This window comes from Caloenas nicobarica, chromosome 3 (assembly GCF_036013445.1).
Source record: "Caloenas nicobarica isolate bCalNic1 chromosome 3, bCalNic1.hap1, whole genome shotgun sequence".
NCBI lineage: Eukaryota > Metazoa > Chordata > Aves > Columbiformes > Columbidae > Caloenas > Caloenas nicobarica.
In genome coordinates this window covers 97,684,576-97,809,805 of record NC_088247.1, presented here as the reverse complement: position 1 = coordinate 97,809,805, position 125,230 = coordinate 97,684,576, and the positions used below count along the sequence as shown (strand labels likewise).

The 125,230-nt window shown below is 40.7% G+C and overlaps 2 protein-coding genes and 1 long non-coding RNA gene across 7 annotated transcripts; 2 read left to right on the top strand and 1 right to left on the bottom strand.

Annotated features, from left to right (window-relative positions):
* The first annotated feature begins 16,462 nt into the window (after nucleotides 1-16,462).
* LPGAT1 (lysophosphatidylglycerol acyltransferase 1) lies at nucleotides 16,463-85,901 on the top strand. Of its 2 annotated transcripts, XM_065632097.1 has the most exons (9): nucleotides 16,463-16,612; nucleotides 16,904-17,058; nucleotides 17,439-17,697; nucleotides 46,494-46,612; nucleotides 52,964-53,059; nucleotides 56,153-56,426; nucleotides 65,241-65,367; nucleotides 74,734-74,840; nucleotides 80,088-85,901. In XM_065632097.1, the coding sequence occupies exons 3-9, from the start codon at nucleotides 17,460-17,462 to the stop codon at nucleotides 80,237-80,239; spliced, it is 1,113 nt and encodes a 370-aa protein (XP_065488169.1). In that variant the 5' UTR covers nucleotides 16,463-16,612; nucleotides 16,904-17,058; nucleotides 17,439-17,459; the 3' UTR covers nucleotides 80,240-85,901. The 2 variants fall into 2 exon arrangements, with proteins under 2 accessions (XP_065488169.1, XP_065488170.1); XM_065632098.1 differs by lacking the exons at nucleotides 16,463-16,612; nucleotides 16,904-17,058; nucleotides 17,439-17,697 and adding an exon at nucleotides 18,730-18,826.
* Nucleotides 85,902-103,084: 17,183 nt separating this feature from the next.
* On the bottom strand, nucleotides 103,085-112,982 carry LOC135987094 (uncharacterized). Of its 3 annotated transcripts, XR_010605959.1 has the most exons (5): nucleotides 112,663-112,982; nucleotides 111,775-111,844; nucleotides 110,349-110,443; nucleotides 106,892-107,368; nucleotides 103,085-103,456 (listed from the first exon to the last, which is right to left on the bottom strand). It is a non-coding gene; the product is annotated as an uncharacterized LOC135987094 (long non-coding RNA). The 3 variants fall into 3 exon arrangements; XR_010605958.1 differs by lacking the exon at nucleotides 111,775-111,844; XR_010605960.1 differs by lacking the exon at nucleotides 111,775-111,844 and having other exon boundaries at nucleotides 112,827-112,982.
* Nucleotides 112,983-113,210: 228 nt separating this feature from the next.
* On the top strand, nucleotides 113,211-120,957 carry NEK2 (NIMA related kinase 2). 2 transcript variants are annotated; one of them, XM_065632552.1, is made up of 10 exons: nucleotides 113,211-113,306; nucleotides 113,956-114,173; nucleotides 115,294-115,531; nucleotides 116,228-116,310; nucleotides 116,562-116,688; nucleotides 117,496-117,715; nucleotides 118,693-118,747; nucleotides 118,829-118,918; nucleotides 119,780-119,817; nucleotides 120,734-120,957. In XM_065632552.1, exons 1-10 carry the CDS (start codon nucleotides 113,211-113,213, stop codon nucleotides 120,955-120,957), a joined length of 1,389 nt encoding a protein of 462 aa, XP_065488624.1. The 2 variants fall into 2 exon arrangements, with proteins under 2 accessions (XP_065488624.1, XP_065488625.1); XM_065632553.1 differs by lacking the exon at nucleotides 119,780-119,817 and having other exon boundaries at nucleotides 118,829-118,899.
* The last annotated feature ends 4,273 nt before the right edge of the window (nucleotides 120,958-125,230 follow it).

Here is a 125,230-nt window from a genome sequence, read left to right as displayed (position 1 = left end):
GATAGGGTGTTTCTATTTGATAGTGGATATATGTGTATCTTTGACTTAAATCCTGTGAAACTGTACAGGAATTGGACAGGTCTAGAAGCAAGTTCAATGGTCCTTTAAACATATGCATAAACTTTTAAAATTATCTTCTTTAGTGATGTCACAACGTTAGTTTAAAAAAACCCCACAACACTCATTGAAGGAATTGACAGGATTTGAATGAATTCTATTGCATTCCTAGAATATCTTTTGAGAGTTCAACGTGTGTGTGTACATATATAGAGATCTTGTACGACAGTATTGAAAACATTCTTGCCTTCAAAGTAGCTATATTTCTTTTCTGTCTGTCATCTTTCTGCTGGCCTGCAGTGCTTTGCTGTCTCTTTGGTCAGCACATTTACATATTTACACATGTACCCTTTTAAGTGGCATCTTCCCCAAACAATCTGTTCATTTTTATGGCAGGTATAGTTGGATATCTGCATTGCATTACTGGGAAACAAGTCTATCTTAGTGGTGACCTTAGATAGCTCTTGGGTTCTTTGTACTTCAAGGGACATCTGTCTGACAAAGAGCAACTGCTCAAACTCGCTATTGAAATCACGGACTACGTGTATTTCAGTGATCAATCATCCCAGTTGTTCTGCACACTTCAAAAAGTTGCTTTATTCTGCTGAGAAATAGGGATTATCTTCTTGGTGTTCTCATTTAGGATAAAGTCTTTATCTACTTGTTGCTTGCCCACCTCAAAGCAATGCTATCGAAATTAAGGACAGCTTGGCTGTATGTTAATGGAGTTTCTAATTAACCTCAGCTTCCTGATCCAAGGATCTTAGACAAGGTAAGAAGAGAGTTTGGTGAATTTCGAGAGAAAAGTCTCTCTATGCTAGAAAGAGCCTGTGGCAATGTCTTAAACTCTTTGGTCTACTGGACACTTAACTGTAGTAAAAAGCTGATTTTTTTTGGTTTTGTCCGTGCTGAACCAGTGACCCAGTAGAGCAGTCAAAGAGACAGGAGATACCACAGCTTTTCTGTTGTATAGAAATAAAACTTAGGCCATAGCTACTTCACAGTCTTAAAAGGTTGGGGGGTTTTTTGTGTGTGTGTGGATAGGGAGTGTTACATTCACATTACCTCAGATTTAAGTTTGGGGTTTTCAATAAGTTCTTTAAAACTCTGATTAGTAAAAGTAACTGCTTGGATTTTTTTAATGGGTATCAGTGGTGACTACAAAGCTCCAAAGAAGATAGAGACTTGTGTGGGTTGGCTGATTTAAAACACCTTTGCTCAATAGTTAAAGCATGTGACTTGCTGGCAGTCCGCCTTACAGATCACTTCCATGCTTACTTATTAAATTTAGGAATGCAGTTAATTTGAAATTAATAGCTATCCATGCTTAACACACAGCTTCTAACTACAGGGCAAAAAACCAATGAGTAGCAGTTGAACTAGAAGAGACCGTGATAAACGTGAACTGAATGCTATGTGAATGGGTGGATTCTGCCGAAGATGATGGATGAATCTTCAGGGTACAGTTTCATGCTTCACTTAACACAGTCTAGGTGCATGGTGTTGCTGAAAGGGGCTCTCTGCTGCTTACTCCTGCCTCCATCTTTGCATCAGATCACAAGTTCATCCAGTTAAAACAGTTTCATTTTGCTACGGTGTTTTTTCAGCTGAATCAGCAGGTTTGTCTTGTCTGGCCATGCAGCAACTTGATCAACAGAACCAGTACAAGGAAGGTGCTGGGGAAGATGCGTGGTGTATCCTAGACGTAATAATCAACTGTTGGGCTGATGGACCGTACATCTGTGGTACGTTCCGTATATAACACAAGTCTTGAGGGAACAATCTGTTCTGAACTGTGGCATTTCTGCATGGCCAGTGCAAGGGGGCAGAGACGGCTGCAGTGGTTACCAGGCAGCTGTCTGGCCTTCCTGTCTGCTCTGAGCCACCACTCACAAGCGGGGCAGCCGAAGGGAAGAAATGCACTTGTGGAGTGGTGGATGAGGCCAAGCCTGCTGGGAGTTGTCAGGCTTGGCTCTGGAGTGAGTAAGGTGTGCTTGAGTATCTCCTCATCTGCCAGCAATGCATGTGGGTAGTAGCCAACAGTTGCAAGCAATGTCAGCTGTCTCACTTGCCTTGTTTAACAAAATCCTAAAGCCTGTGGATGTCAAGGTTCTGATTTCATGTTATTCTTCTGTTACGCTGCTGTTACTCCGACATGAACCCTTTGAAATTTTGGCTAAAGCCAGGCTTTTACCACTTAATCTTAAACCCACTGGCACTAGTTTCATGGGTACATAGTTGCAGAAATTGTAAATGACAATGTTCAAACAAGATCATTGTTCACTGAGTAAAGTGGAAAAGCAACATGAATGGAGGTCTCTCAGAGCTAGTCACCCACCTCAGACAGATAGGAAATTCCAGGAGTTGTAGTAATTCACAAAAAATGTTGTCTGCCCTCTTCAGAAGGTTTTTTTTCCCCTCATTTTATGAGGGAGGAACAAAAGCTATTGTAATTAATTATGGTAATTGTTGTAACTCGTGGAATGAAGTCATCACTCCAACACATTTTTTCCTAAGCAGCGTGAACTGATCCTGTCTGCAGTATGCAAACTCTGATAGTTTATTTCCTCTGTCTCTCTATATGTCACCAGTAAAAAATTTATGTGCATTTTCATGCTGGCAGAGGGAAATATTTACCTGGCAGTCTTCTGTGTCCTGTGGGAGAGATGCAGAACCTTTTCTTGTTTCACCTGTTGTAAGGGTTTGTGTGTTAGCGTGGACAAAGCCTTTGTGAGTTGGGTAGGAATTCTGAGTGGGTGAATTCTGAATGCATCTGGGTCGTGCAGTCCACATGATGGATCCACTAGAGAGATGTGTATTTCTGTTAGCTTGTGTACACTAGATTAAGAACAAAAATATACTCTGATTTTTACTTTTGGTGAGAGTAGGGTGATACAGGTGAAACAACATAAGAACAGCCTGAAGGCTGTAAGTTTAGTTGTCTTCATGATATTTTAGCCTGACCCTAAGAAAAGCACCTAGTTATTGTGTGTCGTTTTTCCCATTTAAACAAAACCCAAACCCCTAATTCCTTATGCTTTGTTCAGAGTTTTAGAAATCCATTGATCCTATGGAAGTACAAAATATTATGCTGTTGTTTTGTGAAGGGATGTTTTTTGCCTTTTTGTATAGCAAAAAGGAGGTCCCAACCCCTGACTATTCAGTATGTTGCCATACCTACAGTAGTTCAACTTGGCAGAATAACCAGTGCAGAACTTGCACGGCAGTAACACTTTTGAGAAAAACTTTTTTTAAAATGCCATGCTGATGAATCAGTCTCTTTCTTCCTGTGGTTTTGGGTTTTCGTTTGTTTGTTTTTTAAATTAGGAAAATTCTTCTGAACAAAAAACAGCGATGCAGACCAGGTACTCATGTCCAGGTCTGTCCTTTAATGATATGAGTGTACTAAATGGCAGATGGGAACGTTGATGACTCATATATTTATGTAAATATATTAACGCTACCTCACCAGAAAACAGGGATAGGTAACTGAAAATTTGTTTTCAGTGAAGCCCGTTCTGTAGTATAAACATAGCGAGCTCTTGCTGTGACGAGACAGATGGGAGAGCCCTCTGCGATGCCCACCTCATCACCTGAAATGTGCCTTTCTGCTTCTTCTGGGCTTTGTGCTTTCTGGGCACTGCCCTTATCGTCATGGCTAATAACAGCATTTACGGGCTAATGATCTACTGTCAGGTCAGCCACAGTTCCCTTGTGATGCAGTGTTGTTTTTCTGATTGATGAGTCCTCATGTGTGCCTGACCTCTTACCTTCCGCTGGCAGAGATGGGAATCTTCTTTGATACGAGAAGCTGCAGGGAGCCTGATGCCCTCTTCCTGCTTCCTCTCAGACTGCTTCCAGCGGCTCCAGGGAGAAGTTGGCATTGGCCGCCTCAAATGCTCTGCTATGCAATCTGAATAAATCATTTTTTAAAAGCACTACTTTTAATCTCTTGAGCTTTTACCTTCAGCTGCTTTTCCGCAATCATGATCGCCGTAAATCATGTTTTGCATAGTCTCATTCCTCATTTTTATTTTTAGTACTTGACTCCAGGAAGTGTGGCTTTAAAAAAAAAAAAAAAATCCGTAATATCTGTCTTTCTGACAATGTTAGACAATCCAATTAGCTTTGATTTGGCCTTCAAATGCCTAGTCTTACTAGGCTGTGCCTGACCTATTTGACCATTCAAAGAGTAAAAGGGCAGCAGAAAAGGAAATAATAAGTTTTACAAGCCAAGTGACTTCTACTCAAACCTGTAGAAAAGGAAGTGCAGGCAAGAGGTGGAGAGCACTTGTGTGAGTGAGCCTTGCAAGTTGACAAAAGTTGATTGCCAGTTAGCAATTTAAAAATGTATCACTGTAATTATCATGTGTTTTGTTTCCTCATCTCCACCTTTTGGAAGAGGAAAAAACTCAACACCCTCTAATTGTGCTTGTAGAAATGATTATAACTAATAAAGTTGCATATTCAGTAAACTATAGAGTTTTGAAATAATGAGATCACTGGGAATAAAAACATAACTCGTTTTGTCCTTTACCTACAAGGAAAAACTGTGGCCAGTTTTCCAAAGAAGCAATGGAGCCTGGGTTAGTCATAGCAGTTTAGCTGTTTGAGCACTGATTCATTTGTACCAGTTCTTAGTACTAGTTGTGGTGCTGGTAATGAAAAATTGCCAGCTGAAATTACGGAAGGGCAGAGATGGAAAGGGCCTCGTCCAGCAAGAGAGCAGCAATCTGCAGCTGTGCTGCCTGAGATGTAACTTGTTCACCAGTGATTTGATTACTTGATATTCTAGATGGATTCACAGGAATCGTAGACAAACGTTTCTTTTACTGTAGGACAAATCCTGTTAATGCTGTAGTAGGGTCAACTCAGGACACAACATCACTGCAGTAGTTCTGTATTGGACTTCTGTTAAAACAAGGTATATGATTCAAGGTACATAATTCATGCTCAGCAGAGGCAGTCGAGACCATGACTCATCTGTGCCACTCTAAAATATTAAAACTTCTGGGCCACTTCATTTACAGGCCTGGCAGGACATACAACCTGATACAGTGAAATATTTACGTGTGTTATCCAGGCAATGGCAAAGAATCCAGGCATTGCAAAGAATGTTACTTGTGATTAATGTTGTCATTATTTAAATTGTTTCTTTAATTATTTTGACTACCTAGGAGCAGAAGGAGCTACAGTTGAGTAGGCATTCTGCTTACTAAAATATGTTGGAGATGCATGACCGCTTTGTACCTTTTCTTCAAGAAGTCAAGTGTTTAAAGTATTAATATTTGTGGTTTATAAGCAACTGCTACACTGAATGGGGGGTGGAAGATAAGAGAAACTGGACAAACTTATACTTCGGTAATAGCAAAGATTAAAGATTAATTCTAAAAGAGAATTTGAAAAGGATCTTGAGGTATTGAGTTTCTGGGAGAGGGGAAGAGATGTTAACAGTGCATTTAATAAATGCACTCACAGCATATGTTAAGTAATGAAACTACTGATTAAAGACTAATTTAAGTGCACTTGATGATCAAGTCTAATGTCTGACAGAATTTAGAATGAGGAATAAAACCCAGGACTATAGAATAAGTTCTCTGCTTTAGCTCTTAGAAGCAATCAATTCAATAAATAAAAAGCAAACATCAGGCCCACAACAGAATCCGCGTAATGTGGCTTGCAAAGAGCATTCATTAGCTGTGTTAGGGAGGCACACTGGAGAGAGGATCCCAAATGTCCTTATGTCCTTTGGTGGTACAGCTTCACTGAAGGGACACAGGGAAGTTTGACTCTTAAAATACTTCTGATTTGCTAAAGCTAGAATCTTGTTCGTAAGCATCCTTTTTAATCTAGCTGGCAGCAACAGCTGAAGTGTACATGCTCCTGTGCTTGGGGCTTTTTGGTTGTGTTTTTGTTTGTTGTTGTGGCGATTTGGGGGGGGGTGTTTGTTTTTAATAACCAATCTGATAGCATTGTATCACAAATTCCAAACTTGATTTCCTACGTTTGTGTAGGCAGCTCTATTGAACTCTGTTTGCAGATGACAAATGTACTTAGGAGTAGACCTGGCCCAGATCTGATTGCATGCAAATGGCTGTGAATGTGAAACTGTAGACTGGACTGAAAAATCTGAGTATACCAGCTCTTGTTTCCCTGCATAATGAAGTCCCAGACTAGTACGATCAGATTAGATAGAAGTAGTTTTTGGCATACCTAGGTTCACATGTACTGGTTTTAATCAGTAATTCATATTGGTTTTCTTGCATGATGAAAACATATAAATTAATATACATTTGTGTATATCATGTTGACCTTTGTAGAAACCCTGCAGGATTTTTATAACTGTTCAGCTGAAATTCAGTGTGAACCAGATCAGCTGCTAGAGGCTTGATAAGATCCCAGCAACATAGCTCACGTGATGGATGAAAAGGACACAGAGACCTAAAAAGAAATGGTTAATTAAGTAGAGATGCTACTGAAAATCAGTGGTAATATTTGAAAAATACAGAATTTAAATTAAAATAGCAAATATATAGGTTTTTCTGTGACACTCAACACTCTCCTATTGGAACAGAATATTAATCCATTGAATTTTTTAAGGATATTTAATTTGCCATCTGTTTCTAAAGACAGTGACCAGAGACAGTGTGAGGTTTTGGCAGCTGCTGATCTCTGGATTACAGGATTGCAAAACTCCAATTGCAAGTTAATGTTTTTATCTTTTTGTTTTGATCATAAAGTCAAGCGGTGGTGTTTTTTAAGGCCCCTAGTAAAGAATGACTGCTTCTGGGTGTGTTGGTAGAGTAGTGACTTGAAATCTTCCTGACTTCCTGCAATGGTTTAGGTTTCTCTAGAGCATACTATGTAGTATCTTTGAGCAATCTTATGTAAACACTTGAGTAACATGTTTCCCTATAATCCGTTTCCTTCGTTTGTCAAATTCACAAGTGGATTTGTACTCAGTTGTGTCTTCATCCAGCTGTTAATTTTTAATTTGCATCTTTTCATCCATCTCCTCAAGACATAATCCGTATCTTCTAACAGGTCATCCCGTACAACAGTGTTTGCACCCAGTACTTCCAAATATACCCAGTGTTTCTTTTTGTCATTCCCTTAAGTTATCTTTGCAAAAGTTGTGTTACTTAGGAATTTATGTCAGAAAGAAGGAAGAGCAGGAGCAGCAAGGAAATAATGTGCATGTGTGTGGTGGGTAGCAGCAGGGATCACCCTTGCAGCTTTACGGTGAGCAACAGCCTCTGCCTGACCAGGCTGTGTTAGGGCCGCTCTTGTCCTTGCTCACATTTCACTGGGAAAATTTAGTGGCCAAGAGCAAGTGTTAAAGCTGTTGGCAGCATAATGAATAGCAGAGATCTAAGTGCGTCTCCTCACCTGGAATGTGAGCCTTTCTGCTATCGATTGGGACGCACATACCCTGTGCTTGCTTGCAGTCCTGCCTTCTGCCTTTGGTATCTGTCAGAGTGGAGCCTGAGGAATGTTTTTGTGGCCTCAGCTAATGACTGTTGTCATTTTGTGGTTTTTTGGGGGGGGGGTGTTTTTTGTTTGTTTGTTTTTTAAGGTGTACCCCATCCTTAAGGAAGAGATGATCAATATCTAAGGTATGTAACAACTCCTATGCTACTTCCATTTGGAGACAGAAGTTACCACAATAAGAGTGTGTGTTGCAGGGAGTGGAATGTGCAATACAATTTGCAATACTTCAAATTACCGGCCTCCACCCCAGCTTGAGACAGCAATAGCTGATGTGGGACTAGAAGATGTCAAGTCTCTGGTTCCTCTCCTCCCTGCCTTCAGGAAAAGAAACAGATTTAAGCTGGGCATGGTAGGTCCTCCTGCAGATTCCCTTGACCAAGACATAACTAGAGTTGCTCCAGCTATTCCTCCAGCATATTACTGGAGCATATACTTACTTACAGTTTGGCAATCAAGACACATCTTAGGACAAGATATCTTTTTACTTACTTTTTTCATATTTTTGCTCTGACTGGAAGTTTCTGCTTCTCTGTAGATATTTGGCCTAAAGTATTTGAATTAATGTCGTCTTTTTAGGCAGATACTGCCATTTAAAAATCTTATCTAAAAGACATGCAATTAAATGTTGACCTCAATTCAGTTAGTACCGAGGTTTCACAGCTCCGTGTGATAAGCAGTTACGGTTCTATGATATTAAATTTGCTGTGATGTATCATTTTTCCACTCAGCATTAATACAAGGCACATCTTGTTTGATAATTTTTAAGAACCTCAATATATTAGCCTGTTTCCCCTTCTCCTCCACCTCAAATCTAATTATCGTGGCTTTCACTGCTTTCTGTCCGTCTTGACAATAATAGTGGAAGCAAGCAGAAAGACCTGAGTTACACCAATAATGAGACATCTCATTTCTCAGTCTCACAGTTCCATTTAACTACCAGCTTTTCTCCTGGAGGCTGGGGATGCATCCCGATCTGAACGACCTGGGGAGTGACCCAGGGTAAATATGCTGCAGGTACTGTATCCTACTCAAATATACTCTCAGCCCAGATCCTGCTCTTCTGCCTCATGCTCTGTCCTCTTTTGGCCCCAGCTTCTATTTGAATCCTTGCGGCTATAATGCGCCAAGCAGCGAAAGCTGGGACCGTAGTGAAACTTGAATTTGAAATGGCGTGAGGCAGTGGGCATAATGCACTGGTAGGTTGGATTGGCCAGAGCATGGGCTAAGTGGGATGGACAGAGTGTATGTGTGTCCAAAGGAGCTCAGTGAAACTGGAACTATGGAGTATTGTGGGCAGAGTATTCGTATTTGAGGAAAAAGAGAGAACACTTTAGCAGATGCTGGAAAGGGTTTTTTCTTTCCCCTTGTACCACTTCTGTGTAGTAAAGGGAGTCTTTCATTTAGAGTTTCTGTTGGGTTTTTATGTTCTTCAACCATTTTTTTCCTAAAGACATAGTAGATGAATAAATCTAAGCAAAAGTAGCATTAGCTATGTCTTGATCATTTTGAAACTTTTGTTTTGTTTCCCTTTGCCTTTCGTTATGAGTGTTAGGCTGAGCAAATCAAGCTATGTAATTCCTTGTGGTCTGCCTGGATTCATCCACGCCCTGAGGATTGCTTTTCTTAGCCACAGTTTAAAATGGTCTAACAGCTTTTATTACATTTTATTAAGTTGGAATGCATCAATAGCACTAATGAAAAACAACTGTGGTATTTTAAGAAGAGCAACTTCCAGCACATTGGGCATGCCAGCCAAAGGAGCTTTTGGGCAGCACTTGACTATGGCATTGGAATTATGGAGTATTCATCCCTTACAAACATGTTTGTGCTGTGGCACAGACTTAAGGAAACTGGTCTTGGGGGTCTGCAGTAAGAAGTATATAAAAGCATTACTCTCATATCTCTAGATTAAAATTCCTCTTTGACTGACGGCAACTGTTGCTTAAGTCTTTGCTGCTGGCTATTGTAAACCAGGATGAAGTGGCCTAGCTTGGATTTACTGTGGGGAGGACAGGAAAGGGCCTTCTTGTTGATGCCAATTTCGTAACGTGGCGGTTGTAACGCAGCCTCCTCCCTTCTGCTCCCTCTGATTCACCTTGGGACTGTCCCTGGTTTAGGACGATAAACTTAATGTGAAACTGCAACTAAGATGCATAAAGGTGTTCTGGAATTCAGCTTCCTCTTACATCTTTAACTCTGGACAGGGAAAAGAAAAAGAAAAAGCAGGCTACCTTTTAATGCCTAACTAATAGTGTTGTCTAATTTAATTAATGATTACTGGTTAACCAATGCCAACAGTAGATTCAACTGAACTTTACCCAAAGAAATGATTAATTGCTGTTACCAACAGACAACAGTATTTTACTACAGTCAGCAGAGACAGCAATAGTGTTTTTCAGGCCTGAAACAAGCAGGTAGTGAGACTGCAGAGGATGTAGGTGAGCGTGGCTTAAATGTGAATTACAATGTGACTTCTCCTTTTAGATTTCACAGTGTTGCACTATTTCTTCACTCGGCTTCAGCTTGTTGTGCAAAAAACTGCATAACTTGCTTGCAGCATGGACATACTCATCATTACCTTCTTTCAGTAACTAAGTTAAACATAGTCTTGAGAAAGCAAAGCTGCATATGACATCATAAGACAAGGAGTTTGTATGCTGTGGTAAATGGCACTACATTGAGGGAGGGAAGATGAGGGGGTGGTTTTAGTAGACCTTGGTCCTGACCAAATTTCAGTGATGGTATATATTTTACAATACCTACTTCCTAGAAATGCTCGGCGGACCTTGGATTGGACCTGATTAGTTTGTCCCCAGTTCTTCAGTCAGCTGAAATGGGATAGATCTTTGCACTTTGCACAGTGCTGTTTGAAGTCACCAGAATTCAGCACATGGACAACTAGACTCCCCCACAAAGGTGGCTGTCATTGTTACATTGGACTATTTACTTTCTTTTTCAACTAGAGAAAACATCACTTTCCTGAAACATCAATATTAATTTTAGCTCGTAATGATATAGAATCCCACAAATGTAAGAAAGATAGTCTGAATACCTCTTTAATTTTATAACAAGCTATTCACTAGGCATTTAAGTGTAAGAATCATCTTAACAGCAATAAGTATTTATTTTGTTCTCTTGTTGTATTTGCAGTTTGATCTACAAACATTGACTGGATGTTGATAAGAGCTTACCAAAACCCAAGTCAGTCAGGCTGGTAAATGTTGACTCGAAATGAACTTAAATGAGTTTGAAGAAAATAGGAGCTTCATTTGATGACTGACCTCACAACATGTGATCTTTATGATCAGGACCATGCAGTGTAGTGCTTAATTTGCCAGCACCAATAGAGAAAAATATTAGAGATTAATTCACTACAGCCAAGTCCCTATTTTCACTACATTACTTTTTAAAAAATGGCTAATTGCTAAACAGTGTGACAGCTAGAAAATATTAGAAACCCCATCTGCCTGAAGACAGGTTGCCTTCATCTTTGTACCACGCTTCCATACATGAACTTTATGGGCTTATAAAAATTGTGCAAAGTGCAAGCTTTTAATCAGCATATCATCATTGCCTGAAGCAATATGATTCTGTAGATATGACTGAACTAAATCAACGTGTTGTAGATAAAAGATTTCATAACCAAGCTGACACAGAGGTTAAAGATTCAGGAAGTAGCTGGCATTAACTCTAGAGCTCCTTTCTTTCAAAAAAACCCCAAATGAGCCCCAGACAAACCAAAAGTAAAAGTAAACCCTGAGCTCAAACTTACCTTGGTGACAGTGGTGTTATGGGTGAAAAACGCCCGTGTAACTGAGATGAGAACCCAGCTTTATTGTGCTCTCTTTAAGCCACCCATTGATTGACACACACAGTATGGCAGAAACCCATTACATGCAGTAATAAATGAAAACGTCACTCACTGACCATCTGGCTGCATTGTGGTATATCCCTTATCCATCTTTAATAAGTGGTCTCTGTCCAAGTCTCTGGTTTAGTTTTAATGAGAAACTAAACACCTCAAAACATCTGAATTATTCAGCTCACAGTTACAGGTGTTGATATGGAAAAAATTATTATGGTAAGAAATGGTATTGTAATATCAGGAACACCAGCTTTAGTCTTGTTGGGAAATATACCTGTATATACATCTCTCTATATATAGATATATGGTGACTGCAACATTGAGAGTCACATCAAAATGTGTATTTTGTTGAAACAAAGAGTCACAAATCTGAGACTCAAGGCATTGTCCCTCTATAGTTAATACTAAGTTCTTGCTTATCTTATACTCTTATGAAAATTGTAGCCAGAAAAGGGAACCTCAGGTTAACTTCTGCATCTTTAAGGAGATTGAAATTTTTGGTCACACGTGTGATGCATTTTCTCTGAGGCCCACAGTATTTAACACGAAAAAAAATTAGGCCCCCATCCAAGATCTTAAAATATTAGGAAAAATGAGCAAAAATGAGAACCCTGGATGCTAGAACTGTAGGAACTGGCAAGAGTGAGTCGTTTGCAGCCGCCTGGTTTTGAGGAGGGATACTGCATGTGGGATCTGGAGGGGTGGCTGAGGAAAGGGAGCTCGTGTCAGTTAAAGCCTTTTTACATAAATACAGGAATGTAACGGGTATTAAAGTCAATGCCACAGTTTACTTCAATTTTAACAGCTCCTTCATGTTACCTTAAGTGCCCTTAAAAGAATTAAGATGCAAATGCAACTAAAAGCATCTTGGACCGAAAGGTCAAATCGCCTGATAACATTTCCCAGAGAAAAATCAGAAAAGGAAAATAGGCTGGATTTTGCATTTGGTGTATAACAAATGGATGTGAATCTTCAAAAGGAACATGTTTCTACAAGATTACTGACAGTAGAGCTTTTAAAAACCATGGCCTGCTGTTGGTTGAGGGAAAGGACATAAGAACAGCTTGCCACTGCAGATCAAGGGACTTGAACAAGCATCTCGCCTCCATTCCTCCTGAGCTACAGCTGGGCAGGGATGGAGTGACCGATGCTGTCCTTTACATTTAAGAATTTACTTGGAGAATGGAGGTGCTTTTGCCTCTCATACAGAGGATATAATGGAAGTTACTGTTATAGAATTTTTTGGAAGGTTTAACTGTTGGGTTATTTTATTTGGGTGTTTTTAGGTGGGGTGTGTGTGGTGGTTTTTGGGTTTTGTGTGGTGTTGGTGGGGTTTTTTTGGTTGTGTTTGTTTGTTTCTTTTCTTTGTTTTTGTGGGGTCGTTGTTGTTGTTTGTTGTGGTATTTTTTTCTTTTCCTTTTCCTCCCAGTCCTTTTCCTTTCTTTCTTTATTGCAGCCTATGGTAAACATAGTTGTTAAGTTCTTCTTGGTGGTGCTTTAAATGTTTATTTTTGCAAATCCAAGGCTAACTACTTAATTTACTCAAGATGGCTTCTGGATTTATGCTGCCTTGAGTATATGTCCTATTTCATGTTATGCATCTTCAAGCAGTCTGTCCCCTGCACACGTTCCCATCTTTGTAGCTTCTCATGGCAATTTTCTCTACTTTCATCTTCTCTGTCGTGCTATTTTTTTAATAAAACTTTATACAATTTCCCAAGAAGCAAGTTGCTCTTTCTGAGAGGTTGGAAACAGTAGTTATTTTCTGCTCTGTAGAATTTCTGAGATTTCTCAGGCTATTTTCGTGTCCCTTCTCTCTGTATGACAGGCCTTTATGATTTTTAATGGCAATTTTGGTTTTGGTGTGATGAACATGTGAGTGCATCTTCCTAACCCCTTTTTTCTCCAGCCACATGGCACCTGTGGCTTGAGTTTGCTACAAGGAAAACAAGTAGGTAGAGCTCATTGAATCTGATTGGGACAAATGTGAAGATTTTTATTTCTTAATCTTCAACTCAGACAGAGGTTCAAAAGCACTCCAACACTTGCAGTTTCTGAACTCCAGAAACACACCTTTTAGCTGGTTTGGTGTTTACAGCTTTGAACCTGGATTTCATGATGGTTTTCCATGCCTCTGTGACTCATGGACTACTTGAATGTGCAACGCGTTCCCTCCTCGCAGCTCTGCTTGCAGGCAGTGCTAATGCTACGGCCAAGTTGGAATGCAAATATGTGCAGCCGAGCGGTTCTGTGGGAGAATGACAGTAGCTAATCACCCAGAGACAAACAGCATTATCTGCTTCAAAAGTCTCTCAAGGAGTTGATGACTAAAACCTGACTTGAATCTTGGAGCCAGATCCAGCCTGCGTGGATTAAGAATCTTCCAGACTGTGCGGCTCCCGTGCAGTAATCTATGTGTTGTTTAGGATAACTTCTTAAAGTAACTGATTATAACAGATGTGTTTGTTACTGTGTAATCCCCACCTCAGTAATAACACATTTTTAGGCAGGAATAAGTCTAACCTCCTTTTTATCTATTGGTTTTTTTTGGAGGTGAGTGGAAGACAACTCCACTATTTAATTATCTGCCCCAGCAATCCTTGACATCACTTAATCACTTAATATTACCCATGTTAGTATCAGTATCTACAGTTAATAAGCACATTAAAATGTATTATTACAATGATCACTAGGGACATCCCTGTCAGTATTCCCATGGGGCTGAAAAGACAGTTACAGAGGGTAATCACTCAAAAAATCTGTAAACTTTAGAGAAATTGTTAAAAAGGCCATAAACTGAGAGTCACTTTTATTAATCTCTTGCCTTTTTTGCCTTTATAATAGTAAAACAACAAGCATATATAATGAAAGTTCACGAAGCCCAGAGATTGAGGAACTGCTTCCAGAAATCAGAATATTAAAAAAAAAAAACAAAAAACCCAAAAACCAGTTGTGAAACTGCTGAGCTTCAGCATCAACAGTTATTGACCAAATTAAAAAAAAAAAAAAAAAAAATCTACTGCTTAGTTGTTTCCTTCTTTTTGTTTGCAGTAGTGGCATATTACATATATATATACACACACACACATGTATGTGTTACTTTATACTAGAAAGGATTCTTCAGAGGCTCAGACTGGGTGTCAGATAGCAGGCTTCTCAAGATCCATATTTCATTGCGCACGCTTCCCATGGACTTGGGTTGTCCATGGGAAGGCCAGGAAATGAGGGATAGGGGTGGGTCTTTCCTACCAGCTCAATCAGCAAAATACTAAACCACAGCTTCCGAAGCTGTAAGGCACTCACTCTGACAAAGAATGCTTTGTACGCCCGCTTCCCCATGTGCAATTCCTTTCTGCAATATAAATTGCCTAATCCATTAGTCGTCGAACGTAATTTCTGCAATCCCTCATTTTTAGGCGTCAGATTTAAGAATATAATTCCAAATTGTACAGTGAGAATAAAATTAAGAGGTACCAAACTTTATAAAAATTAATTATAATTTTTCTTCTTGGAATAATATATAATTGAGGCTTCATTTTGCTGTTGGTATGTAAATATTAAAATGTAACTTTAATTATGGCCTTAAAATTGCCCTTCTCCTACCTGAGGATTTTGGAGCAAAATTTTGCTGATAGTAAGTCCAAGTGTATGTCCGGAGTTGTTTGCATGAGATATTGAAAAAAAAAAAAAGCTGGTAATAGTTTGGAACAGCTCAAACTGACTCTATAATGATTACTAAATGCAACTGTCAGATTTAACCTAGTAATAAAAATAACACAGAAGAACACCCTGACTTGGAAACACTTATGCAAGATACGTCCATTTTGTCAAGGAAGTAAACAGTTTTGTTTTGGTCAAATAGAACACAATGGCATTATCTGGTTGTTTGCGTTTCTAAATTCTCAAACGAAATTTATCTGCAATAACGACTTTGTTTTCTTCCTGGAATGGAGGTTGGGATTTAATTTTGTTGACTGTACCGTCATCTCCAAAGGCTCATTGTCTAGGAAACAGTGGACTAGCTTTACACATGGTGTGGTTTGTGCGTGAAAGTGATATGATTTTCCATCTAAGTATTACAATTTGAAAACAGTCCACTTTTTTTTTTTTTCCCCCAGCACAAAAGACCTTTTAGCATGTCTCCTTCTTGAAGTGTGGTTGTTCTTTAGCTGCTTCTATTCCTCGAGAACCCAAACCAAGTCAAAATCACTTGCATGAGCCGTTCTGCTCGGTGTAGGTACTGCAGAGGCTGAACTAAGCTGCAGAAGCTGGTCTTGGTGAGTCCGGGGAGAGCTGGCCATGCTCTTCCAAGGCCTGAACAGGAGTTAGAGAGACAACGGGAGCAGGTTCGTGTCTGACGGGCAGAGTGAGGGGACGAGAGGCAACAGTCCTGTGTCGCTGCCAGGGATGACAGAGTCACTCAGAAGGCTGAAATTCCTCACCCTGGAGAGGTTTTGTGGGGGTGCAGGTGTTTTGTGGGGGGCTGTGGAGTCGTTACTGTAGATAGCCCACCTCCGCAGGGGTTTCCTGAAAGCAGAAGCCGGGTTTGTGGCTGTAGGGGAGGGATGAGAGAGAAGGAAAAAGCTGGTGAAGTTGAAACATAAAAAGCACGTGAAAGGGACTTGCGGCTACAGAGATGGAACAAAATGTGTTGTTGCTGTCTGGGCCGGATGAGCGTTTCTGGTGGTGCCGAGGGGACCTGTGACAGTGTCCCCCGCTTTCCCCAACTTCAACCAAAACAGCTGCGAAGGGGGATTACAGCGGCAGGTGGCAAAAGCGAGGCGGGGGCCGGGCCGTGCTGCTCCTCGGCCGTCGCGGCCTCGCCCCGGCGGGCTCTGGGCTGCGAGCAGAAGCCTCGGGGCGCCGCCGCAGGGGCAGCCGCCGCCTCGCCCTCCGCAGCGGAACGGGCTTACCCCGCGGGCCGCCCCGGGAGGCGCTCCCGGGAGCCGGGGCGGCCGCCGGCCGGGCAGCGCGGCCCACCCCGCTCGGCGCCGCGGGCGTGTGTGCGGGGGCGGGGGGCGCAGCCGCCCGCGCTCTCGGGCGGGGGGCGGCGCTCGCCGCAGCGCCGGCCCCGCTCCTCGGCGGCGGGCGGGCGGTCACGGCGGACACGCAGCCGGCGGGGGCGGGGAGCGCGGCCTCAGCGGGCGGCATGAGCCCCCGGCGGCCCGCGCTGCTCGCGGCGGGGACGGAGGCGCCGAGGTACGGACCCCCGCCCCCGGCAGGTGCAGGGGCCTCCCGCGGCGCTCGCCTGTCCTTGTGGGGCCGGGGCTCGCCGCGGTCCCGCCCGCGGAGCGCCGAGCCGAGCGGGCGGAGGGGAAGGGTGAGGGAAGGGAGGAGCGAGGCAGGGGTGCCAGGCCCGGTCCGGCCCGGCCGCCGGCGCGGGAGAACCGAGGCGAGCCCGTGGTCTGCGCCTGCCCGCCCGGCCCGGCGCTCCCGCCTCCCCGCCCGCCGGCCCCCGCGCTCACGCCGCCCGCCCCCCTCTCTCCGCAGGGAGCCGCAGGGCGAGTAGCGCTGCCGCGGCCGGGCCCGCCGCCTCCGGGCCCGTGCGCCGCCGGCAGCCGCTGCCGCCAGCCGGGACTGCTGCCGCCAGCGCCGGGCCCAGCTCCCCCAGCCCCGCCGCCGCTTCCGCCGCCGCCCCGCCGGAGGTGAGTCCCGCGGCCGGGCCCGCCGCCGCCCGCTCCCCTCAGCGCCGCCCGCGGGTGTCGGGTCCTGGCAGCCGCTCCGGGGCGGGGGGAGAGACCGCCGGCATCCGCCCCGGCGCCCGCGACCTTTTCGGGGGAAAGATGGAGGCCGGCTGGGACCGCGCCTGTGCCCCCTCAGGGGAGCCGCGGGCAGGGGTCCCCGGAGCCCGCTGAGGGGAGGCGGCCCCGCTCAGGCGCCGGCCGGAGGGTCGCGCCGCCTCCTTCGTGCTCCCTGGAGCGGGGGTGGTTTCGTTCCCCGGTGACTAACGGCAGGGGCGGGCACCGTCCCCACGCCCCGTCCCGCCCGGAGAGCGCTACCTGTGCCTTGTGCTCCTCTCCCCCAGGACGGTCCCGCTGTGAAGAGAATGGCCGTGACTCTGGAGCAGGCCCAGCGGGTGGGCTACACCTGTCTGAAAGCACTCCTCAGGTTCGCTTTTATGGTGGCCAATAACCTGGTTGCTATTCCGTCCTACGTCTTGTATTTAATTGTGCTGCAGCCTCTCCGAATGCTGGACAGTAAAAGCTTCTGGTATATCGAAGGAGTATTATTTAAATGGCTTTTGGCTATGGTGGCTTCCTGGGGCTGGTGGGCAGGATATACAGGTAAGAATATCTTATTAACTTAAAATGTACAAATGCTGAGATGTAAATAAGTGTTAAAACACATCTGCGTTAGTGTGGGGACATGTAGGGGAATATGTAAATATAGTGGATATTTTGGGTGTTTTTCTTTTGGGTTTCTTATACAAATGCTTTGTAGTTCTGGATTGAGGTGCTGAATATACTGAAACATTTTTTGAAATTGTAGGTACAAACTTATTATGTGTTAAGTAAAATTTTCTCAATCAGCATTTTGTCGTAGTATGATCAGACATATTACTTTTCTGTAGTATCCTAATCACTTTGTCTCGGTGTTACATGAGAAAGATAATCTTCTCGAAACAGAGTTGATTTGTACTGTGTATGTAGCTGATAGCACCTAAATTTTTTATTAAGTCTATGCCTCTCTAAGTTATCTCCACTTGAAATGATCGGGACACAAGGCTATGAAGTTTGACACTAAGCTCGTGTCAGAAGAGTAGGTCTTCTATTCCGTGCCACAGCATCTGTCTTTTCTGCTGCTTCAGAATAGAGGGAACCTCTTTCACACAAATAGTGGTAACACAATGTTTCTCAACTGTATGGCTCTTCATTACTGTTAGCAGAGCTAATTACAGAACCTGTAGGGCTTTGCCTGTCTGCGTGCTTGCCTTGCAGTTATTATTGAACTTATTTTTGCTTGTTAGTGTTCATAGGCCCATCGGAGTGATGGACTGCACTGAAATATAAAGGAAGGCTCTGGTCTTGTCCTCAAATGCACCGATTTTCATGTTGGCTACTGCACTTTGTGCAAGAAAACAGCCATCAATTCTTTGTATGTGCTTAGACCTTGAAAAGGGGAGGGAATGAATCTACTGAGTGTGAAATATGAACAGCCCTTCTAAAATTCTTTCCCTCTCTTCTGCCCAGGCTGCGTCTGCAGGTCTTGTCCACGTAAACAGAGATAAAAAGGAATGGCAGCACGCAGCTCTGGAGTCTGCTCAGACTCCTCATTAGTCAGAAAGTCAGTGGTGACCCAGATGGAGCGCTCTTTTTGTTAGGCTACAAGAGCAGAAGCCGCTGTAATAATGTCCGTTTTGGTACCCTGTCGTGTGCCTTTCTGAGATGCACAAAGTTTCTCTGGATACTCTAGGTGAGCTTCCAGTTCATCTTAAGGGGATGGTGGCAGCAGCAAGCTAGATTCTGGTCTGTCGGGCTAGAACTGTCGCAGCGTCGTGCTGCTTCGAAGCTGCCTTGCCTGCTACAGCTCAAGCTTTTCCAGATATGCTGTTTTAAAAATCTTTGTTTATATTTGCTCATTAAAAGAAGTCCACATAGTATTTGCAGTGGCAGGTATATTTTTTGAGGTCTGCTTTATGCCTTAGAGCACAAAGGCCTTCCAGAAGGGAGGATTGACTTCCAACATGTTGTGTGTATTATTAATTGGCAATTGCAAAGTTTATGGGCATAATGGTAATATTAAAGTCATATGGCATGTGGCCCCGGGGATTCGCTGTGTATATTGCACATGCTAGTTAAAATTCAAGCCGTTGTCCCATGACAATATGGTTGTCAATTTTTGAAAGCAGTTTCTTTGGGATAGTTCTACTGCTGACTGCAGAACTGTGTGGTTTCTTTTGCCTATTGCTTGGAAAGTGGTCTTAGCATGACCTGCATATCCTAGAGTCTTCCCGAAGCATCTGCTGATTGGTGTTGCTGATGTATCTTGACAATCTGAAATACTTTGTTTTACAGTTTTGAAATGTCTTGAGTATGTTTTTCTGAAATGTGATTTACAAACAGCTACACAGAAGCGTTTTCTAGTATGGTATATGGGTAAGAGGGCCCTTTTCATTTTTCACTATGAAGCATGGCTTTTGTTTTAGGGAGGATTTTTAGCAAACGCTTGTACGAAGTCTAATCTTAAATATATTTTGATATGAAGGCATTAACATGTCTATACTGAAAGCTACAAAATAGGAAGAACGGCTTATTTTTTGTCCATTCTTTCTTTACCCTCATCAGTGCTCACCACCACATGCAGGACAAACCTGGAAAGCATATCTTTCTGGCTTTAACATGCACGGGCAGAATTATTTACGTGTCTGTTTCCAGACTGATAGATTTATAAAAGACTGTCGCTAGGTCCCCTCCTCTTACAGAGTACATCATAACTAATTCAGAACTGAAATACTACTTTATTATAGTATGCTATTTATTATAGCATCTGAAAGAGCCATTGCAGAACAGTTCTTCTGTTTGCAGTTCCAAAAACTAAGTCAGATAGGCTTCAATGTGTTCCATCTTTGCAAAAGTAAATACAAGAAAGTAGGTACGTATGAATTCTTTGAGAAGATTAAGGAGTTTTGTTTTGAGTAGCAGAACAGTTGGCGAGTTGGTTTGTTTTTCTTCTTGATTGAGAGGGTAACCAGCTAAACAAGTTTACTTGTGTTTTAATTGCAGGTAGTGTTCTGCAGTTATGTTGAAGGTGTGTTTCAGTTTTTAAATTTATTTACTTTTTCCCCTTCCCAGCTTGGATCATCTGTTGGGTGAGGAGTGACATAAACGATGTGTAATTAGGGACTTAAACTCAGTCTGCAAAGTAGATTCAGGGCAGACTTTTTTCCCCCGTCTAAGTTTGTATATAATGTGTATGAGAGAGCTCAAGGCCAAATGAAGAAATAAGGTGAGTGCTAGGTTTTCTTTCTGGTCTTTGCTGCTGTTGTGTGATTGTTGGTATATTTTATTGAATAAAGCTGGAAGAGCTGAGGAGAACTCATGAACTAGGTCTGCCCTTCTCCCCACCCACGCATAAACCTGTGTTTTTGTGCTAGGATCCTAGAGGATTTGTCACAGAAAGTACATGATCAGTGTCTGTATCAGCAGCTTTAATCTGTGCTTTTTGATAAATGTAGGTGTTTCTGTTTGCAGACTCACTTGGTGTTATGTAAAGAGAAGTATATAACTGGACAAGCAAAATAAAGGAACAGAAAGAGAAATTGTAAAGGTCACTCTACTTCCCCTAATCCTTTTCTTCTTAAGATGCAAGTATGAGAGAGAAGTTGGGTATAATTGCTTGCCTTTGAATTTCGAAGGGCAGAGTATGATAAACATCTATGTTGTTCTCTTGAACTCTATAGTGTTTCTTGTGAAAAGGAAAACCGAGTGTCTTATGAAGAACGTTCAGGTAGTCTAGCAATGTTATTTTATCTTGTATTCTCTTAGAAAGGCCTTCTTCTAATTCTTCTTAGCCTTTTTCTTTTTTTAAGGCTTTTTATATAAATGTATAGCTCTCCTTGTAGGAGCTATTCAGTTAGGACACTCGGAATCCGCATATTAGTGTGATTTGAAAGGCACCTTTGCATAACACTTCTAAATATTTTCCTGCATTTGTTGGAAGATGTGTTCTAAAAAAAGCAAACTCGAGAGTGCTTGATCCTTTGTTGGCAAGTACATTTTTCCCCCTATACTATAATTTGTCATTTAATATACAAGTAAACCAGAAACCACGAAAAAGTGCAGTAGATGTAATGGGAGGGAGATGGAGCATATCGGTGGTGGTGAATTTCTGATTACCTCCTGCTCCCCTATAAAACTAGTTTAAAGCAACCATCTTCTAGATTTCAACTTCTTTGGGCAAGTAACTATTTCAGGCTAAAGTTTAATATTCCTGTATCTAATCAGGTTGCTGGAGAAAAGCTTGCTTTTCTAAAATGTGCTTAGACAAACTGTTTTGTTGTCTCCTGCTGCTTCAATGCAGAGGTTAGCATTAGCCCGTGATAGTGTCAATGTGGTTTTGCAATTAGAAGTCTCTCTGACAGCGGAGCAGTCGGTGAGCAATGCAGTTGCGATAAGTGACGATGCTGGTCTTGTGCTTCGCTCTGCTCCGTGGAGCCGGGTGCTGTGGGGAGCAGTGGTTTGTGCCCAGTCTGTACCTCTGGCTGGGGGCAGCTGGTGGAGGATGAGTGTCCTCCGCCTGCAGGAACCCACAGTGCTCTTCTGCCTCTCAGAGCACCAGGGCAGAGAAGCGTTGCATGTGGTCACTGGGGTTGTGTGCATCTTGGGAGGGGGTTCCCTTGAGAGTTCTGCTTGGAGTGTTTTATACTCCAGCAGTGAAAAGAACAATTTGACAAAACCTTCTGTTTCAGGCTCTTGCCAATACGCACGGTCTTGCAATGATGTTGGATGGGTTGGTGGGCTGATGACAGGGAGAGTAATACAGCTCTGTTACCACACACGGAAAAGTCTTAGTACTGTGAGTATGCTTGCTGCTATAATGATGCACTGCTTAATAAAAAGCGAACTAATCCTATGGTATTGCCAGTTACTGTTCTGTGTCAGCTGGGAAGGTGACATTTAAATAGTGTCTGTAAGAATATTCTGGTTTTGTCAAGTGAGGAGAATTTCTCTTTCTTCCTTCTTTATTAATCAGCCAAGAAGAGTAAAATAGAGATTTGGATTTTTAGTTATGTCCCCTCTCCTCTTCCCTCAAGTGATTTAAAATTTATTGGCTGATTTGTACGTATGTTAAAGTAGAGACCACTCTATAATTTTTTCAGCAGTCATACACTTTTTTTTCCCCTCTAATTCAAAATCTTCTTTGCTTCCATTTTACCACTCAACAACCTCAACTCCTTTAATCTTCTTAGAACGTGAATATTTTTGTCTTCCAGAACTGTAAAAGATAGAGGTGGAGTTGCTGTGACAACACTTGCTCGGTGCAGGCAGCGAGCGCTGTCTTTGCTGCTTCTTGTGACAAGTCAGCTTCTCTCCTGGGGCAGGAAGTACAGCAGATGAGATAAAGTAAATTTTTTGTCCCAAATAAGGCAGGAGGTGTTATTTCAGGAGACCTACTGTGCATCTAACCCTGCCATTGTTTTCTACCCTCCTCTGTTCCTGCGGTATGATTTTTAACTGGCAATATTTTGGTTTTGGAGACGGTTCACCACTGAGGACTGGGCAGGAAGAGGTGTGGGGGACGAGGTCATGATTTCGAGGTCAGGCAGCGTATGAAATGGAGAAGCAGAATTGTTCTTCCTTTGTTCTTGCATTTGAATGCGTGAAAATACCTGATGTGACTCAGTAGATTAGGATAGCAGCATACCCCACAGAAACTTTTAGTTTACACTATGCCTCTGTGTTGAGTTTCCAGGTAATGCCTGATTTAAATGCCGATTTCTCTGATGCGTATGATTTGTGTGTACGTTATGTTGAGATCAAGCTGGGATCTTTGGATTTATTTTGCTGTTTGTAAGAGGAAGTTTGTGTGTAATTTGTGAGCTGTCTTGATAAGAAAAGGTTGGAGCTGAATGAGCTGGGGACATTGGAGCTATTTCTACCATGGCCTCAGAGCAAAGGCTCAATGTGCCTTTGCGTAAGAGGAGGTAAGGAGTGCAGTGAACTTACTGTCAACTTTGTGCAAGTGATGTGTCTGTCTGTAAAGAGTGCTGTACAGTGACCTTTGTCCTATTGTAATAATAATATGTAAAATCACACCAGGAAATTCCCGTCTCTTCTTTTTGGAACATGAGTTACAGGCTTTACCATACTTGTTTGTAGTTCACGTAGTGTCAGCAACATGTCAGAAGCATTAAAGCTTATCTTTCGTTTTCCTAGTGTATCATTTAACTGAAGGATCATTCCAAAAGATTAGGTGCTGAAATGCTCTCTGAATTATTTTTTTTGAAAGCTGCTGCCTTCTGGCACAAAACTTAGAGTAAAAGTACACGTTATTGGGGTTTTTTTTGGTAGTGATATTTTTGTTGTTTGTTGCTGTTTACAACCTTTTTTTTTTTTTCCCCTGCTCCCAGAGCAGGTTAGACTCTGCTCTTATTTCACCTGCTCTGGATAATACAAAAACAGTTGCAAGCATACCAAATCAGTCATGTCTGCCTAAGGGTAGTAAAGATGAATTATTGAGGAATACCTATACAGAAAGGTGTGATTATTAGTATTTATTTTAAGCCCAGGAATGGCTGTGGGATGCTTCTGAATTAGCTTATGTGCTAACAGCCAAATGAAGACAAAGTTTTGGGAACTCTGGGTTCTTTCCCTGGTTATGGCTGATTTTGTTATTTTTAGTGTGTTTTTATCCCTCCTAGGTCTTCTGGGCCTTTGTTTTCAGCATATCTATTCACACTAGGCATCTTACTTCTCCCTTCATTGCTGGTTGAGTGCCTGAAAGGATGTGACTAAGAATACCTGAAAGATGTTTCTGCGTTTTCTGTACCTTTTCTTATTCTTTTTCTTGATGATAGGCTATTAGGAACCATCTGAAATAATTGCAGGAAAGCTTTTATCCAGCTCTGATTTGGAGAAGGAAAATCTTAGGGAGTTAAATTATTTGTCTGCAAATTCTTTGCAGAGTGTATGAAGGAGGAATTTTTTTTCTGCTTCAACAGTGTGATCGTGTCTGTATTGGAGTATGTCAGAGATGCAATTTCTCGTTCTAATATAACTGTTCCAAAGCATAGAAATTTTAGAGCTTTTCAAGAAAACGGGAGAAAAAATTGGATGTTTAATGTGGACAAACCCTATTTTCTCTGTCATTTTTGTTCTGAGAATTACTTTTTTAGAATGAAACTGGAAACAAATGGACAGAATATATTCCTTTCCCTTTCTCTGTCAAGTGTGGGTGAGGGATGAAGAAGTCTTGCCAAAGGTTAGTTTGGCAAGGTTTTAAGCCGCTGAAAACCAGATCTTAAAAATGGAAGAGTTGTGCAACCTTAATTAGGCAGGGCAGTTAGTAAATCCTTTATGGAATATAAGCTTAGTGGTGTAACTTTCTAGGGCTAACTGAGCCAAAATACAGCTCCAAGATATGTAATCTGCTTGCTTTTATTACAGTGGAATATAAACTCTAATGCTTAAATGACATGTCAAACGTGGGGTTGCGTAGGCACGTAATTGTACTGCTGTTGCAGTCACCACAGTCGAGATAATAGTCCAGTGATTTGTATATGCAGTTACTGAAATAAATAAGGCTAATGTGTTTGCATTCCTAAAAACGTTCCGTGACATCAGCGAAGGATTCTGCATATGAGAGTGTATTTTTTTTTTTTTCTTTTTCTCTCCTTCCACAAGCATTTCAAGCAGGCAGTGCCGCTGAAGAAAGCCAGTCCCAGCCTTCCAGACTCATCCTAGCACTGCTGCTTCAGTTCTATTGGCCAGATATTTCAATGATTGTGGGATGAATCAGGATCACGGCTGTGACCCATACTAAAGCTACCCACCCACTTTTTTTGCTGGGTGACTTACAAAACACACTGCGTCCCTAACCCGTTTCATTTTCCTGCGTGGTGAAAGACAAAGATAGGAACAAATGGCAAAGGGAAGGAGGAAGGAACTGCATCTTTTGGTTGGAAGTACCAGCTTTAATGTGTTTGAACTACTGCTTATGACCCCAATTCAAGAGAGCGGCCCTGTGCAGGGTAGGGTTGTATTACGTGAATAAAATGTCGGTGAAGTGAACTTTGTCACCTTTTCTTACTATTTTGTTAACAGGTTAGTGTTGTTTAGACTGGAAAAGTGCCTTCTGCAAAGTTCCTTTGGAGAAGAAAACTAAGTGTAGGGTGAGAACAAAGGGTTATCATAAACTGAAAACTGGTTGATAAAAGAAGAAAAAGACCAGTGTTCATTTTGATGAAAGCTTAGCAGTGGGATTTCTCTGAAGTTTTGTGCGCGTACTGTTTGAATTTGTCAGCTACAGAGACAATTTCAAGGAACTTCAAAAGCACTTGAGCGGTATGAATAGCCAACAAAGTGCAGAAGTTGTTCAGCAGTGAACAGTCCAAAGTAATAAACATTTAAGTAAAGTAGCGGTTTAGGAAAGAGATTAGTATCATGGTGGAGAGCTTAGGGAAAGTTTTTGGCTCAGTGCACAACTATACCTTCTGTTCTAAAATAAATAAAGAACAGGATGGAGAGTAATACTAAAAAAATATCAGTGGTTTGACTTCATACTTTGCTGAATTTTGTCTCAGTTGTTTTAAAGCTATTGAAGAATTCAGAAGGGCTCTAAGAGAGTCAACAACTTCATTAGTGCAAGCTGAAATCAAATCAGAACAATTTCAGTCCCAGCTGAACTTGAATGGGAACTGAATTGGACAACTCGGTGAATCTGTTTCTTGGGCAGAATAGAGCAGAAGAGATGCAATGTCTCCCTGCCTCTGTCTAAAGAAGACGAGGGATGGGGGCTTTTGGTGTCAATGGAAGGTAAAAAAATTGAAGTCTTCAAGTTTTAATGAGACAGGGGTTTTGTTTAGTTGGTTTGTGTGTGTTTGTTTGTCTTTTCTTTCATTATGTCTTTTCACAAATATTTACAGGCTAGTGCCAATGGCGTTACTTCTTTTGAGTCATATAATCTGAAAACTTCTTGTTTAAATATTATAGTTCTAAAAGGTAAGGAATCATCATTGTTCAAGTAGTCTAATGGTTTAAACAAGCTTAGAGATTCACTTCTGTTTTGTAATTTAAGTAAAGGGGGAGAGGAAAGATTAATAGCTTTATTACTGCTTCTCACTTATGCAGAATTAAAAATAGAAATGGTGTTCTAAGAGCAAGGGCCAGTGCTGCTGCTGGTTGGGAGAACGTAGGTTCTGGAAAGTTGAATCATTAGCACAATGTCGTAAGTGCTTGTGGGTGTGGGGTTTTTTGGTGGCAAAAAGGAGGATTTTGTTTAAGATTTTTTTAAAAATTTTGTTTCGCTTGTTTTCTAGTATCCTGAAGTTACAAGAATATGCAGTTTCTGTGAAAGTCCATAGTGTCTGTGTTTGCTTGCCAAGAACTGGGGAAAGAAAAATAATATTAAGAATACATTTTTTTGGTTAATTTAAACATCAGTTATGTTTGAGTGTGGCGGGCTGTTGAACACCATTTTAATGTAACTTGGTGACTTAAATATGACAGTGTTTTAAGCATAGTTTCCTGATGGAATTAAGCTACTCGTTTAACAGCTATTCTTTCTCTCACCCCTCCCACACTTCTGATTTGCCTCCTTGCAAATTTGTCTGCGATTGACCAGATGGTTCAGATTTCCGACGTAATGCTGTTCTCATGAGTTTTGTGAAAATCGGCAGCTGAGCGGAGGAGAGAGACCCAAGTTAGTGCCTCAGCTGAGGGTAGCGCAGGCAGATTTGGGCATCGTATGTCTTGTTTGACGTCTGCTGCACATCCAACCAGTGCTTCAATGGTTTTTGGGTTTGCCACAGTGCTGGCAGATCTTGTCCAGCCTGTTGAGGAGAAGGAGGTTAGACAACAAGAAGTTTTAGGGAAACTAGGCTTTGTTATTTCTGCTGCTTCTGGAGCAACATGTTCGTCTGGTGGTGGCAGATGGTGTATGAAGCAGCGTCCTTTCCTTTAGGTGATGTTTAGTCCACCTTGCTGATCATAGCCTTTTAGATCCAACAGACATATGCAGATAACTGTTTAATATTAATATAAGGAAAAAGGATAAGGTGGTAAAAGAACTTAAAGTATTGTGTTTTTATAATAAGACTTTCTACCGTGTATATAAACCAGGAATTGGCATAGCCTCCTGAAAGGAGGACTGGAAGGGCATCGACCTGACTGAAACTCTCAGGAAAGAACAGTGGTGCTCAGATTACTGTAGGCAGGACAGAGTAAAGGAGAAAGTAAGTCATGAATCTGACCCAGGGACATGTAGAAACACGAGGTTTGAGGTGTATTTGAGTGTATTTGGGGAGACTTGCGAGACAGCAACGGTGTAGGTGGTAAGCATCATGAGAGTCTGTCAAAAAGGGTTCTGTACCACTCTGCAGCATGTGTGAAGACATTGCATTAGAAAGGTAGCCTCTTGAGGTTTGTACCTGAACCTGGTCTATTTTGATATGCATAAATATATATAGATGGCCTGGCAAAACTCCAACTCTAGTAACTGCCGGTTTCCTTTCCAAATATATTCTTCCTTCAGATCGATTTTCATTTCCTGTGCTTGTCTCTGGCATAGAATTGAGTTGTTGTTCCTCTTAGCAACAGCTTTACTTGGAAATAAATATAACTGTAGCCTGTGTATACACTAATATAGCATGAAGGATCTATAAAGTTCAGTTTACATTTGTAAAAATGCTTTCAGATGCATGTACAGTTAATATACATGTCTGTTAAGCCTCTTACATGTAGTGGATTACATGAAAACAAACAGATGAATATTTTTTTGTATTTGAGACTCTTCTATTTGTATCATCAAACCTAACACTTTGGTCTTCTAACCTAGTAACGTAGGAAGGGAATGTGACAACAGCAAGGCCTTTGCCCAGGTAATTCTGTTGTCTTAGATGTGCTTAAAGATCATTTGATGCCTACCTTGGGTTTCTGGAGCTTGACAAGATTTTTACAGGCTAGAGAAGCACTTTTGTCCCTCATCTATTTCAGAGGGAGAAAATATTGAAACATTCCCTTCCCCCTCCCCGTATTGCTTACATTCTTTGCGACTGTTTTAACAGCCTACTAAACTTTAAAAGCTAAAATGCAGAGCTGAATTCACGTAACCACGAGTGGCGTCACCGCGCGTCACTGCAGGGAGGCTAAGGGCTATTTAGGTGGCTGCTGTGGTGAAGGAACCATCACAGGTGGCCTGCTGCATCCTTTTTCAGTCCCAGTACCACCCTTCCCTGATACTTGGCAAAAACAATGTGGTAAATCTGAGTGTCTGGTCACTTACTGGGTTTGCTTTGGGGCAGGGTTTCTTTGAGCAAAGTACGGAGGATTTAGTTGGAGAAGTAGAATTTGATATTTGAAGTGTATTGACCCACCCTCTTAACTCTGTGTGAGTGCTAGACTTTTGTAGCTTGAACAAATTTATTTTTGCCTAGTTTATGTCTGAGGAAACAGTAATTTGCTACGTTTTTGGCAAGTGCTTCGTGAGTAGCTCACTTATAGCCACGGATCATGACAAGCTGCATGTAAAGTGCTAACAGTGCCTGTTGCTACCCACAGACTTAGGAGTATTTGCATTAATCATTTAATTGTAAAGTGGAATTTTGAGATTTGTAGTACCTTGCTGTATTTGAAATGGAGAAGTCTGTTTCCAGTCTCTTTCACAGCTCTGTTGTTCAACCCCTTTACTGATGCTCTCCAGAGAAATTGCTCTGCAGTGAAGTACTGTTTTTAATTCAAGTACTCTGAAGTCTGTTCTTTTTCTTTTTTTGTTCCTCCAGCATTTGTCTGCTGTCATTTTTACCATTTGTTCCCAACATATAGGAAAACTTTTTGATCTGAGATGTGGATTTTTTTTTTTTAATTAGGGGAGGGAGAAGCCTCAATTACTGTCATTGCAGCAGCATATTTCAAAATTGGGACCTGAATATTTCATTGAAAGGTGCATTGAATATTAGTCTGTGCGCTGAGGATGAAGGGTAGGTATTGGACACAGCCATTCAGAATGTTTGAATAAATTTGTTTGTATAAAGTCCAACCATTTTACATAGTAAAAAGTACTACCGAAACTCCCAGTGAGACTGTCAGCCACAAATCCAAGATATTTTTTGCAGTTGTTAGCAGGTGTAAGAGGATTATTTGTTTTGTAATAGTAACAGATGCCAGAGAGCTAAACTTTTTTTAAAATGAGGAACAGTAGACTTTCTGCTTTGAGGAACATCAGCTGGAATAATGTAATGAGAGAGGCTGTTTTTTCCTGCTAATTACTTCACTTGTGACAGCCTGAGAGTACCATTAAAGGCATCGCTTCTGATTTTATGATCATGGACTTCTGCTTACTGGCAACCTGAAATGTGGCCACACAATTCTTAAGAGTTACTGAACTGGTGTAAGATAACCTGGCGTAAATTTAAATATGGTAAGGTGCTTTGGTTACAGTAATATACTGCGTCACACCAGCAAAAGTACTTGCTTACGTTCCTGGCTAGAATTACTGTCATACACTTTCCAGCATGCTGTCCAGACTTCGGCCTCTTGTTTTATTAATGGGACTTGCATAAACAGAAACATAAAACTGAATACAGCAATTTTCTGTCATGTTAATCTGCATCATTAGGTTCTTATTGTTTTATGATTAAATTATTTGACTGGCAAATAGGTTAACAACAGATGAAGAGAAGGCTGAAGTACTCAACTTTTTTGCCTCAGTCTTCACTGGCAAGCTCTACTCCCACACCTCTTGAGTGGATGAGTTGCAAGACAGGGACTGGGGGAGCAAGGTCCCTCCCGCTGTAAGAGAAGATCAGGCTCATGACCACCTGAGGAACCTGAACACAGGTAGATCTATGGGACCTGGTGAGATGCATCCCAGAGTCCTGAGGCAATAGGCTGATGTCGTTGCCAAGCCAATCTCCATGGTATTTGAGAAGTCAAGGCCATCAGGTGATGGCCTGGTGACTGGAAAAAGGGAAACATCGCACCTGTTTTTAAAAAGGGTAGAAAGGAGGAGCCCAGGAACTACCGACCTGTCAGCCTGACCTCTGTGCCTGGGAAGATCATGGAACAGATCCTCCCAGAAAGCTGTGCTAAGGCACATGGAGACCAGGGAGGTGATTCGAGACAGCCAGCACGGCTTCACCGAGGGCAAGTCCTGCCTGGCCAACCTCGTGGCCTTCTACGATGGAGTGACTACGTTGGTGGACAAAGGAAGAGCTACGGATGTTGTCTGTCTGGGCTTCTGTAAAGCCTTTGACGTGGTCCCCCACAACATCCTTCTCTCTAGATCGGAAAGATACAGATTTGATGGGTGGACTGTTCGGTGATGAGGAATTGGTTGGATGGTCACATCCAGAGGGTAGTGGTCAATGGCTCAATGTCTGGATGGACACCTGTGACAAGTGGTGTCCCCTGGGGTCCATATTGGGACCAGTACTGTTTGATAGCTTCACCAGTGAGACAGACAGTGGGATTGAGGGCACCCTCAGCAGGTTTACAGATGACACCAGACTGAGTGGTGTGGCTCACACACTTGAGGGACGGGATGTCATCCAGAGGGACCTTGAGAAGTGGGGCCATGTGAACCTCCTGAGGTTCAACAAGGCCAGGAGAGAGGTCCTGTACATGGGTCAGGGCAACGGCTGGTATATGTATGGGCTGAGGGATGAAGGGATTGAGAGCAGCCATGTGGAGAAGGACTTGGGGATACTGGTGGATGAAAGATTGGACATGAGCCGGAAATGTGCGCTTGCAGCCCAGAGGTGGTTCTGCCCCTGTCCTGCATCCATCTGTGGAGTCCTCAGCACAGGAAAGGCACAGACCTGTTGGAGAGGGGTCAGAGGAGGCTGCGGAAGTGGTCAGAGGGCTGGAACAGCTCTGCTGTGAGGATGGGCTGAGAGAGTTGGGGTTGTTCAGCATGGAGGAGGCTCCGGGAGACATTATTGCGGCCTTTCAGTACTTGAAAGGGGCCTATGAGAAAGATGGGGACAGACTTTTTAGCAGGGCCTGTTACGACAGGACAAGGAATGATGGTTTTAAACTAAAGGATGGGAGGTTCAGGCTAGACGTGAGGAAGAAACTTTTTACAATGAGAGTGGTAGAACACTGGCCCAGGTTTCCCAGAGAGGTGGTAGATGCCCCATCCCTGGAGACATTCAAGGCCAGGCTGGACGGGGCTCTGAGCAACCTGATCTAGTTGAAGATGTCCCTGCTAATGGCAGGGGGTTGGACTAGATGAGCTTTGAAGGTCCCTTACAACCCAAACTATTCTATGATTCTGTTTTGGTTAAATTTGTGGTAACTGAATATTGTTTTCTTTCTGGCCTTTATAAAATCCATTATTTGAAAAAAATGAACATAGTATCTAAAAAGTCCAAGGGAAAATACTTTTACAGTTCTTGTTCATGTTGTCACTTGTTTGTTTTAAAGGCTGTTGTTTGTAGCATGGGTGAGAAGTTTAACAAAGTCCTTTAAACCTAAGAGTTTAAGGCTTCTTTTAAAAGGTTTGTCTGTCTGCTTCCTTGTATCTATATTCAGTTATTTTTCGACTCTTCGCATGCCTCTTATTATTATGATTTCCTCTGCACACTGCAACTTAAATGTCCAATGACTTGGTTCTGTTTTGTGGTAAATGGCAACATTAACCCACTGGAATGGTAGAACGGTCTAGAGGTGAATGGGGGGGAGGAAAGGATCATGCCGCAGCCGTTTGATTAGCAGGCAGGTTTAGTGCTTGAGGATATACACTGAATACATGTTTCTGTTCTTATGATCATTTAGGCGCTCAGTAGCTCTGTTTTTACTGTCCAGAGTTGACTGCGCTGAAGAGGTTTAAATGGTCAATGTCCTTCGAGTGGAAACAAGTTCCTCAGTTCTGAGGTCACTGTAGGGAGACAGTAAATAAATGCACAGAATGGCCTTTTGCCTTTCCCCTGTAGGCCATTTAACAGAGCTAATATAAAGTAAAAGGTTTTCCAAATACATCTGGCACTACTTTTATGTGGTGTTTATTTGCAGTGTGTCATGAGATGGGCTGAAAAACATCAGCTGTATAACCAGGCAGCATCAACTTAGGCAAGACCTGAAGAATATGAAGAGGTCGCTGTGAGACGGCTGAGCTTGATTTAAATAAGCAGAAGGTAATGACCAGAGCTGGGATACAGGAATGGTCCTACTGCATTCAGAATCTTGATTTCCAGTAACAGTATTATTGGTTTTCTTGCCTTGAACCTTCTGCCAGTGATTAAATTAATGCGATTTGCTTCTGTTAGGAGGAAAAATTTATGAAGATGTGGTATTTTTTGAATCAGTATGACTTATTTAAAGGATCTGTGCAAAGTCATGTTTTTCTGATCCCAATTGGATTTGAACACTGGGAAAATGTTTTCCTTACTCAGTAGTGAAATTATGTTTGTTGGGTTTTTTTTAACCTAGCACATCTTCTGAAAAGCACAGTCTTGGTTCTTACCTGTAATCACTCTGGCAGCTTTTCTTGATACGTAAGCTTTTGGCTGTAACCCTTGCCTGCACTCAGTCCTGGTGGTACCAGTTCTAGACCTAAGTATTTGAACGTTTGAGGGCTGATCAGGCTTTTTCACCGTGCTATTTAATTAGGCTTGGTATGTAGGGAGAGATGAATGCAAACTCTCACGTGGAGTTCTAGGCAAGTTCTGCATCTTTTTTTAAAGAAAAAGTAATGTTTGCTCACTTCCAGCCCTATTGCAGTTTTGTAATTCCTGTATTTGATAAACACCAAGGCATTTCAGAGAATTTCATGGGTACCAGAAACCCTTTGTTAGTTACCTTTCTAGCTATGATGTAAGTGCACTAGAATAATGTGCTTTATCAGCTTCCTGTGAGAAGTTGCTCTGCCTTTTTGTGCAATCCAGTTTTCTGCATTCTGCGTATCTTTTACCTGAAAGAGCCTCTTGTATAGCACTCTGAAAAGTTTATGGTCCCAAGATATACAGTAGTTTAAGCCTCGCAGTTAAAGATGGAAATGAGACTTCCAGCTCATGTCTTTTCGTTGCTCTTCAGCCTCTCCAGTCCCTTGTGCAGTAGGTAGTAACTAAATTCTGTTGAGTTCCTCCACTGTCTCCAGGAAGGCTTGGTATTCCATGGCCTTGGGATATTCATTGTAGGATTGCTGAATAGGTCATGTTATTTCTGCAACTGTGTTTTTTTGGGAAAAACATGTGAAAAGCTTCTAGATGCTCAGGTTTCCTTGGAATGATATAGGAAGCTTGCCATCTACAAATCTTAAAAGGACAAGAAATGGGTGTCTCTTCTGAGCAGGTTTGTTGCTACATTACACCAGCCTCTTTAAAGCCATATTTTCAACTTGCCTGACTTGGAAATCTAGACTAAGTAGAAGCAGAATCTTCCGAATGGCTAGAACTGTGGCTTTACAAATATCTTTTTTTGTTTGGTTGGGGGTTTTTTAAAAGAGCTAAACAGAAATTTTTGCAGCACTTTGTTGTAATAGGGCTTGTTCCTTTTTAAATAACAGTCAAAAAATTGTGCAGTCTTTGTTGGTAGTTTATTTTGGGCAGTTCAACAGTTATCATGGAATATACTTAAAATTTCAAGTCTTACATATCACTGTCCAGAAGCAGTAAGGTCTTGAATCTGCCCATTTTGAAAGCAAAAAATCTAGTGTGGGTTACGTCCATCTATTTACCTATTTATGATAATGGATTTTTCTTTCTTTATAGCTGTCAGATTCTGCTAATGTCTTATTCTCTTCTTGAAACAGAAATACATATTTTTCCCAGATTACTTATTTGAAGGCAAGCTTCTGTCTTGTGGATGCTTCTTTCCCCCCCCCCTCCAAGTGGGGTCTTTGTCCAGTTTCCTCAGTATTCATAATATCCTGAGCCACACCGTGCAGACTCTGTTTCTCTGTTTCTGTTGTACAGAGAAGAAAGTTTGGGTCCCAGTGGAAAGTCCTGTGGTGTCGCAGCTCTGTGTAAGCAGCTGAGCAGTTGAATGGAAACTGCGGGAGTGCTGCGGTCCTGCACGACAGCTTGTTGAGCGTCAGTCTGCTTCTTGAGTTTCTTCTGTTTCTCTTTTGATCAGGATCCTCAGAGTTAACAGCTGGGGCTGCAAGGCAGATTTCAGCCATCCCTCCTGCTTTGAAAGAGGTAGTCCTTTCTCTGAAGGAAACAGGACTGCTATTTCGCAAGTCATTGGCTTTGCATAGACTATTACCCTAATGGGATTTTTCACACAGTTGGTTTGGATACACTGTGGGGTTTTTTTTTTTGGTGTTGATTACACAATCTGAAAAGTATCCCTTTACTTAGGTCTGTGAACCTGGGTGTATTCTCTGGGCATTGTCTCCCCCAAAACCTGACTGGGAAGATCTGCTTTCATCCTGTATCTGTTAGCTTTTTAAGGCTGTATGATATGGTAGCTCTACTTTTTGAGCCACCTTAACAGTTGAGGGAAGTGAAGAATCACAGAATCACAGAATGTCAGGGATTGGAAGGGACCTCAAAAGATCATCCAGTCCCATCCCCCCGCTGGAGCAGGAACACCCAGATGAGGTTACACAGGAAGGCGTCCAGGCGGGTTTTGAATGTCTCCAGAGAAGGAGACTCCACAACCTCCCTGGGCAGCCTGTTCCAGGCTCTGTCACCCTCACTGAGAAGAAGTTTCTTCTCAAATTTAAGTGGAACCTCTTGTGTTCCAGTTTGTACCCATTGCCCCTTGTTTTATCATTGGTTGTCACCAAGAAGAGCCTGGCTCCATCCTCGTGACACTCACCCTTTACATATTTACAAACGTTAATGAGGTCACCCCTCAGTCTCCTCTTCTCCAAGCTAAAGAGCCCCAGCTCCCTCAGCCTTTCCTCATAAGGGAGATGCTCTGCTCTCTTAATCATCTTTGTTGCCCTGCGCTGGACTCTCTCCAGCAGTTCCCTGTCCTTCTGGAACTGAGCTGTGTCCAGAACTGGACACAATATTCCAGATGAGGTCTCACCAGGGCAGAGTAGAGAGGGAGGAGAACCTCTCTCGACCTACTAACCAAGAAACGTATGAATGACGCTTTGGCAACACAGGGAATTTCACATCTGGAAAGGCAAGCAACAGGATCAAATTAGTAATGCATACCATTGCCAGTGACTCAAAAGAAAACTGTAGTAATAGTATTGTAGTTGGTGTTACTGCCCCTGGGTAGATTCTGCTGCCTAGACAGTTGACTCTGCAAGGACAGCTCAGGTTATTGTTATGATTTAGTACTTGAGCTGTGACAGAGGGTGTGCCTTCGGAGTGCTCTCTTGGGGAGAAAATATTTAATTTGCTTTCCACAAACAAATCCAAAGCCCACAAAAAACCAAAGAGCTTTAACCCTCTTCCTGCCTAAATAGTGGTTCTGTAGTGTCTGTGGCACATGGGTACAAAATTTTTATAACAAGAACATTTATTTTTCCCTTTTGTACTTAGGCTTATGGGGAAAAGGCGGGGGGGAGGGAGTGTGCATGTTTTTAATGTGTTCTTTAAAACAACAAAACTCTACGTTTGCTGTGCTCTAAAGACCACAGCATGCCTAACAAATTTGTTGTAAAAAGGAATTCATAGCTATTTTGAAGGTAACTTAGGTGACTCATGCTGGTTATGCTTTGCACATTGGGCCTACCAGACTTGCCCAGCAGGTCTTCCGCTGCAGCAGACCACAGTTCCATAAGGATTCATTCTGGTCAAACTGGTGTGTGTTTCCCCGTCATCCCATCTTCCTCTGATAGCTCTGATTGTCCTGGTTTGCCCCTTTTTTTTTTCTTTTTCTTTTTTTTTTTTTTTTCACCAGCACAGCACCTGATGTTGCAGTGGCTTCTCAGCTATAAAAGCAACTTGCCTAAAATAGGAAAAATAAGGAATATCTTAGATAAAGATAGTAGGGGAAATAACTGAGGCCTTTACATGTTGGGGATTTTTTTTATTTACTTGTTACTATAATCTCTAAGTTTTATGTTTTAAGTAGATGTCAGTAGCTATAACTGAGTGCTAAGTAGTAATTTGAATGTCTTGGTGGTTGAGTAACTAAAAGTAGCTCAATTTGAATGTAGTTGCTTGCATACTATGTGTTCGACATGCAGACAAAACAGTCTCCATGGAGTAGTTTGATTTGCCATAATATTTCATAATATAGCTAAAGATACAGATAAAGATATAAATGAAAATCTGAAGATCTCTATCTTTGGATTAAGATCTCAAGACCTTATAGCAGTGAACATAATGGTTTATTCTGGTCAAAATGCATTGTTGCCTCAAGTTTGTGGTGTTCGTTACTGGTCCCATGTTTTTGCCTGAGTCTGATGATCCCAGGTGAATCATATTCTGCTTCTTCCATATTAAGGTTTGAACTATCCTTCAAATTCATGTCTTTACTGCAGTTCTGCAGGAAAACCTTGCCAGTTTGTATTTGCTACATGTGACTGTAAATGCTGTTCCTTTTCATGCCGCAGGATGAAATTGTAGCTTTTGTTGTAGTGAAGGTATCCACTAAGAAATAATTCTGTTAACACAGTGTTTTTCCTCCTGGTGTCAGGCTGTAGATCACAGAATCACAAAATTGTTTAGGTTGGAAGGAACCTCTGAGGGTCATACAGTTAACTCCCTGCTCAAAGCACGGTCAGCTAGAGCAGGTTGCCCAGGTCCATGTCCAGTCAGGTTTTGAATAGGTTCAAGGATGGACACTCCACAGCCTCACTGTGCAACCTGTGCCAGTGTTTGACCACTCTTGTAATAAACTTTTTTTTTCCTTTTTTCCCTTGTATTGAAGTGGGATATCCTGTATTTCAATTAGTGCCCATAGCCTCTCAGCCAGACTCTTTTCCTGCAGTATCCACTGACAGTCTAAGTGGTCTTTGCTCCTCTCCCTGCAACCCCATCAGGTACTTATATATGGGTAAGATTTCCACCCCAGCACCTTTTAGTCTCCAGGCTGAGCAGTCTCAGCTCCCTCAGCCTCTCCTCATATAAAAGATGCTCTGGTCTCCTAATGATCTTAGTGGCTGTTTGTTGGACTCACTCCGGTTAAGTCTGCATCTTACATTATATTGGGATGTCCAAAACTGGACCCAGCCCTCCAGACGTGGCCTCCTCAGCGCGGAGCAGAGGGGAAGGATCATGTCCTTCCGCCTGCTGACAGTGCTTTTCCTAATGCAGACCAGGATACTGTTTGCCCAGCCATGAAGATGCATTTCTTGCTTGTGGTCAGCGCGATCCAACAAGACCCCATGGCCATTCCTCCAGAGCTTCTTCCCAGGTGTGGGACTGGGCACTTCCCGGTGTTGAACCCCCTGAGTATCTTGTTGGCTCATTTCTCCAGCCTGTCTCACATCCCTCCGAATGGCACCAAAACCATCTGGCGTATCATCCACTCCTCTCTCTTCTGCGTTCTCTGCAGTCTTGCCCCAAATTTGCAGAGGATGCACTCTGTCTTACCGGTCAGGCTGCCAATGAGGATGTTGAACAGCACTGGTCCCAGTATCGACCCTGGGGTACAGCCCTAGTAACTGGCCTCCAGCTGGACGTGGTGCTGCTGGAGATGGTAATTCTCTCTCCTACAACTTTCCTTCTGAAAGCTCAAGTCCAAGTGTTGACATATTGGATTTCAGACTACCTTATCCCTTTTTTTGTGCTATAAATGACTTTTTTCCTTTTTCTTCCTGTTTTATTTCCCATTCTTTTCAGATATATATAGAGGGGAGACCCGCCTCTAACTCACTCTGACTTGAGCCCAGGAAGGAACTGCTGCAGCTTGAGAGATGAGAATGTTTGTGAAGATACCTGTAATTTTTGAAGGGGGGGAGCCATGGAGCTTATATTGAGTTGTTCCTGTTTGTCAGCTCTGTTCATGCTTGGTTAGTTGCTCAGCAGTAGTGATGGGGCAGATGAATATGGGTAAAGTACTGTAGCATCCTGCTGAGTTCAAGTTATTAAAAACACAGAGCTGCAGCCAACTGTTCTTTGCTTGCAAGGTTGATAAGGGTAACAATAATAGCAAACTCTGTAGCATTTTGTAGTTACCCAGCTGCACTGGTATGTTTTTCCATCAGAGGAAGGAAACACTCTTGCCTCTTCTCAGCGCTCTTCTGTGGTACTTAAACTTTTATGAAGAGAGGATTGCTTGATATGTTGTAATGGTAGTGTATTCTGAAATTCCTGTTTTGAAAGTAACTTTTTAATTCTAGGAAAGCCAATCTGTTTTCAATAAAACTATCGTACAGATGTAACTTTCTTTAAGCTTAAGATGTATTTTGCATTGTAGCCATGCTTTCAATACTGTAGTTTCAATACACAGTACACTGAATATGACTTTTGAAACTGTGGTATCAAATTATGCAAATTCGATTTTGGATTACCTTCTCGTTAAGAGTGAACATCAGTGTTAGGGGTGAAACTGCAAGAATTTGACTCTTACTTTAAAAAAACCAAAAAAAACCCAAAAAAAAACCCAACAGGAAAAGTTCTGTGGATTTAGTATATGAAGTCGTGTGCTTGAGTGGTGAGAATCCTTTCTCATTTGTAAAAGGCATCCTTGTAGAGAAAGAGACTAAAATGTAGGGCCCACAGACTTGTCTGACAAAAAGAGTCTCTCTGAGCAAATGCTGGACCTTTTTGCATTGATTGTGGTGTTTCCATCATTGTTGCTGGCCTGAGGCTGAATGACAGAAAATGCAAACTGATAGAAAAGCTTTTGTACCTTGATGGTTCTTCTTAAAATTTTCAAATTTTAATATCTGTCTAGGGAGCAATAGAACAGGACATTTTTTTCATACAAGTGAATATATGGCCCTGTGATTGTCAAAGCAGGTTTCTCAATACATAAAATTTTGCAGTCTTATTAAGCTGTATAACAGCTGAGATCCTTCTATTCAGAGTCTCTTCAATGCTTGTTTTGAATATGTTTCTTTGCTTCTGTCACTTAATGGTTACAGCTTTTCAGTCATCCCCAGATTGTTTAGAAGCTTTTAACCAGCAAAAGGCTAAAGTTTAACTTATATACCTCTTCTTGGTTTATGGTAATCTTAAAGGCAGTCCTGTAAACTTTGTCTTTGTTTGATGATATTGGAAATATACAGTTTTGAATGTAGATTGACAGTGTGTGTTTCCACAATGTAACTAGGAGCGACCAAAATGGTACTGAATGTGAACTGAAGTGCTAGTAGTTAATCTGGAGTATATTTACTGTTGGTTCAGATTCCTCTGTCTTTATAGGACCTTGGTGACAATGTGCTTCTAACTAGGTATTTTTTTGTACATAGTTTGAAACTGCATAGGGTTGTTTTTAACTTTCAAGCCTATTTGATATTTGCTATCCCTTAATAATCATTAGTTGTTCTGATGTTTCATTTCCTAAGTGTATTTAAAAATGTAAAAAAGTATTCTTTCACGTTGAGAAAAAATTGTGAGTCTGGCCCATTGTTTTGCTTCTCCTTCTCCAGGCTTCAAACAAACGGATTTTTTTTTTCTGGCCATTGTAACATCTGCAGTATGTAAGGTATTAGAGCTGTAGGATATTAGTTCATGAATGCATTGATGTTCCTATGGGTAGTTAATGTATTTTGTCTGTCACTGGGGAGGAATGTGCTATACAGCTTGCTCCTTCTGCAAGTGGTCTGACTCATGAGCTTGAGGTACTTGAGAAGAATTTCAGTGCTCCATCCCATTCTTCAGACTCACAGTTGCTTTTCTAATAATAGAAGCAGCAGAACAGACAGTGGAATTGCTTCTCAACTGCTACAGTTTATTAACAGTATAGTCATGAAAGCTGACATCAACTGCAATGTTCACGTTTCAGAGTCCTCACTTCCCTGTGTGGCTGTGAACACCACATCTCTTGTACCACTCTCTGGAAGCAGTAACCACCATATACAAGTGGTGTTCCAGTTTGGATCATCAGAGCTATCAGCTGTGGGACTTTGGTGCCTCTAGAATTCAAGCAGTGTCATGGGAGCGGTGTAAAAAAGCTGCTGGAGACCTCCAGCAAAATGTGGAGGATGTGTCCAGCGAAAGATGTGTTCTTGTGAGACTTAAGTTATATTGGAACTATTCCTTAAATATCTGTAGTGGTTATCGCTTGTGTATCCTGACAGAATTTGTTTTCACTTTAAAAGTTTCCTTATCGTATAAACTGCTTGCCTAGCATAATTGTGAGAGGCGAAGCTCTTGAAATGGTATTGCTTGTGCTGAAGTCGGTGGAAGAAGTTCGCTTCACTGAAGGCGGGCTGCGGTTTCGCTTTTATTGATTCTCAATCACATACGGGTAAGAGGAGCCCTCTCTTCAGCCACAAGCATCATCTCTTGTGCCAGTGCATTATAGAATTCAAGCAAACTGTACCCAGGAGGTCTCGAACCTGCACTCCAGAAAAATGAAGTCGGTCTTTAGAAGTAGTCACCACTAGGCCCTACTTCCAAAAAGAACTGCTGTGCATTAGGAAAAATGTCGTTCTTGGGTTGGTTAGGAAGATGAAGGAGCTAGAACATCTCTGTTGTAATTGTCTCTTGTTTTTAACGCCTCTTACTGTCAGTGAATTGAAGTGAGAGTGTGGATTGACTTAGGGCATAAATATTGTGACTGCTGAAGTCCTCTTCTCCACAAAGCAGCTCTGTCCGTAAACTGCGGAGGGGAGAGGGTGTAAGTTAAGAAGGATGGAACTGAAAGCAAAAAGAAATGTTTCCTGCAATGAAATGTAGAGGGGTGCAAAATGGTATGTTGCAGAAAAATGAAGATGGTGACTGGGATATATTAAACCCAGCCTTGCTTTATTAACATGTACTGTAGGAACTATCTCTGTTTGCAGGCTTCTGTTCCCCAGCTGCTGCTTCCTCTCTGACTTCTCTAGGATAAGCATTTTTCTTGATGGAAATAAAAGGAAAAAATTGTTGGTGCAGGTCAGTTTATTGTCATCACAAAAACCTGAATCAAGTTAGCTGTAAAAGATGGTATTTTTTTTGGTATCAAAATCTTCTTTGAAGCTGAGTTTTTACAGCCTTAAGATGTGTATATTGTAATAGCTTTGAAGCTGACAATGCTTTTGTTAATAAAGATACGTTCTTTGAAAGAAACATAACAGGTTAAGTGAAGCTGTGTTTAATGACATATGTTGTATGCATGTTCTTTCTCTCCTTTTCTGGATTGTGCTTTTATTGTTCCACCTGTGTGTCTCGTGTGTACTTGAGACAGGATATGAAGTTTTCCTTGGGAGTATGAATTTTGGAAGGAATGGGTGGGATAGGCAGAGCTATTCTTCTCTTTCCAGTAGTATGTGTCTGATTTTTTTACGAGTGTTTTTAAATACCTTCTAACCCTAAAGTGTGAAAAATTAATTGTATGCTGTTTTGCTTAGTCCATTGTTTGTTTTCCTTTTTTTTTTTTTTTTTTCCCCCCCACTGTAGGCAACCAATTCACAGAGACAAATGCCTTTAACCTTTTTGTAAGGGGGAAAAAAACCCAACCAACAAAACAAACAAAGCAAAACCTTCAGCATGTCTTCATCCATGTGTTTTTTTTGTTGTGTTTTTTTTTTTAATGCAGTCTAGGCATGCTAAGTAATACTTAACCTCTGGCATCACTTCTGGGGTTTCTTAATGCCAGCTATCAAAGAATCCCATCTATAAAGTAGTTTAACAACTGTGCACAGCTACTCTAGCTGAGACATGCTTTGATGAGCCGTTCGTGAATAACTGTAAAGCAGAGTTTCAACTTGCCAGACGCAAATGCTTGAGTGTGAGGCACAATATTTAACACATAGAAACCTGGTTGTCATGAGTTACAGTCGCTACTGAACACCTAATAATAACGCTCCTTCTGTTGGAAAGCAGGGTGGCTTTTGAGGAAGCAAAGGAGGCTGTCCATTAATAATGCTGTTTGTTACTGAAGGTTTCCAAGCAATTGGCAAAGGTGGTGCTGTTCAAAGTATTGCCAACCTGCAGCTTCTTGGAACAGGTTTTCTTAAAGTCTTGCCTCATGGGTGCAAGTGGTTACGAGTGATCAGAAGAAAAGTAAACTGAAGGGTGGGAAGTTCTTGAGTAAAAACTTCTTAACTTCTCCAGTTTCTAGAGGAAGTTGTGAATATTGTGTGTAGATTCAAAGCTAAATAGCAAATAAAGTGGATATACATATCAATTATACGTTCACATAAATCATAACTTTCAGGCGATTTATCTAACTGCTTTATGGGTTTGGGGTTTTTAATAATAGTGATCAGAACACTTAAAGATTTTCCTTGACCTCGCCATAAAGTATCAGTCTTTTCATGTTTTTTTATTTATGAGATTAATATGGTAGGTTTTAGATTTGGATGATGCTAGTGTTGGAATTGCATCTGGTTTCTTCACTGCCCATTTCCCAATGGCTGTTGAAATTTCTGGCAGGAGGCTTTCATTTTTTTTGCCTTTCCAATTCAGTGGAAAAATAAGAAGTTAAAACTCAATACATTTTTATATAATAATCCCAGGTATTCATTAGAATTTAAGGTGTTAAGATGCCAATGAAGTTTATGCCTATTCTTATGGCACACAGTGTAGTGAAACTTCCAAAGTTCCTTAACTATGAGGAAGAAGAGATGGTAAAAACATTCAGAACATTTGAAGTTTTAAAATGCAGTATGTAAAATGAAGTAGTTAATATTAATTGCTGGGCAGAATACAAGACTGCCATTCTTGCCAGGTATATTCAAAAGTATAAAATAAATCTACTGAATTGTTAGTTAGCCGAGTAGTCATTTGCCCAGCCTAATGGCATACTGCAATTAAAGTGCTTGAATATTTATTCATAGCATCGCTTACATGCACACAGTTACGTTACGGGCATGATTACAAAGCAGCCAAGTGTTCTAAGAACTCTCAGTAGCTACGTTTAGGTGTGTAATGGTTCAGTAAAAATGTGGAAGGAACTCTTATATTGCTTTTATTTTCTTCTTTAAGGTCTGCAAGGATTAGATCGTAAAAAGCTCATTTTGCAGCTCATTATATGACATATTTTCATGACTTCAAGAGATTCGTGTACATCTTGGACTTCTTGTTACAAGAGAAGGATAAATCTCTCTCTGTCTTAGGGCACATGTAATTGCAAGTAGACTTGTCTTCATCCTTTCCTGGAGAAACTTTTTGCTTACAAGACTAAGTCACAAATTAAGTATCTCTTGCAGCTAAACCACCTCTGTCTAAGTCTTATGGGTAAAAGATGTCATTACTAATCAGGGTTACCAGATTTTCTTGGTACAGAGTTTGCCATGATTTCCAATTACCATGTTAAACTGATTTCACGCTCTTTCCTTCTTTTATATTATCTCACTATGTTAAGCTGCGTTTGCAGAAATCTAACTATTGAAGGCTGTAGACACAGAACCGGTATCCTTGTAAAATGCACCCTGGCAATAGAAGGAAGCCGTGGAGAAATGTTTCCTGGTTTTCAGGCCCCTGAGTGACAAATATTTGTCTTCGAACTGTTTTTTTTCTTTTGTTAGAGTGGAGCAAAGCAGTGTTCCTGGTTCTGCTGCCATGCAGCCGAGGTTTTGATTTGAATATTTCCAACTGCAATGGAGGAATGTCAGAGCACAAGTATTTCTTAATGCAAAAGGTGCTCCTTTTGAAAATTTCAGTGTAGTGAAAAAATTGAAGACAAGTTGGGTTTAAAGGGACACTGTGAACTTAAAACTCTAGATATTTCAGGGGGTTTTTTTCTTCTCTAAAAAACTGTGGTGATGGCAATGGTTTTTCTGCATGCTTTTCTGGTTTGCTGATCTGTTTCTGATCCAGAAATGCTCTGCAAAGGACTTGCACAAACTGATTCTTTTCTCCTTGATAATCAGGTCAATCAATTGACCATAAAGCGTTATTAAGCACAAGAGACAGCCTGATTGCCTGAGGAGAAATGACCGAGGGAAAAGAAACTAGAGGATGTTCAGCTGAATCTCTGTGATTTAGTAACTTACTACCTGTCAGCTGAGCCACAGACATTGACCTATTAGCCTGGCCAGTTGATAGATAAAATGAATCGAGTAAATCAATTAAAGAATGAAATAAAACTTTTTTTTTACCTTGCATTTGGATGGGAATAACAGAGCTCACCTGTTTACTGCTTCTCAGCTGAAACTTGGTAGTGCATTTTAATCTGGTTGTGTGTTTTTAATCTTTATTGTGTTTAACAAGAGTAGGTAAAATACTCCAGGTAACAGCAGGAGCTTTTTTTCCTTTTTTTCTTTGCCTGGGGCCTACCTGAAAGTTTAAAAACCAGTCATTAGTCTTCACCTAGTTTGCTAAAACATACTCTTTTCTAGCAAATTAAGCTTCAGAGTTCTTCTCTTTAGTTGTTTTCAACTTCAAGCTGTTTCTTATGGCTTATATTTTTTAGTCATGAACTTTATTTTAATCCTTCAGAAAGTTAGATCTGTGAAAACTGAAGATTAAAAGTAGTTTCTTTTTAAAATGCTTTGCTGTAGAAATCATTAGCAATATAAATTGATATGTTCTAGGGAAATACCTGTAGCAAAGTAATCAGTTTTTTCTCTGAGTGATCTAGAAATAAAGTGGTTTTTATTTGGAAATAATTAACTACTTGTGAGAAACCTTATTGTGCCGATGCTCATTGTGTTTAGTACTTAGTTTTTATTACTTTTGGAAAGTTCAGTAAGACTACGGGTATGTGGGATGCTTAATAAAGACAATGAAGTAAGAATTTCAAAATCCGCATGTAGTTGGTTCATTTCCCTTTAAAGCAATTCTCATTTCATCTTAAGTTTCTTGCGGGTACTGCCACAGGGTAGATCGGTGAAATACTTGCTAAGGAAGGTGCCCGGTCAGCTATGGCTGCCACGTCCAGGCTTTTTCAAACTTCCATGGAGTTCGAGGGAACATCAGAGGGAATTTGCACGTAACCGAGGAGGAGAGATAAAGGGGATCTTCCAAGTTCGTGTTCAGAAAAATAAGCAAGGATCTGCGCTTGGGGGAAAAGGAAGGAGGCTGAGCATTACGGAATGAAGAGGCGTCCCCACCTTTGTGTCTCTAGTCTGTTTCTATCTACTTGTGACCCAATACCGCGTTTTATTTTTTTAACTTTGTGTTCAGGTCTCAATTCAGCGCAGATTTGGGAGCCATTAGAAAGTAATAGAAGTGGCAATTTTCGAAGGTGTGATGCTAATTGGATTTCTGCAAGGACATGGAAGTTCTGCATGGATTATTGCTTCTTGTCTTCAGTGTGTAGCCTATTGCTTTTGCATCAGTTAAACCACTGCTTAAAAGAGAGACAGTAGTAATTAATTGTCCTGTGATGAGAGTTGTTCACTGACTGGGGAGACCTGTTAATAACAGTAATAAAGATTCAGTAGTGGGAGTGAAATATTTTCTTTGATGACAGAAAGAAAATCATAGTCAGTAAGAAGCACGTAAGATACTAAACAAACACAGAAAAATAATCATATCCTACAGGCGTGGGCAATGCATCTTACTTTTTCTTTTGAATTTGCAGAGCTCCTCTGCCTGCCCATCCTCTCCCTTACATCCCTTTTATCAACGAGGGCCGGACTTCACTCGCTTGTCTCTTTGCCCCATATCAGCATTAGGTGTATTCTGGTCTTTGATTTACGGCAGACTTTTTCTAGTTTTCCATCCTGTGTTCTTCTGTGGGAGGCAGTCTTCTCTTTCTCTATTTGGTTACTTTGTGATGATGGAACTAGCAATTTTAACTCATTTTCCTTACCTCAGCAAATTTTTGGTGGTCAGTGCAAATCTTGAATGATTCAACAGCTGAAGCTTCCTCCTGACTTCATTCTTGCCACTGGAGTATCTGGTTTCTGGTCTACAAAATAGCGACTAATAGTTTCTGTCATCTGAGCAGCATTTTCCAAAGCCACTTTCTTGCCTATAGCTAACTTGTTTAGATTTGGATAGCTGAGTTTGTTTAATGTAGCATTTTAAACATCACAATCCAGCTACAGATTTTTGGTTTTCTCTTACTGGAGTAGTTTAATACTAGTAAGTGTAGAACTAAAACAAACTTGTGAAGCTTAAAAAAAAAAAAAAAGCTTTTTTGACAACATGATTTTTTTTAATCTAGTGAGGTGAGACAATTGAATTTGAAAGCTGAGTCAGAGGCTTATGTAATTTTGAGACCCTAAATATAGAATAGTGTAATGACACAAAAAGGTCAATTTTGGTGCATATGTTCTGGTTGAGTATTTTTTTGTTTTGTTCTTATTCTGCACATGCAATTTAAAACTAAGCTGGATACCCTCTGCTCGGGAAAATGGTCTTGCTAATATTCCTTTCTCATGCTATGTGCCAATTTAAATGGACATGTAGCTTGAAGGTTTCTTTATTATGATTGTCTGGGTGTGGGGTCTTTGGAGTTTTTGTTCTGATGACAGTAAAATTTCCATGTGGTCATTGTAAAATTTACCTTTTTTTTTTTTTTAATAGTAGTGGAATGGGGTGATGACGTTAAAGCGCTGTCAGAAGATGAGGCCATGGTGCTGGTGAACCATCAAGCAACGGGTGACGTCTGCACTCTGATGATGTGCCTTCAGGACAAAGGCACGGTAGGCTACAGCCCGGGAGTGGGGCGGCCTGGGTGGACCTGGGACGCGCTTGCATCTGTGCGCCGTGTACTGGCGACTGACTTTCCTGTGCTAATCCACCAAATAATCCCAAGGCCCTGAATAGGAAACATTTTGTTTAGATTTGGTTTAATGTGACAGCCAGTAGCTTGGAGCTAGTTTTAGACCATAAACATTGCCTTTGAAGAAGGTCAAATACGAGCTGTGAGCCAGTGTGCATCCAGTCTAGGTTGACACAGAGGGTAGCAGATCTCCTTGCACGTAATCATCTGCTGGACTTTTTCCTCTCACTTTACGCCCGTGCACCACTCTTGCCAGCTTTGCTCAAGCTAACACAGGTCTAACTTCTTGGTTATGACTTCATTCCAGCATGGAATTTTTCTCAAAGTCAGAAGTAAGTTGTCTATGGGCTTTTGGTAGGAGTTCCAAAACTGAAAGCCAGTTCCCTAAGAGGCCATGTCCAGCCTGAGCTGCCTAGCTAAGGTCAAAATTGCTTGAGCTCTTATTTCACAAACTCTTAAGTATTTCTTTTGGTGAGAAGTGCAACTGTTGTCAATTTTGTCACGTGTTGCTGTTTGGAAAATTCGCATCTAGGGAGTGTAGTGCTGGAAACTAGAACATGGGATCTAAACAGGAAATAAAATTTATGAGCAAATCAGGAGGAAGGGGCTGTGTATGGTTAGGCTACAAAGGGTGGGAGGCGTACCTGGCAAGCTGAAAAAATGCACCAGCTGTATCTCCCCTAGTGTTGTCTTCGTTCTTGTGACCTTCAGGTGAAGAAACAAGGAAAAGAACTGCTTTTTGGTGTGTCTGAGTGTAGGTTAATATAGATTGTGTATACACTATATCTCTACCAATGATTTAACATTTTTTTACAAATTTTCCTAGATCTTATGACAGCAGAGCTGATTAAAAAAAAAAGTAAAAAAACCTCAAGCCAAACACAAAAAAGAAACTATGAAAACGGCACTCAAGATTGGGCAGAGACTAATTTCTTTCTACTGTAGCCTAGAGAAGACTGTGTTTTAAAAGTACTTTTAATTGTTTTAATTTCTTTTGGAATTTAGGAAGTTAGGTATATGTGGTATTCTGTACTGTATCTCAATGAGAAGGGTGACAGAATAAAGACTCTCTAATTCCCTTCATCAAAATGATGCAAAGGACAATCTTGTGATAAAGATATGACTGTGAGGGTATAGTCCTGTGAATATGTATTGCATATAATCTTGACTGTTGATGTCCCAAGTGATTTAAATATCGTAGAGCTTCATTGACTCATGCATGTAAATGTATATATAAATCTAAGCCATATTATCCTTGTTGGCTCCATAGCTAAAAAGTTTCAGGAAAGACACAGTAAGTTTCAGTGAATGTAGATGTTAAAAATGAAGGAAAGCAATCTTCACCATGGAAACTGTTAGGTTTGTGGGTTTTCAGAAAAACAATCCTTAAAATCAGTATTTTTTGCCTTAAATAGTTGCAGTTATTGCTCTTGGAATATGCATGTCCAGAGCCTAGTACGGCTTTAATGTTTTTAGCTAAGAAATGAAGAGTCCAGGCTTCAGTACATGCTTAAAATATAGCATGAATAGTACAAGTGGCTAAAAATAATGAGAAAGATCAGGGTAGTGTATCCTTGATAGAACTTGCTGAATCAGGTGTTTTTAAATAGCATGCTACATATTTCTGAACGGAAGAGCATTGTCTTTGCTTTGAGTGACTGTGGAACCACTGGAGGAGGAGAAAAAAAAAGAGACAAACCTATCTGTCCAAAAGAAATCATTATACAATAGACAACTATGTAAATTAGGCAATTTTCTTGAAATACAGTTTAAACTTGAGATGGAGTCCTTCACAACTGTGATATTCATTTGTTAGTAACAAGATAGTAATTTCCAAGAATTGTTTTTATTTTTTTTTAGGATGGGTAAGCTTCACTAATTCCTAAACACTTCTTACCACTCAGACAATACTATTTGGCTGACAAAGTACTTTGTGAAGGTGTTTTATAAATTCTTACATGCAAATGATAGTGTAGGCTGTCTATTTTAAGCAAATTTAATCTCACTAAGCAGTAAGCTAAAATACATATGTTAAGATATTCCTTGTCTTTCAGATTTGCTTATGTGAATAAAGAGAACATGATCTCTTATGATGGAAATAAAACTTAGCTAAAAGTTATACTTTTAATGGAAGGACTGGACTGGTATTTTTTGACTAATACATGTTACTATAAGACAAGCCACACAGAACAGGGTTTCAGCTGAATCTGAAGTGACCTAATTACACTTTTTATATAGTTCAAGAAATTGTTCAACTTTGTGAAAATAAGTGTTAAAACAAACTTAGTTAATTAGTTGAGGTCTCAAACATTAAAGGTTCTGTGTTTAACAAAGAGAAATAGTTTAAAATGCTGCTATTACTGCTTTCTGACTGGATTAGGACTGATAAATGTGGCTATTTTTTCTGATCTAGAGCAGAAAGCAGTGCCAGGAAGGGTGCAGTGGAGAGAAAAAAGTAGAGCTTGCAGCCGCTGGAGTGCCAGTTTCAAGACGTGTGTTCCCAGGTTTCATTGTTAAGTTCGAGGTGTTTGAAAGATGAAAGTCAGCTATTCAGGTTGCTTTGTTATGAAATCTGTGTGGAGTGAAATGAAAGTGGGCCTGTGAATAGGATGCACCTAGATATTTTTTTTTTTTTATAAAACTGGTAAAAGCTTTTTCTACATTCTTGAACCTAGTGGAACAGGAAGGATGAAGCAAAAGAACCTGAAACAGCATCCAAAAATCCATGAACAACTATGAATCTGTGCTTGAACCACTTCTGAATGTCTGTGCTTAAACCTACTTGGAACCCGTGTGATGAGAGACTCATCTGATAAGCGTTGTTTTGTTCCTGAGGATACTAAATGGAAGAGCCACCACCAGCATCTTGCAGTGTCCTCTGTTCTGCCCTTGGCAGCAGAACAGAATGAATATACATTAATCCAGTTTGCCTTTTGATTGCAAACAAGATAATTGTGTTCTACTCTGAACTCCCCCTTTTTCATTTAATGTGTTAGAGTGTGTGTGTGTATATTCATGAATTAATATACATAACAATATTTGTATTTCTTCTGTGTACTTCTTACCACTGCCAGGCTCATAGGCAGATTTGTAATCACTGAGCTCTGGAGTCTACGTTTTTGTAGCCCCCTTGCAGCAAACTGCCTGTATGCTTTTGTATGGCACACTGATTGCATCACTCCTTCTCAATTGCATCAAAAAAAGACTGAGGAATTCCAGGGATCCTAGTTAGAAGCTCTGTGTCACCTAAAAGATGGTGAGGTGGACTTCAGACTCTGAACAGCAATGATCAGCTTTCAGGATAAAGCTACTCTCATCTAAGTGCCCATCTGGTACATGGCAAAAAAATGGCGTGGGAGGAGAGACGCCCCCACATTGCTGGGCAAGAGTTCCTCTTCCAGAATTGCCATAGAACATCTAGGGACCAGTGTCGACTCCTCAGAAGACACAAAATCTTTCTTTTCAGGGAAGCAGGTTATTAAGCTTCCTCATCTTCTCCAGTTGGTTTAGCTTGTACTTGATATAATAGAACAAGATTTGGGAAAATGCCGAAGTAGTAGATGGATGCTGACAGCCATATGGATACTGCTGCAGGCTGAATCATCATCCGTGCAGTTTTGGTGGTGTTTTTGTCAAAGGATATGGTTCCCTACACCACTTTGTTGCCTTTCAGCTGATATGAAGGCATTAACTTAGGATATAGTAGTGCCTTGCAGAGCTTTCTAATTTACTGAAATGAAAAGGATGTGAATCTCTGCGAAGAAGAGTTTTTACTTCAAGGCCCTCTCTTTTATTTCACACAGGCCCAGGGACAGTTGTATGAGAAACCATTTCACCAATATGAGTCTCAAGTGGGGAGTTATATCTAGGAACTAATTTTTCTTTTATCACTCACAAGTACATAGTGTGGCTTTGTTCCCCTGGGTGTGTAGCAACTCGTAAGAAATACGACTGGCAGACAGGCAAGGATACTAGAATGTCATAGAGAAGAAATGGATGCTTGTTTCTGAAGAAAAACTTTTAATATCTTTAAGAGCTGCCCTTTTCTCTCACACATGATTTCCTTTTCTGCTTCCGATGATGCTAAAGGGTCCAGAAACGGGTATTCTTGTATTGTCCAAGATCTTCAACTAGAAAGTTTGCTAATATTAAGAAACCACAAAAGTTGAGGTATTCTGGATGTGCTCTTAGGCAAGGATAGCAAGCTTCTAAATGTGACATTCAAATTTTGCTGGGAAATCAGCTATATGTCTAAGGCAATAAGGTGTCTTAAATGTTCTTTGGCAGGTGTGTTCTTGCAAGCGTGTTAAACTTCACTTTGCTGAGTATCCAGGCACAGTTGTTTAGGAATAAGTAAAAGAAACAGGGTATGTGACGGTTACCTTTCTCCAAATATTATACAACCTAGGATTCATTTATAGCTTCTGTGGTCAAAGGGGAGAATAGGTAATAAGAGCACTTCAAGAGATAATTAGATTTCTTTGGAAGAAAGACTTACTGATACATGCAATTCTAGATACAAATTGCTAATCATCAAGCTGCCTTTACAAAGCAGAATTCCTGCATGAAATATGAACCACTTCTTTTTACAAATTCCACGTAGGCATGTGAAGGTGTGAAAATGGTAAAAGCCACCATCTTTCACAGTATCAAACTCTTTTTGTTAGAAGTATTGTGGAAGGCATGGATGTGGATTCTAAGTATTGCAGTTGCTGCACAAGCCTCTAGTGTTGGAGAGTAGTGTGGAGTACACTTTAGCAGTAGATGTAATCACTTAATACATGAATAATACACTATTTTCTACAGGAAGTCTTCATTTCATAGATTGCTTTCTTTCTGTCCTTGCCTCAAATTATGTATCTTGGATAACTGAAAGATGCCAAGTGGAAGGTGCCTGTTTAAGATTCAAAAAATTATCTTCTGACTAGCAGAGAAATGTCACGGTTCTCCCTATGCTTTTCTGGTAGCAATAGATGGGAAGAGTACTGTGTTACATGGCACTTAAGTTTTGCTGAACTTGCGTCAGTCTTGGTGTGGCCTTATAACACAGGGAAGAATAAAGGTAAGTGGCCTCGTATATGATTGAGAGCATGTAGGAGACACTGGGTTTTCCAGTTTTGCAGAGCCAATTCCTACCCCTCTCAAAATCTCCATGTAGGAGCTATAGAGGGGAGAGATGCTGTGAGAGAAGTAGCTTTTCCCTTCTGTACTCTTCTGGAGTAATTCTCCTATTTTAAATCTCAAAGGACTGAATGGGCATAGTATCTGCCTTTGTTGTCCTACAAGAAGTGATGGTCAAAGTGAATCTAATCGCTCAACTTCTGGTTTTGCCTTCTCACCATGCTTCTTGGTCAGGACAAAGGAACATGGCTTAATTAAATTTTCAGGGATGCATGTGGCTGCTCTGCAATGAAATAAATCAGTAATGGCATGGGGGCTGTACAGTGAATGCTGCAGTTCAAGGATAGAGTGAACATGTGCACATCAGAAGCCGGAGAACAACATGATCTCACAGAATCACAGAATGGTTGGGGTTGGAAGGGACCTCTGGAGATCATCTAGTCCAACCCACCTGCTAAAGCAGGTTCACCAGAGCAGATCGCACAGGAAGGTGTCCAGGCAGGTTTGAATGTCTCCAGAGAAGGAGACTCCACAACCTCTCTGGGCAGCCTGTTCCAGGGCTCTGGCACCCTCAAAGTAAAGAAGTTTCTCCTCATATTCAGATGGAACCTCCTGTGCTTCAGTCTGTGCCCGTTGTCCCTCATCCTATCATTGGGCACCACTGAAAGGAGTCTGGTCCCATCCTCTTGACATCCACCCCATCTCATCCCCAAAACTGCCAAGTACAAAAAAAAATTAAGGAAGCACATTTTTGTGATAGACATAGAACTGGAGATTTCAAATACAGACCTCTGTTGTTTTGTGTACTTTAATAAACACTGAAAATGATTTTAGTTTGCAACTGGCTTAAACTTGTGGTGGCACGTCAACAAGCAGCGTTACACTACCTGTGTGAAAAGACAGAGGGGAAAGTACTCTAGCATATGGCTAATAGTATGGAACTGTGTACTATATTACACAAAGGCAATCTGTTTAATCCTGCTCTTGAGGGAGAAGTGTAGAACCTGTGCTGCTTTATACTTTGGGGCATAAAGGTCTTTATTCCATGTATTTGCTTGTTTTATTGCTCTTGAGAGAGTGACAAATTTGTGACCAATATTTACATAATTCTCTGCAATTGATATTTACTAAACTTTTTTTAATTTTGCAGGTTGTCCGTCAGATGATGTGGCTGATGGATCATATTTTTAAGTATACAAACTTTGGCATTGTGTCTCTAATCCATGGAGACTTCTTTATAAGACAGGTAAATGGAAACATGTAATCATGCTTTTGGTTTATCCTTATATTTGGAACATCGTGGTGTTACGGGACTCACTCACTACCTCCTGGATGGTTTGCAGGATGAAATAACTGTGCTGTAATGTGTGTATTTGGGCAGAACTTTGTTCTGAAACTGCTTTGTTTCCAAGCTTGTTCTACTGTTTGCCTAGACACAGATGTTTATGAGACCTGGTTATTATGGGAGCCTTTTATGAGAGAGGTGTGTAAGCAAAGTTCCCGGGCAGTCCCCTTTGTCTCTCCGCTTCTGACTGCCCGTTGTTGGCACCTCTCTCCTTTCCTTAGTGACCTTGAAGCTGAGCAGCGAGCAACGTTAGGTCACTGTTCTGACTGCCTGAGTTTCTGATAAGGAAGAGCAAGACCATCCCTCTTGATGGTGACATGGTACAGGACCTGCATGCTGATAGACCTGCATGAAGAGTAATTAATTGATTCTTGAAAGTTAGTTATTATTTGAGCATCAGGAAAGAGTGTGTGTTGAGGCCAGCATCTCAAATATGAAGGAGTGAAAACCTCAGATTATTTCTTACGATTTGGGGTTTTTGTTTTTGTTTGGTAGCTGTTGATCAAAACTGCACTCTGAAAGTAAAAACTTAGAAGTACGATGGTAAGCAGGAATCTGCTGTCAGTTACGTGAACCGCGACATCCAGCATACGTGTTTCTTTTCTCTCCTTATTTTTTTGTCTGGACTTAACATGTATGGGCAGCCAGAGAGAATTAATGAATTTTCACTTTACAGAGAAAGAGAAGCTAATAAAGATAAATTAATACTTAACCACAGCTATACACACCTAAAGTGAGATTTCTTACTAAGACCAGAGGCATGACTAGGAAGCCTCAGGCAAAATTAGGTAATAAAATAAAGGTCTCTAGAGATACACAATTGTATACCGTGAGAGTTTGGAAAGGAATAGTTTGACACTTTGTAAAACGTAAAACTACTTCAGTAGTAAAAATTCACAAGATACACATTTTGAGGTACAAGTGACTGTCAGCTTGTTAATTGTAATTTCTGAATGTGGTGTTGCAATTCCAGTTACAAAATCAAACCATTACTGAGCTGCAAAAAGGAGGGCTTTTCCTCATTTTTGTCATCATGAGTATAAATATAAACCAATTGAAAAGAAAATGTTTCTTGGAAGTTAGTTAGCCTTTGGCTGTAGCAAAAACACTTAAGGTGAGTGAGTAATGATCCTTTGCCTAACTGTAGAAAGGCCCCAGTAATATTTGGATGAGCAAATACTTCATTTTTTTTCCCCTGTAAAATAATGTAATTTGATCGCGTTATAATACATCGTGTTTGTTAAAAATGTACATTAGCCTCATGTTCATGTGCAGCACCAATGGCAGTTTTAGGAATGCTTCTGAGGTCTAGTAGAAGTTGACTAGTGTTTTCTGGTCTCCTGTTGAAGAGTTTACTGGCAACCAAGACTGTCAGTAACTTGCCATATCGGCGATGCAAAGTGCACAGCATCCTGAAGAGCTTGTCAGCAGCCTGCTGCTACCCGTTCAGTTTCCTTCAAAGGGAAGAAGGCTGAGCCCGTTCTCTGTGATGGTGGTCAACTGGCCATGGTATTCAAGAATTGATTGTATTAAGGAGCTGCTTCTGTATGACTTACTTTCTCTTCATTCTGGAGAAATGTTAATTGTGTTTTACCTTCCAGGACTCTTCAGTATTCCGCTAGTCACAGTTGCTTTTAAACACTCCTCTTTCCCATTAGTCCAGTAGAGTTTTCTGTATGGCAGCAGCATCTTAAACCTCACGGTATTTACTAAACTGCAGTTTATCCACCAGTCATACTTCTTAGGTTCGTTTAGGCTTTGGAGAGTTCTAATATCTAACATGCGAAAAGCTTATTGTTCACTGCTCTTTCCTTAACTATTGTGCTATCCTGGAGTCCTGTGGTTGGGTGAGAAGGGACTGGTTTAACTGAGGAACTTTTATATTGCTCTTTAATTTCATTAATATGAGCAGGCAGAGCTTTTTTTCTTCCCTTTCGTGAGGTAAGTTGGAAGTAATTGCAATAATGAGATTTCAAAATCTAGGAGAAACACTTTCACAAAATTCATCTTTAATAAAGTATTGTTTCTTTTTGTCTTCCACTCAATCCCACTCTTTCCCCCTTTCCCTGCTCAAAAAGAACAACCAACCACCAAACAGTGGAAGGTTTGTGGCAGTTTTGTCGATGTTTCTGAGGATTAAAATAATTTCTGCAGAAGAGAGCTTAAATTTTGGACTCCCATGTCTTTTGAGTGATTAAGCAAAGTTGCTCTGGAGCACTCAGAAATGCTAATTGATGTAAATTTCATTCCTGTGAAAATTTGAGTAGCTTGCTGTTGCTGTGCGCAGGGATGGGAAGAGAAGAGATTGTTGTTGGAGATACCAAAGATATCTCTGCAGTAATTAAGGACAAATTTTACTCTCTTACGTGAAGAAGTTGTGCTAATACGTCAAAGAGGAGAAATGAACAAGTCATTTGAGCAGCACAGGTTTGGGTGAAATCTGCGGTTCTGCTGTGGTAGCCCAGCCTAGGCCTGGTCTCGAGGTCCGTCTGGGTCTGCTGGTACCTCTGCAGTTCTGACGCGCGATGGGGCTGGGGGGGAGAGGTGCGTAGAAGATGGTGTAAGCAAAGATACTTCTTGGCTTGCAGAAATTACTGATGATACATAGACCTCAGAAATCATAGCTTGACCCCTAGACTGTGTTTGCAGAATTCAGTTTAGGAAATTTAACTTGAGACCCAGTAACAACTAGGGAATTCTGTAAATACATCCTCCTGTTATGCAAAGTTCCCGCTTACAGTCTGGACGTCGCTCTTGCAGAGAAGTCATCAAATCAGGAGCTTCATCCTCAATGTCAAGGTTCTTTTTCAGCCTTTCTGTAAAGTGGCATTAACTCAGCCACCAGTAGTTACTCTGAGAACATTGGGGTTTTGTTGTCTTAGAGGCTTATTTGTATCTCTGAAAATAGAGAGATCTTAGAAATGTAATAATCGTCTCTTTAATGCTATCTCTTTTAAGCATTCATTCTATTTACGTAATGTTTTATCCTTATAGGGAAGAGCACACCGTGACCAGCAGCTCGTGTTACTCAAGGAGCATCTAGAAAAATATTACAGGAGCCGCAATCGGAAATGGATTGTTTTATTTCCAGAGGGTGGCTTTCTTAGGAAAAGGAGAGAAACAAGCCAGGCATTTGCCAAGAAAAACAATTTGCCATTTCTTAAACATGTCACCCTGCCAAGACTTGGGGCGACGCAAGTAATTCTGAAAACACTTGTAGCGCCACAAGAAAATGGAACTCCAGCAGGTAGAGACGCTGTGCTAAAAGGTAAAGACCGCTTCACTCTTGTGGATAAAGAGCAAGTTGAATGTCCAAGATTTGAGTTAAGCAAAACATCTTGGGTTGAATTGATCTCTTTAAATGTCAAATACATCCATAATCATCATATTTATATAAATGTTTTGATACTTGCTTTTAGTTCCATTAAGTTTATTTTTCATGTTGAGATACACACACAAAAAAGAAAACCTAGTTTTAATTTGATTTAGTCTACAGTGTGGCTGCATGAATGTTTGTCGTGGTACACATGATAGTTAGAGTAGGCACTGGAATGGGCACCCAGAGTGGGCAAGAAGGTGGGCTGCTCCTTTCAGTGTGATTGATGGTTTACACTCGTTTATGAACATACGAAACCATAGTAAAAGTATTTCTGGAATATGGAAAGTATGTTCAAGTTTAAAAGTTTCTTTGCATCCAATACTGTATACTTCATTCTTCCACTTGAACTATTTTCTGTTAAGTTCAAGTTCTGTTCTTTACAGGTTTTTATGATGACTGTTCGCTTCATGCTGGAGTTAACTGTCACTGACTAGATTTGAAGGATTTTTTTTTGGTTGTCTGATGTTAGGAGAGAGTTCTGAGGGAATAACAATATTCCTCCAGCATTATTGTTCTGGGACACCTGGAATGTAGGGGAGTGTATAGCTGGGATATAAATAATGCCTGTAGTTACAGGACATGGTATTTTTAGTCTCTCAGTTTTTAAAATTAACTTCTTGGCATGTTCAGAGAGTGAGGTTAGATCTCACTTTACCTAGTTGTGGATTTCTGTTACTTATTACAGAAAAAATGGATTGGGGGTTTATGGTGGTTTTTCGCTAATGGGTGGTGCTGGTATTTCCATAGCAGAATTATTATAATCGTTCAGCAGTTTGAACCAAAGATCCATCCTAATGAACCCACATATGCAGATGACTTTGGGTTTTTTTTTTCTGTGCTGAGGTTCACATTTCAGGGTTAGCAGGAAGCCTCATACAGAAATTGCTTCCAGATTTTTAGTCTTGAAGTTAATCTTGTCAACGTGGGAAATGAATGGAGATGATGTTCTTGCAGGAGTGAAGGGAAGATTTTAAATGAACTGAAAATCAAGCTGTGGAATACATCAGAATATTTCCTTTCAGGCTACATTCAGAAAAGAAAGGTGGAAGAAAGCCCTTGTTGTCTTAGAAGATTTTAGGTTTAAAATAGAAACAGAATACCCTAGTCCTTGTTAAAAGTTATTTTTTTAAGGAGAAAAGTTTGACCTGTTCCTGTTGTATTTATTGCTGTCTCAAAGGCAAAAAAGTATGAAAACTAAGAAGTTCCCAAACATGAATTACAGGCTGCTTAGATCTGGAAGGGGAACCAAAAGCACTCATCAAGTACCAATTTTATATTTTCATACTCTTGGATTGCTATCAACTTAGCTGAAGATCAAACCTGACTACTTCTTCTTTTTCTTTTTTTCTATGAGCAGCATTATTGAGACTCTGGAGAAACGAGCATTTGATAGTAGTTGACCTAATGGGGTACTAAAATAAAGGAATTGTTTCAGAAATACAGTGGAACCACATCTGTCCATCCTTTTCAAAAGACTGAAGGAAAGATAAGTGGGCAACAATTGGGAAGAAGTGTGCGGTTTTAGCTATCATTCTTTCAGAGTAATGGACATGAAAACATAAGAGGGATGAAAAAGAAAAGTGAAAGTAGATTTTATATGCTAGGAAAGAGTAATATTCGATACATATGAAGCTGAGATGTTTTAAGTCCTCTCTTAAGCTCACAAAGATGTTTCTAGCATGGTAAAATTTCCCTCTCAGAGATGTACGAAAGGTTAATTGTTGATTTATATCTTGTATAAAAGACTCTTCCTCTGATCTTCTGCCTTCCAAATGCATTTACTGTACTCTTGCCACTTCAGAAAGTTTTTGAAGAATGTTCAGTTCAATGCGATATAATTGTATAGATCGATACGGTTATGTTAGAAGCCTAACAAGTCAGTGATCATCTTTACATTTTACCTCTTTTATCCTTCCCTTTTTTAACCACACAAAGAAACCTGTCTCAGTGGAATCAAACTTACCTGTATCCTCTTTGGGTTACCATTGTCGAGGTGCTGGAACTAGATGTTGTATATACAGTAAAGCTTTTGCTTGTGTCTTTGACAGAGATTGCATGTAAACTTTTTGTACATTATTACCGTACTTCCTTTGCTTGGGAAGAGGCTTTGTGTGTCAGCAGCATTGCACTTGAACTTCATGGTTCACCGATAACATTTTTCCTCTGCGCCACTTCTTGTGCTCTGTACTGTCTTATTTAACGGTGTTCCTGGTCTCCTGGGTTACCAAGTTAGTCAGCTTACTATAACAAGCTTTCTTCTCCATTATTTATCATTCTCTCAGTCTTTTTGTTACTGCCAAGCTTTGCTGGTAATGATGGGAGTTCATCTCCCTTGCGCACACAGTTTCACTTAAATTGGATTATAGATTAGGAGTAACTCCTCCTCATCAAAAATTATGTCCCCTTGGAGTTTTCTGGGCAGTTATGTTGTGATGAGTCATGATACACAGTCACAGTGTCCTTGAGCGCTGTCATTTTTTTAGTACTTAATTCATTTAAAGTGATTCTTGTAGCTTTTATACCATTCTGCTTTCTCAACTGAAAGGATGTATAATACCAGATGAAAGAAGAAAAGGTGACAAACCGAGCTGCAAACGGTTGTTTCATCCTGTCACACCCCAGCCCGCTGGCTTGCTTTTGTACATCAAATGTCACTGAAGTGGTGGCCTTCAAATAGTAGTTCAGGAGTTGTGCAACAGCAAAATGCTGCATCGTCTGTGCTGCTTCTCTGAGGTCTCTGATTTCTGTCATCCTTTCAGTAGAGGTGGGTTTATCTTGTGGAGTGCGAGGTTCAGTAGCCTCCCCAAAATTTTATTAGCCTTAATTATAACGTTAGTATTCATAATATCCAGTCCCATTTTCAGTTTATTTTTGTATTAGTTACAAATTTCCCACAGTTTATTACCTGATTCTTCCTCTGTAAAGTGACAGGAAGAACAAATGTTCCTGAGCTAGGTGGCCAATACTATTTGATTATTTTTGTACTTAAACTGATCAGTTCTTTATTGGTTGCTTGTCCAAGGCAAGCAGCCTCGGTTTTCTTCATTTTCCAACTGTTTTTCTTTCATATTTGAAGTCCCAAGTACTAGCCTTTGTCAGGGTGAAATTTAACTTACTGCTGGTAAATACTAAATTAAATTACTAAATCAGTTATTGCTGCCTTTTGAAACGCTTGTTTAATTTTACCAACATTGCACAATTTTATTCCTAAATAAATACGAGGATGGAAAAAAATATAGGTAAAGTATTCCTGTGACTTGATGGCTTGAGTGCTTTTGAAGTTGGAAAGTACAGCCAATGTAGTTAAGTGGTGTCTGTCCCTGAAAAAGATGGTTTAAGCTAATTCTGGTGTCTAATGAGAGCATCCCTCAGGGCAGATGTGCTGCTGCCAGCACCTGTGTTCTAGGAGGAGGTTTTAGTGTAGAATAGAAATCTGGGCAGCATAAAAATTCTTGATGCGTAGCCATCATCACCTTAACCCTGTCGGGACCAATGTGGGGTGGCGGGGATGGTTATTTTATGGTTTTGTTTGGTTAATTTTTTGATGGAACACTTAGTTTCTGACATAGTTGCAATTACAATGTTTCTTCACTTAATAAGAACTGATGAGCTTGTGAGTTTCAGAACTAGCAAAATGTTCTAAGTGCTAAACAGCTGGCAGTTCAAACGCGTTTGGGGCAATTGTTCACTGAAGATATGCATTCCAGAGCTTATTTTTGATCAGCCTTCTTCTAGTATGTTTTTTTAATTCTGCTTTTTTCTACCATGCAGCAATTTTCTATCTGATAAGAGGTTGCTATGAGCTTGGTTAGAGCCACATTGAAATCTTATCTTACTGTTTTCAAATACAGCACAGTACATTTAGGTCTGATGCTTTTTCTCAGAGAAATTCAATTTTCCCTTCTGCAGAGCTGGATGCTGGACTTCATAATAGATTTTTTTTTTTTTTTTTTTTTAAATCAAACTTTTTGATTCACTGTTATATGAGGAACGTGACTCGAATAACACACGGGAAGGCTTTTTTTAATCCTGGAAAAGGAGCTTCTTGTTAGTGGCTCTATTCCAGGTGATTTGTTACAGAGAGATTTTGGTATAACGAGTTAGACATTCAGTCTGCGAGCTGATCTTTGGGAAAAGAGTTAATTTTAAGGCCAGTGGTCCAGCCGATCACACAAGGACAAGTAGAGGACGAGAATGCGTTGCTGTGCAGGGGAAGGCAACAGCCTTGTTTGGCTGCGCTTAGAGTAATGTAAGTGTTCAGGAAACCACACCTGAATACTGGTGAATGCCGGTAAATACTTTTTTTTTCAAGCGGAAGGTGCTGTCCTCAGGTTCACGCCTTGCTGTGTGTTCTTTTCCACTCCAGATGCGATCCAGCAGCATCGCAGCACCCAGAGCTGGGCTGGAGGTGAGCTTTCCTGCTCAAACCTGGCTTGAGAAATTGCTCTTTTTCTCAGTGGTGGACGCTGACTGTCTGCTGGTGCGTTTGAAGAGTCCTGCATGTGGTCAAATCCAGATTTTAGCATTAGTTGAGAGTAACCCCAGGGAGGACATAGAGGGGACAAAGAGAAGCTCTGGATTGCAGTAAATTTGTGATTGTAGACAGTCAAGTATCTGTGGTGAGAGGATCGTAGAGGATGACGGAGCACTGAATGTCTTGAAGATGCTGATGGTAAGTTGCTTCATAACTAAACATAAAGCAACTTACTGAATCCACAGCTAGAATAAAAATAAGGAAGAAAATAATTATGAAAATTTGCCTCTGCTGGTGATTTAAAAAAAAAAAAAAAGTTAGGAGGCCATTTAAATTTTTTTTTGTTGGTTTTGGTTTTTTTTTTTTTTCATTTTTGGCTGAGCCAGAAAGCTGCGGTTACATGTGATTGTTCAGTCTTGTCTTTAGCACTCATCAGGCAAGCATGTACCATTTGTAGTGAGGCACATTATTACTATGTGGTTTGAATACAACTGTGTAGTACTGATGCCTGCAGGCCTGTTTTGAACATTTATGTACTACTTAAATAGAATCAGACTCCCGACATTTTGAGGCAACTGGAGAAGTGGTGAGCAGACTGATACCACAGAAGGAAAACTCGTCCTCAGACACATCAGCTCAAGTCCAGCCTCTGCAGCGGCTGCTTCTGCTGAAGTCTCTGTCAGTCACGCCGCTCAGCCCTTCAGCGGGTCCCTGAAATAAAGAACGAGGGTGTCTTCTAATGGGAGGTAGAAAGTTCAAAAGGGTTTGGCCGTCAGAAACATCTGCGGCTGTGTTGGCCAAGCCCAACTTGTCAAGAGGAGTTCTTGAACACCTATACTTGGCTCCCTCTTTTTCATCTACAAATGCCAGACCTGAGATTCTCACCATATTGTGACTAGCGCAGCAGTCTTTCTGTTCAGAGTTCCTGTTCGTGTGCTCCGTTTAAAAAATCATAGGGTTTTTGTTCAAAGGTCTGCTTAGGCCTGAAAAGCAGCATCCTTGGACTTGCTGAGGCCCTACCCCTTTGTGTTGTGTGCAGATATCTGTTTCTTTTCCTCAGGATCTGTTAGAGCTTTATGGCTTTAAAATAAAGACGCTTATGGGCAGGGCACAGCACGGTATAACCCTCCAAAAAAGGCAGCAAGGTTCATTTCAAAATTAATTTTCTAAAATCCTTGTTGACTTAGGCTTTTTGGCAGTGTGAGATCTTGGGTTATTGCATAAGGCTTATTTTAAACCAAGGCATGCAGAAATACATCTGTGACTGTGATTTGGGAGCAGGTCTTGGTAACTGCACGTTGAGCTGTGCTAAGGCCCTCTTGCTCTAAAGGAGGGTCTGTGGAGGCTGGAGTTATCTTCAGAATTTATTTTATTTTATTTTAAACCTGGAGTTCCTAGTGGGCTGTCAGAGGCAGGTTTTTCTCCCCACTCCTGCCCTGGAAGGCGTTTGAGGTGAGGTTGGCGCTGGTCTGAGGAATCCGTGCAGCAGCTTTGCTCCACAGAAGCAGAATGTAGGAAATCAGTATGGAAGAGGACTGCAGGAATCTTCTCGTAATGAAGTTTGAACCATTATCCACTGAAAGAACAGCTTGAAATGCTAGCTAAATGTTTAATAAATGATTTTAAACCATTTTCCTGTAAATAAGAAGATAATGTGCCTGTATTCATCTGGCACTTTTTAAGTGTAATTAATGATCTCTGTTGCTTACTGTCTTAGATGATTTACTTGTCTTTATCCATTCTTACTTCTGGGAAAATAATAAATTGAATGGCTTTGTTCCGAAATCCATTTCTAAATGAATACTTCTGTGGATTTACTATTAAATTTATATTGGCTTTTTTCTAATACATTGCTACTTCTAAAATTAAAGACTCTAGTTAGTGCTCTTCTTGAGAGACTTGACAAGCACTCTGTCATGATGCTGGCAAACCTGGTGCCTCTGATGGGACCTCGCGTTCCCATTTCACATGTCTGTCAGAGTTTTAAAATACTGTATTTCCAGAAGGTGACACTGTACATGTTTCAGCTTGACCTGTGTGGCTTGTACTTGGTCAAATTTTGGAATAGCACATTGCATGCTACTAATAATTCATAACCTAAATATTAGGAAATACTGTCTAGTCATATTCATTGCTGTATATGCATTTGTAATGAAGCAGTACAACTCCATTGTTGAGTAGACACCATGAAAACACAAGCCACTTGTTAAAATAATTGATAGATATATGTGATAGGGTTGCTGTAATTGTCTTCTCTCAAATTAAGTGCAAATTAAATTAAATTAAATGCAAGGTAGAAACTCACAAGTCAGTCCTTGCACGTTTGTTCTCCTTGGTGTTAATAACTGGTTTTTAGGGCGTGTCTCGGGCTGTATGTTGCAGGTTTCTTCACGTGTGTCGTAGCTCTTCTCTAAAATTGGAGTGGTGATTCTGGGCAAGACCAAACATCTCTCTAGTTCAACATCTTGTCTGTGACGCTGAGTCGATATCAGAGGAAGCATGTGCCAGGAAGATGTGCCAGGGGAGGTTTAGGTTGGACATGAGGAAAAGGTTCTTCCCCCAGAGGGTGCTGGACACTGGAACAGGCTCCCCAGGGAGGTGTCACGGCCCCAAGCCTGACAGTGTTCAAGAAGAGACTGGACAAGCCCTCAGACTCATGGTGTGAACTGAGGGGTTGTCACATGCAGGGACAGGAGTTGGACTCGATGAGCCTTGTTGGATCCCTTCCCACTTGGGACATTCTGTGATTCTATGTGAACACAGTGAACACAGCAAACACGCATCACACTTCTCCTGCACGCTCTCCTGGCTTCTCTTTCCAGCATGGTGGGTTTCTGCTGTTTAGTTAACCCTCTAACCGATTTCTTCCATGTACTCATCCCATTTCCTTTTGAACCCAACTCTCGGCATCCTTGACAACCTTTGGCAAGGGGTTCCCCACAGTTTTATTCCCCTCTGCATGAAGAATCATTTCTCTCTGTTTGCTTTGAAAACTTTTCCTCTTGGCTTCATTTTTGATACATCTGTTCTTGTACGGAAAAGGTGGGGAACAGTCCATCCCTGTGCACGTTCTTCATGCCGACAGTGTATTTGTCAGCCTCTATCATATTTCTTTCGTAGCTGTCTCAGCTGCAGGCTTGAAGAGTCTTAAGCTTTGTGCTAAGACCTCAGACCTCTTAGATGCTTCTGCCAACAGGTGGCTGTTTTTAATAGTCAACTTTGTAAATGCTTTAAGATATTGCTGGCTGTGATGTAAGCATATTACTGTACTAGTGCATTAAGCATTAAGTAAGCATATTACTATAGCAGCCTGAACATAACATGCCCTCAGATAGAAGGCAGCTCCAGTTCCTACACAACAGATATAAAATTGACAAGCTAAACTCGAAGTGCCCCCTTGGCAGCGTGCCCCTCCATCCTGATTTGCTTTCCAGATATGCTGCTCTCCCTCTTTGCAATTGAAGACATGCCAGAGAGGTCACGACTAGGTTGATATCTTGACCTTGACTATTGCTGGTAGTAACCTGTGTTCAGATTTAAATTTGAGTCTCCTGAATAAGCTTCATAGCAAATATTTTCCACTTCCTTTGATCCTTTTCTCAGTTTCTAAATAAGCCGAGCAGCATATGAACGTGTGCTGGTATCAGTTTTTTTGGGACCTTGTGGATGCAGTCTCCTCTCCGTTGTAAAAACTGACCATGTTCTGTTGGTTGCTTCCCTGTCTTTAATACACAATGTGACATATTCCCTCTTTATCCTGTAACTCAGATTTTTAAGAACCTTTGAGGGATCTGCGTGGCTGTTGCTTCATCATTGAGCTGCAACTGCAAGCTCTTATGAAGGCCCAGTTGTAAATGTGCTTGAAGTGCAGTCCACGAAAGCTGGATTTTTATTTTTGAAGTTTTCCTTTTGGTGAATGAGGGGAAGCACCTGACTTTTGGGCCAATGTGTTATGTATCTATACTCATACCCAGTGAGTGAACTTGTTCTGTTCTGTGTACTACAATACGTAGGAACTACAGAAATAACTGTGAAAGTAAAATCTTGGTCTAACTGAAGTGTGTAGGAGTATGTCTGCGTTCTGTAATGAAATCTGGATTTGATTTTTTGGCTGTCTTATTTTATTTGTGCCTCACACCTCATTAAATAATATAAAAATGAAATAACAATCAAATAAGTGATGTGCACTTTCTGAGTACTTCTAATACCATGTTTCTTTTTGTTCCTAGAGAGCAAATCAAAAGGCCTCCAGTGGGTGATAGATACAACCATTGCGTATCCCAAAGGTGACCCTATAGACATCCAAACTTGGATTCTTGGCTACCGACAACCAACAGTTACGCATGTACATTACAGGTAGGAAATAAACCTTCTACTCTTACATTTAAGCTAAAATATTAAAAAACAAGTATTCACAAATTAGTAACATCATGTCTCAGGATATGGGAAATCAGTAGCAATGTCTTTTTTAATGTGCATCTCACACAGATGGGCAACTTATTGTCTAAACACGACACAGTTTCATCTTGAAGAGTTCTGTGATCATTTCATATCTTAGCACATGTACGTTTTTGCCTGACGTCCTGTGGTTGAATATAGTTATGGGGAATATATTTGATGGCTAGGTCATCTTTTCCACTTTAATGTTACGGTGCTGGTAAACCCAACCTGATTTTTCTCTTTTTTTAATAATGACAACAAATTAAAAATCACTATATTATTAAATAACAACTTTCTGACAAAGAAATGTCAGCTTTTTCACTCACAGCATACTATTAATAGTTGAGCAGAGCAACACTCTGGAAATAGCAAATCTCATTGACACCTGGGATGGGATACTATTAAAACTTTTCTCCTCAGCAACTCTTCGTCTCAAGACCTAATCTAATGGAGAGAGAAGTTGCATTTTGCTTTTGGTTTGCAGTTAATTGCAAGTTTGAAATCTCTAGCAACATTTTAACAGTCTTCCTATATCAAATAAGTTGATCGTGTTTTATCCCAAAGTTGCGTTATTTTGGTTTATTCCCCTTTTGCCGATTTGGGGAGCTTTTAGACTTTTACAGTGAGCTTTCAGATATCCTTATGTGGATCCCCTGGGTGGCAGTTTAACTGGGAATGACCTTCCCCGGTGTCACCGCTGTGTCAGTGCTGTGTGATGGCAGAGGACAGGCTGCTCGCTGGAGCTCCTCGTCACAGCCATTTCATAAATCTGTCCCTGCTTTTTATAGAAGTCTGCCTTCAAGTTTTTCTGAAGGTGAACATTCTTGCATGCTAATTGATTTAAGAGATATCTATTGTGCTTTATTGAGGTCACCTTGGTACTCTCTCAGATCTCTGGGATAATTGCAAGTTGAATGTATTTAGAATTTTACTAAAGAGTATTTCCAAAAATACTTCCTTTAAAAAAGAAAGTTATCTTAAGTTTGAACTAACTTCCTGCTTCTAAATGTGTATATTCAAAACCTATTTTTGAGCATGAGCCCAAAGATGATGTAACCTTCCTCGCATTGAACTTGAATGTTACAGTTCTGATAGTACTTAAAATTCTAAGGAAAAAATATTAGAAATGGTTTATTGTTGGGCGTAGGTTTCTTTTCTTCCAGAGGGTCTAGATCACTGGTTTAGACAGGGGCAAGCCTCTCTGAGATTTTTTTTTTTTTAAATTTTTTAAATAACCTCTAGTTGTTATGGGTGACCCTGTAAAAACATTTGAAGTATGCCCCAAATGGAAAGTCACACAGTGGGATGTCTCTGAAGGCCGAGCGGTGGATGTAATACCTCTGAAATGAGAACCGAGTGTCTTGCTTTTAACTGGGGCTTTGGCCCAGAACTTTGCAGTGCTGGTTAATTCTCAAACTGGCACGTCTGGTTCAGCCGCGTGTCCTCTGGACCACAAGGGCTTTAGTTGGATGCAAGGTGGTGATTCTTAGAGACAGGTTTCACCAAAGCCTGTGGTTGTGGCTGTGCAGCGGTGCAGGAAGGCGCCCGATCCCGCCGGGCACAACCACACGGTGGCTGGAACGTGTCCTGAGCACGTCTGGGTCGCTCTTTCGGTAGGAGCTGATGGAGCTGCCCTTCATGAACTTGCCTAATACCATTTTTCATCTGCTTGTACTTAGACTTCTACAATTTCCCGTGACACAGCGTACATGTAACTGTTCTTGAAGGTGGCAGCGGGGACAACCTCCTTTTTGTTTGTGTTAAGGTCTCCACCCGGTGCCTTTCGGGGGTGCCTCCTGCTCCCTGTGTCCTGCTAGTGCTGGATCAATGGTTCCCCAGTGCTGCTCTCCATGACCCGTGATTTTGCAGAGCTTTCTCACGTCCTGCCTTTGCTGCACCTGTCCCCCTCCCAGGCCAACGAGTCTTCACCTGGTGTCTCCTTACAGAAAAGCCTTTCCTTCATCTTGTTACTTTTGTCTGCGCCTTTTCTGGTTCTGCTCTAGCTAGTCTGTGAGTTGACTGACATCCGGAATTCCCCACAGTGGTTTGAGGATCGCTGACCAGAGTAACAGCAGCTCATCCTAGAGGCTGTGGCAGTGTATGCGTAGCTGCTGGTGCTCTTTCCTTCCCTGGTGCCCATTGCCTTGCATTTACTGGTATTTAATTTCATCTCCATCTATTGTCAGGGCCTTCTGCAACTCTTCTCTTTGACTACCCAGCATAATTCTATACCAAAAAAGGTCATATCATTTTTGTGTCCTTTTTTCCAGATCTAGCATATCATCCGCCTGTGATAGGCTAAGACCTTTCAATGTGTCTGGAATCAGAGCTGTAGTTTGGAATTAATACGGTGAATTTTCACCTTCAGTGGTTTTGACAGTAAAATTTATTTTTAGATATTTTTTCTGTGGCTTTAAAAATATTTTTCTGTTTTAGATAAAAGTTATATTTATCCATGGCATGATTAGCAGAGAGCAACTGAACAGCATGCGTACATGAATTAATTCATGTTGCATCACCCTTGTCTGTTGCTTGTACAGAATTTTTCCTGCTGAATTCCCTTCAGGGCTTTACAGCAGTTGATTATTTCTGGATTTTTTCCCCCCAGATCACCTGATTTTACTCATTAGGCATTATTATCTTAGCAGAATGTTGTAATGAGATGGGCACCTTCACGGATTTGACATGTATTGATGATTTTACCAGAGCTGCTGGTACCTCTGAGAACCTGTGAAGATGGAATATGTGAGGATGGTGGACAGGGAAGAGTAGGGGACAACTGTTTTCTCCCAGAATGTTTCTGGTGTTAAAGAAAACCTCACAGCTCTGCTGTCACGTTCTTGAACCTTCTCTGTAGCTGGGAAGCTGGATAATTGAAGCCCAGTGGGCTGACATCAATTTCTTAGAGCTTATTTTGAAATTATCAGCAGGGCCAGTGGAAGACGGTCTCTCAGGACCGTTGCACGTGTGCCACCTATGTCATGTCCTCGCTTGTCCAAAAATACAGTGATGCCTCAAGTCTCCTGCAGTATCAGACCTTAATCAGGAGTAGTTATGGAAAGACATCCAAACCCTCAGCGCTGGTTAAACAGCGTATGCTACAAACAGCTGCCCTGTGTGACCAGCCGGCTGATGTTTGCCACATCGACCTCCTTCCTCTCGTCCCTGGCGCTTCTGTTTGGCGATGCGGAGCGACCTTTCAACGTGCTGGAAAGTGTCCTGGAAGATTTCCATGTTCCCCGAGGGCTGGTCGGGCTGCGGGGCAGTGGATGATGCACCGCACCTGTGCAGCTGTACGGCTTGACTAGGAATCTCCTTTAAGTTCATCTTCCACATGGAGACCAAAACCTTGCTGTAACAGAGCCATTAAGGGTATTGGGGAATGCTGGTGCTTATTCTGCGGGTCACAAATCTGAGGTGGTGCCTCATTAATTCTCAGTTTTGATAATAATTAGGTATGAACTACTCTTAACAGTGTAGGCAAGGATTGAATCAATGTCTGAGGTTTGAAAAAGCCAGCGCTGTGCTGAGCCCCCAGATGTCCCTTGTGAAGCTGGTGCATTTCTTTAACTCTTTGAAAGAAACCCAGTTGGCAAAGGAAGATGCAAGGTAAAGTGGACTTCATCTTTAAAAAGATGGAAATGTTGGAAACGTCTTCCAAAGCTGGAAAATGTGAGAGGTATTTCTGGTTTTCTGCATTTGACATAGATATCTTCTGAAATTTTTAGGAAATTTATATCGAGTATGTCTGGATTGTTGTTACTGCCCACTTTTCATTTAGGGCAATAAAATTTTGCTCGTTGCTTGCAATTTGGAATGTCTTGGGAGATTACATTTGAAATAAATTTCAAGGGTAATTTTGAAATAACTGAGGAGAGAGTTCTGCATGAGTCTGTGAGCTCTGCTGTGCTAGTTTCTCATCTACCATTTCTTCTGAGTTATAGGAAAAAAAAAAAATTACAAAGCCCCTTTAGTAAAAGTAAACAATATCTTGGACCAGATGCCATATCTGCTGTATGAGAGGAGAATAGGGATTTAAATATGCTTTTTCCATCTTGGAATAGTCCGGAGTGAAGAAGTAATGTATGAGAGCAGTGGGGGGAAAAGCCACGTTCTCTGTGCTGCTGAGGTGGCTGCGGAGCCTCTTTGTGCTCAGCCAGCACTTTCTGCCCTTCCCCTTCGTCACAACCCCTTCCTGCCTTATGCTCTTTCAGATCTAGTGGTTTCCTTTTCTCATAGGCTGGCCTTTACTGCAGGATTATTTCTTTTTCATCCTGCTTAGGGAGCAACAGAGGAGTGTAGAGGACACAGCAACCTTATGTTTTCATTTTGGATGCTTTTCTAGCTGGTGGAAATGGCAGAGAAGGTTCAGTTTAATCCAGTAATCTTTTTTGTTCGAAAGCTCAATTTTGATGATGAGTTGAAGCTTGCTTTTCAAACCTCAGTTTTCTGTGCAAATGACATGTTTTTCAAGAGTTCATAATTAGGCTAAGTTGTGGCCTGGTTTTCCTCAGCTCGTCAAAAGAAACTTCCCTAGAAGAAAGGACAGTTAACAAGCTTCAGACTCTTCAAGACACAAAGGTGTGAGAGTTTACCCTTTTATCTATAAAATAATTTTTTGACCCTGACAGACTTGTCTCAAAACTCATTGGGAAGTGCTGAAAAACTAGGTTTGCTCTCTGAAACATAATACTCAAGGAAAATGTCCAATTAACTTCCAGGATTTTGGGGGCAAATTTCAATGCATCTGTTAAAGCACTAAGCACCAAAACAAACAAACAAGCTGGAAGGTGCAAAGCATCTCTAACTAGAGGCATTACTGTGAGACCCGCCTTTTAATGACTCTGTTGGAAAGGTTGGTGTGCTCTCCTCAGAATGGTTTAGCTTTGTGCTTGGGTCATTTTGTGATGTGCATTGACCAGAAACCCAGATTCACGGGAGTTACACTCAGCAGAAATAAGCCGAGTGTTTTGGTGTCTGTATTTCCCCACAGTGAGTTGAGTTTTGGGATTATTTTTTGTTCTTCTTACATCAGCCACTTCTCTAGTGTGAGTGACTTTGTTTCTCAGCTGGTCTCCAAGTTTCTCTAACAATAAGATTTCCCATGTGCTGCAGTTCTGTTGTCAAAACCCAAGAGTTAAAAATTATAAAACAAACAACAAAACCCCCACAACCTGGGGTATGAGATTTGTTCGATGCTTAACTTCCTCTTGTACCAGTTTTTGTTCTGTGCTGCCATTGAAATGAGCTTTCAACTACCCAGGAAGGTCTTTTTGTGTGTGTCTATATTAATACAGATTTATTGAGGCAAACTAGACTCGTGGCTATAAATAAGGTGGAATGCATTGTGGTTGCTGAATGAGTTCTGCAGAAGCGCCTATGAAGGGCATCCAGTTTGGCAATATATTTTAATGTGCTTTTTTATGCAAGTGACTTATTTTTGGTCATGCCTGTGATCTAACAACAACGTCCGTCATACTTTGTTTATTTAAAGAGTCATTGAAACAGCAAATAATATGATTTAGAAACGAATAGGGGTAATAAAAACCTTTAATTCATGGTAGGACAGATGATGAAAGGCAATTAGTACTTTAAGGTGGTATCTATGAACTTCAGAATTTTAATACAGAATTAGAGGTTGTTTCTCCAATAAGGACCATTTAAAAGTGATTAAATGTTTCTGAAAATGCTGTATTTCTGAAATTTATTTGGTGTCCTTTGAGAAATGGCCTATCAGTAGGTAAGTCTCCACGATTTCTTAGGTATGCCAACATGTCTTTGGCAGTTACATCTCCTTTTTTGAAAACCCTCTCTTCTCTCCTGGCCTGTCATTAATGCCAATATATCCTGGTTTGGGACACAGAGACTTTTAGAGTGGTTTAGGTAAAGCTGCCGTCCCTCAGTGGGCTCTGTGGAGTGTCCTGTGGCTGTTGTCACTTCCAGCTGGAAGGTTTTGTGTCATTGCAGAGGCTGTTGCAGGCTCCCATCAGAGTACGCCTTTACTTCCACCACCACTTCTAACTTCTCAGGGTGCAGCGTATGGTGGCACGAGTTTTATTGAAGTTGAGCCCCCTCTCCACCTCCCCCTGATGACAGCCAAGCAGCTGGGCCCTTGGTGAGAAGTAAAAGGAGGAGGTATTTCCATTCTGCTTGGATTTTCTGGTCAAATTATCTTATTAAATTCCTCGTTTGTCACACCAGGGACAAAGACATTTATTTTCATGCCATGTGAGGTTAGTTTTGTCCAAAACCTAGGAAGATTTGAGTCCCCAAGAGAATCTAGAAGCTTCAGATATTACATGTTGACCTTGTTCCTTGTCAGGACAGTTTTATGTAGTGATAACATTTTATTTTCCTGAGGAGACCAGCAAACTTGGCTTTCAGTGGCGTTCCTGGTGCTGGAAGCACAAAGGTGGGGCAGAGCCAAGATGATGCTTCTGCTGCGAACACATTGATGGTGTTTGTGTATCTCATTGCAAAGAATAAGCTGCGTCCTGCGTCTTTTAACACTCGACCTGGCAGACCTCACTGCCGACAGTCAGTGGTGACCCTGCTCCAGTTAAAGGAATGGTTTTCAGCCATTATTTTGGATCGCCTGTGTATCAGTACCTTTGTATCAGTAGACTTTCCCAGTTACCTTTCTTGAACCCAGTCTCCTTAAAGAGGGTCTTCTTTTAACTCAGATGCCAGCTGAGCCATCCGATGGGCAGAGAATGATGAGAGTGACTGTATGTTTAGTATAATGCAGGGGGGTTTAGTTTCACTTTATCTACTGCAGGAAGAGATTGTTCCACAGTTTAAGGATTTTTTTAAAAAACCTTTCATCTCTAATTTAGCTCAGCCATTAATAAGAATGTTCCACATGTAAAAATAACTCTGGATAATCTGAAAATATGTTTGAAAATGCTTCTAAATACACAAGCACTTAGCATTGCTAAATTGTGGCAGCCAGTGTAGAGTTACAGGAAAACCAGTCGTTTTCCATCCCACATTAATATTCATTCAAAATGGGCGTAACAGTGATTGCTGCTTAAACTTTTAAGAAGCGGAGTTTATATCCAGAGATTCAAGTATTCTGGTACCGTATGGATTCCTGCAAGAGCCTGGATGGATGCAAGCGGGAAGGTGGCATCCTGCGTTCCATTAGTCTCTCACAATATTGGCATCACTTATGCTACTCCGCTACTCCCATCAAAGTGCCGGCTCATAAATTGTTTCTAACGAGGATCTTGTAAGTCCATGTGATAATGCTTTCAGACTAGAAAGTACGCTCTTGGAAAAATACCGGGTTTAACTGTGGGTTATTGAGCTGTAGAGCTGTTACCCGTTAGGTAGCTGAGCCGTGAAGTCGGAGGTGAAGAGTATCTGCAGCTCACAATGGAAACGGCATGTGAGGCCAGGTAACCCAAGACTGCTGTCCCGAGCCCACACGCGCCTTCTGCCCGTTCTGAACCATCTTCAGCCTTGCGTAAGCAAGCATCTGTCCTTCAGACACAGGCTGTGAAACACAATATTCCGTTACCGAGTCCTTTTATCTCTTCGCAGCAGATAGGCAGAAGAGAGTAAAAATAGTGCTTGGCACCTCGGTTGTGTTTGGGGACAGAGAGTTAAGTCTTTCTTAGTGTTATGCTCTCAACAAAAATGGTCCTTTCTCTGTGGGTGTGTTTTTTACTTGCCTCTACGTGGTTTACTTTTAATCTGCTGTACAATGTCTGGGCTTCAAGATAAAGTAGTTCTTTATTACCTGTCTTTGTCATTGTTCTTAATATGCACACTGAGGAGCTGAGCTATTTACTGGACCACAAACTCTTTCATATTTTACCTGAGATAACGATTGCTAATTTCTGGTTACTGAGCACAGAGAACTCTGCAGTGTGAGAAAGATATGGGTAGCATTGCTACAAAGACTACAGAAATATCTTGAGTTCATGTTGATGCCATAGTTGGTAAATAAAATTGTTCATCTCCTTATATTGTTCTCTCTATATACCAAAGCACTATTATTTTTAATTCACTCGTTAGAGCAATGTTTTGCTGCTTTTCTCCTCCACTTACAACTTATTTTTCTTGCATCAAACTGAAAGGAGGAGGTACAAATGACTTGGCAACAACACAAGTGAAGATGTTGAAAACAGTGACAGTGACAAAAGCATTCTTCAGAAGTGTCTTATTTCTGTAGTCTGACATTCCCGTATCTGTTCAGACACTTCCCACATGATCGTGGTGTTACGTCAGATTCTTTTCAGTATAATCGGCCAAGACAATGTTGAAAATTAAATGAAAAATCCACTAATGAAAATAGAAGCGTGGCGCAGCTGACGGGGTAAACGGGAGCTCGTGTGAAAAGAGAAACCTACAGTAAAGCTCTTACGTTTCAGAGGATGAATTTTTCTGGCTGGCCCTGATGCACGAATCTCTTCTGCGTTGGCCTCTCAGTGAAACGCAGTGGATATATAAGTTCCTGTATATGTCAAAAGGAATTTAGAGTCTACTGAGATGTCACAATTACTGTAAGACTTGAAATTTTATTTAAATTTTTTTTAAAAAATACAATGAGGTACGGTGAGCTATTTGGGGCTTTCTGTATGTATATAACTCAGTGAATTCTGCCCTGGATATCTGATTTTCTAAGTAGACCTCGTATTTAGCGTAGAAGTACCAAAACATTCGTCATTCTTCCATTGGGGTTTTGAAAATGGAGCAGCAATATTGCAGTACGCTTACTTACATGGTCAGTTTTCAGTGTAAAACTTGCCTTAGAAATCTCAGACAAAGACGCTGGCATCCTTTGAAAAGCACAGAGGGCTCATTTTCTGGGATACAGAAGAGCTGTTCGTACTTAGTGATGTCATTGTGTAGCTTCTGTCTGCTGAAGAACTGTTTCTTCAAAACTGTGGGTGAACCTTCTCAGTCTTTTATTTCTTTTGGTTTCAGTGCGTACACTTCATTGCTTCTTGGTTTGCATTTTTTTTAAGGATAGTAACATAGTGTGGTGATGATATATTTAAAAAACCCCAGCCACCTAGTAGCTTTTATCACATGCTGTAGTACAGCACAATAATGCCAACATCTTCTGTGTGCCTCTGGCTGGTGACCTGGAATATTGCAGTTTTGTATCCTTAATACTGATGTGGTCAGTGAATGGGAGCGAGAATGAACCATGCAGCCAGATTCATACCAAACTCTTGTTCTCTGTGTTTTGGCTGGGGCAGAAGAGGAGAGTTTTGTTCTTCACGTACAGAATGCATTTCCTAGGGTTAATTATGTTTGTTTCTTTGATAGGATTTTTCCAGTTAAAGATGTACCTGCGGAGCCTGAAGCTCTTACACACTGGCTATATCAGCGATTCATTGAAAAGGAAGATCTCCTGACGCATTTCTATGAAACAGGTAGGATGATATCTAGCAAAGAGAACTGTGCTTTGTTACTGCCTTTTCTTACAAAGATCTCCAAAAGGTTTAAGAACACATATATGTTCTTCACACAAATACAATAGAATTATTAATACTTTTTATGTGGCAAAAAGGTAGTATAAGAAATTATCTAGGAAAGGTAAATTAGCCAGGTACCATTAGAATAGGGTCATGTTTAGAAGTCGATACATTCAAAACAGATCTAAGGAAATCTTCTTTTTTTCTGCAATAACATATAGTTCAGCCAGGAAACGTGCCGCTACAGGATTTCATTGGATTAGAATAGTAAGATTCGAAGAGTATTCAGAGCTTATGTTCAGTTTGGAGGGGATATAAAACCTTCAGGATTTAAAACTAGCAAGTTCTTGACTAAAAGGGATTAAGACTCTTCAGTGAGGCAGGTTATTTTATCTGCCCAGCGCAGCTATTTAGCATGTTCCTCTGGCACTTGTACTGGTAGAGAAGACGGATCTAAGTAGCCTGGAGGCCTGATCCAAAAACCAAAGTCCTCTTCTGTTTCCTGTCAGGCTAAACAGAAAGTTGCTTTGATTGGAAGGATCTGTAAGAATTACTTAGGTAGCAGAGAGTCTGGAGTCTTGATGTGCAGCCCTGTGCTGTCAGTCCTGGCCTCCTGGCTGTGAGGTGCTGAGGGTCACTTCCATCATCATGGACTTGCAATGGTAATGGATCAGAGGAGCCTAAATAAACCTAGGGCATTAATAACATTGCTGGAGGGAGGCTGGCAAATGGGGTTTAAAATATCAGGTAAATACTTTGAAACTATAGCTGGGGAGGTGTTTCCTTCAGGCTCTTTGTTTTCAATCCAGTTGTTGATACTGAAGTTTGTCATCTGCCCTCCAGCAGGTAGGGGGGGGTGTGTGTGTGTGTGTGTGTTCAGAATACAAAACAGAGGAATTCATCATAATAAAAAAGAAAAAGAAAATCCAGAGAAGAAAAAGTAGTTTTATTTAGACACACAGGAAAGGAAGTTTATCAAACATAGACGGAGTGGGAAGACTCCAGATGAAATAATGCAACTTGTCTCTGGAAAAAAAAGTAATTTCTTCTTTAGCAAGTATCACAGTTTTTGAGGGGGGGGGAAATATTCAGTCTCTCAAATCAACTGGGTTTTTTATTCCAGAGTGACTATGTTAAATAAAGATGCTACTTCAAGTGGATGATTTATTGCAAAGACTGATTTAATTTGGTTTTGAGCACTTAATTTATCAATTGTAGTGCTTAAAAAGATTGGTAGATTTCTGTAACAACCCAAAGCTGTATTTTGCTTTATGAAATCCTGCTGCCAGCCAGCCAGCCATCATTGATGGCCAAAGTCAGGCTCTGCTGTATAAATTGCATCCAAATGCATGTAATGGACTTCATTAGACAAATAACTTTGTGGAAATTGTCAAAAATACAAGTGTAGTCATCAGGATTCCAAGAACTCTTGTTATTGAGATGTTATTTCACAAACACCAGTAAAATAACTCATACCCAAAAAATCTAACTAGATCAGAATTTCAGAAAGGATAATGAATATAATCAGGTTTATTCATTGAAATGTGCTTCCAAAATAGGATAATTGGTTATAATTTGCCAGTGTAATCAGTATGAATTAATAAGACATGTTTTAAATGTAAATGCTATGACATAGGACATTATTAGGCATAAATTGGAATAATTTACAGTCACTACCATTTATACCAATTGAGGACTTGCTTGCGCTGCTTTTGTTGGTTTACTGCAAAAGTGCTGTTGGTGTTTTTGGAAACCTCCTGGCAAAGTCCTGAGGCCTAATGTGAGGGGAAGCCCTGAGGCTGCTCCAGAGCTGGTTTCCTGTTGACCTGTTACCTTGTCTCAAGTTGGTCTGGTTTTAGGGCTTAGGGCTGTTTCAGCATTTTGATTTTTAGTTTTTTTTAATACTCACTGCTTAGGAACTTGGCTCAGTTCATAAAGCTTACTTCATAAACCTGGAGTAACATTTAATGCTACTTGAAACTTCAAAAGTTTGTATTGACAATGTCATTGGTAGGAATACATTCTTTTGGCATATTTTTATTTGGGAACAGGAAGAACCGAAGCCTGAACCAGCTTTTTCCTTTTTGCTGTATTCCTAAGTGTTAAGGACTTAAATAGATCTGAGGAAATCTGTAATACCTCTTAAAAACAAACAAAAAGTATCTGTCTAAAATTTGAATATGAAACTGTCCCATCCTTTCTTATAGGTGCATTTTACACATTTCATTTATAAAATTAAAACCATTTACAGTTAATATCTGCAGGTGTAAGCAACACCAGGACTACTATTTTAGCAGCTAGTAGAAAGTTTGTGTTGGCAAGTTCATGATTTCTCTGAAGCAGGATAACCTTGAACACTCTGGTAACATCAGTGAGATGACATTTAGCAGGACAAAACGACTCCGAGACTAATTAAAAAAATAACAAACTAGAAACTAGGAGCGTATCAGGTGGAAATGAATAATTGCACACTGAAGTCGTCATGCTCCTCATTCACTCTGATCATAAGCCAGCTGGTGTGATGCAACTAACAAAGTGAGCAATGTCATTGCCCAGGGCAGCAGGAGAGAGGTTTCACTGGTGTTATGGAAGTACTCTAGTTACTGTACCAATCTGAAACCTCATCTGGAAATTCTCTGCGGAGATAATAGGATCATAGAACGTCCCGATTTGGAAGGGATCCAACAAGGCTCATCGAGTCCAACTCCTGTCCCTGCACACAACAACCCCACAGTTCACACCATGAGTCTGAGGATGTTGTCCAGTCTCTTCTTGAACACCGTCAGGCTTGGGGCCGTGACACCTCCCTGGGGAGCCTGTTCCAGTGTCCAGCACCCTCTGGGGGAAGAGCCTTTTCCTCATGTCCAACCTGAACCTCCCCTGGCACATCTTCCTGCCATTCCCTCGGGTTCTGTCACTGGTCACTAAAGGGAAGAGTTTGTCGCCTGTCCCTTCTCCTCCCCTTGTGAGGAAGCTGTGGCCACCGTGAGGTCTCCCCTCAGTCTCGTCTTCTCCAGGCTGAAGAAACCAAGTGACTTTAGCCGTTCCTCATACGGCTTCCTCTCCAAACCCTTCACCAACTTCGTAGCCCTCTTCTGGACACTCTCCAGTAGCTTTATATCTTTTTATCCTCTGTCCCCAGAGCTGCACCCAGTGCTCCAGGTGAGGCCGCACCAGTGGACAGCAGAGCGGGACAATCCCCCCCCTGCCCGGCTGGCCATGCTGCGCTGGGTGCACCCAGGACACGGGTCCCTCTTGGCTGCCAGGGACACTGTTGGCTCATGTTCAACTTGCTGTCGCCCAGAACCCCCAGATCCCTCTCTGCAGAGGTGCTCTCCAGCATCTCGTCCCTCAGTCTGTATGTACAGCCAGGATTGCCGTGTCCGAGGTGCAAAATCCAGCACTTGCCCTCATAGAACTTCACGCGGTTGGTGATTGCCCCGTTCTCCAGTTTGTCCATTTACTAGAACCCTTTGAGCCTGGCCGGTCAGCCAATTCCTCACCCACTGCACTGTGTGTTTTACCCAGCTGTGTGCTGAACATCTTGTATAGGAGAATACTGTGAGAGACAGTATCAGAGGCTTTACTGAAATCCAAAAAGATCCATCATCCCCATTCAAGAAACAGGAATTTAATCGGGAAGAGGGACAGATGATGGGTGCTAGGATGGTTGAGGGGAAGGAGTCGTTTCTGGGAAGGACAACTACAAGTGCTGGGTTTGTCTCGGCGAGGAAAGGGAAAGGAGCATTTTCTCTGTAAGGCACAAGTTGCCTTAGGAGAGGAGGGAGGGGAAGAGACAGCAGCTGTTAGTGCCAAGGAGAAAGAAGTTATTTGAACCAAGGTCACTGATGGTTCTGGAAAACAAATGGGCCATGGAAGAACAAATGCAGTGCCAAGCGGACAAAGAGAAGCTTAGCAGTGAGAATGGCTGAGGAATAAATGGTGTGGCAAATCTGCCCACGTGTGAAAATACATCTCAGTGAGGAGGATGGGACTTGGCAAGTTGGTGTTTTGGGTTTTTTTTTTGTTTGTTGGGTTTTTTTGGTTTTGTTTTAATTTAAGAGCATTCATACAGGAAGAAAAGCTTTGTCTTAAATGCTTGATTTCAATTCCTCCAGTGATTGCAAATGCAAAGCACAGAGATAAGTATCTGATGGTATCTAATTGCCCAAATTGTGTGGTTTCTGAGATCTAGAACTGGCTCTGCTGTCTCTTTACTCTTTGAATCATTCACCTCTTGTTCTTCTATGAGTAGCTGTGACTCCATAATGCTGCAGCAAGTACATCTTCTTCTCTGCTATATTCAGAGTTTTTATACCCACTGTTCAGGATGATAGCAACAACAACAACAAAGTGGTTTGTATCATCTAGGCTTTGTGCATCTCAGTAAAATGTAATGCAAGTTATTTAACATGCTGATGTAAATATATTGCAACGATTTGCTTATGATCATAAAGCTTTGATGTACTCAGACACGTGCAATTTAGCGTTGTAAGTCAGAAAAGGTCAAAATAGGGAAAAATGATTTTTTTTTTTTTTTTTTTTAATCATGTCAGCTGAATCTCCTGCCAGTCTTTCTCATCTAAAGAGACATTTCAAAAAAAGTCTTTCTGGAAAACTGAATAATGAATTACAGTGCTTCCTTAGTCTATATGATTGACTGAGCAATGAATGTTCAAACAACATATGAAAACAACTGTTAAAAAAAAAAAGTGCGTGTGTAGATGTACATAAAGATTCAAGAGGAACCTTGAGAGTGTAGGTGTATTGCCTCTTCACAGTATACAAAATAATTACCAAACAGCTGTAAAGTTTAATATGGAGTCTGTTCAAGTTGATCGTACGGACATTGACATAACTTCAAAATTAACACAGAAAACTTAGGTGACAGTCGGATCTCCCTGCAAAGGTTGAGGATGGCTGCTTTTAAGGAATGCTCTGAAGTTTATGCTTAAAGTTTAAGTTTCTATCCTAACAAAATAGTAATTGTTCTTAATAATAAAGCAAAGGTTTGTTTTGGTTTTGTTTTTAATGAAGATAACTGATAATGCTGCAGAATCTTTTAAAAATGTAACAGCGTAATATGCAAGTAACCAGTTGTTTGTGGGCACTGTGGGTGGGACGAACAGTGATGGTAAAGAACTGTGCATTAAGACTATCGTTCCTGCTGCAGAAGCATTAAATATGTTTTCTTTTGTCTTTTAGGAGCTTTTCCTCCACTGCAGGGTCAAACAAAAGCTGTTTCTCGGGAGATGACCCTCAGTAACCTGTGGCTAGTCGGCATACAATCACTTGCATTTTTGTCAGGCGGTATGTGGTACTGCATCTTTCAGTATTTTTATCATTGCCTGTTTTAAAAGTGGAATGGGACCTGAGGACACAATGGGAATCCAGGCTCTTGCAAATGAGTATCATGTTGTATGTGCAAATGTGAATATTCAAGAGTAAAGGAAAATACTGGACGGACTCTTACTTCTCTTTGGGGAAATTTTAAACTCCACTAAAAGTGAAGATCAGTAACATAGTGACCCGATGATGTATTATTTTAAGAATTGTCTGTATTTTTAAAAAAATGTATACTCTCACCCACACTTAAGCAAATTCAGCATTTGGACAAAAGGTGCAATCGTACATCCACCGTAGAAGAATGTCTGTGACAAGAAAGCTCTGTCACCACAAGTATTTCTTGGCATTGTAGTTAGAGCTCAGACAATTCAGCAACTTGTCTCTTCAGTAGTCTGTACAGCGTTGGTGTGGTAGAGATTCCTCATTTGCACAAACTTGTACTTTTTTGCAACTCATTGTGCTGGAGTCGAAGATACTCGGCAGAGCTGGTGGCGGTATCTTTGCAGCTATGCACTCAGCAGCTGTTGTGTTAGACACATCGATCTAAAACCAAGACCCAAATAAGATCCAGCGTCAGGTGTGTTTTGTGAGGAATTGGTCCTCAAAAAAGCATTGCAGCATCATAGTGTGATTAAAAGCTGCCCACATCCGACGAATCAGCCCATCCCTGCCGTGGTCTTTACCATCATCTTTGCAAATTCCGTGTGCTACCAGCATCTCGTGTTATGAGGAAACTTGGAAAACAGAAAGTCACTTGGTTTATTTTCTCTTCTGTTCAGAATGCATCTCAACGATCGTTGTCAGTTTTCAAAATGCACTTTTAAAGGTGAAAATACAGTGAAGGAAAGACATAAAACTTAGGGAATGGGGGAAAGCTTTATTTGTCAGGCATTGGAAGCCAGAGCAATTCTATGTGTTTCTGAAGGTCTGATGGTGCTGCTGGTGATTTTTAGCCACCTTTGTATTTTGTATCCTGCAGTCCAACCAAGGTGACCTTGGAGTGGTTTATAGAGGCCTTTTTCTCCCCACTAGTTGCAACGGTGTTAAATATACCTGGGGGAGAGTTTAAATAATCCAATGCCAACCATCTTGATGTTTTTCTAAGGAGTAATAGAAGAGAAACTAGTTTCTTAAAAATAAAAAATAGGTATAATTGCTATCTTAAATCTATAGGAAGACACTACTGCAAAAAAAAAAGTATGGTAAATACTCTGAATAACTAGATGGAGGGCAGTATTAATTAGCTCACCACTGTGCTGAAATCTTACTGGAAGAAGGATGAGTTGAATTTAAAGGCAAACTGGAGTAGAAGACACTTCAGATATGTACCGTAGGATACTTTTGAAAGGATGTCGATGATGTCCAGTCTTCTGGCAGGTCTAGTTGGCATCGTGTTTATGTGATTATACACAGATTTGAGAGAGCTGTTCCTAAAATAAAACTAATCTCTCTAAATACAGGCAGGATAGCCAGAACTTCAGATGTTGGCATACTGCCTTTTACAGAGTAATTTTACTGAGAACAAAATAAGCCCTCAGTAGTTTTGGCTCAGAGTTAGCAGTATTGATCCCCCTTCTCTCTCCCGCTCCTGCTACATGAATCACAGCGGGTGCTGTGCAGAATACAAAACCCAGTTCCCTTTGCAGGAGGAGCTAAGAGCACACCAAAATAGGAGGCGATGCCAGTTTCTGTGACTTAATGGCAAAATACCTAGTCAAATATGCCAGCCCTGTCCCCCTAAAAGCAGTAGCTTTATCCTCAGGTAGCTCGGTGGGGGTGGTTGCAAAGTGATGCTCTGCAGTGAGTTCCCCTGAACTACGAGGCCCCTCGTTGACTTAGAAGACCCACAGCAGCTGGGAGGCAGAGGAGGGTGGTTGCCCACAGCTTCATCTTTTAGGTAAGATACTGTTTCTGAATCCCACCTCTACACCCAGTCACACACACAAAATCCATTTTACAAGAGGCATGCCCTGAAAGGGAGGCAGTCTTGGGGGGATTTTATTTTTTCTCCCGTTGCTTTTGCTGAAGTACAGCTGATGGAATGAATGTATTTAATCTGCCAGTTTACAGGAGGGTGCTGGGGAGGCCCAGCGCCATCACCATGTAAGTGGTTACGTCTGCAGCACGTGGGTGTAAACGGACTCTCCGAACTGCAAAATGCAGATGAGAAGCTCCTCATTTCTGTCCTCCACCGGGTGGTTTGATCAGAGCCACAGAAATGCCCACAGTACAGCTGGTTTTATTTTGAGCTAGGACAGACTGGAGTGATACAAAAAGGGAAGTTTTATATAAGCAGAAGATTTTACAGCAGTTGCTCACATCAGGAGGTTGTTCTTTGTAGACCCTGTGAACTCTGTGTCAGGGCACGCTGTTTTTTCAAATGCAGTATTTTTTTTTTTTTTTCCCCAGTGGCTTGCAGTCAATAGCGAGTGTTCACATGCTGCCTAAAGAAATTAGTAATGCGCAATAACGTTTCAGATAATCATTTGATTTATCTGGTCCTGTTCATTTTCAGTTTGTTCCTCCATAGTTCTTAACTATTGTGAGACATTTGTTTTCAAGCACTGATGGTTGTTTTGGTAGAGTGAGTAAATAGTTTTAGCTCTTGGGCTTCTTTCCTGCCTGCACTGGACAATGTGAAGAGCCCTACGTCATGTCTCCTCACAGCTGAGGTGCTGCAGGTGACAGTGGAGTTAAACCCTTGTTAAGAAACTCTGAAGTACCCTCCCAGCATGAACTTAGGCGCTGCTCCATGAAAGAGAACAAATTGGATTGAAAAAGTTTTTCTATTAAGGGAAAAACATTCAAAGCGTACAACGTATAGGAAATTCTGTGCTAAAAATGCCATGCTGGTGAAGACCGTTTGGAGCTTAGCAGGCGAGTTCGTAAAGCCTGAATTCCTGTCGGTTGTGGTTCGGTTCTGCCTTCTGGCCGGTGTTGGGGCTGCAGCAGGCACTTTGCTGCGCCACCCGTGGGCTTTGTCTTCAAAGAGTTCCAAACGCATTTGGAAAAAAATGGTGTTAATGACCCATACAGTTGATCACAAAATGGTTAGTTAATATAACTTTGAATTTATATTAGGAGAAATGTAATAGAAGAATGCAGAAAGTGATATAGAATGAAAAAGGACAGAAGAAACGCTCACCAAAAGCTGTTGCGTACAGAAGTGAGAACGTAGCAATTTTAAGTGTATTGCCAGGGTTGCACACAAACCATCTGTACGTTTCTATGTCTAATTTTCACAAACAAGTTGTTACAATTTAAATGATGCAAGTCTTAATGGCATTACTGCTCTTGAAATAGCGTTATATGATGTGTATCTGCCCATTCACAATGAGCAGTGGTTTTTTCAGTGCCCTTTGGCCCATGCGCCTTCCCTGCAGGTTCTCTCGCATTTTCTGTGTGGTTCTGTCAGGCTTCTCAACAATGATGTCTCTTGCAGGAGGGATTTTTTTTTTTTTTTTTAAAGTTGTTCTCATCAGATTTTGAAAAGCAAGATTTCCATTTACCATGCTCACCGGCAAACTACAAGCTTCCTTCTCCCTCCTCCTTCCCCCAGCATCAAAAATAAGATGCATCTTATTGCAGTAAAAATACAATGATCACTGTGGTACTGTTCATTATTCACTTGTTTTGCAAATGATGTAACTGGGTTTTTTTCCGTCCGACACTGCCATAAAGTGCTGTTAACTTTTTTCACCTGTTTGTACAAGATAATACGGATACCGATCACTGTGTGTGACAGGATTCAACTGCTCCACTTTGCCTTGACGTAAAATTTTGGGACCAAAGGTACTTAAAACTGGGATTTCCAAATCATGAGAGCAAGGTTGAATGCATTCTCTTGACAGTCAGCTGGAGATTTTGTGGTGATCTGCTACGATCACACAAAATAATTGTACACCTGGGGTACTGTGTTGTTTGGAAATAATGGAGCCATATGAAATAAAGGGTTATTTTGCAAAATTGCATATTTGATAGTTTTTACACTTTTTTTTTAAACAATTGGAAGAGCAAATTGAAACTGTACTCTGGTTTAAAATGTCTGCGTACATTATGAACACTTCTGAGCAGCTTTATTTTTTCTGTAAAAACTGTAGACTACCTGCCTGTGATACAGAAGAAGTCTTTTAAAGGATTCTATGCATTTTAAAGTTAAACATTTCATTTTATCATTGGATAATGAAGTAATTATACACTGAACAGTTGTCCTATTAAAGTGAGTTAGTTCCTTAAAATTACTCTACAATGGTGTTCATTTTGTATGATAAAAATTCGTTTTTGTGATACCAGTTTCATCTCCGATCTTCTCCTTCCCTCCAGTGTTACCTGCATTTTTGTTTTGTTTGATAAAAGGGATGCAGAAGTCTGTAGTGACCCTCGGTGATTTTGCAAAGGGCTGATTGCGTTGTGAGTTATTTTACTGAATTTATTTTGTTGGATTTTTTAATCAGATTTTTCCAGCAGCCAAGATGTCTTTCAGAAATGTAGACAGATACCAGAAGAAGCAATTCTCTACAGAGATTATTAGGTGTCTTTTCCTTTTTTTTTGGGGGGGGTGGGTCTGTGTGTGTGTGACAAAAGTAAAGTTAATTTTTTTCAAGTTCATTTCATGTGCTTCTAGTCTTTAATAGACGAGATGATTTTCTTTGGTTGTATTTATTGTGCTTATATCCGATAGATATACAATCTCTATTGTGCTTACCATAAACACAACAAATAGTAAAATAACACTTTAGTTCACCGTACAGCTGCAGTGTTCATCTGGGAGAGATACCGTACGCTGCTTTTTAGAGCTCTGGTCAGGAAGGACACGGAGACAAATGTTCGTACACCAGCAGCAGTAAGGGGAGGAGCGGAGCGGCAGGGGCGAGGGAGGCAAGCGGCTTCTGCTGCCCTCGCTTGCTCCAGCACCCGCTGGAAACTTTGCCAAGGCTCACGCTGCAGAGTTTCTCCGTGGGTGGCTGCGCAGCAATGATCCCCCCACAGTCTCTGAGAGATGAGGGCGCTGAGAGCAGAACCTGGGCCACCACCGACTGCGGATTGTCGCCATCCCAGAAGGGCGTCAATCCAACCTGCTCATGGGCAAGGCTGTATGCATTTTGTACATACGTGCATTTTTTTCAGAGTGGTCGTTTTTAAACAACTCCAGCCAGGCAGAGCAGTAATTCCGTGGCCCCGCCAGCTCGTGCTCTCAGCTCTGCGTCACCTTCCATCTTCACTGCTGGTGCGTGACACTGCAACGTACAACAAGGGGAAAAGGAACGCCTTGGAGTGTCGTCAGGCATCTTGCACAACTTCCAAAACAGTGCCATGGTTGTAGTTACATCTACCTCTCTTTGTTTCCCTTCTGGGTTTTGTCTCGTGTTGCCATGTGGTGTTTTTCTGTGAGAGGTGGGGGGAATCGGGGAGGGAGAGAAGTGGGAGGGAAAACTTGAAATATGAACTTAAGACACTGGTGGGGGATCCAGTGCTTACCAGCTGTGTTGTTGTATTGAAAAAGCCATTGTTTTTAATTCCTGCCTAGTATGAAATGTTTGTTTTAAAAAATCCTTCCTGCTGGAAAGAAAAACGTATTTTTAAAAGGAAAAAAAAAAAATCCCTCTTTTGGCTATGAGAATGTCAGCTGTATGAGTTGTGACCATATCATGACATGCTGATCAGATATAAATAAATTTTTATCTCTCAGGACACTTGTCTTGTATTTTTACTTTTCTGGTAACTGTCACAGGTTTTCCGAAAGGATGCTCTGCATTTTTAGATATCACTAATTTCAGCTGAGGCAACAAATAAAGGTATGTGAGTGCTATGTGTGCACACTCTGCTTTACAAAGAAACATCTCTTGTTGATGTAAAAAAAAAAAATAATTCATCCAGTGCAATGTACTGAGGGGCTTTTGCTGCAGGTTGGTTCAGGGCATGGGGGAGTTGCTGCAGTCAGGTGCCAGTTCCAGGTGTTTCTCTCCCTCCTTCTCCCAGCAGCGGTGAGCTTCAAAAATGCAGAGAGCACCTCACTTTCTACCTGATTGGAAGTGGGCAGCTTATTTAAAAGAACCTGCAGGGTAATGGGTAGAGCTGTGAGAATGGGGCTCACAGTGGACCAGGGGTCTGAAGTGTGGGCAAAAACGGGCACCCAAGATGCTCAGACACGTCGTGTTCTGTAGGTACCTTTAGTTTTGAGATCACAGTAGCTCCTGTAAAAACAGGCTTCCTTGTTGGTATCTTTACATAGATAGAATCCGTTAGTACGTAAATTTTCCATATATCCTTAAGTTCTCTGTGAAATAAGGAAGAGGTCTCTTCGGTTGGTTGTCAGTCTGGGTTTGTACCAAGTTAGTCAGTTAGTTTGACTGAGACTTCTCCATGAGGTTGGAGAAGGAATACATCCAAAACTTCAGAGCAGCTAGCGCAGCTGAATGAAGGTGCTTGCGTTTTTACTGAAAAAGTCGTAGAATTTCTTGTAGCCGATATTATTTCACAAGTATTAAAGGCTGACAAGAATGGATGGGTTGATGCATGAGCATTAAAGATGGCAAGGAGCTTGTGATGTACAGATTTTTTTGAGAATTGGGACAGTTCAAGGGAAGTGGATGTTGTGACAGTGATAAATAAGATAAAACTCCAGGTGTATGCAGTGAGTAAATAATAACCTAACATCAGTAGGGCCAGTTAGTGTGGCTTTGGGGAAAAGCAACAATGCCTTTGCTAAACAAAACTACAAGACTAAACTTCATGAGGTAGCAAATGTGGCTGATTATTGTGTGACAGAATATAGTTGAGGTTTTGTAATCTCACTTAAGAATTTCAAGGAGAAGTGGGGAAAAAAGGGAGTAAATTTATATTAGATTGCCTTTGAAGAGAAAAATTTCCATTTGTGGTTAACTAGTGTAATTCTGTAGATCTGTTTGGCAATGTGCAATATTTTCATAAGTGATATGAAATAAAACACAAATTTTTGTTCTACCAATTTGTTGTTTATTAGTCACTGAGTAGTCCAAATCACTTAGTGAAAACTGTGTGTGACAGTAAGCAAAAGGAAGGTCATCTTAGCTCCAAGGAACAGATGAAGAGTCTATGAGGAAGATAAATTGTCCCAGAAGGCAGTGACACCGAAAAGAGCTGCGAGACTCTGGCAACCGATGATTGAATAGGAGTTTCTATTGTAAATAAATACATGTGCATAAATAAAAGGGCAGATCTGAGCCTTTGAGCAGACAGGCCAGAGAGGAGCAGGGGGCAGTATGATTTCTGTTTGCAGCATTAGTGAGACCGTATGTTGAATATTGTATGTTGGATATATGAATATATGTTGGAATTGTAGAATGCCCTGGGTTGGAAGGGACCCACAAGGATCAGGCTAGGCAGGATAGAAAAGTTTCTAAACCAGTTTCTAAACCCCTGTTTCTAGGCTAGGCAGGGCTGGTTGACTTTGAGTTGACAAATGCTGCTGTGGTGAGGTTTTCTTCACCCCTGAGGGGTGGCTGCTGCTCACTGCTCCTCTAGCTGGAAACCGCACACCGCCAGCTCTGAGCGATGCTGGCTCTCTAACTCATCCGCTTCTTACACCCTGGACCTTGTTTTTCTCTCTTGCCCAACAATCTTAGTTGTTTTTTAGGGAAGAATCGTTCCACTTCACCTGCTGGCTCTCGCCTCAGAAGCAGCAGACCATCACACAAGAGGTTTGAAGCTGAAACTTCAGATTCGGGTGCAATGATGGGAACGCATCTGCTGGTTGACTTCGGTCACACCCTCACCCACCAACAGCAAGTCTGGCCAGCGAGCCCGTTTCTTTTTTCTTGCATGTGTCTCCGTTCCTGAGGAGGAGGCGATGGGTACCGCAGCGCTGCGAAAACCCCAGCCTCGCAGTGCTTTTTCCTGCGGTGAAGCTGCCAAGGTTTTCTTCTCCCTTCGCACTTTAGAAAACACTGACGATGTTGCTGCTGCTGTTCTTGTTGCACTCTCTTATCTCTGTGTTTCTCTTAGGCTGACACGCTGGGTCCTCATCAGCATGTATTTCAAGGGGAGAAACCCAGACCTAGTAGATAAGGGCTGTTCCTCTGCACCTGTATAAGTGCACAAGATGTTCTGCATCCTTCCAAAAATACAGAAAACTCCCTCCACTGGATGCAACAGTAATTTTCCTGCATTGAAAATGCCAGACTTAAAATCTGTAGAACAGAATTGATTGCTTGGTTCTTGGTGTTTTGGGGTTTTTTTGCTGTTGCTTTGACTAAATACTCCCTTGCAGCTGGTAAAAGTAGGGAAGGTTTTGTGTGCGGTGCTCTGCTCTGTTACACCACACCGATGCCTTAGGGGGGCTGCACTTGACAAGCACCGTTTTAAGAGCCTTCAGAGCTGAACCTCATTTGCTATGATTAGGGTGGGGCTGTTTTTCCAGGAAGTTTAGCTAAAACTGATGACAAAAATAAGTATAAATACTATTTTAATAGACCAGTAGAGTCTTCAAACTAAGTTCTGTTAATTGCCCCCAAGCCTGCAGTAATCTTCGCTGAAACAATGTTGATTAACCAGTGCTGGATTAATTTCTAGCATTTTTTTCTCCCACTTCTGTTTATTCCATTATTGGGTGTTGATTCCTTCGTCACTTAAAGTTGTAGCTGGCGGGTTTTGTTACTCCAGCCGTGGCCTAATAAGGTATGATATGTGTTTGATGTTCACATGATACTTGTTATCTAACATTTATAACTAGAATGTTTTGTAGGCATCAAAGCATTTGCTAAGCAGACAGAAGACGACGTGTGGGAGGACAAGCTCCAAGGGCTCCCTGTAACACCAACTACTGTGTGCCCCTTACACAAGTCTCTCAGATGTGCTGAGAGAAGGATCTAGATCAAGATCGGTTTTTAGCAGTAGTCATTGAATAAACCATTTTTCCCCCCTGAAATGAAGGTATACCACCTCATCGCCGAAGAGACCCCAGACAGAGCCAATTAAAGCTACAAAGGTGATCTGGAAAAATTTATTTCAGTGGAAGAAGTAAGTCTAGTGTGCTTAGTTTATCCAAGGGAAAGTAAAATACAATTCTGTTATGTACAAGTACTGGGCAGGTACTGCCGGTTGTGGACTCCAGGCTGGAAAAAAAGATTTAAAAGGCAGCGGTTTGGTGCAGAACGTAGCTGAGTTCAGAATGAAGGAGTGAAAAAAGCCCCAACTTGGGTATGTGTTTGGTTCTCCATCCCTCAAGTCTTGAAATCAAAACCATTGTCTTAAATATTTTATTACAAAGCTGAAACAGAAGTAGGTACTGTTTAGCCTAATTACAGTGGGAGGTTGTGACCTACGTTATGCAGGTAACTAAACTAGATAGTTGTTGTCATTTGGCCTGAAAGCCTATGGAACTTGGAATTTTAGTAGTAGCTAGGTGGCCAGTTCTTTTTTTAGGCTTTTAACTTCTCAACACAATGTTTCCATTTTCTGCTCCGGCCTTGCAAAGACCCTGATGCTGCAAGAAACAGCAACAAATAAAATACTTAGTTTTCAGACTACTCAATATATTATTTTAATGTTTGGAGTAACTATTAAAATGCCTTCCTAGCAAATCAGGTCCCAGTTATGTCTGAGCCATTATCCTCACACCCAGAAGAGCCAGGACAAGTGCCTCAGGGAAAACTAAGGATCCCTGGAGTGGACAAGCATTGAATAACCTTGCTATATATAGGAATTTTCTTCCTAACCCTTCCATTAGAAGCTGTCTTATGTCCTGGCCCACTGAAATTTATATCCTTATTTTGTTTTCCTTTTAGTTTGCCTCCTCAGTGCTGGTTTTCTTTTGTTGTCCTGATGCATTTTTGGGCTTGAGGAGGACTCATCAGTCCTGGAAGCCATTTACAATCTCTTTGAAGAGTCCACTTTGTTACAGAAAAAGCTTAATTCATTAAAATTGATCTGTCTTTGCATTGGTTGTTCTTTCCCTCCTGTGTTATGAGAGGTTTAAACAAAAAATCCTTGATGTAGCTTTTTTTCTCTACCTTTTCTGATTCTATATACCTCTGTCAATCTACCATGACTGAGGATTTCTCTAAATTATTTAAATTTCTGTTCTCGTTCTGATAGATCCATCACCTGCATAGTTAAGTTCCTTCTGCTTTTTATTTTAACATTCAGAGAATTGATTGTCCTATCAGTATAATTTATTTAAATACTTATTTAAATACAGCTTGATGGTGAGAGGATTAGATTTATTAATGGATTTACCATTCGTGATTTCCTGACTCCAGTGAAACATATATAAATCAAGCAGTAAATATGTTAGCAGCTACAGCAAAAAAAAAATCTACTGCCAATAGTTTTTAATTTCCTGCATAAAAATACACACGTTTAACTTCATTGCACCATGAAGCAGACTGAAAAGATAAAGCTGTTCCATAAGGTTAAGTGAACAAATGGGGCCTTCATCCTAGTCCGTCTGCCTTTAAAAAAACAAAACAACACTCAAATGAGGTTAAGTTCAGTAAGCATCTGCCTTTGTCTCCCTGAAATCTTTGAGACCCAAGCAGTTGTTTATAAAAACCAACATGCTGCTCTGGGGAAGGGCTCTGTCTCCCTAAAGGATCTAGGAAAAGCTGGCCTCTGTTTTTTATTTGTGGCCCTTTAATTTATTATATGAAAATAAATCCAAAATATTCGATTAAGCCAAAGGGTTAGGATGTGGAAAAGCTACATACTGCTATGCAAAAAGCTCTTGACCTTTATTTTCTGCTTTGCATGTATCTCTCTGGAACCCTGTTGTGTAAGGAGGTATTATATATGCCATGTATGGTAATGCAGGCAGCACAGCAAACCTGAGTGTATTAAGGGTAGATATCACAAGGTCAGAAATGCCAGTTGCACTAATTAGTTCAATCCTGACTAAGAACAGTTACATGACTTTATTTTTAATGAGCACAAGGATTATGGGAATTTAGATAGAACAATAATCTATTTTTATCTCGTATTTTGTAAGCTCAGAAGATGAGTCAGGAATAAGCTGTGTAGTAGCCAGAGCCATGACTAAATGAACAAAACTGCAGGAACAGAAAGTTCCTTGCTTCACAGAGCTGCCTGGAAGTGTCCAGGTTATGGCAATAACCCTTACTTGATATCAAAAGTATGTGTTACAAGATAAAGGCAATGTACAAGTGTGGCACCCACCTAGGAAATTCGGTATGACTAGGGCGTTTTTGTTTGGTTTATTTTATGGGGTGTTTTGGTTTGTTTTGGTTTGGGTTTTTTTTGTTTCTTAATATTTCAGTGTTTGCAAGTCAGGAGGGAAAGAAAACACATTTTGCTAACAGTTAATTGGACTAATTTCTTCTGATTGCTGCATCATCTGCTATTGAAGGTTAAGAAGGCTAAAACTGTTAAAATTAAAAAACAAAAAACCAAACCACAACAAAAAAGGAGCTGTAGAAAACTGCAGCTTTTCAACTGATCAGTCTTCCTCTATATCATAATCTGGCTAAATGTTTTAACTTCATCAGGGCTTCTTTAAAGACTATAAGCTGAAAGTAACCCAGAACAAACTCAAACAATAAGGCTCCTGTGCCTAAACCTGACAACTGAATAGGTTGTGTCGCAACCGAGAATCCATTGCTGGCTCTTTGTAATATGTTCTCTCATGCTTGAGGTTGCATTGATTTTTAATTAAGATTCTTATAAAAAGAATTTAAAATTAATTATTAAATAATTTTAAAGCATTGTGCTTTTGTGAAGGAGCTAAATTGCTGTTAATCCAAAATGCTTTATATTACAGCTGTATCTTCCACAGTCAGGATGCAAGATAGTACATAGACTTTCTTCCTAGAAAATACGTGTATTTCAATTAAAAAACAAAAGAGGGAGGAAAAAAAGAAATAAACCCACCCCACATTTCTTTGAAATGGGAGCCTGTGTTCTCAGATCACTGCTGTCAATATACGCCTCAAAGATAAAGTTGGGTGTCAGTTACTCCAGACGTGTTACTGTGATGATAACTGTAGTTAAGGCTAAGTTAATGAGCAAGCAATAAGGTCCATGCAGGAGTCTTAGCTATGTGTTTCCTTAAAGAGTAGGAGCTGACTTACATGCTTATGCAAAATCTATGTTCTCTGTAAGGAAAGGCACCGCAAGGAGATTGGCTTACTCTCTTTCCTTCCTTGTGCACTGACAGCTAGTGATTAAATCAAATATCAAAGATGGTATCTCCTTTTTGCCAGGAAGAGATTTGCATTTCTGAAAAGCTGGAGGCACAAAAAAGTCAAATCAATGGGAAAGACAAAATAATTTTACACATTTTGAGGAATGGGAAAGGGGACTCATAGCTTTTAAGGGATCGTTAAATCTCATTCAGAAAAGGACAGGGATAGAAAGCTAGCTTGCTTCTTCCACCTGGGCCCTCTCTGCACATGCAGCCTGGCCCAGAAAATATACACTAGGTTAAGTGGGTAGGCCCAGCATCTACAGTTTGTTGGCTTAATATCTGCCCTTGAATGTTTTCAGGAAGGACTTCAGAAAAGTAAATTGTGACTCTTTCTCCTGTCCTTATAAACCTTTATAAAACTTTGCACTTTTCACACTTAATTTACTTTTATCCCTACCTGATCCAAGTTACATGTGTTTTTAGGATGACTCGCTCTCATGAGGGCACCATCTCCATGGATATGTGATTCTAAAAACGGGAGCACTCCAGTAGGTCCCTGTATTCCAGTACATTTTTCCAGGGGCTTGCAAGATAATGAAGTGCACCCCCACTATGCTACATGAGCTGCTTGAATCATTTGCAATACAAGCATCGGTGTGGACAAACTATTTTCTGGGGATTAATCTTGGTTGGGAAAGCAGAGTGAATCCTGGTATCCTATAGGGATTTATAATAACGGTTGGCAAATTAGTCTTTTTTATAAATTACTTTTTTCAGATAAGACATAGGCCAGGATTTTGCTTATATCAGAATGCGGCATTAACCTCAGCAAAAGTTAAACTGTGTCTGATTTGAATTGTGCTGCTCTTGCCTCAGTCAACCAAATCCCCATGGTGCTAAAAACAGGGTGATATAACATTTGGATTGCTATTGCATGTCCAGGATCCTGGTTTGGTTTGAAAACAAGCAGCTTAAGAGCATACGGAGAAACTCAAGTTTAGCATGAAGGATAAAAGAGCATACGGAGAAACTCAAGTTTAGCATGAAGGATGAAATTATGGTTTCAGCTGTGCACAAGGCTGGGGGCCACTTGCTGGCTATTGTTTGTTCTTTGTACTCCAAACGAAGAGTTGCCACAAACAAATTTGCACAGGCCAACCTGTAGGAGAGTCTTGACTTTTGGCAAAGTCCAAAGTTTCTTTAAGATTATAATTGTCTCTGCTAAACACTTCCTAAATGTAAAACTCTTCCAGAAATTAGCTGCTGCAGTTAGAGAGAAACCTGCTATTTCTATCTAATTTTCATTTGGAGGCTGGAGGAGGTTTCTAAAAGAAGAGCTAATAGCCACCAGCTGCACCTGGATTGCTCAAGACCTTACTCTGAATGACAGTATTGCCACCCCTGCTATGGCTCTGCAGAGGCTCTGTCACCTCAGTCCTTCAGGACACCCAGTCTCATTCTTCCAACTTGGATCATCAATGGAAGTTTCCAGTCCTGAAATGTTAGAGTCCTTCATCCTCACCAAAAGGAGAAGTATAAATAAGAGGATGATAACATCTGTGCGGAGATTTTGGACTGGACATACTTGTTCTTTTAAAAGATCTGGTTACTGTCATGTCTGGTGATGCAGCAGCTTATTAATTACGTTATGTTACATTATGTTCACCTGATCTGCAGTAGATACTAGGTATTTGCTAAACTAACTCTCAACCAGATTTACTAGGAAGGTCTGGGCTTCCGTGTCATTGGTTTAGCACCTGTACTGCTTGCTGTGCTGGCCCAAATAGGAATTTCTCAGACCAAGAGCTGTGGGGTCTTGAGCCTGTGCTCAAGCAGCAACTGAGAGATTTTACAATAAATGTTTCAGCTAAATAGCCAACGAGAAGCTGCTCTCTTATTAGCCTTACTTTCTCCCTGTCCTCATGCCATCCCAGAGCTGGGGAAGAACTCTGATGACAATGTTCTCTCTGGATTTTTAACTAAGTAGCAGCTCATATTTACGCTTCACATAACGAGAAAGCTCACTTATCTCAGGACTGCACTGTAGAACACAGACAGTAAAGAGGTGGGAAGGTACTTCTATTCAGCCATGTGATAAACCTACAAGACTTAGAAGGATAGCTAGAGATTTAAATTTGCTTTAACTTTTGCATAAAACTGGAAAGAAAAGGCAGTAAGTGCATGTGTGGCCAAAGTAAAAAGAAGAGTGGTGTTTACAGCTGCTTAGTTTAAAGTGATGAATAAACATGATGTAAGGGATGCATTATGGTTTTGCACTGTACTGGGAAGTCTTTTCTTCCAGCTTTATAAAACATTAATTTTTATGTTTTTATTTTAAGTCATTAGGAATCTAGGACTAGCATTGGTTATGTATAGAGCAAATGTTGGGGCTAGCAAATGTGTTGAGGTTTAATTCCTATTTTATATTGTGTAGTGGCTTTTTCTCAACCAAAGATGTGTCAGGGAGGGAATTAATTTGAAAGTAAATGCCTGAGGCTGAAGCTGGGCCACCTGCTTGTCTAACTTGGGTGAGATGCCCTGTGGAAGGGTACTGCTCGATCTCTCAAACCAAGTCAAGTCTACATCACTGGGTGATGTTTAAAGCACGATTTGTGATCAGTTCCCAGTGATGTGCAGTCAGTGAAAAACAGCCTCTGAAACTGCCTGCTGGTAGCAGTGCCTCTCTGATCTACAGTACTGGCTCACCCCAGGTTCCCCAATGGATGGGAACACTGGGATCTTAATTCATGGTCTGAATTATCTGAGGCAGATGAAGAGCTCACTACTGCACCTTTCTGTTTCTCTGCTAGTGAGTTTTGGGGCTGTCCTGTGCAGGGACACAAGTTGGACCTGATGATCCTTATGGGTCCCTTCCAGCTCAGGACATTCTATGATTCTACATTAAAAAGTTGTAGATGGGCAATATGTTAAGTTCAGAATGTGGTGTATTGATTTAAATGGGCCCTGATTTCGGTTTGTATCAACACAATGGGCCAAGAGCTGAGGCAGCAGAGGGCTGACTAATAGTGCTTGTCAGATCTCGCTCCACTGGTCTGAGAGGTTACCAAACACAGAGCTAGAGGAGGAGGAAGAAGTTCGGGGAAGAAAAAAACAGACTTTAGGAGAAGGGCCTGGTAAGCTCACCACTGAAGACAAGGTTATGGGACAAACACTTAGTATTCACCTTTATGAGGGTTGGTTGCCTCTTCAGCAGCAAATTAAATGCTCTACCATGCCCTCTTTGGAACTGTTCCTTGCTAGGCGACTCATGGTATTTGTATTACAATGTGTCTCTTCCTGCCTTTTACTCTGTTCTGATAGAAGCACTTTACTTCTGCCTTGCTCTTTCCAAAAAATCTGAAGAAAAATACTTACTTGACTGAAGCAGTTGATTTGAATGTAAGAGATAGGAAGAAGCTTTGTAGAAATAATTATGTACCATCTTACAGTAGTTTAGTTAAACTGGCTCAAGCATGTGCAAGCACACTTACTTTGCTCTGAAACACAGCTCCCGCTACACGTCTCCAAATGCGCCAGTGGTATTGGAAGTAGCACCTCTCTACTTGAACTGGTGCTGCTGTGCAGCTCTGCCTGGAGACCAGTCTCTCCCTTTTCTCTCCTGCATCTATTCCTGCAGAAATAACACCCTAAGTTAAGAGCTATTATAATCATAAAATAGCCTGCTCTGACAAATTGTATCAAGCTTTGAAAACAGATTAGCATAACCAGAGATGATCACGTTACTACTTTTAGGGAGAATGAGAACGATGTCTTAGGAAAACCAGGTCACCTGCTCCTTGGGCCCATTTTCATGGGGGTGTCTGTTGATACCTCTGATCCAATGTGTTCACAGGAACGCTGATCCCTACAAACGTCTGCCTCTCGTCCTTCTCGACTAACGCATACGAGCAGATCCTGTGGGTGAAGCACCGTTACGTAATTGTGCTTGTGTTGCAGACACTGAACCTCCCGTGACATAACAGATCCTGTCCTAAAGACAGAAGCAGCTTTATCCTGAGTATTATTGCTAATGTGAACAAACCTAAACATAAGCAGATGCACTGCTGCTACATGCAATGCTATGTCACTGGGCCATTAATAATTTTCAATTTTAAAAAACATCTATTGTTTAATTTGCTCATAGAGAGAAAACAGATCTTCGGGTTCTGAAGATTTTGTAGTTTAACATCTGTGGTGTTATAAAGTCAGTGTTAGATAATTGTAAGAGGCACATTAAGCAACATATTTTGACCTTGAGTACTCAGACCTCAATTATTCAACCCTTATGGTTATTATAAAAGGGGTCAGGTCCTCTGATGTCTACTAATTAAAATTAAAAATGAAAATGTTCCAAATTTGTCTGAAACCTCAAAACGTACCTAGTGTACCAGCGGAGAGAAAGAGATTAAAAATGTGGAAGGGAGAGAGAAGAAAATGAAGGGCCCAATTCAGAATACTCTTGATTTTGACACTGAAATGTTGGAGGCCATTTCAAATATTTGAAACAACACATGAAACCTTGTGGTTGGTCCACTGGGCTGGCATTGGAAGAGACTTGAAAGCCGTGCCCCTCTGGCCTACCAAGTGACTTTGCCTCCCTGTGCTTTTGAGTTCTGCACTGAAAAACACTGACAAAACCCTTATGCCTACCTAAAGCAAAACTAGCTATTTTCTGCCAGTACAATATGCTGAATTAGCTTGGGGAGGGATCAAACAAACACCAGATTCCATGATCCTGTCTAAAGAGAAACTACAGAGGCTGGGTAACAGGTTGGTGTTACCCGTTGGATGTGACCAATATGACTTTCACCTCAGAAACACAGGACTATCAACTCCATTTCAAGAGAGGTTTAATCTGGATCCAGCACCTTGTGGTATGTCTTCTAGGCTTCCTCTTCGCTTGGTGCACGTCCAATGCAACCACAATCTGTGTGCTCAGATCTTCTGGACACTGATACCTTATTTTCACTCAAAATTACAAGTTATCTTACTTTGATGATCACTCCAGTACACCAGTACTATTCAATCAATGAATATTAGAGGACATTGCTATTTTTCACAAGTAGTTGAGTCACAGGCAGCTAAAGCAGCAATCTTCATCTGAATTTTTCATTTAAAAAATGAAGCCTTTCACAGAGCTGACTAAGCTGTCTGTGTGAGCCAACAGGCGACAGGATTGATTGATTTCACAGGGACTGTGCAGAATTCAGTGATCTGTACCACTGAGAAGCACAGAACAAATGGTCACGCTGTTACTGAAGTTACTGAACTAAAGCTGAAGGTTCAGTGCAGTGCAGGCCAGCACACCCTAATCAGAAGAATCTGGAACCAATTCTTGTTAATTAGGGGTCACATGATAACTATATGGTATGGTTTTCCATTAAAGATATTAGGAAAGGCCTATTGAGAAAAGAAATGTATTTTACTAGACTGAATAATAAAAGATACTATTTCTTCCTGCAATTCTGCTTGAGTCATATCCATGTAGTTGCAATGATCTACAAAGAGTTAAGAATCCATTTTTAGATTCTTTGACAAAATATATAGCAGCAAAGCAAGCATGAAGCTTCCAGAAAGTGTGCTGCAGGCTATGTCTGAGCTCAACACGTAAGGAAGTGATTGAAAGGCAATTTCTAACAGACACATCAGTGTAAGAGAAACAAGACACTATAGTGGTTTGTACCACCAAAAGTTCTCAACAAAAGTCTAACATCCATTTAAATTGTACCCTTGCTCTGAAGTGAATTATTAGTCATATCCAGCTGGACACACCAACATATCACTTAACCTTCATACACAACTTTTGTACATTGACTGACATTAATTGAGATAATGAACACCTTTACTGCTATGGCACTTGCCCAGTAACACTACTCCCTTTCGGCACACATACAGCTGCAGGTATTCCTGGCTCACCCTGTTAGCTTAGGTTAAAGCATTCTCATAAAAAATCCTGAACTTTCCTATGAGCTTCCCGTCAATGCTAACATTGTAAGAACAAATGCACTACACAATAATTCTCCTGAAGGGTAAGATGTATTAAAATAATTATTGGGACTGTCTGCACTTAGCCAGGCCAAAGAACAGGCTGCTTCTTGTACTTTTACCTACACTTCTTTCATTGGCCTGTGGCTTAATGGAATTCTGATCTTAAGACTGAAAAGCTAGATTCAATTGTAACAGAGGACAGCTCTAAAATTAGGCTCACTTTATATTTTCAAGGCATTAGAACTGTAGGTTACCCATATATGACATTTGTCAAGACGAAATTTATAGACAAAATTATGTTCTCCATCCACTTCATCATATTAGCAATTTTCAATAAAATATGCTATAGGAATGTTGGATTATCCCAAAATGAAAAGGTTTTAAAATCTAGAATGATTATAATATGACATTATTAAATGCTTATCTAAGACATGCAAAAGGATTCATCCCTGTCATGACAACATAGGGAAATTACCTTTAAAACATGAAAATGCCTTTAGAGTATCGTATTACATTTTATTGCCATAAGCCAGAAGGTTGTCTGGGGGGTCTTCATGTTACATTTCCATCCCACACATTAAGAGATGGGAGAAAAATCCTCAGTTTCCTAAGAAGAGATGATTTTTGAGGCTGATCCATCTGTTGTTACCCTGCCCCATAGCTTTCAGGTCTACTGGCCATTCTCAGATGTGTTTAAATCATACAGAAGTTTCAAATATGATCCTAAGAAGGTTTTTTACTGAAAAATTGATAGCTGTATGGAGGGCAGACTCCCCAGCTTAATGAGAAAAAAAATCAGGCAGAATACAGGCATTTGCTAGAACCTGGACATTTTATATAAACTGGCCAGTCTGTGGAGGGCTGCACAGTAACTGCAGTGTGTGCTGTCTGTGCCCAGTGGGCATTTCAGGGGAACATGCAGCAGAGTTTGGGAGACAAAGAACTCAAATCTATAGGAATCCAGCAATTGTTGGCCCTCTTGCTCACGAAAGAGCTTGAGAGAATTTATCTTCTGCATTTCTTTGAGGAATAATTCTTGGTTTGTGCAATAAATTACTACAGGATAGAAGTATGAGAATGTTAACTATCAAAGCATCTTGCTCTTCTACGCTACAACCGATCAAAAGATCAAAATCTTGATGACTACCTGTCTGTTGTGACGTTAGTAGCAGAGCTCATCTCATTCCAGAGAAACACAAGTGACGCAGCCACTGTGCCTGAATTGCCTGTGGCCACACAGGAAAACCAACAGGGAGGGTTTAGATAAAAACATGCCTCACAGTTTTTAACAGCAGCACGTGGATAACTGGCCTTCCTGTTGTCCTTGTTCAAAGGAAAGGAAGGACTTAAATCTGGAGCTAGATGATTGTATTCTGGTTGTAGCCTACTGAAATAATCGCTACCTGCAAGTAGCAGATATGTTACTCATTAGACCAAGTAGGCAATTCTGTTATTCTTCTAGAAGTTGTATTTATAAAACCCCTCTGAAATCATCCTGTTTCCTGAAGCTGTATAAGTGTAACTACAGTCCTAAAATTACATTTGGCCCTTTGAAGGCAACCGCCAGGCTGATGTGGATCCTGGTAAAAATGAGTTTGACACCCCTGCCCATGGCCATTCATTATTACAGGACTTTGCCCGCATTCTCAGGGTTGCAAGACCTAAATTACTGTGTATACATTAATAAATCACATCATTGTAGCTAGGGAGAAGATCCACTGATACTGTGTAGGGATTGCAGCCAGTAATGTCTGGTGTTATGACCAACACTAGTCATTGTGAATTGATACCAGTGCTAGAAAGAAAGGAATTGTGCATATTTTAAATTTAACCTCTACTGTTTTTCCTAGCTATGTACACAGAATGCATCCTTTCACCACCAGTTTGTTTTGGGCATTGTTAGTGGAAAAAGAGCCAAAAGAAAAAGTTTTGCAGTTTCCTAATGGCAACAGCCTTAGATGTCCTATGATTTGAGCACGGTGTTGGACCATATGACCTCCAAAAATCCCTTCCAGCCCAAATCAATCTATGATTCTATGCTGGTCTCCTGTTTAGGAGAAAATGACACTTCCCATGGATCAGTGTGTGTTGTGCACTTTGTAGCCCCATGCTGATTGTCTTCTATCTCCAAGTTAGAGTTGCAGTTTTGTGGGACTTTAGGGCTCTTGTACCCACAGAGGCCATCAAGTCCAAAGTTTCTGTTCTGCCTAGACATTAATGTATATGAGTATGCACTGTATATAGGGTTGTCTGCTGTTCAGAGATTCCTTGTAACACCAAAACTTGTGAGGGGGGGGTGAAATGAGGACAGGATGACAATGTTCATAGCAGGAATATCTCACAGTTATAGTTGTCATCTCCATTACTGTCAAATTAATTCTGAATTGTTGCCCATCATACACTGTTTAGCTTGAGGGAAGTGAAATGGTGGCTTTGCTTCTGTGGCAGAAATGAGAGTAGTCCAGCCCTCTGAGGAGCCTTGCAAAGTGGTGAAGGAAATGTCAAACATCATTTGGTCACAGAGCATTTTTGAAGTCCTCTGAGGAACAGTCCTGTGCTACACCCTTTATCTTCACTACATACACAGAACAAAGAGGGAGCTTTTCATTTAGGAAGCATTAGCTTTTAGACAAAGCTGGGGACATTTGGAGTTGAGGCTATATTTGGACTGAGACTTAAGTTTTACAGACCACATCTGCACCTTCAAGCAGCTATACTTCGATTTGAGAGCAGAAATGAGCACTAGATGTGGCAACAGACTGAAACTCAGCATTAGCAGGCACAATTTCTGTATCAACAATTAATTGTCAATTAATGTGACACTAGGCAGGTCTGTGACACTATCACCACTCCTCTAACCCAGCACAGTGAGAATCAGTTCAGCAAACCTGCTAGTCCAAACTAATTCTCAATATTTAAACTCTTAGACAAAATCCAGGCACACACTTAAGCACTCTAATAAGTGAGATTGCATGACAATGAGTGTTAACTATCTCAATAAATGAAAGAACATCTCTTTAGATGCCTAGCTAGAATTAAAATGCCCAAAGAGGCTTTCTACATTTGTAGTGTATATAAAGGAAAATACGATCATACGCTGAAGAGAAAACAAGGGAAACCAATCCCTCTGTGGACCTTAATCAGTTTTTCCCTGGATGTCTCTCTGTCAAGTTGCTGGTTCATTTAAGTTTTTTCTACCCTCATTTGAAGATCTACATGATCTCAGATCCTCCACGTTACCAAACTGAAATTTGGTGGGAACAATATGGAAAGAGAAAACAGGAAAATGCAGCACAAATCTTGTCTTTAAGAGAGAGTTAGAGGTCTTGAGAGAGAAGCTAATGGTGCTGAATGCATTTAATATGACGGTCTTGTCTAGAAAGCACTACGAAGCTGAGTGCTACCAGACCGGTACCTTAATACCAAAACTAAGGAGGGTGAGATAATGGTTAGGCCTTCTGGTCTATGATGCTACTGGTGTACTGTACTGAGAGAACTAAATGTTTAAAAGTTATATGCTTGGGGTGATTACACAAAACCTCGATTATTCTCTAGGGTCAAGCAACTGTTATTGTTGCTTAAGGCTTCATAGATTAATGGTCATCCTTCATCTTCCAAAGTGACCTTAAAATTGCAGTCCAAAAGGAACTTAGAAATTTTGATGACAGTCTGCACTACTTACTCTGTGTGCAAGTAGGTACAAGTAGTTTGCTACATATGCATTCTCTATGCCCAGCTAAAAACAATGCAAGATTCTCAGCAGGAGCTGGTGAGAAAACAGCTAATGGGAGCCCAGGTGCAACCAGTACGGTCATTTCAAAGATACAGCAATCCCTGTAACTCCTGGTAGGGAGTTCAGAGACTCGGGTTTTGCTTTCTTCCCTGGGCTCACAGTGGTGGCTCCCTGGCTCCCTGTGGCCAGAGGGAGAATCGCTTTTTCTGTGGTGAGCAGCTCTGGTGAAGATTCTATTTGTGGGGTCACTTTCACACAACTCTAGGAGGTGTCTTTATAACTTTTGGCTGTTAAATGCTTCAGTCTATTCCATATAAAGCTTTGGAGCATGACTAATTAATATGATAATCACCTCTAGCAGAGAACACATTAACTGCCTGAACTCTCAGGACTCAGAAAATCAGAGAGAACAAGTTGGAATATGCGGAGAAATTGAATTAGTAGATTCTCAGGATGGCAGCCAGTAAGGGACATCATGCAGTCATGTGTGGTAAAGGATGAGCTCCGTGCCCCAGGGGCTCAGGCAAAGCTGCTGTCTTCTCTGGGATTACACCATGTGGGCACTTCCCTGAGGACAAAAGAGAATGAGCTCTGGAGCACTCTGGAGCCCTGTATTTATTCAAACTAATATTCTGTGAATCAAATGATCTAATTACCTAAGCATGCATTTGACCACAAAAATGTTATGTTATTTTTAGCTAACATTGCAAACCTACATCAGGGTTGCTTCTTTTTTCTCACTGAAACTCTGCATTTATTTTCTACAAAATTGCCCAATTTTTCTGATTTAAATAATCAGTAACCTGTGTGGCTGTTCTTGAATTTTGATTCTCAGAGCCTGTTATATCTCTTAATCCTTTTTAATGAAAAGATAGGCTTCTCATAGAAAGATAGACAGAAGTAATCAGGCTCTTTGAAACAAGTTGTAACCAACAATACAGGTACAAGTAAAGTTTTCTTTCTGTTTTCAAGTAGAAAAAGAGAGGGCAATTACAGATCAGTGTGATCCACAAAAAATACATTCCAATTTGTATTTTTATTACTGATTTCCAGGCTTCAGGCTAAGCTTGAGATGATACTGAAATCACCAAAATGGAAACAAATTATCTAGTCTCAGGTTCTGAGCTTCAGCTCCTCCAAAACTGGATGAGGTATTGTAGAAATCAGATTTCACATTCAGAGAGAGACAGTCTCAGTGACCTTAAGTTGCTCACTACAACGATTGTTATCTTAATTTTGCAGACTTGGGGACTGTGGGCTGCTTGAGGTGTCAGCAGCCACTACGCTAAACTTTCTTTTATATTTAGCCACTAACAATATATTGCCCTACTGTGTAACATTGCTGCAGCATTTTGTCCCATTTGCAGTTTCCAGGAGGAGGATGGCAATCTGGAAGAAAAAAAAAAAAAATCAAGGGCTGCACAGATGGTTCTGTAACCGCTGATACATAGCTGTGGTTGTTGATGAGTATTTTGGAGCTGGCAAACTACAAGGGCAAAGAAGAATTACCGCCAGCATTTAAAGGGACTCTGCCAGGCCACAAAATAATCCTGATGAAAGAAATGCTTAAAAAAATTTTCCAGCACTGAGGTTGCTTAAATGGGAATAAATTCCCCAAAAGACAGGGACAACTCTCTCTCTCCCTTTTATTATTTCCGTTTTTTTTCTTTTTTCTTTCTTTTTTTTTTTTTTTTTTCCTTTTTTTTAAAAGACAATTTAAACCTGTGCTATGCAGTAGCTTTCAGAAAATGTGACCCTGGGAACAGAAATAAGCTCTTAAGTGTCTTGCACAAGCTGATTGCTGTGTGCTACTGTGAAGAATTACAGAATTAACTTCTGTTGTAACATGCTACATGCAGCATCTTGTAGGAAAGGCCTCAGGTTTTAACAATAACAACCACAGTTCCTATTAAGTTGACTCTTGACAAGAGTACCAGTCACACATCACTGCAAAGTGCAGAAGGGGCTGAGTAAGGCTGTTTGCCACAGAAAGCAGATCTTCAGGGTCCTTCATGAAAAGTCTTGAGAGGCATCATGAGGCCAAATCCATCAGCTAGTGACTCTTTTCTTGCCCAGGAGTGGTCCTGAGTTGAGGCCCAGTCAGTCAGACTGGGACTGCAAGACGTAAGCGTGCCCAGCAGCTGAGAACAGTGTCCAGGGCATCAGCACATCCGTGGCAGAGGCTCAGGAGCCTGCAGCTACCCGGAGTCATCTGGGAAGGGCCTTACACAGCCAGTCTGAGCCTGCAGATTGCACCTCTTTGCTACACTACATATAAAAACTCAGCCATGCAACTGTCCCATTTCCTGCTGCAATGCATGTCAACAGCAGCAGGAGGGAGGCCATGTCCCACCTGGACATGCTAAACAGCCAGACCATCCCAAATTATTGGATGTATGATTGGACAGTTGTTGTGAAAGATCGAACATGGTTTCAGTCTTGGATATGTGTGAAAAAAGTGAAGTTTGTGTAACTTCAACATGAGAAACTAGGGCCTTGTTAACAGCAGTTGGAGAGACATTCTCTTGGACCTTGACGTATCCAAGACTCTGGCCTTCCCCCTGCTCCCAGCAGGTTGACAGGGTGACTGTCAGATTGAAGGACAAGACGTTTCTGAACACAAAGGTATCCTTAAAGAACAAAAGCAGTACTGTTGCTCTACCTTGAGAAGCCTGCCATCCAGCAGAGGTTTTTTAAGGCAACTGGGCCTTTCAGCAGGCTGAGCTTGCCACTCGCCGGAAGATACCTAGGCAGCCAGCACCTTTTACACATAAGATGCTTCACCAGCTTGGAGGATTTCATGATGGGCCTTGGGGTCTTTCAGGTAGGTAATTCCATCAACTTTAATCTGTCTTGGGGGGAGATGGAAGAGTTCCTCCTTAGTAACAATCTCTGAACTCTGAGACAACATTAGAAGTGGGAGTAAAACACTGGTGAGCTGCTTTTCATATTTCCCACTCATACTTAGCAGTGGGTTTAGCATGTGATTTGACAACCAGACATGATTCTGAGATAATGCTCTCAAACATCAAGCAATGAATGACAAGGACTGATGTTGGTTTAGCATGCTGTTTTAGGAGCAACTCCTCACTCCAAACTTCATGTAGTCATTCCTGGTGCATTTAGCCTCTTTAGACAGTTCTGCTCTTTTTACAGGTGCTGTTGCTCTGTTTTAGGGCCCACTCCATGCACAGAAAATTGAAGCACAGCCATCTGCCAACTGTAGGAAATATGACCCTATTAGACACTTTACTTAAGCGCTCTGAGCTGCCTCTAATTTCTGATGGTATAGTCCAGCCTTTCCAGGAAAGCCTGACAATAGATATTTTTATTTGGCTACAAAACTACCCTGTGCTGCAGTGACTTTTTTTCTGCCCCTGCAGTCTGTTACAGGGCTGAGGGCAAATAATCCTACTGAACACATAATCCCCTGGAAAGTGATATCAGCCTTGAGTAGAGATCTTTCATGCAGCAGGTTTTCCTTCTGGTCCCAGATATTTCCAGGTAGCTTTTGACATTTTCTATTGTTGGATTTGCTGAGTGCCAAAATAATTCTCCTCTGAACATGACAGGAACAGCTTCACTGACCTGAAAAACGACAACCTATTTCTTCTCTTCCACTTGAAAGATTAACCTTGAACTTCTGATGCCTGCCACCAGCAGCTAAGTCTCACTGTCTGGCACGTTGTGGTGGGTAGCATGAGTCACACTGCTGTGACCCTAGTGCTGAGCCTGCTTGATGCGCATGGCTGTACAGAAACTGCAAAAGTTCTCCCATCTATGATCACAGATGTCCTTAGCTTGCTCACTGAAGAATGACAGCATTCTGAGCCTGATTTCCCAGTCCTGGCCTCATACCTCTTCTCTGCAGTAGGCTTAATCTATGCCTAGGCAACACATAGGTGTGGGCTCTGAGAGGCTAAAGCAAGCTGTTGCTACAGGATGGTATTCAGGATCATGGATCACTTACAGAAAAGTCAACTACACTGTGAGTATTGGAGAATCCTACATTAAGGGGCTGTGCTGGTTTTAAGAAACAGCCTGACTGACTCCAACTGAAAGCAATGAAAGATACATACTTTTGTTCTGAAGTGCTTCTTCTCAAGATATTTCTGTAGGAACAAAATCTGAAGAACAGGACAAGACTTCATAACCAGTATCAGTCCTGCAATATCTGGCTTCCTGTCTTCTCCAACTAACCTGAATGTATTATGTCTGTCTTTTCCATAACGAGTAGCACTCAGGACTTGGTGCTTCCTAGACAAGAGTTCATATTGATGTCATTAAGCCTCTTCGTGGAAGTCTCCTACAGTAATAAGGCTTAAAAATTGTGAGGAAAAAAGTCAGGTGGCCCCACCTTGCTCTTTAAAGACTTTTGTCTAACCAGTATATTTGTTGATTGTTCCAAATGAGGACAACTGAAAATATTTAAATATATTTGAGCATGAAAACAAAATTTGTTAAACTGCATCTGTCAGGTGCCAAATGTTCTACAGGCATCTAAAATAGATGGGCCCTGCCTCACCCGAAGGATATGCTGAGGCAGTGAGTTCTTTAGAGAGTTATATTCAGTCACGTTATTTCCCTTCTGTTATTTCTACTGATGACAGTGGGTCTCCCCTGCAAGCCTCACTGCCCACCTCTTGCTTGCTCATAAAGTTTAAGACAGAAACATGCTCTCATCTGGTCTAACTTCCTGAGTAGAAGATTTCAACCTGCTATTATGGAGAGAAATTAATAATCTGTATATGGTTAAAGTATATCTTTCAAAAAGAAACACTGTTCTGATTTGTAAACATAAAAAAGCAGAGAATCTCCGCTCACCTTAGTCGTCTGCTCCTAAGGTTACTTGCTTTCTCAGTTGAAAATGTGCACCTTTTCCTCTGATTTGTCTGACTTAATCTTCCAAAAATGAGTTTATGTTATGCTTTTCTCCATTAGTGTACAGAGCTTTTAAATATCAGGCGTTTTCTCCACATGAAAGCACTTATTCACTATACTCTCCTTACTGTAATATATGCAGGACTGGATTTCAGTTTGGTTTCAGAATAATACATGACAGGTTAAAAAACCATGTAGTTCAGTAAGCAGTGGAGCTAATGAAGTTTGTTTTCCTGTGGATTTGTATCTCACAGTTGCATTCTCTGGTGCCTCAAGAGCACACATCAGTCAGAGGTTTTCCTGGCAGTGAACCCATTCATCATCATCATCATCATCATCCATGTGGATTCTCTGGTCAAATAATATAGGCGAGCACTTCAGGATGTTTCTTCCCTCTCTGGTGAATTATTTTCTTGGATTCTGTAGGAGGGAAGGGATATAGACACTGATAGAAACATATTGGTGATATTGGTGATCAGTTAAGTTCTATTTCCATAAAGACCCAGACAAAAAAATCAGTTCTATGCAAAGTAAACACTGGCTTTTAACCCTTTGCAGTGGAAAATGCCACTCCAGATGGTTGCATTTGAACTGTCTTGGTTTTAATTGGTTTTTTTTGGTATCACCATTGGGAAACCCATATATGAGGATCCCCACTAAATCAATGGGTATTAGAGTTGCTCCAAAATTCAGATCTTTCCTGTTGAAAATCAGGCAGTCAGTTTCTTGTAACTTGAGAGTAGAGATACCAGGGAGCTCTTTACCATATAGTACCAGAATATTTGCCTTCTGCCAAAAATTTCTGTCTCCTCATCCTCTGTTCCAACCACATGGCCTTTTTTCCTTAACAGTCAATTACACCAGATATAACTGATATTCTTGGCACAGGAATTTATTCATAAAGGATTGTTATGAGGTTTCTGCATGTTTCTACATGAGGCTAGAGTATGTCATGTAGTTGTACTGTCAAGAGTCCCAACAGTGACAGGTGCCACCTATTAAAACACTGCTACAACTGTTTATGGATCTTGCTTCATGGAAAATACTGTGTCTAACCCATCTATCCAATGCCCTTGTAACCTTTGACATTACAAAATCTGAATGTATATTATGGGCAGTTCCCAAATAAGACCAGGCATTGTAATTTGAGATCAGTATGATCTGCAAACTGATTCCTTTGGTACCTGCTAGAAAAAAAAATACCTGAAGCAGGTAATCTGTCCGTAATAGATAACTGAAGTTTCCTCCATTTGCCACTAAATAAGCAAAATGTCAGACTGGTGAGGACTAAACTCTGCCTTTATCTAAACAGAATAGGAATAGGGGTGGCACTATGTCTCTGCTGACAGGCAGTTCTAAAAATTTGGTGAGTGCATGCTTCAGCCAACAGAAGCGTGGTGAGAAGGGAGCTGGAGAGAGCTTGGCTGCCCTCCAAGCTTAAAAGCTGAGTTATCGAGACTTTGCAGAAGCAGTTGTGTCATTAAAGAATGCCCCAAGGTATATTGAAGCCTTCCACTTGAAGGCTCTGCTGCCTGTCTTTCCAGGCATAGTGGCTTGTAAGGCAGGAGATATTTCGCAGCAACTGCATGCTATCTTACTGCCTTACTACCTTCTGAGTGTACAGAAAGGTACTAGATTCAGACTAAACCTGAACTGCGTGACATTTTGCAGGTGCAATGACCTGGGAGAGAATTTGGAAGAGATTTTGCAATCGTCACTAGTGATTTCACTTTAATGTTTAATGTGATTTCTGTGCATTTTTCTCCTACAGGAGAAACAAAGCAGAGGAAAATCCATTATTTTTATGGATAGCATGATTCTATAGACATGCGGGTTTGGAGAAATAATGACTGGCCTGGTAATGAAAATATCTGTGACAATAATGGTGCATGTACATCTGGTGATGACTGTACTTGAAAACATTTCTCCCAATATATCTGAAGGGACTGTAAGTACAAATAAACTCATGGAAAAACAATAAGAAACCCTAAAATTGCTTTTTTAAAAATTAGGCAGCTCAAATCAGAAAAATATGTATTTATTGTATCACTTAAAGTGTTTTTTGTCAAATATTTTGAGAGGTACTACCTACAAACTTTAATCTGGAAGGTCAGTACACTACCTCCCTTTCAAAAGAGAAGAAATTGAGGTATAAATCCTAAACTTGTCTGCTTTCCTAGGAATGAGTTAGTAAGTGAGCCCAGAGGAGAAATCAGATTGTCATACTAGAGTTCTTGCTTAGAGACAATTCCAATTTTTCAAATTTTGATGAATTTAGGATTTAAGATTACTCAGGGATTTCACTTTTAAAGTTCTATGCACCTCAAAAAAATCTGTCTTTTAATCAGTCGTCTCAAAGATCATTCAAGCACTTTCTGTTCTTAAGGTAAATGAATATTATTTTGAAAATTAGCATATATATGAAGACATAATAGGCTGTTAGTTTCAAGAAACAGAGCTAAGTAACTACATACTTTCAAAATGTCCAGTCATGTATTGTATTTAAATATTTCTTTACAGAATACAGGGAATGGATAAAGCAAATCTGGAGTTAGTAGAATACATATGCTCCCCTTTCTCAGTGCAAAAACATCTTTTCTATTCTCCTCAGTCTCCTCCTCATTAATTCCCATGCTGTTAGCTTTTTGGTTGTTTTTCAGTCCTTCATGCAAAAGCTTAGCCTGCTGCTGAATTTATTTCATGTGGGTTTATGTTTTCCTCATTTTAATGGTTTGTAATGCAAAACCATAAAGGTGCAGCTGCTGCAGCAAACTCCCTTATTGAAGCTCATCTGCTGCACACATTGCTTTCGAAGTCTAGCTTGGCTTTGAATCCTAACATTAGAAAAAATGAAAAGTAGCATGGTCTTAAGCACTATAATTAACGCTTCTAAATTTTGTTCCTTTGCTGTCCTGTCCACAGCTGTGTTGCGCAGATTTTCTTCAATGAACACGTTATTTGTTTCCATTCCAAACCAGCAAAGGAAAAATACTAGGATATTTTACCCGCTGGTACTTTTCAGATGGTGCTTCTAATATCCCAGCATTTTTTATGTTTTTGTTAATCCTAGATACAAATTTTGACAGTCAGCAACTAGAATAATGGGGGAAAAATGGTGTCATCTGTGTACAGTAATCCTGGGTAAATGTAAAATTCTTGTGCATGAACCAAATGAGAGGTGGGAAAAAACCCTCACCAATGTGCATAAAGACATGTTAGGACAAACACAACTGAATATTAAAAAAAACCAACTAAACAAACAAAACCAACACCACCAACAACAAACCAAACAACTACTTCTGTGGTGAAAATGAACTAAAATAAACCTGTCATGTCTCAGTCACTCCAATATTTATAATTCCTCTTGTTGTCATTTAAAAGCATTCTGAAGATCTCTTACCTTGCTAATATCAGATAATCAATTTCTCCTTTTTTGCTGGAAGACTCTGGCACATTTCTGAGATCCTGGAATATGATTTTACATGTCTTTCAGCTCTTTGAGGAGAAGAGACAAGATTTTTCTCAGATATTTTTACTGATTATTTTTATAAAGTGCATTTATTTTTCATTATTCATTCTCTTTCTGTGTTTATTTTCACAACTTTTCCCATTAAGCTTCTTTTCTGTTTCTCAGCCTGCACTTCCATTAAATTTTCTCTGGTTGGCTAACAAAAAGTTGCCAGAAACATAATTTAATTTGCGAGAGTACTTTAAAATACTTCATTGTTATTAATCTGTATAATTATACTGAGCTGGGCTCCCACAGCAAAGTGTTACTTATTTCCACGTGCAAAAGAAGAAAATATCTAAGAGAAATATTAAATTATGTACCATATTATTTACCTTCAGCATGCAATATTTTGCCAGATAACTAGGCCCTGGAATAAAGGTATTTCTTACAGCACAAATGACAGATGTCACCAAAATTGCCAAACTTCGGCAGACAACTACAGAAGATTTTTGTCTGTGTGGCTATGTAAATTTGGGAGAATAATTAGTGAGATTTGATGTAAAATAAAGCAGAATAAAATATTAGAAGGAATACGAAAAATAGATTATGGAAAACTATTTGGTAGCTTTCAAAGACCTGAACTCAGCATATATATTTTCAAGACTAGAAATCTAACAGTTGCTCCTGAACTAGAGATCAGAGTTGAAAATACAATATGTGACAAAAGGGGCCCCCATTTCGAACTTTATATCTAGTTTTGGAACCATTGGACTCTGGGTTCTCTTATATGGCCAGTGCAAAAATCAGACAGAAAAAAAATGGAGTGCCTACTGAAAATTTTAATGACCACTTTTAGAAATGCCTTTTTCTCAAAATTACCAAGCTCTTAAAAAATAAATATAATCGTAAGTAAAATGACCATGCTACTGGTTTTTGGAGCATGACATTTTGACATTTTTCTGATTCAAACCAACATTTCTAAAGAGACTTTCAAGATTAGTCCCTAGACAAAACACAGTGTTGAAAACCTGCTCTATTTCTTCTGAAATATAAATAGAAAAACTCCCATTGATAACAGTGGGAATGCATTATGACCTTTTGCTAATTAGAAAGTACAGAAGTCTGAAACTGAGACATTTGAAACTTGAAGCTCATGGCCTGAATAATATGTACTGTACTTTTTGTCATTTTTTTGCATAATGCCATAGTTTATTTACTATGCTAATGGTGTATGTGACGATTTTCTTTTAATGTAATAAAAATCAGTAATAAAAATGAACAATTTAGAACACCCTGTTACTCAGTAACAAAACTAAAATGTCATTACACTGTATAATTCATTTGCTCATTTTTCTCTGTAATGAATAGACATTACCTTCAGATAGAAAGCTACAGGATTTTTATAACGGAGAACAGGAGCTTTTGTGCCCCCTGATGATCAAAGCCTAAGAATATAAGAAGATGTCATAAATATTCAGCAATAGTATGATACCCCTGCCCCTCAAACCTCTTCTAAAGCTTGAAACAAAATGGGGAAATGACTGATGAGCCCATGTGGAGATGCAATATGAGAAACGACTCTGTCCTATTGCTGAATTTCTAGGCCAACAAATAGAACTGTTCCCTCTTGTGCCTGATTCAGGCATTATACAAGTGTGCTACAATTCTTTGCTGAAGAACTAGGAGCTCTTGTTTCAGTAACTGACACTTTCACACAGAGAGATTAAACTGAATCCAGAGCTGCACTTTGATATCACTCCAGAATGATCCTATATGATGCTGGAAAATTCACTACACATTTCTTAAAAGCTCTGTTATTTTGTATGTTGTGGTGTCATTTAGCATAATTTAATGTAACCATAATAATTACTGGTTCGACTTTTGGATATGGATCCATGCATTCCTGTTTTCAAATTTACATTTTAAGTCATTTTTTGGTTAGTTTTCAAAAGCTGTTTATGTATGGTGTAACAGTAAAGCTGCCATGACTTCTGGGGTTTTTAAGAATAATTTCTTGAAGAATCTTTAAGACTTGTCCTCATTGGTTTTAAAAGGCAATTTTCCAGGAAAAAAAAAAAAGGTATTATTTTAAATAGCTTGAGGTTTGGGGGTTTTTTTAACACTTCTCAATATTAAAAACCCCTCCATTAAGTTCTTCTAATTCTCTATTGTTCAATAGGCATAAGTATTTCGGGAATCATTAATAGTTATTTCTACGGGAACAAAAATGTCTCATCCTGAGGACTACGTTACTGATTTGTACCTCCAGGCAGGACGCGGCGGCTGCCCGCGCTGACAGGGAGAGAGGAACCCCACAAGTCCTTCTGCTGGCAATTTCAGAGTTTGTTGTCCTCAGAATACCTGACCGAAAGGGACTCAAAAGCTGCCGAGCTCGCGGAACGCCGGGAGACCGCCTTAGCGCCTCACCCGGTCTGCGGGGAAGGACGGACACCCGCTGTCCGCCTTGCTCTGGGGAACCGCTCGGGAAGGCGGCTGCCCGCCTTCGGGATGGCCTCGGCGGCAGTGCCAGGCCCCAGGGGTGAGGACAGGCCCCAGGGGTGAGGACAGGCCCCGGGCCGGCGGGGAGAGGCGACGGCAGCGCAGCTCTCGCGATGTCTCCCTGTCGCCGCCACCCGGGCGGTTGTAACGGCCGTGAACTGGCAGCCGCTGTGTACGGCGGCGTAGCCAATGGGAAAGCGGGGCGCGTAGGTGGGGCTGCGGCAGCCGGCCAATGGGAGGGAGGGGCGGTGCGTTTAAACGGCGCGGTTGGGGAAACCGGGTGTGTGCGGCTGCTGTGTCGCTTGTGTCGCCATGCCCGGCCGCGCAGACGACTACGAGGTGCTGGTCACCATCGGCACCGGTTCCTACGGCAAGTGCCGCATGGTTCGCCGCAAGGCCGACGGCAAGGTGAGGCGGGGAGCGCTGGGCACAGCAGCGTGCCGTTGCGGCCGCTTCCAGCTGCGTGCGGGCGGCTCTCCTGGAAAAGCGAGTGGCTCTGAAAGCCCCTCTTCCCCCCTGCAGAGCTCTGGCTCGTCTATAAGTCCTTCAGTTTTTCAGTTCCATAAGGACAGGGAACTGCTGGAGAGAGTCCAGCGCAGGGCAACAAAGATGATGGAGTGGAGCATCTCCCTTATGAGGAAAGGCTGAGGGAGCTGGGGCTCTTTAGCTTGGAGAAGAGGAGACTGAGGGGTGACCTCATTAATGTTTATAAATATGCAAAGGGTGAGTGTCAGGAGGATGGAGCCAGGCTCTTCTCGGTGACAACCAGTGATAGGACAGGGGGTACAAACTGGAACACAGGAGGGCCCACTTAAATTTGAGAAGAAACTTCTTCCCAGTGAGGGTGACAGAGCCTGGAACAGGCTGCCCAGGGAGGTTGTGGAGTCTCCTTCTCTGGAGACATTCAAAACCCGCCTGGACACCTTCCTGTGTAACCTCATCTGGGTGTTCCTGCTCCAGCGGGGGGATTGGACTGGATGATCTTTTGAGGTGCCTTCCAATCCCTAACATTCTGTGATTCTGTGAAGTTTTTGTTTTGTTTGTTTTCCCTTCCTAGATCTTGGTATGGAAGGAGCTTGACTATGGCTTGATGACAGAGGCGGAGAAACAAATGCTCGTTTCGGAAGTGAATTTGCTTCGCGAGCTGAGGCATCCAAATATTGTCCGGTATTATGATCGGATCATCGACAGAAGCAGCACGACCCTGTATATCGTGATGGAGTACTGTGATGGGGGTGACCTGGCTACCTTGATTGCAAAGTGCACCAAAGAAAGGCATGTGAAAACTGTTTGTGGCAATTCTGGAGTATCTAGTATGAAGTATCTCAGGCAATCAAAAGAAAAGTGAAATGTATCTCTTAACTTCTGAACAACTTTTGGGTCTAATCCTTTAGATCGAACAGCTTTTCTGAAATGTGAAAGGTTTTGTACAAAATTATAACACTGATGGGAATTGTCCTAATGAGTGCACCAACTGATTGGATGTTTATGTCCAAATAGTGAAAAAAAAAATGAGCTCTCTTATGAGGCAGAAGCTGGTGAAGGGTTTTTGGATGCAATGCCAGGCATGGGGTTGAAAATGTAAACCAGCAAGTCCTAGTTCTTGCAGACAGGCAGTTTTATCTGTGGGTTTTTCTGGCTTGCCCATCAGTAGAGCCACTTGTACCCTGTTTTTTGTTAGAACACCAAAATACATGAAAGACAAAAGTTATTTTGAACATTATATTAATAGCTGGTTTATGTGTATAAAGCTTGTTGAGACATCAAGTCAATAAGACCTCACCTTGGTCTAATCTTAGACTTAGCAGCCTACTTATTAAGTATATATAATATCAGTTTTCATATTCTTAGGTTAAGTAAGTACATGACACCACATGTGTTATTTTGAGAATAGTCTAAAATGATGCTGCAGCTGCCCCTGGACATCAGTGTTTTCATTTAAGGATGGTTATATTAAAAATTAGGCCTGTCTTGGCTCTGTATGTTGCTCATTGTAAACAGCTGACAACATACTGTTGTCATAACTGATCAAAGGGACAGATCCCATCACAAAAGCATCAGATTGATGTTTGTCTTGTAAGTAATGGGAATGCTATGTATCTGCTAGACTCTTGGAAGGAAATATTACAGGGATTGTGCAATGAAAGTCTAAGTGTCTGAATGTCTGCCAACGAATTTGGAGTGTTTTGTTGTTTGTGTTTTTTTTAATTTCCATTTTAAAATTGGCATATATTAGATACCTGTTGATATTAGTTTTCTGTAAAGGTGCTGGGGTTGATTCAGTGATGTTTTATACTAGTAGTAGTAAAAAGGTTACAGAACTAAGACTGCCAGCAACTACTTAAACTAACATATGCTTAGAGAATACATTTGTGAAACAATGTATTTCTTTCAGGAATCACTTGGAAGAAAGCTTTGTTCTCAGAGTATTGACTCAATTGACACTGGCCCTGAAAGAATGTCACAGGCGGAGTGATGGTGGAGTCACTGTGCACCGTGACCTAAAACCAGCAAATGTCTTTCTAGACGGCAAGCAGAATGTGAAACTTGGAGATTTTGGACTGGCTAGGATATTGCACCATGACACCAGCTTTGCCAAAACATTTGTTGGAACTCCATATTATATGTCTCCAGTAAGACCTCCCTTTTGTGCCTTATCTTCCCTTTTGTCCCTCTAATGTCTATTTTCTGCAGTGTTGGTCTCAGATTCCACAAATGTTTGGCAGGTTTTAATGAAGAGTTACTAGTATTAAATGAAGGTGACTTTTTTCATAGAGTCCATATGTTCTGGATATAAGGTTATTTTGCAGTTATTTTCATCTCTTTGTTCCCCACACCATCACTGCCTTCTACATAAAGTTGCTCTTCGCTATATCAGTTTTGATATGTATGTTCTTGGAATACTAGACACATGTTGGAGTATGTTGTTCCTGAAAAGGAATAGGGAAGGTAGAGTGCTTTTATGTTTCATAGCATTAAGGTAAAGAACTTGCTAAATTACCTCTTGATGGCAGGATTTTAATTTGTAGTGGAAATGGGCAGGAATTGTTTCCTTGATGTGGTGCATTTTGTGTGGGAAAGATGAACACTAACGGAAATACGGAGTTGTATTGACTGAAGATTGGTGCAACACTCCAGTCTTCTACAGTGTAGTACTGCCATAACTTGTTAAAATCCTGCTAGTAAGAGTAGCTGTGGAGATTAATTCGGATGGAATCTTAAAAGTAACTCCAATAAGTAATGGTTTAATTCAGGTTTGAACAGTGGCTGATTATCCTGCAATAGTAGAACAGTGTCTTAATGAACTTAAGATTGTTCTCTTTCTTTAGGAACAAATGAACCACATGTCATACAATGAAAAATCTGACATCTGGTCTCTAGGATGTCTCCTGTATGAATTATGTGCTCTCTCGTAAGTATAGTAGTGTGGTAATGAATGTGGAAACACAGCTGTTAATGCATGTATGATTAAATTTTGTGTAGATGAAAGCTTAAATATTTCAGATACTAGTCCTAGATTTCTATTTCTGTATTGGTCTTGACATTAGGTAGTCAAAACAAACCTTTGACTGCAGCTTTTTTTCCTGAGTCTGATACTTTTCTTTAATGAAAATAAATACTGTAAAACTAGTGAAAGAATCCAAGGAAAATGTTGTTCTTCAGGCCTCCATTTAGAGCTTACAACCAAAAGGAGTTGGCAGAAAAGATAAGGGAAGGGAAGTTCAGACGAATACCATATCGTTACTCGGAGCAGTTGAATGAACTTATCAAAGAGATGCTGAACGTAAAGGTAAGAACCAGTTACTAATTTTTCTACCTACAACCTGAATCAGTACTGAAATACTAGTTTTCCTTCTCAATTATGATACAAGCTGATCTGAAGTAGTGGTTCTTATCACCTTGTCACTGGCAATATCACTCGTAGGGAAAGAAGGGAGGAGTTGTGTTTTGAGTCCACTAAACAGAGACAGAAGCTCAAGTGTTACGCCAGGTTCACAGGATGCAAGAAGGCTGTCTCAGTATTGGCTTATACAAAATTTCCTAACAGTATGCATAACGAGGTCTTATAACTGCAGGGTTAAAATTATTCCAGCCTATTTGGAAGTTGGAAGGAATTTTTTGTCTTCATTTTGGATTTTACTTTGTGGTTAATGTATAGTTTGCCCCCACAGTTGGCATGGGGGTTTTGAGAAGAATAATGCATGGGAAAACAAAGCTGTAACAAGGACCTAAGTCTCCAACAGGAATGGATCCTTCAGGACTCAAATGAGAGGTGGAGATGCAGAGTGTTAGCTCCAGAACCTACTGACAGTTGCCTCTGTAGGCTCACCACCCTGTTCTGGCTCTGGAAGGAGTGGGTACCTGGGTTATGACAGCCAGACTTGCAGGTTCTGGAGTTGAAGGCTGGTAACAGCCTCCTCTCTCAGCTTTTGTCATCTGGTTGTGCTACCCCTTCCTAACTTCATTTTTCTCCAACTTCTCCTTCACTGTATAGCACCTCAGCTGGTCTGCACCTGTGGTGGGTCTTGCTTGGGAATCCTTGGCCTTAATGTTTCTGGGTTACAGATGAAACCCGTTGGTGATGTCTTTCCTTTAGGATTATTGCCGACCTTCTGTTGAAGATATTCTGCAGCACCCCTTGATAGCAGACTTGGTGACAGAACAACAAAGACAAAATTCTGATAAAAGAGGCCAGAGATCATGTGAGCCAGAAAGACTGCAGCATTCAGATGCTGCAGTGAATGAGCTGAAATGGAAGGAACAACAATTACAGGAGCGAGAACAAGCCATTAAAGAGAGAGAGCAACGTTTGGAGCGTATGATATTCCACTTTGGGAAGGGGTTGGCAATGGGACTCTGATTCAAAAGAAGTGTGGAGGAAGGAAAGACAGTTTTCAAAGCCCTCGCTTTAATGCGTTAGAATTTCGTACTCCTGCATTCACTAGTAGAATTCTGTCTAAAGACTAAACCAAGAATGCTTGGGCTTACTCATCTGTACTAGTTCTTGTTTTAAGTTACTAAGATATAACTGGCAGTTTGGATACAGAAGTTTGGTTGGTTAAGATTATTAAGCATAAGTGGCAATTAGGAAAGTATACAGAAAGATAGGATCTGAATATATTGTTCTACACTGTGCAGTTGCTTTTCACCTACTCTGTTTAACTTAACAATGGTTATACTAATGTGTAACCTAAGGTGAGCCTGGTGTTAGAGTGAAATACACTTGAGTGAACTGTCAACCACTTCTCTAGAAGCTGCACCCTACAGGTAGCTTGCCTGTGAAACTGTATAGATGGCTGGTCCTCAGGTATTGGGACTTCCTGCCCACATAAAATACCTCTTTGCATATGCAGTAGGCAGTCTAATACAGATTTTAACTATATATATTGTTTTCTGAGCCTGAATAACAGCTGCTGCTGTAAATGTGGTGTTTAGTCATAACTGAATTATAGTATCTGGTATGTAAATATTTATTCAGATCTGGCCTTGTGTGTGCTGTGAGTTAATGCACAGAATAGAAAGCTGCTATAGCTTCATTGTTGCAGATAAGGCAGAGTTTGAGGCAGGTGGAGAAAAAGGCATGTCTGGCATTTCAGGGTCCTTGCCCAGTGCTTTAAAGGTGTATCTACAAAGCAGTTGTCTTGCTTTGTTTAGAGCTATAGAAGCAGAAATATGGGTGCATCTGGCAGGCTATTACTGATGTCTTTTTCTGCAAGAAAATCTATCCTTCACAATCACTCCAACTTTAACATTCACATATTAACACTGCATACTACCATATTTCTACTTCCAGAGAGAGAACGGGAACTCTGTGTTCGAGAGAGACTGGCAGAGGACAAACTTGCTAGGTATCTTACTAACCTATAATTACCTAGATCAGAAACTCTGTAGTCTTACAACAAAAGCTTAAACTTCTCTTTTCAAAACAGAGCTGAAAACTTGGTGAAGAACTACAATCTATACAAACAGCAGAGGACATTATCTTGTGCAGACTGTCCAGGTATGAAAATATACAAGAAGCCACTTGTACTGACAAATGCAGGCTGGTATGACCAGAAGATTGCCCCTGGTGCTCGGCATACTCTACCTAGTCCTATTGTAGCAATACAAACCCAAATTACATCCACATGGTTTAGAAGAGACTCTGCATTTTCTACTTTGCAAAGAGATGTCATGAATGATGCTTAACCATGAGTGACCACTGTCAGCACTGCAGTATTGTGCTGTTTTGAAAATTAGGTTCTTGCTGTAAGCTAAGGGAAGTATTGATTTGTAACCCAAACTTTCTCAGAGCTGCACTTATTTTACTTATGGATGTCTTTTTATAGACCTTTCATTTAGTTAATTTTAATAAAATTGCACATGTCTAATCACTTAAACTGTAGTCCAACTTTCAAAAACTTCAAGGTGGGAAATAATATTTGTTGCAAGTGACCTACCCATGACTGGTGTATCGTATAAGCTCTGAAGAATACAAACTGCTATTATTGTACTCCAGTTTAAGTCACTAGGAAAAAAAATAATTTAAAAATGTGCTATAATGCTTTCTGACTACCTTTTAGTCCAGTCTGTTTTGCAGTAGTTATTACCCCATAAGTATTTGACCCTCACTAACATACGAGGTAGTACCATCTGTTCATTGAAACCAACCTTGATAGTAAAAATGATTTGAGTATCTAAATCCATTTTGAAATATTAGTGGAATATTAAATGGCTGGGTCCCAAGTGCTACTCCAGATCAAAGAAATGTGCACACCATTTAACATGCAGCAACAGTCACTTCATTTAGTTTTGGTCAGATGAATCAAGATAAGCATCTCACTGCCTCTAATACAAATAAAACTGAAATTGCAATTTTTATTTTTTTTTTTTCCAAGAAGCGCACAAAAGAACACAAGTAAAATGCCACCAGAAGTTAGTGGTACTTCAGCCATTTCTCACATTCCTGTAAATTTTTGAGAATTCCACTTGTCTCTCAACATCTTACCTGACTTTGATACATTAAGGAATATAAAATTAAGAATAAACTTGCCTTAGGCTTGCTGGTGGTTCTTCTAGCATTGAATGACTGAAGGTAAATGAGCTTTGGCATTTATTTCTGTATCTTCCACCCCTTTACACAATATTTTGATCTTAAGAGGGGTATTAATTTTTGGAGATGGGCAAAACCACTTTGAGTAATTAATACCTCAAGACGGACAATGCAGATAAGTGAATATATTTATTACAAGACTGACCACATCTTGCAATATCTATAAATCACTTGATTAAACATTCATCCCAATGTTTGATACTCTTCCATTTATTTCCGTGGCAGTCTTGCAATACTGCTTCTAAAATTATCTCCAGATATTACTGTATTTCTCACAACTGGATTGTATCTCACGTCTTTTAGATTCCCCAATTTCTCATCAGTCAGTTCTGTGGTTTACTTCACCTTAAAATGGAATACCAAATATCCTAGTTTCTAAGACAGTGCCCTAGACACTACCCTATTTTTGCAGGGATTTTCTGATTCTTAGGGAAGGATTTAATGTTAAATAGATACAGCTCACTAATACAACACTACGAAATGCTGAAACATTCACTAGCCTCTTCAGTTTGGCTCTTCTTCTTTTATACTTATTGCATCCTTGCTTTAGTCTAATAAATTGAGGCTTGTTTTCAATTTTTCGTCCATAAATGGAAACTAATTGTTGCTATGAAATGCATTTAATTAGTTGGCTTAAAGCCCTAGGTAGATAACAAAATGGGTGACAGGGTTAAAAGACATAAGCTAAGCAATAAATGCTGAAAGATGCACTAATTCAGTACTTTTTTTTTTATTTCTTAAGATAATGCACTCTTCCCCTTTTCTATAACCAAGAAGAAAGTACACTTTGATGGAAGTGAAAAGAACACTGTGCCACCTGCTAATCTGGAAAACCATCCCCTTCCAAAAGCAAAATGCTCTGATCTCAAAAAACGTCTATATGCTGCAAATCTACGGGCTCAAGCACTGTCTGAACTGGAAAAAAACTATCAACTAAAGAGCAGGCAGATCTTGGGCATGCGCTGAAACCGTAGCATGGATGTACAGTATTTAACTTTTTAGAGTTGATTAATGTATAGGAAGATATTTGTGTCTCCTGCTTTTAAGTTGGAACCTACGGAAAATATGTTTTAACAGTTGTTATAGAAACTCTTAGTCTATGACAGGTTTTTCATGATAAGGGTATAAGAGATTATGTTATGAAAACAGGTAGTTTCAATACCAAAACAGGTAGTTTTGATTCATTCAGCTAGATGAGCTGAATGAATTGTATTAGTAAAGAAAAAATATCTTGGTCTTGCTTCTGTCTGCCATACTTTACTCTTCTGAAAATATATAGAATGAATATTGTAAAACAGATATATTTTTTAATCTGTTGTGAAAAACTTTTCAGATGAAAAATGTACAGACTCACAATCTATATTTTAAAATGATGCTGTATGTAATGTACAGTACTTGATTAAAGAAGTATTGGTATTTTGTATATGTGGAAGAATGGTGGCTTTTTGTCTGTGCATGTAAATATTTTTTAACTACTAAAAGAGCAAAAAGAGATTCTATGATATCTCTTCATACTAATTAGGTGACCTATCAAAGCAGGCTACTTTTAGTTTAATGTCTTTGACTAATGAGTGGGGTGGGTCAGTTTAGCATAATTGCTGTAGTTTATACTCCTTTCTGCCTGGACAGCTGAATGGCTTGTCCATCAGCTCCTGAAAGGCCTGCTTCAGGGCATAGCATTTGAAATAACATCTTTGGTTTGCCTCGAAACTGTGCTATAAACTGGTCCCCTGAGACTGCTGTCCTGGATGGGACACCATCCAGGGTACCAGCGCCTGTGTTTTGGGGGTGGGCAATTGTACTTCGAATAGCGAATCCTTATTTTCTTGAAGTTTATGAGGTATCTCCATCTTTGCCTTCACAATTCGCTGCCAGAGTAGGAGTTGCTCACTGAAGGTGATGTAAGTTTAATTAACTGACTCAGACTCATTAATTAAAAAAATCCTTTGGAACTGTAATGCCCGACATATATTTTACATAGATTTTCTGTCTCTGGGTTGAAATGCCACAAAACACACGTTCTTAGAAAACAGCTGATTTTTAAAAGTTTGTTTCCTTATTGGGCCATGAATATTATCTAAGGAGCTACTCTAGATGCTTTTTGCTCAAAAAAAGATAATTTATTTGAAATGTCAATTTCATTTGATGTATTTCCCGACTGACACCAAACAACAGTTCTACTCTAGCACATTCTTAACCATCCTGCAGGGTTTATCTTATTTGCCAGCATAGTGGTTCTTGTTTTCACCACAGCCTTTCCTTAAAAGAACTAGAATGTGACCATTTGGTTTGCCAGTCTAAAACTACCATGATTCTGATGGTCCTTACCCAGCACCAGGTGTGGCTGAAACGTTTGGCAGGTACACGGACAAAGTACCAGTGCCATACAGATCAGCACAACTTTCCTGCTGCATTCTTTCATATTAGGCTCCTTACACATCTTTAGAGGGTGAATCCCTACTTTTCCACCATGTTTATATATTCAGATTTCTCTGTTCCGTGGCCCAACTAGAAGATCTGCAATGCAGTTCTACTGGCCTTCATGAGGATCTTTATTGTATAGCCCATAAACTAGCAAAGGGTAGAACATGCAGTAGTGTTAGTCTAGCTGAAAAAAAAATGTAGGTTGCAAGAATTTGTGTGCTTTGTCATCCCCAAAATACAGGTACCAATCAGTGAAAGAAGGAAACTAAGCAACCAAGAAAATAAGTAGTAATTAATAATTCGGGAAAGACAGTATCGTGAAAGGGCTGGTGTTTGCAAATACTTTGCTTTCAACAAGACCGAACTAAGAAAATGGCACAATGGTATTTTTTTTCTTTTTTCTTTTTTCTTTTTTTTCCTTAGAACATACAGATGGAACAAATAATTTCTGTATTTAAAAGTAAAATACCTTCAGAGCAACACCTGCAGCTTTCCTCTTCCTTTGATTGTACACTGACCTCGAGATGGCACTGTTGCCCTGTAATTGTTGGGAATTTCCTTCAGTCTATTAATACATTCATACAACATTTAAGATCAGATGTAAATATTTTTTTACCTGTTTTGTTTCAGAAAATCGTAAGTCTTTTACTGCAAGATGCTGATTTTATTAGGCTATAGATGCATTAGTACTTATTGGTGCAATTAATTGCAATTATCTCCGATTTGCCATTTTCCATGTTTTATGTGTGTTTTATAAAAATAGTTCAATCTAGTCTTAGTTAACAGTTACACTATTATGAATAAGAAATGCTATGGAGAGTGCAAACTCTGTCAGTCACAATGAGAACAGCTTAAGTTACAGCTGTAGCACTGAGGTCCTTAAGCTGCTTTATTCACGATGTCTTCTTGAGGTATTATCACTTGAATACAATAAATTCCATGACTCTTGAGGTTTTTGAAATAAGAACTTCCTACCAGTATGTGTCAAACATAGGGGAAGGCATTCTGGACATGGTCCTCATTCTCCCTCCAGATTTGTGCTTTGGAATCCTGAAATTCACATTTACATACAAAGGCATAATTGTTTTTGCCAGACCACATGGGTAGCATTGGAATCACATTCAGGATGCAATTTTCAAATATATTCAGGAAAATAAATAGGCCATTTAGGGGAATAGTGACTGCTTATAGAGTGTTTGCAGAAACATCGCCATCATGCTGAGAGATATATTTATCTCTTCAAAGTGAAGGCAAATTTGTACATATGTCTATAGTACGTCTTAAGCCTTACAGGATGACAATAATGCTGTACACTGTCAAATGTTGTGAGATAAATTCATTAATGTTTAATATAGATACGAGGAATTTTAGCAATATATGTGGTTGTGGGCACACAAATGACATATAGAAGTTACAGGAGTTTTACATGTGTAGAACATAATTTAGCTCAAGGATAGACTGGAGGGGAAGTTGCATCATCTTTGAAAAATACAGACCAGATCCCTGATTTTCAGCCTTTGTGTGCAACCTTGATCAAGACCGTGTCCTGGGTATGAAGTTCCCATCTGTGACAGCTTGTCAGAGGGGGGTGCTCAGGGACAGCACAGGGACACTGTCTAGTCTGTCTGCAATTTGGGCAGAATTCTAGCGGCAGTGGTACAGCCACTTTGGTCTCCAACTTTGGGCAGCTGTGCATGTACTAGGAAACAGATTTTACTGGGAAAATAGCAGTGAGCTACCAAAGGAATTTATTTAATGATTAGCCTGGTCATCTGTCCCCTTTGCAGCCAGTTGACCAGGCCATTCCATGTGACTACAGCACTTAAAGAGTGAGAAAGTGCTGGCTAGCTGGGCAGATAAAATGCTTAAAGGAAATCAGCTTAAAAACAGCAGACCATCAATCTTCTCCCTAAACATAAATATCAATAGGTCATTTAATCCGTACTATATAATTGAACTGGTAGAGAGATAAATCCCTCTGGAACAACTACTTATAAAACACTTTATCATATGGAATTTCACATTTTTGCCTTTACTGCCAGTGAGTAACCCAGGAGGAAGTGATCTGGCCCTAATAATGGCACAAGCTGTTTCACAGGTGCTCACTGCAATAATCAATCTCCTGCAGCTTCCCAAGTAGGGTATGAGAAAGAGTGCAGAGCAGAAGCTCCCTGCCACTACTCGTCTCCACCCAAAAAAAAGAGATTGCTCCTCACTTATGCTGCTTATCATCCTGCTGCCTGTGTGTACCTCTTGCTGTGCTGACAGAAACGAATTCGATTTCGCAGTAAAAAATGCTTTTAGCATTTGTAGTCTAAAATACAGCTGGAGGTGGCAATGGTACAGTGACAGCCTTTGGGCTGTGTCTTTGTCTTGTTCTTCCCTTGTGAAACTTGTGTGAAGCCAGAAGAACCCTATAAAGCTGGTGTACAGGGTGTAGAAGCTGAAGCCCGCCCTGGGACCTGCTTAATAGGCATTTCAGCACTGGGGAAGACTTTGGCCTAATTAAGGCTACATACAGTATAACCCACATTGGGTATTAGAAGTGAGTTTTATTTATATATTTACCTTAAAAGTTAGCTAAAAGTTAAATATTAATCTTTACAACTTTAAAAAGCTCCACAAACCGATAGCGTTAATGCCACATACTGTTGTACTGCTTTCCCGTTTATTTGTGCTTTCAGCCAGATCAGCAATACTGAGAAGTTACTATACTAGAGGCAACAGCACCTTCATCTGACACATTATTTTGAAAGTAAAGTGCACTTCTGAGGCTCAGCTGCCATGAAAGGATGAAGCTCTGTTGGAAAAAAAA

What these genes read in the sequence shown, in the direction of transcription:
- LPGAT1 (XM_065632097.1), top strand. Translation starts at nt 17,460, where the DNA reads ATGGCCGTGACTCTGGAGCAGGCCCAGCGGGTGGGCTACACCTGTCTG. An exon ending in GCCTTCAGGACAAAGGCACG is followed by an intron (nt 46,613 to 52,963) that starts GTAGGCTACAGC and finishes TTAATTTTGCAG; the next exon opens with GTTGTCCGTCAGATGATGTG. An exon ending in TAGAGACGCTGTGCTAAAAG is followed by an intron (nt 56,427 to 65,240) that starts GTAAAGACCGCT and finishes TTTTGTTCCTAG; the next exon opens with AGAGCAAATCAAAAGGCCTC.
- NEK2 (XM_065632552.1), top strand. Translation starts at nt 113,211, where the DNA reads ATGCCCGGCCGCGCAGACGACTACGAGGTGCTGGTCACCATCGGCACC. An exon ending in GCAAAGTGCACCAAAGAAAG is followed by an intron (nt 114,174 to 115,293) that starts GCATGTGAAAAC and finishes TATTTCTTTCAG; the next exon opens with GAATCACTTGGAAGAAAGCT. An exon ending in TAAAATGCCACCAGAAGTTA is followed by an intron (nt 119,818 to 120,733) that starts GTGGTACTTCAG and finishes TTATTTCTTAAG; the next exon opens with ATAATGCACTCTTCCCCTTT.